The sequence below is a fragment of the Phascolarctos cinereus genome, unplaced genomic scaffold (assembly GCF_003287225.1).
Source record: "Phascolarctos cinereus isolate Bilbo 61053 unplaced genomic scaffold, phaCin_HiC Scaffold_7;HRSCAF=346, whole genome shotgun sequence".
Taxonomy (NCBI): domain Eukaryota; kingdom Metazoa; phylum Chordata; class Mammalia; order Diprotodontia; family Phascolarctidae; genus Phascolarctos; species Phascolarctos cinereus.
In genome coordinates this window covers 58,594,413-58,738,591 of record NW_027556180.1, presented here as the reverse complement: position 1 = coordinate 58,738,591, position 144,179 = coordinate 58,594,413, and the positions used below count along the sequence as shown (strand labels likewise).

The following is a 144,179-nucleotide window of genomic DNA, read 5'->3' as shown; positions in this document are numbered from 1 at the left end:
TTTTTTAAAAAAATTAATTTTAAGGCATATTTGGTGCTGTATGACTCGGGTATGAAAAATGCTATCTCCAGATCTGTTTTACTCCTTCAATTTTTTTCTATACTTTAAAAATAAGATGGTACATCCAGATGATGGTACTGTTAATAATCTCTGACAATGGAACATAGTAGATGTGAAAGAATGGAACAGATTAGACAAAAAAGAATCAGAAATAATTGAACATAATAACCTAGTGCTCAATAAGCTCCCAAACATAAATTACTTAGGAAAGAACTTCCTATTTGACAAGAATTTCTGAGAAAACTGAAAATAAGTCTCGCAGGAAATAGGTTTTGACAAACATTTTCCATCTTATACCTCAATAAACTCACAATGAATATGTTACCTGGGTATTAAAGATCATACTATTAAAAAGAAAGAAAACTAGAAGAACACAAGATCAGGTACCTTTCAAATCTCTGACTAGCAAGTGAATTCTTAATCCAGCAAAGGATAGAAGCAATTAGAAAAGATCAAATAGGTAATTTTGATTACATGAAATGGGAAGATTTTGCATGAACAATATTAATACAACTGAAATGAGAAGGGAAGTGGGATAACTGGGAAAAGCTTTACTAAGGGTCAGATATCCATATATAGATATAGATCTATATAGATATAGATATCTATATAGATATAGATATAGATATAGATATAGATATAGATATAGATATAGATATAGATATAGATATAGATATATAGATATAGATATAGATATAGATATAGATATAGATATAGATATAGATATAGATATAGATATAGATATAGATATAGATATAGATATAGATATAGATATAGATATAGATATAGATAGATATAGATATAGATATAGATATAGATATAGATATAGATATAGATATAGATATAGATATAGATATAGATATAGATATAGATATAGATATAGATATAGATATAGATATAGATATAGAGGCAGCTAACAGAAACATATATGACCACAAGTCATTCTCCTATAGATAAATGGTCTCAGGATAAGAACAGATCTCAGAGCAAGAATACAAGCTTTGAACAACCACATGGAACAAGCCTGCAGAATCTGCAGCCCGCCAAAGGATTCTGGGTGTCCCACACAGAGGATCTTCTACATTTTTCATAGGTCACCTGAAGTTCTTTGCACAGTCCTACTATAGAAGAATGCTCCATGTAACTAATAATAAGAGAAATGCAAATCAAAAACAGCTCTGACATCCTACCTCACCCCTAGGAATTTGACAAACATGAAAAAATATGGCAAGTCAAATTTGTAAGCATTGTGAAAAGACGGTCATACTACTACATTGTTGGTGGACCTGTGAATTTGCCTAACCATTATAGAAAGCAATTTGGAATTATGTGAAGAAAGGGGTTAAATGCTAATACCCTTTGGTCCATGAATAACACTTCTAGGCATATATCTTCAGGAGATGAATGTCAAAAAGAAGGTCCCCTCATACATCAAAATATTTATGGCAGCACTTTTCGTAGTAGCAAAGAACTGGGGGGTGCAGGTAGTTACCCCATTGATTGGGGAATAGCCAAACAAGTTGTGGCACATGAATGTAAGGGAATATTACTGTGCTATGTGAAACTATAAATGTGAACTTTCTTTTCTCGGTCCTCAATAGCTGTGGCTGAAAGACCCACAGAAGCACATACCAAGCCACATATGCATGGAAGTTACTTCCCAGGATGATGAATAAATGGACTGTGATAGCAGGGTCATTGATCTGGTGGAAGATTGTCACTACCAGGGCTTCGGGGCTTACCTGCCAGTTGCTGACATTTGGTTAGCAGTCAGTGTTGGTGGTGATAAGGAAGATGGGCTCCTTTTCCAGAGTGATTACTCTCCTCACAATGGCTAGGGGGTCTGGGTAGGAGACAGCAGATAAGTTAAATGACTGACTGAGCTAGAAATCTTGTGGGTGTATAACAGATAAATGGTATACACATGAGAAACAGCATTGTGTGGTGGAGAAACGGCTAGTCTTGAAGTCAGGAAAACTGAGTCCAAGTCATTCTCTCACACATCCTAGCTATGTGACTATAGGAGTCACTTACTTAATCCCTTAGTGTTTCTACAACTATACATTGAGAAATAGTTGTCCATCTAAATTGGTACAGGGAGTTTCACATTGGTAATCACATACACTAATGAAATTGTAGGTCTAGATAAATAGATATAATATATACATGTGTGTGTGTTTATGTGTTATATGTACCATATACTCCATGTACACTGTATACTATCACATATATGCTATACTATGCATACTATATATAGGATATACATGCTACATTATGAGAGAGAGACAGGGAGGGACAGAGAGAGAGAGATGGAGTGGAAGAAGGGAGGGAGGGAAGGAGAGAGAGGAAGAAGGAAAGCAAGAGGAAGAGAGAGAAGGTATGTGGATGTAAAGAAACACTGACATAGAGAGACCAAGAGTGAAAGAGAAAGAGGTAACTTACAACCTTATTAATAGCTGCCAGCACCCTTTTAAGCTTTCAGTTAATATATTTAATCAGGATAAGCATAAATAACCCCATCACCAAGATGGCTATCATTGTCAATACCAATTTCATTGAAATGAAAAATGGAAATAGACTAAGGCTTAGCATTCCTTCCTTCTCTTGCTAGAGAACAAATTGACACAACATATATGCTTAATGGAATCAGTACTTTTGATCTTGCCTTTTAATAGGAAAATTCTGGGCGCATAAGAAATCCCTCAAGCTAAGCATTGCCCTTTGAAGACAGAAGAAATATCGAGAGAAGTACATTTTATTAGGAAATGTCCTCACTTGCTCATGGGACTTGTGGATCTCCTCTTGTGTTAAGGTAGGAAGGGAGGATTGGTAGTAACAAGCACAATTCCGATTTGGTTACTGTTTTATCCTCATGCGGCAATGATGTAAGTTGTTTTTTTGAAATGTAACACAAGGATGGCCAATTTGAATAAAAAGATGGATAATTACAGAATGTGTCATTAGATAGACTAATATCTCTGAAAAGATATTTTAAGATGCCAAATGAATTAATAGAGTATACCACTATCTCAATACCTACCCTATTTTTTATTTTAATTTTTTATTCTGAATTTACCCTAAGAAGGTGAATGTCAAAAGGAAGGTACCACATATACCATAAGATTTATAGCAGAACTTTCTGTAGCAGTGGAGAACTGGAAACAATAGGAAAAAAAGAATATTTTTGTAGACACAGTAGAACAGAAAATAATATTATATTTGAAATATCAATCTTTTTGTACTATCTTATTTTAAGAATATAATGAATTCAACATGTTTCTTCCAAAGTTTTGCTGCTTGTCTGTGATTCCTTCTGAATTTCCTTCTGTTCTCTTCTGTGTATTTAAAAAAAAATGCTTCAGTGGTCCTCTTTTCTATCTTTTCTCCCTCAAGTAGCCCTCTCACTTGATGTTGTTAGCTACATCTGACTCTTTGCAACCCCATTTGGGGTTTTCTTGACAAGGATGCTAGAGTGGTTTGCCATTTTCTTATCACTAAATGTTCCCTCCCCAAAACTTTTTTTAAAAAGTTCTTTGAAATAAACACAGTCAAGCAAAATAAAACCACACATTTGCCATGTGAAAAAGATAATAATAATGTATGTAATTCCGCACCTTCAGTCCATATCCCTTGTTTCAGGGTGATGTTCAGGGTTCAATTAGCCTACTTAAAAAAAAAAAAACTCGACAATACAGTTTAGCTTAATTAAAGTTCCTAATGTGTTCAAGGCACTCTACTAGATAGTGGCAATGTAAAAACAAAGCTGAAATATTTCTTCACCTCAAGAAACTCACATTCTAGTAGGTAGATAAAACAGAAAAGTCAGAAGGGGTCAGCAAGGCAGAGTAGATAGGGAATTAGACTTAGATTCTGGTTCAAATCCAGCCCTTATCACTGGCTCTGTGTCCCTTACCAAGTCACTTAACTTCTCTCTGCTTCAATTTCCCCAATAGCAAAATGAGGAGGAATTAGGTTCAATGGCCTCTGTGCTCCTTTCCAGCTCTAAAATCTGTGATTCTAAGATTAGTATATTCAAAGAGACTTGGCTTCTCTGATCAAATCAATAATCCAAGACAGTTCCAAAGGACCCATGATGAAAAATGCTATCCATCACCACAGAGAAAATTGATCAACCCTGAATGGAGATTGAGGTATGTATTTTTTTACTTTATTTTTCTTGGTTGTGTGTGTATGTGTTTGTGTGTTTTCTTTTGCTACATAGCTTACATGGAAATGTATTTGCATGACTTCACATGTGTAACCAATATCATATTACTTGCCTTCTGTAGGGTGGGGAGGACAGGGAGGGAGAGAACGTAGAATTCAAAATTTTTTAAAAATGAATGTTAAATAAGTTTTTACACGTAATTGGGAAACAGTTAATGAAATAAATAAAGGTGTATTTTTAAAACAAGTAAATTCAAAGTAATTTCAAGAGAGAGAGAAGCCACAAACAACCACTGAAATCAGGAAAGACCTGCAATGGTACTGAGCTTTGAAAGAAGCTAGGTATTCTGGGAAGCAAAAGTGAGGAAGGAAAACATCGGAGACATCGGAGACACAGAAAAACCAAAGAGAACACAGCAAAGGCACAGAAATGCTGCCTCTAACTAACTGACTGATTTTTTTTTTAAGTGAACTACTTGTCACATACATCAAGACTGTGTTTTGGTTCTAGGTAACAAGCCTTTAGCTAGAAGCTTACTTTTTTATGTTTTCCTAACTTTTTTTTTCAAAACCAATTTAGAATAGAAGTTAATTTTTAAATTTTTATTTATTTTATTTTTTATTTATGGAATAAAACAAGCATTTTCATAACACAGCATAATAAAAAGTTGATTGCACATGAAACAACAAATTTTACTTTTTGAATTTTTGACTCGGTATGCTACAGAATGCATGAACAGCTTTTCTTTCTAACTTCATAGCTATAAACTGATTTCTGATTGACTTTGAGACTAAGGTAATCTCTTGAGAATGCAGCAAATATATGCTCACAAGAGGCTTAATTCTAACATTTTTTTCTGAGCTACCCTATCCCCGCCTCCTCGTACAGCCAATCCCATCCCCTAATGTAATCACATCTATCTATGGTCTCCGTCCATTTATGTCGAAATCAAGTGTCTACAAAGGTCAGCTTCTACACCAAGAGTGTAGTAAGTCAGATTTTGAGCTTTATTTTTAGTAAAAAAAAAAAAAGAACAAAAGAGGGGAAAGGAATCTCATTGTCTCTCTACAAAGCATTTGTTCTGAGGGTTTTCACCAGTGCTAATGATGACTTCAGAAGGAAATCACAAACATGGGTTATATCCAGTTTAGTACTTGGCCAGATCATGTCCAGAATCTGAAAGAACCTACAAAAATTGTAAGAGGAAAATGCTCCCATATTTTTAAGATAGTTTGCTAAGGCCCCCTCAGCATAATTTTAAAGGGATAAGAAGGAAGGGGGGGGCAGAGAAGAAAAAAGCATTTCACATGAATAAGAAACTAAGCAATGCTTATAGAACATAAACACTGACTCATCCAAGTCATATTACAAAATATAGGGGTTACATAACTTCCCTACCATTTGTTGATTTCTCAATAACTAATCAGAGAATATCCTTGACAACAACTTCTTGGAAGGATATGTAGTAAAAACCTCCATGTGGTCAACCAATCTCTAGGAAGAAGATGGCTCCCTCAGTCATATATTCTGTTTATCACCTCAGGCATCTTGTTCCTTGCCGTAACCCTTAACTAGCATAGCATTTGCTCCCCAAATTATAAACATCCTTGATTTGTGAACATTCTATACATGCTAACAGCTGGTTGCACATGTCAACACTCTTCTTATTCCTACCTTCCCAAGGTCATTAGTGCATAAGTACATACTTATTCCATCTAGCAACCTAACTGTCCCAGGAAACCCTCTGACTAACAGCCTCTTCCCCACCATGGCCTTTCTTTTCCCTCAGGATAATAATGGACATACCACGCTTCTGCCTTGTCTTTTATCTTTCATCATTGTCAGCCCTATTAATCTATCTCAGACATCTGCTCTTTCTTGCAAATAATAATAATATTTAGATAGCACTTACTATGTTTCAGGAACTGTACTAAGTACTTTACAATTATCTCATTTAATCCTCACAAAAACCACAGAAGGTAGGTGCCATTATCATCACCATTTCACAAATAAGAAAACTGAGGCAGAGGTTAAGTAACTTATCCAAAGTCACACAGCTAATAAGCATCTGAGGCTGGATTTGTACTCAGCTCTTCCTGACTCCAGGCCTTTTACTCCATCCACTACACTACCTAGCTGCCCATAACATATCCTTTTAACTTCTTCCTTTCTCTCATTCAATTCTTGCCCAGAGTATTAGGAAAATCTCCCTTTCTCTCTCTTCCTTTTCCTGCCTCCCTCACTTCCCCCCTCCCCAGCTTTGTTCAGTTTGGGCTATAAAACAAGTCTTAACAATACAAGTTATGGCAGTAGGATATTTATATTAATGAAAAAGAAAACCATAAAATTTGAAGCGAAGATAAGACATCATTAAATAGCCCAAGTGACAAACCTCTAAAGTCCTTTCAAATGCCCCAGTAGTTGTCTTTATAATGTCTTTACAAAAAAAATTTCCCTGGATTTCAAATTGGGCAGAACCTGAATGAGTCCCTGGTTCAACTCCCTCATTTTCCAAATAAGGAGCCCAATGCCCCAAAAGAATAGGTGATTTCCTCAAGGACACCCATGTACTAATAGAATAAGGCTTCAAACTCTGACTCTTTAGCCAATGTTCTTTCCACAACATGGCATTGCCTCTTTCCGGGCTCAGCCTCTTCTCATTCAGCCTACTTTCCTTAACTAATAAGACTCTAAATAAAGAATTCTTTCTTATTCATTCGACTTGTTTTTGTTTCTGGCTGTTGGCATCATTTTTGAGTTGTTTGCTTCTCAAATGACTGGCATTGTGTTATTTCTTAATACTTTTCATAGCCAGTGCACAATGCTTCAGTAACAAGATAGGTTCAATAAGGTTCATTGGCTCAGCTGGGAGCTTAATCACCATTTCTAACAGTTGCTGTGGGGAAGCAAGTTTCAAAAGATTTACAAATGAACTTTGTGAACACAGTTTGTAATCGGGGTACTGACTTTAGTCTAAGCATTTCATACTACCAACACTACCCCACACACACATACACACATACACACACATACACTTCTTCTTGGTCAGTCATTTTAATTGTGTCTGACTCTTCATGACCCCATCTTGGCAAAGATACTGGAGTGGTTTGTCATTTCCTTTTCTAGCTCATTTTGCAAATGAGGAAACTGAGGCACACAGGGTTAAATGACTTTCCCAGGGTCACACAGCTAGTAAGTGTCTAAGGCAGGATTTGAATTCAGGAAGATGAGTCTTCCTGACTCCAGGCCCAGCACTCTATCCACTGCACCACTTAGTTGCCACATATGCATACACACACTTGTCATATTACCCGAGTCCTTCTACCTTTTCTCATACCCCCACACCTCTAAGGATGGGACTTCTTAAATGCAGAATTGGACCTTCACTCTAGCACCAAATGAAAGAGTAGGCCCTCAACCTTCAGAAATTAAAGAGAGGGGGCAGCTAGGTGGCACAGTGGATAGAGTGCCAACTCTGGAGTCGAGAAAACCTGAGTTCAAATCTGGACTCAGACACTTACTAGCCATGTGACCCTGGGCAGGTGACCTGATTCCAACTGACGAAAGAAAGAAAGAAGAAAGAAAGAAAGAAAGAAAGAAAGAAAGAAAGAAAGAAAGAAAGAGAGAGAGAAAGAAAGAAAGAAAGAAAGAAAGAAAGAAATGAATGAGAGAAGGATAGTGGGAAACACTGAGAAACCAATTCCATGAAGTTAAGTTTTGTTAGTGATTAAATTGACACAATCTTTTCATGGGGAAACCAGGCTTCTTAATTCTCTTTCCTTTTGACTTCTTTTTGCTTTGTTGGACATCCTTTATCAGCATGGACACTCCTTTCATTTCCAAGTTTAGCTTTACAGTTTGGACAGGCAAGACAAGTGATAATGTCCTGGAGAATGGAAGTTCCTTGAGGGCAAAAAAGATTTCATTTTTGTCTCTGTAGTCCTAGCACTTATCACAGTGCCTTGTACACGGTATCTGCTGAGTTGAACTGAATTGAATTCCAAACATATGTTCTCATCATTTTCTGCTTCTCATCCATTAATTTCACAACACTAGATACTGAAGGAGCCTGCTTCCTCTCTTTCAACCTTCTGAAACATGGGGTTTCCTAACAGCTCACATTTCTATAAACCTTTAAGGTGTGCAGTCTTTTTCTCACAACTACTCTGTAAGGTAAGCAATGGACATATTTATTATCACAATTTTAAGAGATAAAGAAACTGATACCAGGGAGGGCAGTGAATTACTCACAGTCATGGAGCTTTGTTGTTGTTCGGTCAACTAGTCATGACTAACTCTTCAGTGACCTCATTTGGGGTTTTCTTGGCAGAGATACTGGAGCAGTTTATCATTTCCTTCTCCAGATAATTTTACAGATGAGGAAACTGAGGCAAACAGGGTTAAGTGACTTGCCCAGGATCACACACCTATTAAGTGTCTGAGGCCAGATTTGAACTCAGGTCCTCCTGACTCCAGGGCCCAGGGTCTAGGCAGTAGCAGAATCTGGATTCCAACATAGGTCTTCTGAATACAGCAACTACCCCCTCAGTGTTTCTTTGTGGTTAGATGTCCATTTTGGGAGGATGTCTTCTGTTTGGGTAACTTACTTGGGTTATCCTTTCATTGGAAGCCCCTGTTTGTTATAGAAGACCAGGGATTAAGAGGACTTTAGAGTTCTTCTAGTCCAATCCCCTTATTTTAAATTACAGGAAACTGAGGCCCAGAGAAAGAAAGTGGCTGACCCAGAGTAATAAAAGTAGCAAGCGTCAGTGCCAGGATTTGAAATCAAGTCTCCCAACTCCAGATCTTAAGCCTTTTGTGCCACCTCTGAGAGGGTCCACTGAAGTTTCCTCTCTAAAATCATTCTTTTGCCACTCAGCAAATATCTCACAAAAGGCGTCTTTCTCTATTTCTGAATTTGACATTTATGACTCAGAAATCTCTAATGTTACAGATCAGGTAATACAGTCAGAAAGTGCTTTTCTACAAAGAACAAGAAATGAAAGTATCAACCTTTGTTCTAGTTACTTTGGTGGTGGGTGAGTGGACAGGGCAAGGACCACTACTGGAATCCATGGGTTAGACACCGCAGATACAAGAACAAAAACAGAACTGGAGCTTGTGTTTTCCTGGAGAGTTGAAGGGGATATATGACATGCATACAGAAAAGGAAATGCAACGTACGTGCTAAAAAATACAAAGTAATTTCAAGAAGGGGAGAGACAGAGAGAAAGGGAGAGAGAAACAGAGAGAAAGAGAGACAGAGAAGAAGGAAAGAGCGAAACAGTGAGAGTAAGGGGGGAAGGAGAGAGAGAAGAAGAGGAGAGAAAGATGAGAGGAGAGAGAGATGAGAGAGAGAGAGAGAGAGAGAGAGAGAGAGAGAGAGAGAGAGAGAGAGAGAGAAATAGAGAGAGAGAAACTAATAACTGGAGGTAGGATGGGGGAAAGCCTCTGAGAGAAGATACCCTAAAGGAAGTTCTAGGGATTCTCAAGGGCAGAGGTGAGGAGAAAGAGCATTGCAGACAGGGGATACTCATGCAAAGGTGGGAGGTGGAAGGCCACCAGAGCCATCTTGGGCTGGTTTGACTGTCAGTGATCACAGGCTGTGGAGTAACAAGGATTTTAGGCACAAGCACAGCTAAGGCCATAATCCCTCTCTGGGCACAAGGTTTCCCTCTCTTACTGTCCATAATTTATGACACTTATAAAACTCTTGCTGACATTTTCAGGATCAAGAAAACAAGCCATAATGTCACTTTCTTTAAGATGCATTTGGCACAAGGAACAGCTGCTAAAGGAAAGTAGCCAAGATTTCAAACCGGAAGAGATCTTAGAGATCATTTAGTCCAATTCCTTCATTTTGCAAATGAGGCAGTTGAGGACTAGAGAGGCAAAGAGACTTTTCCAAGCTCACACAGCCAGCGAAATAGCAAAGCCAGGATTAGGCTGACCAAAAGAAAATAGTCTTGACTTTGGGTGTGCCGAGTTTTCTCACCAGTGGTCCCACTTGAAAGAGGTAAAGCATTCATATGCCCTCCCTCTACTTGGCCAACACCAGCTTGCGCTATAACACCTGCCATAACGATATGTGTGTTATTAAATGTGGGTTTAGCCTGAGTCTGCCATAGGCTTCTTAAATATGAAAACATTGTTGGGAACACCAGGCTTCCTTCTTAAAATCCCCTTCTATCCTTTGGGGAAACCACTGTTTATCTCTTCAAAGGACAAGGCTGTCTCACTGAAAGGCAGCCAAAATTGACAACCAGCCACCACTCTTTACTGGATCCACCCCCCCCAGCCTCATTATTCCCGTTCCCAGGCCAGACTAGAGTTTGGAAGTCTCTGAATGAATTCACAAGCATTCCAGTTTGTACTTTCACAGACTGCTTACAAGCCCAACTATCAAATTTCACAGCCCCGTGAAGAAGCTGGCAATGACTTCAAAGCCATTCTGAAGCATCTATTACTTTATTAAAGGAGGGCAATAATGAGCTACAAAGTGCCAGTTTGTTCGTGTTTTTCCCCTGTTCCTGTATGTCCTGGTAAATACCTCAGCCTTATTTTCCTTCCTTAAACACCAGCTTGCAGATTGCCTCTAAAATTATAGATCTGACAACATTTACAAATAAAAACTGAAGCCACAGTTAAGTGGCTTGCAAGGCTACAGGAGCCATAGAGGAGTAGAAAAGTCAGGCAGCAAAATCATTTGCTTCTTGTCAATTTGTCTCAGGTCACGTGCAAGCTATTCCACAACTCCCTTTCTTCTGTCCTCAGCATCTTTCTCGAAAGGACTCAGTAACTGCATCAGGCAATCAGCATCTTTTCCTAAACTCCTCCCTTGAGCTCGGCACTTTGCTGGCTTTGTAGAGACAAAGAAGTGTAAGACGAGCTCCTTTCCTGTCCCTAACTAAAATAAATCCTGTTTCTATAATGCTTGAAGGTTTTACAAAATGTTTTTGTTTTTGGTTTTTCACAAACAGCCCTGGGAGGTAGATAATGCCATTTTATCGATAAGGAAACTGAGTTCCAGGCACATTAAGAGACTTCCCAAGGATCACCAGCTACTATGTATCAGAACTCAAACTCGGATCTTCTGACTCTAAGACCAGTGAATATCATTTTAAAGACTATTTTATGCTTTTTAAAATATTATCCATTCCCAATGACCAACTCCCCATTCTACTGAATCCTCCCTGCTAACAAAGAAATGTGGTAAAGCAACACTAGCCAATATATTGTCTATGTCTAGCAACATATTCTTCATTCCACAACTACAGGTCACCTACCAAAAAGGGGGAAATATGTTTCATTGTCTGTCCTCTGAAGTCAGCTGGTCCTCAGATTTATCAAACTCCTGATGTTTTTCCATGTTGTTTTATTTGAGAGCTTTTTAGTCATTGCATAAATTATTCTTTGGGGTTTTCTTGCTTCCTTCTGTAATAGTTCATACAAATCTTCTCAAATTTCTCTAAATTCCCTTATTCATTGGTTGTTAGAATGTAATAATAGAACATCATATTTTTATATCACAATTCTTTTTACCATTCTAGATTTGGTGGACACTCTCCAGTTTTTCCAACCATAAGAAAAGCTATATAAATAGCTATATAGATAGATAAGAAGAGCTATATATAAATAAGTATATAGATACATAGATAAAACCTGCGTATACAGGTTATATATAACCCTTCATCCTATTTTTGACTCCTGGAATATATGCCCAGTAGTGGTATAGTTGGGTCAAGAAGTAGGTATACCTTAGTGACTTTTCTAGTATAGTTACAAATTATTTTCCAGAAATGTTAGACCAAGTCATAGCTCTACCAAAAGTCCATTAGCATCCTTCTACCCACCACCTTCCAACATTTACCTTTTCATATTTTTGTCATCTTTGTCAATATGTTGAACTTCAGATGAAACCTCAGCAGTGTTTTTATTCATTGTTTAACCAGTACACTTTCAACTATCCTACCTCTCAAGTAAAATTATTGTCTACTTGCTCTCTCATGGGCTCACCTTCTTCATGTGTAAAATGAGAAGTTTAGAATAGATAATCTCCAAAACCCCAATTCTAAAAGCCTATGGATATATTTGGGGGAAGCAAAACGATCTAAGATAGAGGTGTCAAACATGTGGGCCACAACATTCCAGGTTGCTGCCCAACTAAATTAAAATGTAATTGGAAAATATTTTAAATAAATAAAAATATAGTAAGACATAGATAATGTTCATATGTGGTTTTCTACGTTGATATGCAGCCCACAGGAATCCTTATGTATTGTTCAATGGTTCTTGTTTCTATTTGAATCTGACACCACTGATTTAAGACACATAACATGTGATAAAGGATAACAAAAAAAAAAAAAGACTAACTTGGTGAATAATACTGGGCAAATCATGGCCCCTCTCCAAGTTTTAGTTTCCTGTGTATGAAATGAATCTGTCAAACTTCCAAGGTTCATTTCATCTTGAACATATTTTGATTTGAGCAGAGTAGGGAATTTAGTTCTAAATTGTATAGTATCTGCTTTGATTGCTACAGGAGTTCAAGATGATAGTAGTTCCCAGGGTGCTCCCAATAGTACCAACCTAAAAATTGAACAGCCATCCCAGAAACATTACTTCGTATGCTTTTAAAGAGCTGAAACCTTCCTAAATGATCCCTCATACTTTTCAGAGCTAGAGAAAATCAGTCTTGGTTGATGCCCCCATTCCCCACTCCCTCTAACTCTAAACTAGTTATAGTAAGTCACCTACACCAAGATAATATTTACCTTTTAGAGCTCAAGAATCCCCTCCTTGGTGCTTCAAAAAAAAAAAGTTATCCACAATTATTTCATCCACTTCTTATCTCCTATGAGTCCCCACAAAGAGATCAACACCATGGATTCTAAACAACACGGTCTTTTTTTGCCTGCTGCCTTTCTCATTTGTATGGAGCATATCAACAGGGGACTGCCTCTGATGAGCTCAAAAAGTGATATGGTAGCCTTCTAGGAAAAATGAGACACAGTCATGGAAAGAGCCTAGGAATTAGAACAGGATTTATTGAGTTCCCTGTATTGAACAAATTCCAGAATCTATAAGCCGCATTTATATAGTAGCTTAAGCTTTGCCTGAGACAAATTGACATCTAAAGTTCAACATATTACATGTCCTTTGTAAAGGACACAACAACCCTGTGAGGTGGATAGAACAAAAATTGTTATCATTACCATCATCCCCATTTTATAGGTGAATCAAGTAAGGTCAAGATACCTGAATGAGTAATAAAAAAAAGCAATTGCATAAGATCAAAGACTTAGAGACAGAAGAGCCGTATCATAGCCATGGAGCCCAACCCTGACATTTTACAGAGGAGAAAACTCAAGCCCAGGTTAGTTAGGTGATTTTTCCAAAATCACAAAGGCCTCATCAGAGGAAGGTTCTTCAACAAGGTCACCTGATGCAAACCTGTGGCTCTTTCCACTACACCATAACTGGCAGGGAAGAGAAGGGTGAGGAAAGCGGTAGTAATGCAGGTGACAGTCCAACTTCAGGTGCAATTTACTAGAAAAGGGGGAATCAGGTTACCCCCCTCCCCATTCCCCCCACAAGCCTTACAGTATGGGGGGGGCGAGGATGACAAGGTATGAAGCAACAGAGTGCCCCAGCTTGTCAGCACCTGGGGCACAGGCCCAGCTGCCCTGCCCAAATTATAACTCTGTTGAGACCACACAAACAAAACTGATGTAATAATTAAATGAAGATTAGCAAACTGATTCTAAGACCATTCAGCTTATGAAAAGATTGAGAAGACTGAGTCACAGCTTATGGCCTTGCCTCTCTTCTGAACTACAGAGGATACTTCTCAGAATTCTGACTAACCTAATGCAACAAGATGAATTCCAATCAATGGAAACACCATCAGACAAAGATTTTCTTGACAAAGTGGAATTAGAATCCCACATCCCTAGCTTTGGTATTGACTCTAAAAATAAATGAAACTCATTCTTCAACCAATATAAAAGAATTTGAAAGAGGTGACATAATATAGTGGATAGAAAGTGGGCTTAGAGTCAGAAAAATCTGGGTTCCAGGTGAGTCCCTGGCACATATATGTAGGATGCTAGGCAAGCCACTTAATCTCCTAGTGTCCCAATAGACTCTCAAGGTATAAGTTACAGAGAAGGTGTTAATCTGCAGTAGTGTAGCAAGGCCCCCACCAGAAATTCCTTACATGGATGAAATCATTGGACAAGTTAGAAAAAAAAGGCGATTTTACTTAATCTCTCTCGCCTCAGTTTTCTCCTCTACAAAATGAGAGCATTGGACTACATGACTCCTAAAATTCCTTCCAATTCTAGATCTCCGATCCCATGAGCTTGTCCTTTTAAGCAGTAACCATATCCATTTGCCCCAACAAAGATGCCATTGCTCAAAACCTGTTTGGATCAGAACCTAGAGAATGAAATACACAATGACTATAATAATGTAAAAGAAAACAACATTAAAAGGCATTTGAAATCAGATCCAATGTCATGACCAATCCTGGGTCCAGAGGAAAGACAAAAAGGCACAGTTAGGTTCTAGGTAGGGAGGTGGGGACTGTGGATGCAGAATGTTTCAGGTGCTCCCAGGCGCCATCATTATAGCCATTGGTTTTATTCATTTGTTTTTGGCTCCACAAGGCAGGGAAGTAAGGAGTAGGATAGTGAAAGTGAGGTATATATACATTGGGAAGCATGGGGCAACAAAACAAGTGATAGCCAAAAAATGATTGGCACCAAAACATTTTTTTAGAACATAGAACACCCTTTTTAAAACTGTCTTCAGAACCAATTTTATAGACCATGAAATCAATTAAGTGGGAGACAGTGTGGTAGAGTAGAGAGAACGTGGTCTCTGGTACCAAAGGACCTAGGTTCAAATCCTATCTCTACTACTTTCAACATACATGATCTTCGACAAATCACTTTACCTCCACAGGCCTTGTGTCTTCTCTAAAGAAGGAAGTAGTTCAATTGGATAACTACTAAGGCCCTTTCGCATGTTAAAACTGTGATCCTAAGCCGACTCCGCTGTTTTTTTTTTTTTAATAACACTTTATCTGAAGTCCAAAATAACATGACCAGGCTCACTCATCTACCATCTTTATCATACTTGGTTCCAAAATCCTTTGGCCTGTTTCTAAAACGTCAGATCCAACCCAACAAGTGCTTTTTAAGTTCCTACTATGTGCAAGGCACGGAGTTAGATGCTAGGAATTAAAAGACAAAGTGAAAAATAGTTCTTAATCAAAGAGCTTGCCTTCTCCTGGATTTACTCTCAAAGAATGAAGTTTTGGAATCACTGAGGATGTTGGGGAAATGGGGGGGGAGAGGATGTACCTTTCTTGTAACTAAATTTGTAAGTTCTGATTTTTTTGGTCTAGACTTATAATTTCATCAGTGTAGAGAACTTTCAGTGAGGAAAAAATCAAGGGGCAGCTAGGTGACGTAGTGGATAGAGCACCAGCCCTGGATTCAGGAGGACCTGAGTTCAAATCTGGCCTCAGACACATATGCTTACTAGCTGTGTGACCCTAGGCAAGTCACTTAACCCCATTGCCTAGCAAAAAAAAAAAGAAAAAAGAAAAGAAAAAATCAACAACTAGAGGCCATGAGATGGGGCAGTGGTTAGTGGAGTCAGGAAGATTCTGAGTTTACATGCCACCCCATATAATTGTTCCTATTGGTGACAATCATTTAAATATTGGAAAGAGATCATGTCTTTTTCCTCCTTACCTCCAACTCTTCTCAAAACATTCCCAGTCCTCTCTCTTATTTTTATCCCCCTCATTATCCTGATTACCCTCCATGTGCTATGACCCATTTTATCGATGTTAATACTAAAATGCATCACCTTCATCCAAAGAGAGGATTTCATACTGATGCCATCTAATCAGGGCAGAGCATAGCAGAACTATCCCTGCCCATGTACTAGACCAAGGGTAAGGAATCTGCAGCCTTGAGGCCACATATGGCCCTCTAGGTCCTCAGGTGCGACCTTTTGACTGAGTCCAAGTTTTACAGAACAAATCCTTTTATTAAGGGGATTTTTTTTTCTGTGAAGTTTGGATTCAGTCAAAGGGCCACACTTGAGGACCTAGAGGGCCACATGTGTCCTCAAGGCCACAGGTTTCCTACCCCTGTTCTAGACCCTATCATTCTGTTAAAGCAACACAAAATCACATCAGAATTGGATTTTTTTAATATATTGCCTAAAGTCAAGACTTTCCCAAAGATATTATTCCTCTCCCCAAAGTCCTATTCCTCTTCACTACCCATTCTAGAGGCCCTTTAAAATCCAACTCAGTTCTACCCTCCAGGTTAATTTGGTTTTGCCTGGGGATTCTTTCAGTGTGGGAGAATAGGCAAAGTCCAGCCAACAGCTGTTTTCAATGGACATTTAGAAGTGAGACTGAAGTTAGCTGAAGAGGAAGGCTCACTGCTTAGAAGGGGACTGAGCAAGAGCTTGGTCAGGCAAGGCTGGAGGTGGGTAGCTCAATATGTGGAGATTTGAACCGCGGTGAGGTGATGGTTAGAAGCCAGGATGAAGCAAAGATGGAAAAGGAACAAGGACTCCTCCACAGAAGAGGCCAAACTGGTCAGGAAGGACCAGAGAAAGTCATAGGGCAGAACAGCTATCAAAGGCAAAAATGGGGCATGTAGATAGCATGCCAACATGGCCATGTAAGGATAAGAGAAACCAAGGTCGTGGTTAGTCAGGCCCTGGCGGCAGCCAAGATCCTTTCCAAAGGGTCCTTGTGCCAACAAGGACTAGCTGAATTTTAATGGAATGACTGAGAACCTCCCAAGGACCTCGGGTCTGGTACGGGAGGTGATCCATCCCCACTTCAAAAGATTCCCACCATGCCAGGTGAGATGGTATAGGAAGAGAAGCATTGTAGACTACTCTAACAGTCACTTCAACTTAGCATCGCAGAATTTGAACAGGAAGAGACCTTAGAGGTCATCCAGTCCTACTCCCTCCCATTTTGCAGATGAGGAAACTGAGGCCCAGAGAAATAAAGTGACAAGAGAGACATGTCTTGGCTTAATATAAAGGTGAAGATCTTAATAACTAAGGCTGTCAGGAAATAGAATAAGTTGCTTTGGTAAATAATGAGTTTCTTGTCATAGGAGATGTTCAAGTTCACATATAATCCCTTATAATAAATATTATGGAAGCAATTTATACTATATTCAGGGATTAACAAAATGACTTCTGTAACTACCCCCAATGACTACCTGAGGTCCCACGGAAAGTAGGGTCAGAATTGGAGTGTGAATTTCTATCTTCTGAATCTAGTGCTCATTCTACCATGTCAAACATCCTAGGAAGACTCTGAGTCTTGCTTAGGAGGTACAGATACATCCTAGGAATAGATGGGGCATTCTTAACTTGGGAACCGTAAACTTGTTTGTTTTTTAATATTTTGATAGCTATATATGAATATTTTTAATTTCCATGGTCATTCTTTATTTTATGCATTTAAATTTTATTTAATTAATTCAAAATTTAAATATATCTAAAACTTATTTAAAATGATATTCCAAGAAAAGCTCTATAGGCTTTATCATATTCCTAAAGGAATCCATGACCCAAAAAAGGTTAAGAACCCCTGGGGAAGAGAATGCACTCTGCTGGGGTCTAAATGGGTACCATGTTTTCCTGAATCCTTTGGATAACTGATATCCTGGAATCTGGAAAAAAAAAAAAAAGAAAGAAAAGTGGGGTCTGGAATACACAGTTTGCCCTAAACCCTGCTGTTACCTTCTCCATGAAGCTTTCCACTACAACTACCACTCCAGTGGTTCCCAATGACCTCCAGGATCTGACATAAAGTTTGTCTGTTTGGCATTTAAAAGTCTTTATAACCTGGACCTTTCTTCCCTTCCCAATCTTCTTGGGCTGGACTCTCCTCTAGTCATTGCTATTGCTCATACTAAACATTTACATAGTCTGTCTCCATGCTTGTTCACTGGCCGTGACTCATGCCTACAGTGCTCTCCCTCCTCACCTCCTCTTCTGAGTTTTGCTGACTTCCTTCAAGAGTCAGCTCAAATCTCACTCTTAAAAGAGGCCTTTCCTGGTCCCCTCAGCTCCTGATTCCTTCCCCTATGAGATTCCCTTCCATCCACTCTGCATATATGTTATACTTGCTTATATAAAGACTATAAGCTCTTTGAGGGCAGGTATTCCTTTATATTCCTTGTGCTTAACATGATGCTTACATTTTTTGTTGTTGTTAAGTCATTTCAGTAGTGTCCAACTCTTTATGAGCCCATTTGGTGTTTTCTTGGCAAGGAAACTGGAGTGCTTTGTCGTTTCCTTCTCCAACTCATTTTACAGATGAGGAACTTAGTGATTAAACTGAGTTTAAATGATTTACCCAGAGTCACACAGTTAGTAAGTATCTGAGGCCAGATTTGAACTCATGAGGTTGAGTCTTCCTGATTTCAAGCCCAGACTTACATAGTAAGTATTTAATGAATGCTTACTGACTGAATAACTTGAAGATAGTACCAACACTCAAAGACCTGTAATTGTTTTTGATATTACAGTTTCCAGAGTATGATTTCCCTCCATCTATGCATATAACAACCTGTCTATAACATAATTTTAGAGCTGCCTAAGAAAGTTTAAATTGCTTGTCTGCGGCAACACATCCAGAAAAGTGTCAGAGGCAGGATTCAAACCTAGTTCTTAATAATTTTACATCCTGACAACCACTATACCATGTTAGCCCTCTTAAATACAGTAGATATTCAAAAAATAGCCATGGGTTGACTAATTTAAAATGATCATCTTAGAGCCTAACTTCTACCTTGTAATTTCTCTTTGAAACCCTAATAGTTATATTAAGGAATAAAGCCAAATGTATTGGCCCCTAAGAAAATTCTTTCACTTTTCTGTTAATAATCAAATCTAATTTTATAACATTTTTAAAGAATATCTATTTTAGGGGGAAGCTAGGTGATGCAGTGGATAGAGCACCAGCCCTGGAGTCACGAGGACTTGAGCTCAAATCCAGCCTCAGACACATAACACTTATAAGCTGTGTGACCCTGCGTAAGTCACTTAACCCCATTGCCTAGCCAAAAAAAAAAAATAATAATATCTATTTCACTTGGGATGTCTGGAATAACTACAAGATCCTTTAGAGATCTTTGAGCTGATATGAGTTCTTGATCTCTACAATGGGTGATCATCTTAGCCAGCAGCTTCCTTTACTTACAATTTCCATTGAAGCTACTTACAAATCTTCTAACATAATGCCTGGCACACATTGGTTGGGGTCCAAAAGGTTTTTTCCTAGAGATTATTTTGCTTAAGCTCAGGACATAACAGATTCTTTTGAAATGTAGACCTGGTTGCCTTCTAAAAAGGAAAGAAGTCACTTTTTAGAAGTCACTTCCTCTTGATACGTTGGTCCACAAAGAACTTGTTGAACAAGAAATTTAAAACTCAGTGGTAAGCTTGCTACTGTTAGATAAAGGAGGAACAGATCATACACAGAAAGAAGGTAAAAGTTTCCATAGGGAGATTTTCAAAAAGCACAAATAGTATTAATTTGGCCCCAAAGGTATTAAGATAAGATAATCATAAAACATAAATAATTAGGACTCTTTAAGTCCTAATATTCAATTCAATATTAGTGACCCAAAAGAAATAATCAATATGAGAAATTCAGAGAAACAAGGAAAGACTTGTGTGAATTGATACATAGTAAAGAAAGTACAACTAGGAAGTATCTAAGACTATAAATTGTAGAGAAGGTCCTGATCTGCATTGATAAAGTTGTTCACTAGGAGCTCCCTTTGTTGATGAAATGACATCTTTTATAAGAATTTACATATATATACATGTATATGCACACATACATACATGTATGCACGTATACATGTATGCATACATACTAATTCCAGACCAATGGTGATGTACATGGTTGGGGTGAGCCAGGTATTCTTTCTCACAGCCTTGTTAGGAGGAAAATGATTTGATAAATTTGGTCACTAAATTATTTATCACCCTAAAGTGTTAATCAAATGAGGTAATATTTGTAAAGCATTTAGCACTTTACCTGGAATGTAGTAGGTGCTGTATAAATGCTTATTCCTTCACCCCCCCTTACTTTAACTCATTAAGAGTCATTTATTAAAATGTCCCTTAAGAAAGAACAATGATTAAAAGCTTGATCAATATGAAAGCTATTAAATCTTAGAGTTGTGGCAAAAGTATTTGATTTTAGCCAGAAAGACTTAGGTCTGAATTTTGTCTCTGATGCCTCTTAGCTGTGCACAATTTGAACCCAAACTATCTTGTCAGCCTCATTGTACTTTATCCCCTTTCCTGTACTTGAGAATGGTGCCAGAGTAGCCTTCCCTTTTGTCGCCACGTCTGACTCTCTGTCTCCCATCTCTCTGCCTTTGCACTCCCGTGCCCCGTGTTCTGCCTCATAGAATGCATTATTCCCTTCATTATGGAGCTCAAGCCCTACCTTCTATGTTGTCTTTCCAGATTCCCCCCCCAAATGCTGATGCTCTCCATCATACATTAGATTGTATTTCTTTTGTATTGATGGGGCATATACCTATTTTTACAGATAGGTTTTGCTTTTCCCCAATAGAGTGTAAGCTCCCTGAGAGCAAGAAGCATTTCATTTGGAGAGTTTAGCTAGCACAATATCTAACATATAGTAGATGTCTATTACCTACTTGTTGTTTGATTAATTGACCAGAGCATGTCACCTCACATTTCTGAGCCCCAGTTTTCCCATTTTAAAAAATTCAGATAAAATGTTGGTCGTGAAACTCTAATATGTTGACAAAATGCTTTGTGAATTTCCAAGTACTATATAAATGTCAGTTGTTATTTTCACTAAACCCAAAGGATGACTTTCTGATGATGTAATTTGAGGCACTGTGGCATGAGGGCAAAAGATATTTTGGGTCTGAGGTTCTTTCCACGGCCCCTCCAACTGACCCACAGAGAGAACTATCTACTCTATTTCTGTATATGTCAGATAAGAGTCATGACATCTAAGGCATCAAGAAAGACCCACCTCTGCCAGTAACTAGTCATGTGCCTTGAGGCAAGTCACTTAATCTCTTTTGACTTCCCTTTCCTTATTTACAACATGAAGGGGCTAAATTAGCTGGTATCAAAGGTTCCTTCCAGGTCCACAATACCCCCATGTGGAGAATATACTTTCTGTGCTGAATGAGAGAGAAATTCGGGGTCTTTTTTTCTTCTTTTTTTTTTCCCCATTAAAGCTCGATGCCTCCTCCTGTGTGTAGATAGTCCCTGGAGCCCTAGAGAACCAAGTGTTACATCCGTACCTCTCCCTAGATGCCATCCTCATTAGTTTCAGCACCTCTTACTTTCTAAAGATTCCCGCCGTCTTGGCTGGATCATCTTTATCTCACAACAATTTGGATTATTTCCCTGTAAGTGACTGCCATCTGCTTTTTCCCCCTTCATTGACTTCCTGCAATTAAACAACTAAAGCAGTTTTCTTCTCAATGTACAGACTTTCCCTTCCAGGACTTGTTTTTTAAAGCTGATTTTCTCACATTTTCCATCTTTTACATCTATTTTGTTTCAGGAGGATTATCCAAAAGGTGGGGGAAGAGGACAAACATTTATTAAGCACCTATTACATGCCAAATGCTGTGCTAAGTGCTATACAAATATTATTTCAATTTGATAGGGCAGGAGAGGTACATGGTAGATGTGAGCCATACACTGAAAATAACTGAGTACGATGAAGGAAAAAGCATAAAGGATTCAGGGAAGAAGCATATGAACACAAGAACCTGGGTTCGAATACTAGCTTTGCCAATTACTACCTATGTGACCTTGGGCAAATCACTTCACCTCTCTAGGTCTCAATTTCTTCATTTGTAAAACCAGGAGGTTGGATTAGAACAAGGTGTGGGGAACCTTTCATATTCTAAATCTATGATCTTTTAATATTTAAGTGCTTACTATGGCCTAGTCACTGCAAGAGGCACTGAAGATAAAAATCCAATGAATAAACCAATACCCGGTCATGAGGAGTTTACATTCTTATGAAGAAGACAACAAATACATATGTAAGCACATACAGAATCAATTTGAGGAGAATAAATACAAAGCAGTTGAATAAAATAGAATTTTAGAGGAAGGGTGGTAGTAGTTGGGGCAATGGGGAAAGTCTTGTAGAAGGTGGTACTTGAGTAGTAAGTATCTTGCCTGGAATGGACCTTCATCACCTCATGCTTGTGCTATTGCAACAAACTATGGGTGGGTCTGTCTTCATCAAGTCTTTCCCCATTGCAATCCATCCTCCATTCAGCCACCGAAGTGATTATCCTCATGTGCAGGTCTAATCACGTCACCTCCTTCCCCCAACTCAATAAACTCCAGTGGCTCCCTATCATCTTGAAGACCAAATACAAAATGATCTGTTTGACATTCAATGCCCTTCCTAACCTGATCTCCTTCTACCTGTGCAGGCTTCTTATACTGTACTATACTATGCTAAACTATACTTATACTATACTGTACTATACTATACTATACTTATACTATACTGTACTATACTATACTATACTTATACTATACTGTACTATACTATACTAAACTATACTTATACTATACTGTACTATACTATACTATACTATACTATACTATACTAATACTATACTATACTATACTGTGCTATGCTATGCTGTGCTATGCTATACATATACTATACTATACTCCCTACCATATACTCTTTCATGCAGCAACGCTGGCCTCCTTGCTTTTCCATGAACAATACACTCTATCTCTCCTCTCCAAGCATTTTCTTTGCTGTCCTTTATGCCTGAAGTGCTCTTCTTCCTCATCTCTTTCTGTTGGCTTCCTTTAAAAGTTCCAACTAAAAGCCCATCTTCTACGGGAAGCCGTTCTCAAACCATCTTAATTCTAGTGCCTTCTCTCCACTAACGATTTCCTATTTATCTTGTTCATAGCTTGTTTATCCATATTGGTTTGCTTTTTGTCACCCTGATTCAACTGTGAGCTCCATGAGGGCAGGGACTATCCTTTGCCTCTTTTTGTGTCTCCAGGGTATAGCACAGTGGGTGCTTAAAAATATTTATTGATTAGCTGAAGACAGAGAGGTATTCTCTGAGGAGGAATTGCAGAAAGTGAATTCTAGGCATGGGTGATGGCCAGTTTAGATACAGAGATGGGAAATGGAGCTTTGCATGTAGAAAATAATTCTATAGAAAAGGAGGCATACAAGTACAGAGCTTAACACAGTGTCTGGCACATAGTAGATACTTAATAAATGTTAGTTGACTAATTGGCTAACAGGTCACGTGGCAAGAGTGAGAGGTACCTGATGGATAGCCCATAGATTCCACTGGTAGGGTTTGTACTATGTCAAGAGAATGTGACCACGCATAATGACACAGACCTATAATCCCTCCTACTGGAAGAGGCTGAGGCCCTAAATCCAATTTGGTGTCCATACTAAATCCAACACTAAGATGATGAGTCCTCAGAAGCAGAGGATCACCAGGCTAGCCACAGAAGGGCAAACCAGCCTAGGCTAGAAAAACAAAGCACGTTAAAGATTCCACATGATCATACGGAATATGAATCATGTGGAATATGTCCCATGAGTAGGAACGGCTGCTGTACTTCTAGTCAGGGTGAGATTGAGGGATCAAAGGGGTGGGGGAGAAAAGGGGGGAGGAAGGGAAAAAGAGAGGGTATGAGAGAAAGGATGAGGGAAAGAGAGAGAGAGTGCATGAGGGATAGGGAGTAAGAGAGAGAGAAGTCAGAGAGAGATGGAGATAAAGGAAGAGAGGATAGGGCAGGAGGAGAGAGAGAGAGAAAGAGAGAGAGAGAGAGAGAGGGAGGAATGGAGAGGACTCAAGGAAAGATATCCCATAGTGAACTTATGCTAAGACATGAACCAAAGATACACAGAATAGCAGAGCAGGATAGCCTTTGATCTTTAGCCTTGGAGGGGATGCCCACATTGATTAGCAAGCTGCAACTTACCAATAAAGAAACTTTGGAGCACAGTCACAAAAAAATCACGTTATCAGAGAAATGTCTGATGAAAGAATATCAGTCAGTCACATAACCAGAGAAAGAAATAACCCATGGGCAGTCTCTCTGTTGCACCTGTATACACCCAATGTCAAGAAAAAGTGAAGCCAACCTCCAACATGTTGGGTGAACCCTTCCAGGGACAAACTTTTCGGAAGTTATAGAAGAGTCACACAAGATCAACAGGGGTGGGTGGGTTGCAGTTTATATCTTTGGAGGGAACTCCTGAATAATAGAGGAGGTCATAAATCCATTCTAGAATTTGCATATTTATTATCAGTGTGAAGACAGAAACTCTCCATACCAGGGGTGGGGAACCTGCACTTGAGGACCTAGAGGTTCCCTGCCCCAGTCCATACCATTGACACATTCAGAAAGCCCAGCGTTCATAGCCAGTGAGCAGATAATCTATGTTAGTTCTGATAAAGAACTCAATCTTCATTAGACTGATTAATTATCATATCAGTCAATTCTTGGTAGCTTAGGAGGGGGTGGTGCTCAAGTTTCATTCTGTAATAAGTTTACAGGAGAAACTTCCCAGTTTAAGTCAGCCAATCACATAACCAGTTTCTAAATCTTGAGGTTTGCTGCCTTCCATTTTACAAAATATTGGCCCCTCTAAAGGCAGCATTGCAAAATGGCTAGAGCGTTCTTAAAGGCATGATGACCTGGATTCCAGTCTCTACTGCAGCGCATACTGGCTCTGCATGACCCTGAGCAAGTCATAGGCACTTAGGTGGCATAGTGGTCCTGGAATCAGGAAGACCCCAGTTCAAGTCTACCAGAGACACTTTACTAGCTGTGTGACCCTGGGCAGGTCGCTTAACCTCAGCTAGCTTCCATTTCCTTAATTATAAAGTGATGATAATAATAGCTCCTCCCTAACACCAGGGATTGGTGAGAGGATAGAATGAGATATTTGTAAAGTACTTATTACAGTTCCTGGCATATAGTAAACTCTTAATAAATGCTTATTCCTCTCCCTCTCCCCTCCCCCTCCCAATAATCCCCAAGACTAAATTGTAGAGCAGTCACCATCTGCATTAGTAGAGGGAATTTCCTTGGGGTGGGGGTGGGGGAGTGTTCCTTATACTAGGAAAACCACAGGTCCAGACCAAAAAATAAAAAATGGTCCCTTCATACAACAATTCTGCAATTCTCTGATCTTATGGATAGATGTGTGTTTAAGAAACTAATTGATTTCTCAGAAATACTTCTTTTTCCCCAACAAGAGAGAAAAGGTTAAGTCTCTCATTATTGCTTCTATTCTTTTTATACTCCCTTAACATCCTTTTTGATGTTAAAAAGGCTAAGACACTTCCCTCCCCAGGCCTCAGTTTCCTCATCTGTAAAGATGAGGGAGAAGGGTAGAGCCTCTTATTTCTCCAGACCCTTTAATCAAAGAAATAACAGCCACTACCACTTCCCTCTTAATTTCCCTGGGAAGTAGATGGTACAAGTGCTGTTATCACCAGCTTAAAATTGATAAACTGAGGACACAGATATGTCCAGTGCTATCCCAGGCTCCCATTACTAGTAAGTAGTGAAGCTAAGGTTATTTGCTTTTGCACCAAGCTACCCCTGTATCCTCTTGGAAAGCTTCTAGTAAAATTACCTTCAACAGATGTCAGCCCTGCTCCCTTCCTTGTGGAATTGATGCCAAGGTCCCTGGTAATAATCTGGAGATTTTATTGCCTGCTAGTCTTCTCTGTGGTGTTTATGCACCACATGGTTGTTGGGACTGTTTGGACAAAACTAAGTGCATTTACGTTACTATAGATTGACAACAAAGGCAGGCTTGGGAGTAGCTCAAAATGCTCTCTCCCCAAGCCCTTTGATGATACCCAGAACTTTGGAACAGTAGATTGGACTGGCCAGTAGTAAAACTATAATTACAGCTTGTTATTTGCACTGCCAGGAAGAGTGGATGGCAAAGAAACCCTCTCCCCTCTGCACTCTGACCCAGCCCTTCACAAAGGACAGTGTGTCCTGGGAGACATCCAGTTTCAGATTGTGCTGCCAGGATCCCTTCCTCCTTCTCCACTCCTCCCCCGCTTATTAAGGAACAGCCTCGTGGAGCCAAAAAAGAAGGGCCATGTTTACTTTGCAGGTGCAGGAGACACACGTGCCTTCCAGTAGGCTTTTGCAAGCAGTTCTGTATGGTGCCTTCAATTTAACTTTCTTGATACATGTCAGCATAAAGCACTGATTTCGTAATCCGCTCCCAAGGATAAGAAGAAATCATTGGGAACATTCACAAGATGAAGTTAACTTTGACCCTGAAGACTGTTGCTTCTTGAAACGTCCCTCTCTTTGCCAGCTTCCTACCTGGTTGTCCTATAGCTTTAGGCTGCCACATCAGGCGATGGAAACATTTTTAACTGTCTCTTTCATTTGAGACTAGAAGATTGTCAGGGTTGGTCTGTTTGACCTTTGATCTAGATTCCTAAATTGACTTGTTTGGACCCTGTGTAGATTATGTTCCACGTCCTGGTTCCTGAACCATCTGAAGTCACCTCTTCCAGTTTGCAAAGGTTAGCTTCTGGGAGGCAGTAGGGTCTAGCAGATAAAAGTGTTGCATTTAAAGATAGGTTCTAAACCTGACTCTGGTATTGTTCAATGACCCTAGGCAACTTCATTATGCTCAAATTCCCCATTTATTAAATGAGGTTACTGATACTACCCACTTAACATAGTAGTTATAAGGATCAAATGTGGAAAATATGTATAAATGTGGACCTAGCCCCTGAGAACACAATTTAACTTGCTGGGTATTGGATAAAAGTGCTCTGTAAACCTTAGAGGCTCAAGTGAATAATAAAAAGCTCATATTTAACAGGCCAGTTATTGTTTTACACATTTTGATTGTTCATCCCCATAGTGCCTTGCTCATAGGATAGGGATTGGATTTATGATTTCATTGTAAAGAGAAATCCCAGATGAGGAAATTCTCTCTACCAATGGAAGTCATGACCTTCTCTGTAACCTATAATCTTCAAGACTATATTAGAGCAAAAAAGGAAGTGAAGTGAAAGCCAGGAGGTATGAGAAGAGGGGATTTGACCATAGGTCTTCCTGCCCCCAAGGGCAGCTCTTTCTTCAATATAGTACACATCCTTTACTTGATAAATGTTTGTTGAATTGAGTTTTATGATGAGGAAATGGGGGCTCAATTAAGTAACTGAGCCAAGGTCATATGGCTCCCGAAGTGGAACCAGAACCTATGTTTTTTAACTTGCAGTGCAGAATTCCTACCCCTACACCAGTATCATGCGCCATATTCCATGACCTTTCTGTAGGAAACAACTGTATCTTTCCTTAGTATTACATATTGTATAACACATAATGTGGGAGAAGAGCCAGTTGTCTGTTTTAATTGACCGATGGGATGCCAGGTAAGCATCTTTTCCCATGTGGATTCAAGATGATATCCTCTCTGTTCTCCTGCTCTCTGAGAAGAATGCCTTTGGCCTGGCACTCAACAGCAAGGGTCCTGGGGAAGCAGCCAACTGTAGAGTTAGTAAGTCCACAAGCATTTATTAAGCATTTACTTTGTGTCAGTGCTGGTACACGGGCTATACCAACCAGCCCCACTACAAACTAGGAAAGCACAGAAGAGTTGGCAAACTTGGGCTGCAAAACAAAATAATAATAACTCACATTTCTTTAGGACCTTAAAGTTATCAATGGCTTTTCTTACTTCAACCCTGTGAGATAGGTAAAACAAGTATCCCCATTTTACAGATGAGGAAATTGAGATACCCTGAGGTTGTATTTTTACACCGAGTTATACAGCCAGTACATGTTGGAGGTGAACTTTGCTCTTCTGATGCCAACGCCCTTTCCACTATACCATAGGGACTTTAATCAAGGCATGCTTTCTGTGGCACAGTGGGGAAAAAAGCACTGGATTTTGAGTTAGAGGACCAGAGTTCAAATCCTACCTCTGAATCATGCTAGCTTTGTGATTTCAGGGAATTAATCTCACCTTCCTGGTTCTCAGTTTCCTCATCTGAACAAAATGAGGTCAATGGACAAGATGGCCTCTGAGGCTCCTTCCAGTTCTAAATCTCTAATTCTATTCCAACCCAGTTTGGCAGCTCCCTTCAGGACCCCATTTTCATGAAGGAGAAGAAGCGAAAATATCTCTTCCTTTTATTTTGCCCTCTGCACAACTGCAGACAAGGACACTAAGAACCCTTACATGTGGGGTTGTTCACTTAGTATCATGCCTTCTTTTAAAAAACAAAACATAATAGACATTTCTCAATGTAACCCAGCCTCCATAGCACTATACTTTGAAACAAAGGAAAACAGTTAAGCAAAAGCCAACCCACACACTCACCTTATCTGACAATATCTACCAAGAGGAGGGAAGAGAATTTCATCACCTGCTCTTTGGCCCTGAAATTGGTTATTACAGTTTATCAGATTTTTGGCTACCTTTTAGCAACTAGGAAGCTAGGAAAGAGCAATGGACGTGACATTACGAAGGTGTTTCTTCAAATCCTGACTCAAACACTTACTTAGCTTTGTGACCATGGGAGAGTCGTTCTTTCAGCCTCAGTTTCCTTACCTGTAAAATATGAGATGATACTAGCACCTACCTTAGAGAGTTGTGAAGATGGACAGACGTGCTATACGTCAAGTATCTTGCAAACCTTTAAAGCATTATATATATGATATTATTATTATCATATCATCACCATCATCATCATCATCATCATCATCATTATTATTATTACTATTATTATTATTTCTGTCAGAAAATATCTGACAGAATTTGTCACTTGCCAGATATGCTGTAGGTGGAAATCTTTTTCAAGCATGGTTAGGGTTCCATAACCATTGAGGTATCTTCGAATTCTGAAATTTTATGAATCCAAGATTCTCGAATTCCTCAGATTCATTTTTCTTACAATAATATTTCATTATATTCACACAGTACACTTTTTTTAGCCATTCCCCATTTTATGGATACCAATTCTTTGCTGCAACAACAACAAAAATACTGCTATGAATATTTTGACATGTATTAGGCCCTTTTTTTCTCCTGTCTTTGACTTCCTTAAGGTAAATGTTTATTAGTAGGATTGCTGGGTCTAACATTTTCTAACATTTTTTCCAGATTGTTTTCCTGAGTGATTGGACCAATTTACTACTCCAGCAGTGCATAAGCATGCCTAGTTTCCCATAGCCCCTCCAACACGGACCATTTCTACCTTTTATTATTTTTGCCATTTTGTGGCATCTGAAGTAAAGCGCTATTTTTTTAAATTTATATTTCTCCTTATTAGTGATTGAGAACATTTTAATAGGGTTGTTGATAATTTGCAGTTCTTCCGAAAACTGTATTTTCATGTGGTTGTTGACCTACATGTGTTTATGCTGGCATTTCCAGAAAATGCATCCAGGGGAGCAGAGCTGAATGAATTTAGAGCAGTAACAGTAGTAGATATGGATAACATCTAACTAGGTTAACAACCCCATCCTTGGGTATAAATTAGGTATTTTGAAAAGTACATTAACTCCTTTGGGTACTAGGGTTCCACTTAGCAGCCTACATCAGTAATTTTCTAAATGGTACCCTCATGACCTAGACAGAATTAATGTGGATATAATTTACACATAAGTAGTAGTTTACCCACCTTGGGAGTATCTTAACTATTATTAATAAATAGCAATTGATGTATTCTGCACTCATCCAATCTTAAATACTCCCCCAACTTCCTTCTATTAAGACAGTATCAAGCCAAGCTGGCCAGAACATAAGAGTAAAGGATTTCAGGCTGGAAGAAACCACATGAAGTCCAATCTCTTCATTTATGGATGAGGCGATTAAGAGGGGAAGTAATTAAACCAGGATACAAAATCCAGGTCTCCTGCTTCATAGAGCTAGTAAGCATCAGAGCTGAGATTTGGTCAGTAAGGAAATCCATTGTTTTTAGACCAATGGCTGAAGCCAGAATAAGAAGATCTGGGTTCAAATGCAGATTTTGTTATTTTATGCCTATGTCACGTTGAACAAATCATTTTCCCTCTCTAGACCTCAGAGAGAGTAAAATGAGGGCACTGCATTAGATGAGCTCTAAGGTCCCTTCCAGCACTAAATTTATACCCCAAGCATGCCAAAATCATTGTTCTTCCATTACATAATACTTCAGAAATTTCTGTATGTATGATAACAGACAATGGCAAAATAAATAATTGCTGCTGCCATTTGAATATTTGATTCTTATGTCTCTTGACCCAGCCCCCAAAACGTGTCCTATTGTTCCTTGCTAGGACAGTTGGGTAGAAAGGAGGTAATCAGTTGCCAGCATTTAGAAGATGTGAGCCTTCGCCTCTGTTTTCTTCTCACCTCCCAAAGGTGGGTGTACTCATGTTGCAAGAGCATGGGCAGATGAGAGGATGGGAGGTCTACAGTGTTCTGCCCACTCTCCTTCAAAATAATGACAAGGCAGTCAAAGGGTATAATTGACTCTGCCACATTCAGCTGGTTCCTACTGTTTGGGTAAGTCAGGCTTTGAGAAAGAACCATGAGAAGTGTTGCAAGACTTGCTTAACAAACCCTATTTGGTAATATTGTGATAACGTCAGGGCCTTTGGGGCCAAAACTTGATGTGGTAGAAAGAGCACCAGAGTAGAAGTGAGGAGACCTGCTATTATGACCTTGAACAAATTACTTGCTGGATCTCATTCTAGGGAGAACTGGGTTCGAATTATGCCTTTGGAGTATACTAACTGTGTGACTATGGCAAAGTCAGTTGTCTCAGAGTGTAAAATTGTGCTAATGATACCCGGGGCCTCTCCTTATTAGGGATGCATAGGACTCAAGTGCGATAATAAGCATAAAGCATTTTGGGAATCTTAAAGGGCCACGTGTCAGCTATTATTATTTCTCATACACTTGAGCCTCAGTTTACTAATTTATTAAATTAGGGGCTTAGACTAAATAAATTTAGAGGTCCTTCCTAGTTTTAACATTCTATATTCCTCTCATGGATAGCTGAGAAAATGTAAAGGAAAATGAAACCACATCATACCTTTCATTTTACAAATGAGCTCTGAGTTCTTTTCTCTAGAGTAGAATATCTAAGTTTTATTAAAAAAAAAACTCTGAGGAAAATCGTGCGTGTTTTTCTCCATTAAATGAATGTTGAACAACATTCCCACTCTTTATTCTAAGGACAGACTGCTGTTTTTGAAGGGAATTTTTGGACAGTTCTGCCAAAAATAGCTTTAGCAGTTCCTATAAGCTCCATCTTTGTGACAGACAGTCATAATTTTGTTTTAACCAAGTGTCCAGTTGCACAGGGCACCAACAAATATCAGGGAGGGACAAACATATCTGTATTCTCTTCCTTTTTTTCCAAGCTTTAATGGGATGGAAAAACTTCACAAGGTACACACTCGGAATTCAGCAGAAATAACTGATTAAGAAGTTGGAAAGAAAGCAAATGGTGAAAGAAAGGTGCTGATCACTGCTTATAAGAGGAATTAATTTATGCAGCACCAGTTTTATCTGATAGCACATGTGAGAAAGCTCTTTTCAGTGAATATTTTCTAAAGTCATAGACCTGTTAAGAAAATGCATTTGCAATTCATCAGACTGTTAACTTTGTATTATTTACTTGGTTGGTACTTTTTTTTTCCTCTTAGACAATCTTTCACTTTTAGAAGGGAAGATTTTAATTGGGAGGAGATGGGGAGAAGGGTCTCAAAAGCCAAAACAGACCTTCAGTCAATGAATATATTCCAGAAAGCTTGGTAATTATAAAAATCTCAAGACCAGGTCAGTCCACAGATCAAGGCTTGCAAATTGCCTACAGAAGATCAGAACAGAACCCTAAGGTCGAGCAGCTCAACTAGAGGCACACTTCTTTCAGGAAGTCGTTATTGGGCCTGCTGACCCTGCACCTTATGGTCGTCTATCATTCCCACGCTAAAAGTTACCACAAGGCCCACTAAGGGATGAACTGTCCAGCTTTACTACATCCAACTAGGAAAGACTGTCCTCTGTGCTACCTTCTATTTTCCACCCCTTCCTAACTCCTACACAACCCTTTACTCAACTGAGTTGAATTTGCCCTAAGAACCAGAATTCCTGGTTATGTGATCATTGGGAAGTAACATTTCCTTAACATGAAATCTCACCTTCTGCTCTGCCAATTAACCATTATAAATTGGCTATTGCAATCAGAAGAATAAATGCTTGGTGATACTTGTGGCAGGAGATCTGGTTAGAGTCCTGATTCCACCACGTTTTAATGATACCTAAGATGGAGGAAAATACTAATTTCCTTTCCAAAGGGAAGGCTGCATAGGATGAGAAGTAGTTGTGTTGTAGTAGAGAAAAGAGTTGGAGTCAGGACTAGCTGAGTTGTGAAGAAGAAGAAGAAGAAGAAGAAGGAGAAGAAGAAGAAGAAGAAGAAGAAGAAGAAGAAGAAGAAGAAGAAGAAGAAGAAGAAGAAGAAGAAGAAGAAGGAGAAGAAGAAGAAGAAGAAGAAGAAGAAGAAGAAGAAGAAGAAGAAGAAGAAGAAGAAGAAGAAGGAGAAGAAGAAGAAGAAGGAGGAGGAGGAGGAGGAGGAGGAGGAGAAGCTAGTATTTATATAATATTTTAAGGTTTGCAAAAACTTTGCATGTATATATTTTTGGAGGCAATCGGGGTTAAGTGTCTTGCCCAGTGTCACACAGCTAGTAAGTGTCTGAGGCCAGAGTTAAACTCCTCCTGACTCTAATAGCTGCCCCACTTTGTATATTGCATAACATTCAACCTTGACAACAACCTTGGGAGGTAGGTGCCATTCTAATACTTATTTTATGAATGAGGGGAAACTGAGGCTGAAAGAGGTTAAGTGACTTGCCAGGGTCACAAAGTTATGAAACAGTTAAATCAGTTCTCCCTGACTTCGAGTCCAAAATTCCATCCACTATTCCACCTAGCAAGCCTCTCTAAATAACAACTCTGGCAATCAGAGCAAGCAGCATATTAAAAAAAAAAAAACAACCCACACGAACTGGGGCACAGGTGGCAAAAATCATACCCTCAAATCAACCCTGTAATTTAGAATGTGGAAATTCTACAAAAAGATGCATTCAGCTGAGTAAGAGTTAGTTACTAGAGTAGGGTGAGCAAGACTGAAGTCTGCAGAAGCATGAGGTCTGACCCAACAGCCAATGTGAAACAGGGCAAGGCAGGCCAGGCCAGAGGATTTGCAGACCTTGGATGGAGAGTCTGAGCCCAAATTTTGTCTTACTGACTCATCTTTCTTCCAGAGTCAGCCTGACAAGGTCTATGCTAGTTTCAAGTTATTTCAATATGATCTATTTTAAAGGACCTCCAGGAGTATTTATCTAGGATAGAATCTAGTCTAGGCAACTCCCTCCATGGAGAGCTACATCAGCAAAATAAAGATCTAGTCTACTTAAAATAACTCCAAGGAATGGAATTATGAATGCTTTGCTGGTTACTTATTCACATTTCTAACAAACATACTCTAAGGTAATTTTTCCTTATACCTTAATATTTGACCCCCTACAAAATTCTCTTTCTCATTTTGTCTTTGGGGTGTATAAGTTCCCCTGGGTTCTCAAGGGCTATACCAATAGAATACCAGCTTTGGCAGATGCTACCAAGACAGAAATGCTTTGAGCACAATATGCCCGCTATTCAGAATGCTTTGAGCACAATATGCCCGCTATTCAGGTAGCTACCTAGAGGAGTGCTCACTAGAAGTCCCTCATAGTGTAATAAAAGCCAGTTTCTTATTATTTTAACTTCATTAGAAGTTGAGAACTAGGAATATAGTAATACACACGTGCTGGCAGCTAGGTAGCTCCATGAATAGAGGCCTGACTTGGATTCAGGAAGACATAAGTTCAAATCCTACTACACACTTTTTAGCTGTGTGAATTAAGATACATATAGGTGGTATGGGAGCTAGTGCACTGGAATCAGGAAGACCTGAGTTCAAATCTAGCCTCAGCTACTTCCTTGCTGTGAGATCCTGGGCACATTTAATCTCTGTTTGCCTCAGTTTTGTCAACTGTAAAATGGGGATAAAAACAGCACTTACCACATGGGGTGTTTCAAGCATCAAATGAGAAACTATTTCTAAAGCACTTAGCACAATATAGTAAGCATTTAATAAATGCTTATTTCCTCCCTTCCTTCCTGTATGACCCTAGGCAAGCCATTTAACATCTCTCAGCCTCAGTTTCCTTCCCTGTGAAGTGGGAATAATAACCATAATACCACCCATCTAATACAGTAGTTCTTAGGATCCGACAAGATAACATGGAAAATGCTTTGCAAACATTGAAGCGCTATGTAAATGTGGCCATTTTATACCAAAAGACTAAAATGAAGTTATTTCTTCCTTTGTTAGGTCGATTGTTTTTTGCTCTGCTCCTACATTTGGAATCATTTCTGGAACTAGTCAACTTTTTATGACTTCATTCAAAAGTCTATTAAGGGTTTCAGAGAGAGGATACTTCCTATTATCCTGAGGGGGGTCTCTTTTGGGGGGTTTTTTTGTTGTTGTTTTTTTTTTTTGCAAATGGCTGCCAAACCATAGCATAAAAGTACAATTCCCAAATTGGTCAATAGTGTACTCTATCTTAGGATTCTGCTTATGAACATTGTCATCATCTCATCCTCCTCATGGGATAATAGATCTAGGGCTGGAAGGGACCTTAGGAGTCATGTAAGCCAACCCTCTCATTTTAGACAAAGAAGCTAAAACCCAGACACTGACTTAACCAATATCATACAGGCAGCAAGCGTCAAAAGTGGGATTTGAACACAGGTCCTCTCACTCCAGAATTAGTGTTCTTCTCACTAGATAGAGCTGCCTCCCAGATGGAGGTCAGAAGGAAGTGGTCCTAGTATAAGTTACAAACCTACTGTAGGGACCAGGTCTGGACCCACGATTCCATAGATATAAAGAACTCCCTCTATCAATGCTAATAAGTGCCTTCTGAAACTTGGAGTCTTAGAGAAGACTGGTTTAGTGCCCAGAGCACTAAAAGGGTCACACAGCCAGTATATATCCCAGGCAAGACAAACCCCAGTCTTCCAGGCTCTGAGGTGAGTTCTGTATTCATTACCACAGCTGCTATTATTCTCTCATATTCTATGGGTTACAGATAGATGAAATAATTTCTTTTTGTTATTGAATAAAAGTAGTGGGAGATAAAGTTATGGAAGCTAGCTGAAATCATCTTTAATTAACATGTAGAATGACAAGATTGATATGTACCATCATCATGTTCCCACATGGTTCTGAATTTTTTTCTGCTTGATTATTATTATTATTATTATTATTATTATTAGCAATAATAATAATAACTGATACAGGTCTTCAAAGTTTGTAAATTGTTTTGCACACACAGATATGTGCATGTGTGCGTATACACACACATACACATTGGCTGGTTGCTGTTCTTTGTTCTCAAAGAGGACCAAAGTGACATCACTACGTTAGAGTCAAGCTGCAATGTGTCTGACTGTGGCTGATCAGACCAATACTAGCTCAGAAGGCTCTACCTCAGGTCAGGCACAAACAGTCCACATGAACTTGTGGGGTGGATTCTCTATTTTTGTACTTTCCACATTTCTTTTGAGCTACTTCAATTCTGCTTTGCTTATAGAGCATGGCCTCTTCTTTGATGTGGATATGCCATGTTGGACTATCCTTTGCCAGCATCTTCCGTGTCAGGCAATCAATTCCAAAGTTCTTCACAGAGACCTTGAGAATGTCCTTGTATCACTTCTTCTGACCTCTGTGTGAGTACTTGCCTTGTGTGAGTTCTTCATAAAATAGTCTTTAAGGCAAGCATATGTTTAGCATTTGAACAATGTGGCCAGCCCACCACTGTATGTCTTTATATATATTTATATGTGTGTGCGTGTGTATATATATATATATAGTACATATGTGTATATGAATACATGTAGACATATCTGTAGATAAATTGATATAGATCTGTATTTATCTATCAGTACCTGTATCACTTGAGTCTTATGAGAACTCTATACCATAGGTATCATGATCCCCATTTTAAAACTGAGGAAACTGAAGACCAAAGAATTTAAGTGAATTGCTCAGGGTGATACACCTCGTATGCTCAATATTCCGTCCTTTCCTTAAGTAATGAGTACTTATTTCCAGACTGCCTGTATGTCATTAATTTCCCAATGGCAAGAACTATCTCTGTACAATTCTCATTTAATTTTTGGTGAACATCTGTTTTCCCAAAGGTATTGCAACTCCTACTACTTGTGGCTCGCTGCCCTCATCCAATATGTCCATACATGCTGAAATGTTGCAAAACTGAGCAGCATTTCAATGGTATGATTAACCAACATTTTTTTGCACAGGCTTTTATGGCTCCCGGACACAGGGACCACTGGTGGCACACAGCAAAAAAAAGCACTGGTCTTAAAGTCTAGAGATCTTGGTTCCAATTTCAGCTGGGCCACTAACCACCCATGTGACTGTGGCCATGTTACTTTACCTCTCTGAACCTCTGAACCTTATTTGTAAAGTGAAATCATCTAGTCTGACCTGCTTATTTTACAGATGAGGCAACTGAGGATTGTATTTTAATTTTTTGTTTTTATAATAACTCAAATAGAAACAAAACACAAAAATATCATTATTGGATAATAATAATGAGCACTTTAGCCCTTTCCTTACAAATAAAGATAAAAATAGATAGCAAAAGATAAATACTGCAAGTGGCTTCCCTAGTTTCCTTCAAGTTCCAGCTAAAATTATACCTTCTACAAAAAGCATTTCGCAATCTTTCTTAATTCTAGTGTCTTCCCTCTGTTGATTGCTTCCTGTTTATTCTGTAAATAGCTGGTGTGTATGTAACTGTTTTAATGCTGTCTCTCCCATTAGACTGTGAGCTCCCTGAGGGCACGAGCTATCTTTTGCCTTTCTTTGTATTCCCAGAGCTTGGCATAGTGTCTGGAATTTAGTAAGTATTTGATAAATATTTATTGACTGACTTCTGTACTTAACCCACCACCACCCAAAAGTCCTAACTGAAAGCTACCTAACCCTTCCACTGTGTCCTCTGGAATGCCTGCTCCATAGGCAACGAACTTGCTTTCATCTGAAATATTTTCCTTTTCTACTCCTTTCATCTTCTGGCTCTCACTAAGACCTGACTCCCTGCTAATGACACAGCCTCTCTCGGTCACCCTTCCCAAAACTGGCTGTACTTTCCCTCAGTCCCCAAGGCTCACTAGTTGAGGTGGGAGACATGGAATATTTTCTGCTTCCTATCGCCACCTTCAAGCTCTGCTTCTGCCATTATCATGCAGTAGTAACCTCTCTTTCTCTGAGGTTCACACAAGCCGTATCTACCACCCAATCAAAGTCCTGGTAGCTGTTGTCTGCAGAGATCCAGGAAATTTCCCTTCTTTCCTCAATGAATGGCTTGTAGTCTTTGTCCCCTCATCATCATACCGGGGGAATTCAAAATACTTATTTTTAATTCCTTGAAGACCATAACTTATCTCAACTTACTCATTTTCCATAACCTACTCCTCCACCCCATCTCACCCACACACAAAGATGGCCACGCTCTTGATCTTTCCATGTCCCATAAATGTACCAATTCCATGTTCATAAACTCTGAAATTCACTTCTCCTCCTACCTACATGACTGCTCCTTCTCAGTCTCCTTCGTTGGCTCTTCCCCCGTGTTGTGCCCAGTAACTCTGGGGGTTCTGGAGAGTTCTGTGCTAGGTCCTCTTCTTCCTCTATACTATTTCACGTGGTGATCTCATCAGCTCCCAGGAATCAAATTATCATCTCTGGGCTGATAATTCTCAAACGTCCTCATCCTACCCTAACCTCTCCACTGACCTCTTGTCTCACATCTCCAATTGTTTATTAGACATCTTAAATTGAATATCCTGTAGATATTTTAAACTCAACATGTCCAAAACTGAATTCCTTCTCCTTCCCCATAAACTCTTCCTCATCCCAAATTTCTCTAATACTATCAAGAGTACCACTGTCCTCTTAGTCCATAGGTGTCATCTTTGACCGTTCACTGTCTCTCATCCCCCCTCCCATATCCAATCTGTTGCCAACACCTGTAGATTTCACCTTAACATTTCTCAAATCTGCCCCATTTTCTCCTCTGACATTGCCACCACACTGATACATGCCTTCATTACATCATGCCTGGGTTATTGGAATAGCCTGTTGGATGGTCTCCCTGCCAAAAATCTCTCCCTACTCCAGTGCATGCTCCATTAAGCGACCAGCTTGATTTTTCTGAAACGTGAGTCTGACCATACTCAAAAATCTCCAGTGGTTCCCTATCACCTTCAGGATCAAATATGAAATCCTCTGTTTGATGTTCAAATCCCAACTATCCAACCTTCTTATACTTTACACCCATTCTTTGATCTAGTGACCTCTGTGTTGCTCCTCAAACAAAATACTCCACTTCCCAACTCTGGACATTTTCACTGGCTGTCCCCCATGCCTGGAATGCTTTCCCTTGTCATTTCCACCTCCTAGCTTCCCTGGTTACCTTCAAGTACCAGCCAAAATCCTACCTTCTATAGGAAGCCTTTCCTAATTCATTTTAATTCTAGTACCATCTCTCTGTTGATAATTTAATATTTTTCTTATACGTAGCTTGTTTGCATATAGCTATTTGAATGTTTTCTCCCTCATTAGATTGTAAACTCCTTGAGGACAAACATTGGCTTTTGCCTTTTTTTGCATCTCCAGCAGTTAGCACAATGCCTGACACTGAGTAGATGTTTAATACAAGCTCGTTGCCTGAGTAGTGATTTTGTGAGTGTGAGCTCTGGCTAACAACGTAGCCCTTTGATGCCTTATTCAGTAGACATTCTTTGTGAGTTGCAGCCGCTCAGACCTTCATCACTCTCATTCTGGTGAAGGGCACCTTTCTGTCGTAGCTAGGCTGGTCATTTGGATGACAGCCTGTCACCAAGTACATTCTTGAAACATTGCCAGCTTGGTAGGACCTTCCTTTGCTAGTGTAGCCTTTCAAAATCTGGGGTCACCTCCACACCATCATGAGGCATCAGATTAGTTTTTTTAGTGAAGGGTTATTTCAACACCTAAAAATAGATCATTGGCTATGGACCTAGTTTTCTCTATTAGCATTTTCTTTATAGCAAGCATTAAAATTTTACCTCAATCAACAGTCTGTGGATTTCTTTTATTACAATGTTTCTATGATAACCAAAACTAAGAAAACCTCCATAATGTCCAAGGCTTTCATTTCACAGTGGACAATACCATAGAGAAAGTTTTAACTACAATAAATCACTGGTGAAATAAGTACTAAATTGTGCAGGACAGTGAGAGAATAATCAGAAATACGATCATAGATTTAGAGCCGGAAAGGACCTCAGCGGTCATTTTAAAGGTGTCAACCTGCAAGGCCTGCAAGTAGCTGGAACCAGAATAAAACGTAATTAGGAAATGTTTAATGAAATTAATAAAAATGCAATGCAACACAAATAATGCTAATTTTTGGTTTTCTAAGTCAATATGCAACCCACAGATATCTATTTCTGTTTGAGTTTGACATCACTGACTAGTCTAACCCCACATTTCATAAATGAGGAAACCAAGGCCAAGACTGGTCCAGGATCACAAAACTAGTAAAAATCTGAGGCAGAATCTGAACCTAGGTATTCCTGACTCCAAGTCCAGGGTTCTGTTCATTATACCACCCTACTACTCTGGGAGAGGCTTCTCAAAAACCTTAGAATTCTAATCCAATACCTTCCTTTTATGTATGGAGAAACTGAGACTTAGAGTCTTGTGTAATATCCCACAGATAAAAGTAGAAACATAAAGATCTCTGACTGCTCTTTCCACTGTTATCACATTTAATATATAAATGTTATACAAGTTCAGGAGGGAAAGAGAGTCCATTCAGATCTGGAGCAGTCAGGAAGATTTCACTGGAGGAGGTGAGACTTGAGTCCATCATTGAGGGATAGATAAGATCTGGATAGGTTAAGGTGTAAGGTTAGGATTTAACTCATGTAGACTGAAATTGACCATAATTCATAAATTAAATCCTTCAACTCATTCAAACTTCATTTTTATACTTTGCCAACTCCAAAAGATGTCCATCACCTATTGAGGGCACCATCTAATTATGAATAGAATTTGATATGGAAAACCTGCTGTCAGTTATTTAAAACCCCGGCAGGATAAGATTTTTCTGGTAGAAACTTAAAACCCATGTTACAAAGGAAATCACATGGATGCCCATGAATTATGTTCACAGGAAATCTCACCAAAGGGATAATCACCATCCAAGAGACATGGTTAATGATTAGAATCTATAATGGAGAGATAAATTATTGACCTAGAGAAACTAGGTTAGCATCGATTCAAAGAAATTCAACAAACATTTATTAAGGGTCAACTATATACAAAGCAGCGTGCTAGGTGCTGGCATACAAAGACAAGAATGACAAAATGCAAAGGAGTTTGCATTCTACATTCTACCTGAAAGAGGGTCGGGAAGGGGGTGGTCTGGCCAGTACATAGTGAAGTAAAATATAAGATAAGGACTGCAACCTTAAAAGGGCTGAAGAAAATCAAGGAATCATTGAAGTTAAGGACAGAAAAAAAAAATTGAGAGCCTAGAATCATAGATTTGCAGCTAGAAAAGACCTTAAAGTTCATGGATTTTACATCTGGAAGGGACTTTTGAAACCATTAAGTTTGATCTCTCTGCTTTACAGATGAAGAAACTTAGTAGATTAATGGTCTTGCCCTAGGTCACACAGTTTAGTTAGTGACAGAGCCAAGTCTCTGTCTCTATATCCAGTTATACACCTAGCCCAGCCTACCTCATTTTACAGAGGAAAAGACCAAAGGGCTGGATAAAGCTGTTTATGTTATAGCCCCACAAATTGATGTATCTATATGATTTTATCCATTTCTGTGGGGAGATAGATGTATGGTCAAATGTATCTGTTTCTTTGTGTGCATGCAAGCACCTATTCTAGAATGTGATCTGGGGAAAAGCTTGTTCTGAAGCATATATGTATCTGTGAGGGACTGTGTAGAAAGTTGTGGAGGCCTGGCATATGACCTAATATGTATGTATTTTTAAAAAACCATCTTTATTACAATTTTATCATGCATTTTAATAGCCAAATTTTATTTTATAGACCCTAGCCAGAGGGCCTACTGTCCCACTGGACAGTATGACCTGGAAGCTCAGAGAAACCCAGGAGACTTGTCCAGGGTCTCACAGCCAGTTATTCAATTATATTTCCTTCAATACACATTTATTAAGTGTTTACCATGTGTAAATCACTCTGACAGAATATAATGAAAGGAGAAAAAAAAACCACCTCTAACCTCAAGAATCTTATGTTCTACTGAAGAGTCAGAATTCAAACTCAGGTTTCCACAGTCTAGTGTTACTTCTATTATTCCTCAGTGTGTCTGTGATTCAACGGATTCTTCTATACAGAACATTCACCAGCTATGTTACTCATGAACCATCCAGTTGATCGTGGATATAAATTCCTGCTGCTATTCAGGAGGTGAGACAGATCGCACAAGCCTTATGAAAATTTCTCTAATGTAGGGAATAAGAAGATGTGGTTGGTTTCAGAAGTTTTAGATGAAAATTTAGGCTCATGTCTGTTATGGAACATGAATAAAAATATAGGTGCCATGTACCACTAATGACTCGATGGCTCTCTATATATACATATACATACATATGTATACACACACACACACACACACACATACACATATACTTTGGTCAGGTTGAAGCTGGATAAAAAGAACAATGAGGAAAAATCTCCTTTCTTTTCTTTCTTCTCATATGAATTATAAATCCCTATTCTCTTGTTGTCCTTTGCCAGTCTACTTTCTACGTTCTACTTTGCCAGTCCTCTACAACTTTCTACACAGTACCTCACAGATACATATATGCTTCAGAACAAGTTTTTCCCCAGATCAACTATTCATCTTTGTGTTTCTCTTTTCTAGCCCTAGGTTAGGTGTTACTACTGAGAGTCAGGGCAGACCAAGACACATTTGCAGGGATGAGAAGACTCCTCTATCCTCCCCTCAAAAATTCTATCAAGCTGGTCTGTCTATCTTGGCTACAGTTACTCCTCTGGTCCCAGGAGGAGGAATTAGGGAAAAGGGTCCCAGGTGCTGTTGAGAGTGAGTTCCATGAGAAACTTGGGGAGCTGAAGGCTTTGTTTCTCAGGTCTTATATAACAATTTTTGAATGGTCTTTCCTTAGAAGCAATAAGCTCAGAGTACACCAGAATTCTCAAGCTGAAAAAGAGTCAGCCATTTTCAATAAAAGGAAGAACAAATAATATTTAAAAAAAAAGAATTCTGGGTACATAAAGATAATTTCTTGAGGGTGTTCACTTCCTCCACCAATGGAGATTACAATTGCTTCACACATCAGATGATTTCATGAGTTGTGTTCAAAACATTCATCACGTGGTACCAAACTTTTGATGGTGAGCTTCCGGGAAAATAGCCAGGCTGGACCTCAGACAGTCCATCCCTCAAATCTGTTCCAGTTTGGTAGGATCTACCAGAAATGGCAAAGCTTTTGAGAACCCATGACCACATCCTCACCACAGTGAGGTAAATGCTGCTATGATGTTTCAGTTCCATCCAAAGATGAAGAGTTGAGAAAAAAATTAATACCCAAAAGAAGGCAAGGAAATGAAATTGTTAAGGGAAGACAGATGACAGGATGGAAGGCATCTTTCAAGCTCCATCTAGGAGAGGGCATCTCATGCTCCATTAATCTTCCTGTGAAATATATTTTCAGATCCTGCCATAGGTTACTTCAGTGGAGTAAGAGGTAGAAAAGAGAGTGTCTTTGGGAAATGCTTTCTTAAGCCTTCCCCTATCTCTGTGTTCTGTGATGGCAAAGGTCCCAGAAGACCCAGAATAAAACAGCATGGACTTTACTTGAAGGTCATAGAATGTGAAAACTAAATAGAATTGTAGAGATAATCTAGTCCAGCATTTCTGTTTTATAGAGGAGGAAGCTGAGGGTCAGAGAGATAAAGGTTATTCAGTCATGCAGCTGACAGAGTCAACACTAAAATCTGGGATTTCTGACTCCTGGCTTATACTCTTTCAACTATGACTGAACCTCAAAGTTAAAGTTCTTGGTATTTTTATCATTATTATTCTTATGATTATTACTAATCTTGGAATTAAATATAAAAAGAAAGAGCAAGGACTGACCTTTGTCTCTTTTTGTATCCCCAGCACTTCACATAGTGCTTAGCACATAGTAGGAGCTTAATAAATACTTATTGATTTATTGATTTAACAAACATACAAAGATAAATAGTGTGGTATTTTTCTATGGGAATATGCTAAAAGGAAAAGTCTTTCTAATAGAATAAAGTATTGGAAAAATATTCAGATGAATAAGAAGCTTAGGGTATAGTGAATAAAACCATTCTTGGAGTTGGGAAGACTTGTAAGACCTGAGTTCTAACATGCTGTTTGTGTGACCTAGGGCAAGCCATTTAGCTTCTCAAGGTCCCAGGTAATTTTCTGAGATTATAAATTGTTCAGCTACAGCACTGATAGAGGAAAGCCCTTACCTGGAGTCCCTCACAAGAGACCTAAATTACCTTTAAAAATTATGGTCAGAGAGCAAACTTTAATATTTATAATACCTGCCACTGGGGAGTAGGGCAGGGAGGAGGAAGCAGAGGAGGGGAAGGGAACAAGCCTGGAGTTTACATTTGTGATTTCATCAGTCTTTGGAATGTTCAATAAAGAACGCCAACTGATCACGTCAGTATACACTTAGATGGAGTTGTCTATGGTTTGCCCATGGCCACATACCACACTAGCCTGTCAGAGGAAGAACCTGAACCCAGGTCTTCTGGATTCTGAAGCCAGCCCTCCATGCACTATGCCACATTGCCTCTGACTGAAACATAGCACTTAATGAATTCTTTAATTGAATTGTATTGCTTCAGGAGGTCCGTTCACAGAAGTAGCTAGTAAACCTAACTGCTTCTCTACTGGATAAGATATTGAGCCAGACAGCTAGTAGGTACGGCAGCTAGAGGGCTGGAATCTGGAGTCAGGAAAATCCTCGTTCGAATCCTGCCTCATTCAAACACTTAGATGTTTCACCCTAAGCACGTTATTTAATCTCTATGCCTCCACTTCCTAATCTAGAAAATGAAAGAGTTGGTCTCCATGGCCTTGAAGATCCTTCTCAGCTCTTACCTGATATTCCTATGAACTCTTTTTAGAAAATCATAGCTTCATGATACATCCCCAGCTGTCAAATGTTTCAGAAGAGGCTACCCAATCTATTCAGGAAGGGAAAAGTTCCTTTTAAAAATGTGAATAAGTAAAGCACATTCCTATTTTCACATATGAGGGATGTGATCTCGTTAAAATGTAGGAGGAGGAGGTGATGGAGATGTAAAATGGGATAAAGTCTTTACAGTTAATAAAGAGATGAGCATTCTGTCCATGGGAAAAGTCTGGCATTTCAAACTGAAAAGATCTGCCTTGGATTTTTTGTTTGGTTTTGTTTCATTTTTGTTAACTCTTTTCCATAAGGAAATAATGAGAAGTTGCATTTATCCAAGTGTCAGGCCACAGTTTAACAGCCAAACATCACAATTAAAACATATTTTTTTAAATTACAATAAAACATTTCTTCAAATACGACCCCAAAAGATTACTCAAGTTTTAAATACATCACCAATTACAGATGACAATTAGCCCAAACTACTGAAGGGCAATTTTCGAGGAGGGAATTGTGAAATGCTTTGGACAGGGAGGAGTGAGGCTTGGGAAGGCATTGATCAACTTTCAAAACAGCCAAGTCAGCCTAGAAGGGACAGTCTCTAAGGTCCTTTCTGTGTTTAAACCCTACAGTCCCTGTGATCCTTATAAAGCTAGCAATAAAGAGCACAGACTTTGGAGGCAGAGTTCAAAACCCACTAGCTTCCATAAACCTCAGTTTCTCCATCTTAGGGCTTTGTCAGAGGGGGAAAAAAATCATAGTATCCTATATTGGGGGGAATAAATCCTAGAGATATCCTGAATTGGGAAATACTGATTCTTTTACTACTCCTGTGGTAGGTAAAGAATCATTCGATAAATGAAAAGGCATTTATTAAACATCTACTATGTGCCAAGCATGGGGGCTACAAATATAAAAATGAAATAATCATGAGATCATGGCTCTAGAGTTGGAAGGGGCCTCAGAAGCTATCTCATCCAACTTCCTCATTCAGTAGATGTAGAAATTGAGGTCCCCTAGCTGTGTGACCCTAGCAAGTCACTTAACCCCAACTGCCTTGCCAAAAAAAAAAAAAAAGAAAGAAAGAAATTGAGGTGAAGTCATTTGCATATAATTGGGAAGCATCAAAGGTAGGATTTGAACCTAATTCCACTAATTCCAGAAATCATGCCCTTTTTCCACTATGCAATCCTGACCTATAGGAGATTATATTCTTCTGGGAAGGAACAATAGGGCTAAATAGTCATATGCTCTGTGCAGTATCAATACATAATAGTTGAGAGGTGGCACTAGCAACTGGGGCTATCCAGAAAGTACTCGTGAAGGACATTCACTGCCCAGGAGCTGAGTCTTGAGAAGGCAGCACTAGCACTTTAATGCCATCACAACTCAAAGGAGTTTGGAGACAAGTGTAGAACCCAGTCTCCAGGTTTTTTTGGTTCTGAATTGATGAGGCACACCTAGAATATTCAAAACTAAGGGTCAATTCAAAACTGTAAGGATCCATTTCTGTTTCTCTGTTAGAGGTACATAACTGAACTCTCATGAACTGATATCTTGCTGTAATACTGTCTTTTGAGTCCTATTCTATGGCCCCATCATCCAGGTGACACCACTGTATAATGAGACCTTTCTTCCATGTCCATTTCAGACTAAACTGTGAGGGTTTGAGACACCTATATTTTACTAGATTCTGGTTGAAAGCAAAAAAGCTGTTATGGTGTGGGTCCAGTGTATGTGAATCCTGTTGAACTCCATTCATTTGGGTATCTAGAACCCCTGAACAAAGGACCTTCCTCTCTGTACTCACTGCCATCTTTAATAAAGTGAGATGACATATGGTCCCAATACAGTTTGAAATGTTCACCCAAACCTCTCATTAGACATATTTTTGACACATTAACACTTCCTATAATGCCTCAATAATTCTATGATCTTGTCAATAGGGATATTCCCTCCCTACAGAACCAGCTCTCTATAATCTCTATTGATACCTTCTCATCTTGTCCTTGCCCTCTCATAAATGTTCCAGAAGACCAATTGAACATGCAGGAAGTCTTCCCGTAGGCTTCTGAATATGTTGTGAGTACCAGTGTAGCATTTGGCATTTCTGTCATTTACTCTTGCTCTTGAGGGAAGGAGTCCACCTTCTTTCCTAGTCAGATATATCGTTGTCATCTTTTACCTGGCTTCTTGCATGCCAGTCTCCATTGGGCATCAAGTAATATGTTGCAGCCTTCTTAGACCCACTGTTTCTCCACAGCCATTTGTTTCAATCAATGCAGCACAAACACATGCACTGAATCAAACCTATTTTGGACCTTTTTCTAATTTACTTTTAACTGCTTGGCATTTTATTTATTTATTTAATTAAATTGTGCAGTGGTCTCTCTAATTTACTTTTAATTACTTGGCCTTTCATTTGTTATTTATCCAGTTTTTACAGTGGTCTTGGGCCAAAAACATTAAAGAATAAAAACTTTTTATTCTGAGCCTTTTTTCCATTCTCCTTCTCTTTGACCTTTGTGCAGGACTGGACACTTTTGATTAACCCTTTTGTTGAAGTTGCCTCTCCTTTGCGTTCTCTGCTACTACAATCTCTTGAGCCTTCTCCTAACTCTATGATCACTCCTCCATTTCCTTTTCCACCCTTCACCGTGAAGAACTAATTTAAAGACCATGAAGCCTCCTCTGATGAGCCCCCAGTCAGAAGGGAACTCTCCTTACTGTGAACACTCATTGCAACATTTGGACCCTCTTTACAATCCACACTTCCTATTTTGTATTATAATCTATAAGCTCTCTGAACTGAGTCTTCCTTTATCTTTATATCTCAGTCCACTACATGTGGCAGGCCCTTGATACTTATTAAGTATTGATACTGAATGTCTGTTCAATATTTTCTTATTGAAAATATTCTTATTTTCTTACTGTTTCACAAGAAGTTAAGCCTTCAGACATTTGGGGGTAAAAGGGGTGAACCAGTCACCCAGCCCCACAACCTCACATTGACCCTGATAGCTGTCTTTCACTAACTGAACATATCCAGTCTGTTCCCAATTCTTGTTGTCTACCTTCACACCAACTCTCCTTCAAGTGCCCTTCTCTCTGCTCACACAGCCCTAACTCAGGTGCAGGCTTTCATCACTTTACACCTTTGGCAATGGCTCACTGGTTGGTCCCTCTCAAGTCTTTCCCCATGCCAATGAATCCTCCATTCTACTGCTAAAGTGATCTTCCAATGTGACCATGTCATTAATCAATGATCTCCAAGGGTTGCCCATTATCACTAGGATTAATTGTAAAATGTTGTTGGGTGTTTAAAGTCTTGCACAAGCTGGCCCTTTTTTTGCCTTTCCAGTCTTTACTCCACTCCCCATACTCTCAGAGGGATCTTACTGTTCCTTATATAGGATGTCCATTTCTTGACTGTGCCTTTCCACAAGCTGTGCCCCCCTCATACCTGGGTGACAAACTCTCTCCTCACCTGTGCTTCCTTGGTAAATCCTACCTTCTGCAGCCCCTCCCCTTCCCTTTTACCTACTCTCCATTAATACTTTGGATGCATAGTTGTTTCCATTTTGTCCCCATTAGAATGTAAGCTCCTTGAGGGCAAGGACTGTGTTTTGCCTTTCTTTGTAACCCCAACGTAGTGCCTGGCACTTAGAAACTGCTTAATAAATGCTTGTTGGCTGACCTGAATGGATCTAATTACACTTATCAGTCCCAAGTACTCTTTTCACCACCCACTACACCGATGAGTTCTCATGCTTCATTTCCTGAGAAGGGGCGGCAGCTGTTGAGGGGAGGGGAGGAAAGGGATAAGGAGCAAGATTCTGTAGCTCATAGGTGACCTCATTAAAAGATGAAAAATGGAATGTTGAGGTTCTAGGAGTCAAAATGATGAAAACAGACTATGCCTTGACGAGGGCTGGTGTAAAAAAAGTGTGTGGGGGGAGATGGGTGGAAAAGAGGACTAACTGCAGCCTTCAAATTTACCTCTGCTCACCTTGGGCTGGATTCTAAAAAGTAGAATGCTCTAAAGTAGAGCAGAGCATTTCAATCCCAATGCTGCAAGGAAATTTACTTATTCGAAAAACCTTAGGGAACTAGAAAACTGGTTTTAGCATAGCTGAACTAAGACCAAAAACAAAAGTGAAGAATGAAAATAAACAGGAAAATCTCATTAGTTCGGGTTCTGTAATTTTATATTTATGGGCTGGGCTCAAGGTTATTCTTTTAGTAGGAAAAAAGGTCTAAAAATTAAACTTATGAAGAAGATTTCTAGAGGAGGGTGGAGCACAATATTTTTTCAGAGGACAAACTGGATTCTGGGAATCAGTGTGATGGCATGAAAGGTGTCTTCCCTTTGGACTCAGAAGGCCTTAATTTAAATACTGGCTTTGTCTCTGTTTCACACCTGTGTGACCTGGGCAAGTTACTTAACCATTTTGAGCTTCATCTGCCTTAGCTAGAAAATGAAGGCGATAACTCCGAAAGTCCCTTCCAGCTCTAAATTGACCATCCTATGAACTCCTTGATACCAATGAACGCTTTTTAAAACATATCCTGATTTAAAAAATAGTCCTATTCATCCAAAATGTTGGCAACATTTTATTAGCTCTAGTTTGAGTTTATTATATGGACTTGGAATGAATAAAAACAATTTTTAAAAAGTATTCTATAAATCAGACCTTGAATTCATGCCAAATACTGAGCAAAGATATTGCAAAGAAGGAAAGAAAAATCTCCTTAACAATTAAGGGCAACAAATGATTTAAGCACTCATAGAGTCACTTTGAATGGTACAGCTAAATAATGAGTATGTTAATTATAATTGATTCTTATTTAAAGCCCTTAAAAGATTCTCTGAGACTCAGAACTCAGCTTCCTGGTCCCCTGATAGCATCATACTCAAAAGAAATAGCGCAATTTCTTTCAAAATATTTGGAAACAGGCTTTTCACTGACAAATTAACAAACTTTTACTCAACAACAACAAAGATGGGACATACATTTAGGCTGTTTCTGTGCCATCTTGGAATCCCCTGTGTCTAAACGTAGTTGCTTACAACTAGCATAAAAGCTTATTGGATTAAATTGGATTGTTTGCTGGGAACAGACAGTTTATATTCAAAACCTCTCTCATACTCCCTTGCTTACTTCCTAAGTCCTTTCTAGGAGTCCAGGTGACTAGCTAAAGAGGATGTCCTTTCCACCTAGAACAATGCTCAGAGGTTTTAAAGGTAATAAAGTCTTGGGGGCGGGGTAGGAACAGGGCAAGGTGAACCTAATTATGCTAGTGGCTTCAAACCTACTCAAATCTCTTCACAGATGTTTGGCTAGAGCACCTGAGAAGCCAAATGCTCAGGTGAGTCTTAAAGCGAGCTTGACTACTTGTTTTTGTTCAATATGCTTTTTACGAAAGACACTGAGGATTACTAACATTAATTAACATCAGTGAATTCATTTCCACAGTTTTCTTTAATCAGGGATGAAGACACTACAGCTCTAAGTACCAGACAGAATCTTTGAGACTAAATCAAGGGGGGAAAAAATTAAAATCAGAACACTACCAAAACCTTGAAAAAATGAAACACTTCTAAATGGAAATATACAACTGGCCTGGTACCCATGACATATATAGATATATATGTATATATATATATATATATATATATATATATATACATACACACACACACACACACACAAAATACATTTTTCAATACACATCTATACAAGAGAACGTTTTGGTAGCAATACAGACCATGCCTTGGTCTCCTTTTGAACACAAGTGAAGTAGCACCATGGGCAGCACCTTCATAAGCTAATGAATTGAATTGTACGAACATTTTCAGTGAAAACATGTATGTCTTTTATTCTTCCCATCCTAAAGGCAGTCCCTGAGGCGTGAAGAGTTGTGCCTTCAAGTAGCATTGTACCAAGGAAACAGGGCCTGCACCTACCATAAATGACTAAGAATGCTACGCTAAGAGTTGTTTGTGTATACAAGTGAAGACAGACCTGCCTAAAGTTATCTACAAGTGTAGACTGATTTTTCTGGGTTTTTTTTCTACTTATGCTTTCACTGGGAGGATGCTTAACCCTTGGAAAATGGCTAAAACAACATCTGGATTTATTGATAATTCCACATCATAGATGACAGGTCAGCAACTGGACAAGACAATGCTTGTACCATCCAGAATCAAGCACACACACACACACACACACACACACACACAAAACGCATACATGCACGTACACACACACATACACACATGCATGCACATGAATACACATTCCCCCTGGGGTGTGGAATCTTAATTTAAAAAAAAAATTAGACTGCAAGTTCCTTAGCAGTAGAAACTTCTTAAATGACAGGGACTCAAGCATATTTATTTTGCATCTCCTACAGCACTTTGGATGTTGCAGATGACATTTTTCATCCATGTGTCAAAAAGTGATTTCATTGGTATAGGATCTCCTGATGTGAGAACTCCCTTTCACTAATGCAGATCACAACCTCAGACTATAACTTAAAAGTCTGAGAGATGCCCGAGATTGAGAGAAGTTAAGTGAATGCCATGTGGTCACGTAGCCAGTATCAGAGGTTGCATTTAAAGCCAGGTCTTTCTTCATGAATCTAAATCCAACTGTCTATCCATTATATGCTACCACTTTATCCATAAGTTAGGAAAATTCCATTGGCTCTGTGAACAAAGCCAATGTGTTCCTGCATGGTATGGCTGGGGAAGTAGCAGAAGCAGCTGACATAGGTCACTCCCCCTCTAATTCCCTGACTACATTCATCTCTGGTTGGTACTTTCTAATTCGCAGACTGAGAAGGTAGAGCTATCACACCCCTAAAAATGGCAGCCACTCTCCTCTTGGGTTTGATAGCAATCTACAAGACAGCAATGCTGTCTTCGCCTGATTTTTATTGTATTCTTAAAGCATCCCCTCCTTCAACTTGCTGGGAGGTCACATTTGGCCATAGTCCATTTTTTTTTTACAGGCCATCCCAAAAAATTTGCCTATCCAAGATCATGGTCATAATTCCCATGCAGTCTTGGGCTCCAGGATCTTATTATTTGATAGCTAACATTTACATAATGCTTTATGGTTTGAAAAGTGCTTTACATTTATCATTCCATTTGATCCTCGCAAATTGCAAAATGAGTCTGCTTTGACTGTATACAGTCGTGAGGACCATGAACAGCCACTCTCTAGATCTTATTTTCTCATCTTTCACTGAGACTGTAGAAGGTGAACATTTTTCACCTGTGTAAATGTTTTCTCTCTTATTAAATAAGGTACATCATAGTTAAGACACAATGACAAAAGGATAGAGTTTTAGTAAAAACACTGAAGAGGCTCCTTAGTATTTCGCAAAAGATGTTACAGAGGTTTAAACATTTGGGGGAAAAAAAGGTTTTGTGTATTTGCTGTCAGGAAAATTTTAAATCAATGCATAATGAAATCAACCTAGATCTATTAAGATAAAATTTATTGGGGATAAATGTAAAGTCCTATGCTAGGGTTCAAAAAATCAACTTCATAAAAGAACAACTCAAATAATAAAGGTTGTTGTAGAAAACAAAGCAAACAAAAAGCTACAAACCAGGCCAGTGAAAAAGTCCTTAACCTTTAGGCAGGTATCCAGAATCAGCCAGATAGATAAAATTACTTCTGATTTATCCTTATTGTCACGAGGCTCCTCAGTAAAGGAATTACTTCATTTTATCTGGCTCTAGAACCCATTTTTTAAACCAATGAGGGTATTATCTTAAGTAGGAAACATACTTGATATTTCCAATACTTTTAATAAGTCTGTGGTTGAGCCTACAGGGATGAATGCTACGAGAGGCTGTAGGTGGTATTAAAGATGAACTATTTTGCTAACCAAAGAACATTAAAATCCTTACTTTTAGTTTCTTGTTTAATTCATGTCTCTGACTTTGCTTTAACTGACTTTAAAACACTGACCTGGGCTTTAGTTTTACCTGATCAAGACTCAAGTAGGTAATAGTCCTCAAGATGGCACCTAGATGAAATTGGGGTAAGATCTTTTCCTTGAACACCCACCCCCCCACATCAGTTTTTACATGAGTCAAGTGACACAAGCCACTCCTTTGCCTTCACCAAACTCAGGTCCAGAAACCTGGGGAAAAAAATATTATCTCTTATCTATTTAACCCATTAACAAACCAAAGGCATAAAAAACCAGGGGAGGGAGATCTCTTTTTCAATATGTAATGTTCTATTGGGTGCTTGGCCAAAAAAAATGCATCAATTCCACAAAGAGAGGTGCCTAAGGTAATATATCCATGAAAAGGTTAGGTTTCTTGAGCTGAAGGAAAAATAACTGACTTTATAGGAAAACAGTCGCCAATGACTTGGTATGTTGATTTCTCTGGAACTACCTGAGTTCTTAATGGAATAGAACAGGAAAGTTTGCTTTTGCTCTTTGTACTATTAAAAAGATGAGTCAAAACAGGTGAATAATGAAAGTCTACTTTTTATAAAAAAAAAAAAGTAAGAAGCCTTTCATAAGCAGGTTTTTCAAAATTAATAGAGAGAATTTTTACAAAGAGTAATCATATTCAGTAAGGCCTTTAAAAATATTTAAATTGTTGTTTATAACTACAGGCCTATTCATTTCAGCCACTGTTGAACATGCAAACTATTGGGATCTGCAATGATGAATCAGAATACAACAGCTGATTTAACATTATTCACAGAGACTTTAGCAGCATGATGGGATAGTCACTTATCTCTTTCTTCCATCATCATCCCTCTTCAAAAGAATAGTGCATTAGTTCCCAACTAAGTCAGTGGCTGGGCAGTGGCCTCTATCAAGCTTCTCTCTCTAGTGATTTCAAGTTTTAAGGAGATAAAAAATAGCTCATCCCCACAAAAAAGTTGGGGCTCCCTGATACAGAACTGTTACTGACTTCAGAGGGAGCCTGGTATCTAAGTTAAGTCACTAAAGTATTAGAAAGTTCACCAGTGAAAATATAAAAATCTGTAATCAGGCCTCTTATTTTAAAGGTAGATTCACTGCCATTTCTTTCATCACACACAAAAAACTATTCCCAGGATATTTGTATCTGTCAAACAAGAAAAGGACGAACTGTTTTGGGACTGCTTTGATGCTCCATTGGCATATTAGGATTCCTTTAAGTATTCCTGGTTTACTCATATTTTATTAAATAATCACTAACAGGTCAGTTAGTGCCCTTTAAGTAAAATAGTCTAATTACATTCTTTTAAAAGCTTTACACTGAAAGGTCTCAGGAAACATGAGATAAAGGTCTTTAGTCGAGTAAGATGTTGTCCTAGCTATCTTAATACACCTTCTGGAATTTTAATTTCGTTTAGCAAGCACTCACTTGTCCTGCCACCATTCTCAAGACAACATAGGAAATGAAATATCTGCATGTGTGCACAGAGAAAAAAAATCTGTGAGAATGGAGATAGCTTATAGAAGGGGGAAAGGAAAAAAAAAAGACAAACAGCATCTAGTTTATTACTCATAGAAAGAGATTGCCAGAATTTACAAACACCCACATTGTTCATTCCAAGGAGAGATTTCGATTTGAAGGGATCACCCATGTTTCTTTTTTCTTCTTCCTTTTTTTGTTTTTTTACAATATATACATGGAAGACTTTGATCTCTTTTCATCATGTTTTTGTTTCTATGCACTTGCCGAGTTCAAGCTGACAAATACCAGGTATAGAAAATTTGTCTTCAGTTTAGTTAACATGGCCTACTATTGTCTTATAAGAGAAGTATAAAATTATGATTTCATTGTAAGGAACTCAGATCAACATCAGGTTTATGTTACAAGAGATATTATCAGTAAATATAGCTGTACAATCGAGGGTCATCTGAGGACCTAGGAATAATATTATATTATTTTCTGAATTACAATCTTCAAACAAGAATAGTACCCTACTCTATTCTCATTAGCCTTGTTTTTAAGCAGTTTCCCAACTCTGTTTACAACAGAACATAGTGTACCTCATTTTCACATCCAAAAAAAAGATGTGCTGTAGGAAAAAAAAAGTTACATTTTAATTAAAAAAATTACATATAGAAATCAAAACCTATGTTAAATATTTAATACTCTCCAACCAACATCAACAGTTTGGTATGTAATAATTTACAATGATGCTCTGTCATACAGGGTTTTTCAGCAGCAAATGAAATTTAGCATACTGTGTAAATGTGCTAATAGTACCCAGTCTCCTATGATATAGTGGTGGGCATATCAGTTCATTGTGGCCAGCTAAGTCCTTGCGGTTTGCCGATGAAGTTACGGAGACTCCTTGTTCTGATGTCACAGTGCTTTTTTGCTTGGCACAACAGAGAATGTGCAGTTCAGTCAACAGACTCCTGAGGTTTGTGTTAAGTAAACAAACTGAATGGGGTGTATGGTACCATCTACCGAGGAGGAGGATGTGAGGTCCTAGTTGTGAGACATGAAACACTTGGCATCTGAATACCCATGAGTTAAGAAGGATTTGCTGAGGTTGTATAGGTCATCATTCTGCAAATAAAAAAAAGAAAGAAAGAAAGAAAGTTATGATCATGGGTGTTTTTTTTTGCTACAAATAATGATTATTTTAAAATGTGAAGGACAGCCATGTAACAAACAACCAAAGGTGCCAGACTCAATGAACACCGTGCTACACACCTGAAGAAGGCCTGCGGATATGTTTAATATGGCATAATCTATATCAGATTGTATTCCATCTTGTGGAGGGGGTAGGGGAAAAATTTTAAACTCAAAATCTTATAAAAGGGAATGCTGAAAACTGAAATAAATATTTTTAAAGGAAAAAAAGTCTATGGATATTGACTTCACTAAAATGTAAGATTCTAAAGTGATCATACCCTAAAGCCAGTAAACATTCAACAGGCAAACAAATCAGTATGGTTTTTCAACAGACCCAACTAATGAGAAGCCTGACTACTTACTGAGGTGGTGATGTGGGCAATTACTGGGATATCTGAGGAGGGTGGGGGAAGGATGAAAAGGGTCCTATCCTAGAGGCACACATTGTAGTGTTGTGGACATACAAGTCTTTGTTAAAAACCAAGTGAGAAACACAAAAATGTAACACTGCTTAATAGAAGAATTTGGGGGTGGTGGGAGAATCAAGGAAGATGCTTCATTTAACAACAAATAGCCAATAAGGAAGCTCATTCAAGTTTACATTTAAGGGTATGGTTCAAAGAAGTATCAAAGAATTTATTTCATTTGGTTTTCTTTTCAATGTTTTATTTTCAGTTTCAAATTTTCTCCCTCTCTGCACTCCCTTGCCCATCATTAAGAAGGCAAGAAATACAATATTGGAGGGGGCAGTGGGATGGGCAGCTAGGTGGCACAGTAGATAGAGAGCCTGGGCATGGAGTCAGGAAGACCTGAGTTCAAAGTCAGCCTCAGATACTAGCAAGGCCCTTAACCCTGTTTACTTCAGACTCCTCATTTGTAAAATTTGCTGGAGAAAGAAACAGCAAACCTTTCCAGTACCTTGCCAAGAAAACCCCAAATGGGTTACAAAGAGTCAGACACCACTGAAAAACGACTGAACAACAATAAATCATGGAATTTATTTCTTTTTAGTTTTATTTTCAGTTCCAAACTCTTCCCCTCCTTCTACTCCCTCTCCTGTCCAATGAGTAGACATGAAATAAGATGACATAATAGGATTTGGAGGTGGAAGGGGACCCTAGAGATAATTTATTTTACAGATAAGTAAACTGAGGCTCACAGAGGATGTGGTACATTCAAGATCACACAAATGGTAAGCATTTAAAGCTAGTCCCTCTGACTCCACAGCCTGTGATCTTTTCACTGTACTACAGAAACTCCAATTCAAGAAGGCAATACTTACAGAAAAGAAGTGTTATTCATTCCCCTTTATACAGAATAGTGCTGAGACAGATGCCTTTTATAACCTGAGTTTCTCTTTTTAAAAAAAATGCTCTTAACAAATTCTCATCAACCACCTTAAGTCTGCAGCTAAGTCTATAAGAAGGAGACGCTAGATCCCTAAGTTAGGAAAAGAAGGCAATGAAGAAGTTAACAATACTGCCCCAGCTTTCCCCATCCCTGCCTTCTGTCCCATCTCCTTTCTAAAGGGGGGTTTTACTAATATTTACACTCTGGCTTTCAGGTAAGTCCAAACTCATGAAACTAGGATTATAGGCTTATATATAAGAGTAGTTCTGTATATTTTAAAATATGAACTCTGCTACTAAAAGATAGGCAAACAGTCTATTTTCCCCCACTTGCAAATAAAGACTTGCCATAGAGACACCAAGGTAAAAAACTTGAAAAAGGCCTCCCTGTCCTGGGCCCATTAATTGCCAAGGAACAGAATTTACTTTGTGTGGTCCTCAAGTGAAAGAGAAGCCTATCTTTGCAAATGATGTGTGGTATGCTGGGAAACTCCCCGGAGAATTATCTCACAGATCTCTTATTTACTCTCAACTTTCTCCTGAAGCCCTCTAGCAGCAACTGGAATGTTCCTCCCAGAATATCTCCATCCAGCTTACTTAACAGAGCTTCGAAACGAGGGGCCTAAAATTAGACAGTAATGCCATACTTTATTACGGGACTGGTGACAAACAAAGAAATTGCTTAATTTAAACAGGGGAAGAGGGAAGGGTGCATGGTTTGCTTTGCATTCCATACCTGGCTCTCTTCCAAAAGAGCTGAATGAATAGCTCAGTACAGGAACAACCCGTACCCGGTGAGCTGCGTGAGCACATGCTCCAACCTGCCCTGGCTGTACAAGAGATGAGGCTGGGGGGCCATCGGGAAGGGGAGGTGATGCAGAGCTTCACTGCACATGCTGAAATCTATTGCTCTGAGTTGCTTTAAATACACTCGAGTCATTTTTGGCACGTAAGCTGAAGTCACGGGAGATAAGAGGCAACCTGCTGGCTGTTATGGACCTACCTACACCTGAAAAACAGCAAGCACATCACTTCTCAAATTGTTCCAAGACAAAGCCTGTCCTAAGGCTCACTGGAAGCTACTGAATGTCCATTGCTAACCAATAGCTGGAGTTCTCCCAGGATTCCCTAATACAGGCCAAAAGCAAGAAGGAAACCAGGGTCTGCTGAAATCCTACCACTTTAAAAGGCACTCACTATCTGCATATATGCAATAAAATTGTTCACTATATGGTTAGGGGGTATATGTATGTATACACACATGTATGTATGCATATATGCACGCATGCATGTGTGCACACACGCACACACACGTATATGTGTATATACACACACACACACATATACATATCTAGCCAGTCAATAAGCATTAATTAAGTGCCTACTATGTGTCAAGCACTGTGCTACAGTCTTTAACCTCATTTTTTGCCAAAACCTTGATCACTCACCTTTTTCTTTTTTTTCACATTATACTTTTTTTTTTTTTGGCTAGGCAACGGGGTTAAGTGACTTGCCCAGGGTCACATAGCTACTAAGTGTTATGTGTCTGAGGCCGTATTTGAACTCAGGTCCTTCTGAATTGAGGGCTGGTGCTCAATCCACTCTACCACCTAGCTGCCCCCTGATCACTCACCTTTTTCAACAGATCTGGCTCCTGATGGGCTATTTCTAAAATTTAAATCTTAATTTGATTTAAATTCTTGGGCTACTTCTAGACATGAAACCCACTCTCCCAGTGTAAGTATATACTACCAACTTGGGATATTTGGAAGGATACACAAGATAATACAATCCCCAATATTTTGACCTTTGCCATCATGATTGGAATAAATCTTTGGTCCTCCAGGTGACTCCTTCATTGGGATAATACATGTTTGGTATTAGGTTTCCAGGATGTTTATTAATTTACTTTTCTTTGTGGGATAACATCTTATACATGTGGGTGTCTATACATCCACATCTATAAATATACCTATTTATTTACACACACAAGCAAAACCAGGTTAGAAAGCAAGTCATCAAGTGCTGCATCGACACGCCTTCATAAATTTCTGATTCAGAAATACTACCTAAAAATACAGAGAACAATAATTGCAGTATGCTCACATGATGGGCCCAGATCTTTGGGCACAGTAAAATGTGAAAGGTTTCCTTAGCAAAAAAGACTATGAAAATTTCCTTTCTACCATCTGCCATTCCTGGGATCAGCTCTTAGGAATTACATCATCCTGTGTTAACTTGTAAGCAAAGTGACATGACACCTCCAACAGTCACAGGTTTTGTGGTGGGAAACTATTCTGTGATACTGCCTTGTCCCAACAACAATATCCCATAGGTACTTCTATTGCATCTTCTAGTACTACAATACCAACTTATTAATACCATTAACAGTAATGAAAACAAAACGCTTTGAGAGTTCACGAATGCATCAACACTCAAGAAAGGGTCAGTCCCTTTGAAATGGGTCATTGAAACTTACGGATTATTACATGACCACATATGGTAGAAATTCACATTTTACTAGACCATAGTTACTGAAGCCATTTTTCCAGTGATGAGGGGCAAGGCAGAGGAGATGGAGAGAGGACTTACAAGGCTTAGAGAGAAGAGATCAAAACAAACAACTTTGATCATGTAAATTGTACAAGCTTTTGCAGGAACAAAATCAATTAACTAGAATAAAATAAAGCTGTTAGTTGTAGGGGGAAAATATTTCCAGAAAATGTCTAATAAAGATCTACTATCTAAGACATATAGTAAACTGATACAAATAGAGTCATTCCCCAACAGTTAAAGGTGAAAGAATGTTTATAGGAAATTTTGAAAAAAAATGCAAACTATTTACAATTATATAAAAATGTTCCACATCATTAAAAGTAATAGAAATGGAAATTAAAACAATTGAGGTTTCACTTCACACTAATCATACTGGAAGAGATGAAAAATTAGGAAAATGATACATGTTGGAGGGACTGTAGGAAACCAGTCACATTAACGTATGGCTGGTGGAGCTGACTCAGTCTCAACTTTCTGGAAAATAAAACCATCCTAGGAAAGTTACAAGAAAGAAGACTTATATGAACTGTTGCAGAGTCCAAAGCATAAGGGAGAGAACGATGACCACAATAAAAACCACTGAAATTAGAACCACCATTAGAGCTCTGATCAATGCAGGGTCCATTGAGAGAAAATTCAGAAAGATGGTGAATTACAGGTGTGGATGGAGGCTTTGGAGCTTTAGACATGGTCAATGTTTGGGTTTGTTTTGAATAACTACTTGTCTACTACATGGGGGAGATTTCATTGTTGGCAGGGGGCAGGGTGAAGTGTCACTGAGAAATAACGCAGATGTAAAAAAAAATCAATAAAAAAAGAGTATTAGATTTTGGCTACTTTTCAAGTAGCTTCATTGTATTGGATTGTTTTTATCATGAAAGCAGCTAATGTGTGATTACCAAACTGGTCCAGGGAGCACCATCAATGCAATCCAGATTGGGTTTAAAATCCTTTCTTTAAGGGTGTGTTTACAACCCCCTGAAATCTACCAAGAGTTTGTTTAGCAAGGTGAGACACAGCGGAAGCACATATCTGGTAACAGCATTATCAGTAATTCCTATTTTACTGAGGATAGAGGTAAAGAGTAGTAAAGCTGCTCGGCATATACTGTAACACCGCCAGAAATACCACATTTCCTGTTCTAACCACACTTAAAAATTATTGTACTAATTAGCTTTCTTCAATGGAGCTCACTGTCTGAAGACTTACATACAGTTCAACTAGATAAATAATTCTAGGAATTAAATTCAACTATTTAGAGTAAAACAATGACTTAATCCAAAGAAAAGAGTATGCCATTGGATATGGCAAATATAAGCCAAGCAGAATCTAAGCACAAGAAAGTTATAAGACTCCCAAGTAACAATATTATTTGTACCCTTTCACGTATGCTAAAGGAGCAGCTAGGTGGTGCAGTGGATAGAGCGCTGGGCCTGGGGTCAGGAAGACTCATCTTCCTGAGTTCAAATCTGGCCTCAGACACTTAGTAGCTGTGCATCCCTGAGCAAGTCACTTCATCTTGTTTGTCTCAGTCTCCTCATCTGTACAAGAAGCTGGAGAGGAAATGGCAAACCACTCCAGTATCTTTGCCAAAAAAAAAACCAAACAAACCCAAATGGGGTCACTAAGAGTCAAACATGACTGAAAATAACTGAACAACAAAACTTAGTAAAAACATAGTTGGTTTTTTTTTTAGTTTAGTGTAGTTTAGATAAAATTAAAATTCTTAAATGTGGTTTATTGGTTCATTTATGGCTGGACAGATGCAAATCATGGAAGAACACATTCTCCAAAGAATTAAATTTTAGGGCTGCCCAAAAGACAATGGAGAGGTCCATGGTGGGGACGTGTAGTGAGCTGTTTGTAGCAAGAGAAAGGGCCAAGCAATGGACAGCCCTGTCATTCCATTGGTATCCCTAGCACATTGGGTGGACTCCGCTTTGAGGAACTTAAACAGCTGTCTATGGGAATAAGTACCGCAGGATATATCCACATCAATGAGATCACAGATATGCTGTATTGAAGTAATTAACTCATTTGATGACTGAGTTCAAGATAATGGGTCCTTTCCCCATGCAGCCCAGTTAGCTATGCTCTTGTTACGAGACCACAGATCACATCTAAATCCCTCTAGTCATCTTACGAATGCATATCACACATGAAGACTGGTGGAGGAATGAGGATGACCAAAAAAAAAAAAAAGGGCACATCCTGCTGACAGTGGGTCTGTGGGGTCATTTCCACATACAGACAATAATACCTTTTTATTCACTCACAGTTCAATACTTTGAATGATCATTTCTTTCAGAATTTAAACAGCTTCGACATTCTACATCTGACCATCTGTCCTTAAGCATTTTTTAATGATTCAATACCTTCAAAGTACAATCCTGGGTTCCTATTCATAGACACAATTTTTTTTTAAATGGGTAGTCCACAGCTGCTGCTTCTATTTCCATGCCAATTCCATTCCTGGACCTCCACAATCTGGTTTCCATTTTCATCAGTCCACTGAAACTTTCTCAAGGGTCATCGCTGACCTCCTCTTAGATAAATCTAATAGCCTCCTCTTCATTCTTATCCTTTAAGATCTCCCCACTGCCCTAAGCACTTAATTCCTTGGTACTCAAATCATAATTCTTCCCACTACACACTCTGAGTTTATTTATTTATTGGGGGAAAGGGAGAGAGGCAACTGAGGTTAAGTGACTTGCCCAGGGTCACACAGCTAGTAAGTGTGAGGCCACATTTAAATGCAGGTCCTCCTGATTTCAGGGCCAGTGCTCTATCTGCTGCACCACCTAGCTGGCCCCTTTATTTTCTTCCCCACCTAGCTTGAAGTTTGACTTTATCGTCTCCAAACTGTAGAACCTAAAAGCTAGAAGAAACCATTTAGTACAAGACATACCTAATCAAGTCCTGTAACAGCATTTTCAACAAGTGCGCATCTAGCCTCTGCTAAGGAAATCCACTTTCTCCCAAGGGAACCTTTTCCATTTTCCAACCTGGAAACAGGATCTGAAAGGATTGGAGTAGATGACCTCAACAGCCCCTTACTCATTCTAATTTCGGATCGCCCTTACATCATTGGCAGGCAAGCTCCATGAGAGTAGGAATTCTTTCATTCTTTCCATTTCCAGCACCCACAATAGTGCCTGGCACATCGTAAATGCTTAAGACATGCTTACTGATTGGCCTGGATCCTTCCATCTTTTACTCATGGAATGTAGTTATGCCCTTGGAAGCAAACAAGACTAAGCCTTCTCCAACAAGGGTGCTCTTCACATTGCTGAAGGAAGCAATCATCCCCCTCCCCCGCCTCCCCAAGTCTTCTTTTCTTCTAGTTAAACATCCCAAGGTCCTTCCACCAATCCATGGTTGGGTGGCAGGTTTCTCTAGTCCTCTCAGCCAGTCTAGTTCCCTACATCTAAATATTTGAACTTGTCTACTCTCCATCTTTGCTAAAATGTGGCACCCACGACTGAACTCATCATCCATTCTCAACTGCCCCACTAGTGCCAAAAGAACCATTCTCCTTGAAGCATTTATCTTGTTCTCAGTCCTGGAGCCATGTCACCTTGTTAGGCATTTATTAACATCTAATTTTGCCCAACATTGCTTTAAGCGCTATACAGATTTGAAACTGTTCCCACCAAAGAGACTTAAACCAATAGAGAAAAAAAAACACTAATAATAGTTGACATTTATGTAATGTTCATAATATATATGACATCAAATATGAAAAACTGAGCTAAAAGACTAAAAAATCTAAATCAATCCATAGATGAAAAAGAGCAACTTACATTATACACGTTAACAGGAATAAGGGTAGTATGCCCACTTTCTCCAGTCTTTCAGATCCAACCAATTTTCCCAATACTGCTTGGTTCTACCACCTTCCCATCCACATATACCTACCTCTAGGGCCTACACACACACACACACACACACACACACACACACACACACAAGTCTAGAAACACTATGGCAGTGCTGTCTAGTTCTTCCAGGTATGATAAAGAATCATAACAATGACCTGGCAAAGTTCATCTAAAGTTATACTTCATAATGACAAAATAAATCTTTCAAAAAGATCAAACCTTTTGTGGTATATGCACACATTTTCAAGCACAGCAAAAATGCTGATTTCTAAATATGCTTTAATCTGACAAATCTGGCATCAAATAATGAGCAAGAGTTAAATGTTTTATATATATACACAAACATATATGTATATGTACAAACACATATGAAGAGCAAAAGAGAATGTATATAGATATCTTTTGTTTTAAACAAGTTTATTGGTGGTATTAAAAAAAAAAGATTCAAGTCTAAGAAGTGCAGTACTGTAGTCTAATTTTTCTAGCAATTATAAAGAACCATAACAAGAAAAGGAAAATTAATTTTGGAAGTTGTGACTATGAGATTTGGGGTTCCTCATGCAAGGAAGGAATCCTTGGCTCTTAGAAGGAGCCAAACTGGGAGGTGGGAGATGTGGAGGGGCGGTGTGGATGGTGGGACACAAGTCTAGAAGGTTCAAACAGGTATTAAAGGTATTCCCAGTACACAAGTAGCTATTACAGCAAATGCTATACTAACTTCCATACTAACCCCTTCTTCCAACAAAAGTTTTCACTTGATTCTACTGGGGGCTCCAGAAATTCCATTTAAAAACCATTTATTATTAAGTACCTATTTTGCCATGGTGGATATATAAAGGCAAAAATAAAAGTCTTCTCTGAAGGAGCTTACATTCCACAGAGGGGATACAATATCTACATAAATATAAAAAAAAAAATAAAAAGCATACAAAGTCATTTCAAATGAGAAAGAGTCCTAATAACTAATGGAAATCAGAAAAAGCTTCATGTATGAAGTGGTACCTCAGCAATGCTTTGGCAGAAACTAGAGGTTCTTAAGGTGGGGTTTGTGGGGGAGGGAGAACCTGCTCAAAAGCATGGGGGGGAGAGGTGGAATTTTGTATTTTATGATAGAGGCAATAGGGAGTCATTGAAAATTTTTGAGTGGGATGGAAGATGGTAACAGATCTATGTTTCAGGAATACCAATTTGATAACTATGTGGAGGACAGACTGGAGCAGAGTGAAGAATGCTGCAATAAAACCTAGGCAATAAAAATCCAATTTTATAACTAAAGTCACTAGGGAAAACAGGATTCACCTTAGAATCCACTTAGCTAGAACATACCTAATAAAATGGAGAAAACTTTAGATGTTTTCCAGACACAGACAAGTCCAATGAAAAGAAAGGATGTACAAGATTCCCCTTTTATATGAGCTGAGAGCATGCTTCTTAGATCTTTTTCCTAACATCCACTGAAAATAAATAGAATATGAAATTCGGACTATGACTAATTTAAGCCCTAAGAACAGTATATGATTTGACATGCTTGTTCTTCCTTTTCTACAACCACCCTTAAAACATGCCTATTAAAAACAGAAACAACAGAGTAAGCAGCATTATGAAAAATGATGCTGGAGTTAAGCTAGCTAGAGGTAGCTAATGATATCTGCTACTTGAAGCTGAAAGGGGGGAAAAAAGTCATTTCAGCAAATGAAAAGAAACTTGAATAGGCTAAAGTCAGGCTGTTACTTGGAGACTTGGTCTCTTTGATGGCAAAGGGTAACCTCCCAGCAGAGCCAAAAGCTTTAATGGGGCTGCTTAACTAGCACTTTTGCCTGGTCCAAGTCACATGGGTGGGGGCTGAAACACGGCAAGGAGGCTAGCCAACATTTCAGTGCATTGCATTGCCAAGGAAGAAGATGCAGGGAAAGCCGCCAATGTGCGGAAGGCCCTCTCTCCCCTGTCCTTTTGTCCCAAGGAAAGAGCTTCTGGCAGGACTGGTGCCTTCCTGAGACCACCAAAGAAGAAAGGTGAATGTAAATGTCATAGGCAGGAGCCAATGAGTACAGACAGCACCAAGCCATCTGTCAGTTCCCTGGAAAGTCCGTAGGGGAGGAAGGATGTTTGTATCGTTGACTTGCTCTTCTCCAGTGAAGTTTTTTGTTCATTTAAAAAAAAAAAAGGTTCAGAGAATTTATTTTCAAAAGGTTAGATGTTCTGTAAAGAGATGTAAGGGGGGGGGAAAGTACCTATTTCAGTAGTAATTAATGGTATTTGGATTAAGTAGATACTAGCATCTAATGGTCATTCAGTCTGACTGGTGCTCAGTCTATCTACTGACACAGGGTCACTGTTAACCAAAAAGATACGCCAACTGGGTAGCAACTACAGCAATAAGTATCTGCCTTGATGGAGGTGGCAAATACAAGGAAGGCAAGAATGAAAAACCAATCAATTAAGGGCTACTTATTAAGTACCTGCTATGTGCTAGGCATTGTGTTGGATTCTGGAAATACAAGGACAATGAATGAAACAATCCTCACTTGCACAAAGCTGCGTTCTAAGGGGAAGGGACAAGTATACACACACACACACACACACACACACACACACACACACACACAAATAAATACATATACCATAGCTGAGGAGGAGGGCATTAGCTATTAGGGAGGTCAGTAAAGGCTTCATGTACAAGACTGGGAGGGGAGGTGCTGAGGGTGTCTCTGGTAGAGGGTGTTTTGAGTAATTTAAAATAATGTTTACATGTGCATACATTCTGTATGTTATGTGTATCAATACACATGTATCCTTTGCCTTCATTTAGGCTACATTTAAGGAAGATAGTGTACGTTGCAGAATTGGAAGAAAGTTATTTTATATGTATGTGTGTGTGCGCATATACACACATATATATGCATGCTGTATGTGTTTTTATTATTTATATATTATATATACACACATATACACATTTTATTGTTGCACAGCTTCATGTCCAACTCTTCGTGACCCCAAGGACCATAGCACATCAGGCCCATCTGTCCTCCACTATCTCCCAAAGTCTGTCCAAGCTCACATTCATTGCTTCTAAGACACTATCTGTCCTTACACACACACACACACACACACACACACACACACACACACACACACGTCATATATGTGAAACATTCACTATCGCTTTCATATGGAATTGCACATACGGATGAATATTATGATTTCATTTTAATAGGATGATCCAACTTGATTGTGAGTTAAGAGACCACCCTCCTGACGTCCCTGGTCCTCTTCAAGAATGAAGGATGAACAATCCGTGAATAGCAGTAGCTAAATGATAGAATGTTAACTGAAAGGAATCTTAAAGAACATCCGGTCCACCCTTTCATTTTCACTCAGACTAAGTGACATCACCACGGTAATAATAACAATAACAACAAAAGTAATAAAAAACAATGATGACGACAACATCAATAGTGTGCTTCAAGGTTCACAAAGCATTTTATACATATCATCTCATATGCTCTCCAGAGCCAACAGTGGAATTCTGATTTCCTGACTCCTTGATCCAGTTTGGGGTGCACAGAATGCCACATGGGTAGGCAACAGCCTCCTTACCTGAGTTAACATTACAAAACCACAAAAACAAATGGTTCTTGGGTGTCTACCAGGATATTTCTACTACTCCTCTTACATCCCAAGTCCTGAGCTTTCTGTTGCATGTTTCACACTGCTTTCTTTCTTAACCTTCTGAAACGTACACCATCCAACACATGGGTCCTCTGCCACACTTACATTCAAAAGACAACCTCACGTTGAAGGTGTAGAGCATGGACAGCAAGGTTCTCTGTGCATATGCCCCTTTTATGATTTGGATCACTGAAGTTTGTTCTGTCCCGTTTACTTTATCAGACAGCGAATGGAGGTCTCTGTTGCTTGACCTCTCCCTGGAACCCTCTCAAGAATGGCTTTTTAAAAAAAGTGCTTTCTTCTACATCTAAGACATCATCTGGATACCCCATTGTTTCTTAATCAACAATCCTCAGTGTTTCCTTAACAACATATAAGAACAGTTCATAAGACAAGTGTTTTAATGGGGGGTGCTAGGACAGCAGTGCAGCGAGCTGAGGTAAGGATCATTAACATCACTGACATCATTGTTGGCAGCTGCAGAAAAGGGGAAACCTGTGTTTAATCTATTTCCTACTCACCACAAGCTTTAGCTGGAGTCCCCTAGAATATGGTTTGTGGTTGACTTTATGGAAGAATTGGGTAATGCAAGAAAAATGTACTGAGACCAATAAGCATCTTTAAAAGTTACTACAAGGTACCTCTGACAAGTGGTCTCTGCTTGACATCTGTTCCCGGATCCATGTAGATAAGACTCATGTTGGGTTCAGCTGGCAGAGCTTTCCTTTTCACAGGGCTCTGGTTATTAGAAAAGCCCAAATACACAATAGCTAGACTGCAGATCCTAGTGTTTTTGAGGCTTACTACTAGACTTTCCCCATTGCATACACCTAATTTACATCTCCTGGAAAACATAACTTTAAAACCACAAGCTAAAGGTTTCAGCCTTCATCTCCACTCCAGCCTTCAGGGGGGGTACCAAGGGAGAAATGTCAGGGGGGGCAGGGGAAGGATATATGAGCTAGAGTTCTTTGATGTTAAATAAATTATCCTAAAGATCAGGGTCGTCTAGACAATGAAAGAACACTATCTCAGGCCAAATGAAATTTGTTTTAAAATACATATGGGGAATATATTTTAAAATGTATGCATCCTAAAAATCCTCATTTTTCTTTCTCAAAGTGTTCTAGATAAAGAACAAATGAGATTTATTAGCTGGGGAAAACACAACTGGTCTGCCTTAAAAAGGAGTTTGGAAAAACAATTTCCACTTTACCAATCCTTCTGTATCACTAAGGACCAAGGGTGGGTAGGGCTTGTCTAATTGGGTCAAGTTAATGATAAGCTATAATTTGGGGTACAGTGAAGTAGTTACTATAAACTTGTCCTGCCTTTGTATTATCACTGCCACAATTTTTTAAAGTTGCGCTTGAAAAAAATTATAAAAAGTAATTGAGGAAGTTCAGTAAAACCAAAATTAAAAAAAAAAAACAAACAAAGCCACAATGAAAATGGAAACAGAATGATCTAATGGGACACCAAACAGCTAAATCATGTTCCATTCAAACCTTTGGAAAAACTAAAATTTTCAAACCACGACAACACAGCTTGTACCAACTCTTCCCCAGTCCCTCTGTCTTCAGGGGAATCACAGTATTAAACTGTTCTAATACCTTGCCTTCTTATGGTACTTAAAAATGGTTAAAAAAAAAAAAAGGAAAAAAAAGACATCATAACAATTGAGAGAGAATCCATTAGCAGGAAGTAATTCAATTGTAGGGGCAAAAGCCGAAGTCTGGGGGGCACCTGGAAGAAAGAAAGAGGAAATTCTTTTCAAAAGACATGCAGAAGAAGAATATTACAGACCCCAAAGAAAAGGCAATGGAAGTATGAGATCCAAGGAAACTGTACCATGGGACAGTTTCCTACTAAGAGTTGTCTCCCCACAAAGGGAATACCATGAGGTGATATGTTAAATATTACGACAGATAGCATTAGCCTGGCTTTAAGGGACTCTTAAAACTAATGCTTTCCACCAAAATCCTTTGAAAGGCCACTTCCATCATTTTCAAAGAAGAAATTAAAAAAAAAAGAGAGAGGCCCTGCTCTTTGCAGTCTTTCACTGACGTCACAACTCGGCAAAGAATGAATGTTACATGAAAGAATTCCCAAAGATTTCTTATGAATAGGCATAAATGGATGTTCAGTGAGTTACTCACACACTATTTCCAGGTTCCCAAGCACAGCTAATAATATTTTGGGAGAAACTGGGTGTTTTGGGTGGGCTTTTTTCAAAACTCTCATACGAAGTAACTGTACCAGAGGGTAACATAGCCAGTGCTGTATGACTAACTCTGTGAAAGGAAGAAATTGCTGCCAGATGCAGGCCTAATTGTTCTCAGCTGGGGGAGTTCGAATCAAATCTGAAAGATGGACTGAAATCATTGATAATATACTTATTGTTTACAGCTCCAAGTTCTTTTGAGCAAAAAGTGCTAGAAATTTCAAGGTCCTTGCAAACTCTTTTTTTAAACTCTAGTTAGGAGGGAAGGGTCTTCCAATTTATACAGACCTTGACCTGTGATTTTGCCCATACATCTTCTCTAAAGATTTATTTCCATTAGATTCCTGGAGATCCTTTCCCTCTATTAGCTGATATCTAGGCTTTTCTTCTTTTATCTGAGAAACAACATTCACTCAAAGGTCCCCTAATATCATTCTGAATTAAGCACTATCCTGCTTTTCTGGTGCTAAGTAGGTTGCCTAGCAGGGCTCAAGGTACTCTAAGGACATCATCCTGGCTGCTGGTGCCAAATCAGGGCAGTTGCTTTGCTAGAATTTTCTCTTAAAGGAATATTTAGAAATGACTCTGAGGCAGTCCCAACCTGATTAGGATCACCTAAGGCATTTCTAGACCTCTTGGAGTGTCACCCAGGAGTGTCCTGCCATCCATCAACCAGTATTGGCTGAGCTGAATTTATTGTTTCTATTAGGAGATCTTTTATTTGCCAGACCTCCTTAACAATGGTCTCTGATAGGGGTGGAAACACAACTTACTGACAATAGTAATGTCACTGAACTGGATAGATAATGGTAATAATAATGACAATGATGCTAACTGCCATTTTTATAGCACTTTCAGATTTATAAGGTGCCTTAAATACGTTATCTTATTTGGACTTCACCTCATAGAGTAGGTGGGCAGTACAGGTATAAACTTATTTCACAGATGAGAAAACTGAAGTTCAGAAAGACTTTAAGTAACTTGTAGCACTTCCCTTTGGACACACAACAGGTAAGTGTTGGGGGGGTGGGGGGGGAATCAGAGCACCAAAGGTCAAAGAGGCTGATGAGCAGATTGCTCCCAGAGTGATCAGGCACAGAAACTCGAATTCTAAAGCATAGAGAGGCTGAACCTGATTTGCAGGTAGTGGGAACTGAAAAGATGTTTTCTGAATTAAATAAAGAAATCTTACCTTTTCAGAGAACAGAAAATGTCTGAACACATAAAAGCTAGAAGAGGGAACACTCACTTCAATGTAAGAGATCTTAGGGATTATATTTATACGTGTGTGTGTGTGTGTGTGTGTGTGTGTGTGTGTGTGTGTGTGTGTGTAGAGAGAGAATGCCATAGATACACATACACAAGAGAAAGAGAGAGGATGGGAAGAAGAGAGAAGGAGTGAAAGGGAGGAAGAAAGAGACAGAAAAAGAGAAAGAGGGGGAGGGTGGAGAGACAGAAAGAAAGCCATAGTTAGAGGAGTTAAAACTGGGGGAAGCTGAAGCCTCATGGCAGGCTATGATGGGAGAAAGAAGGGTGAGCTAGCTGGGCATTATATTATTACCCTACTTAATACAATGATGACAATTAATTTGATTATTTTGCATGTGTTACAAAATTTTTCCTTTTTTTGGTTGTTTTTTTTGCCTAGTAAGCACAGGGAAGTATGAAAAAGGGGACTAGCAACAGGTTGCCAAAAAAAAGAAAAAAAAAAGAGGGTCATCAAAACATTTTTAATGCACCAAAGACAACAGAAAGAAAGCAAGAAGGAAACACAAGCAAGCAGGACAACTGTGCAAGTTATATGTTGACATTATTATATACTTAAAAAGCCAGCCAGTTGTAAGAAAGACTCAAGTTTTCACATACAATTCTTTTTCTTTTCTATTTTATACTTCAAAATATTGATTTGACTGGGTGTTAAGCTCAAAGTAGAAAATACATATTTTAAAAGCAAGTAAAAAATGAAAAAAAAAAGAAAGGACTGGACTAAGCAGCTTCTAGTGTGCCTCCCAACTAGGGCACCATGAATACCCATGCCTAGTTACCCCACAGTAAACAGAGTCAAAGATTAGATTCTAAGTGTTCTCCTTCCCATTAAGTAAGTGGTCAGGGGAGAAAGTAATACTTTCCTTTTCTAGTGATCCTGACTAAATCAAAGCAGCAGCTCGAAGGATCACAGCATTTGAGTCTGAAGAAACCTCATATGCCATTGAGTCGAACTCATACCTGAAAAGGCATCCGAGTCACAACAAGTCCCACAAGGGGATATCCAGACTCCGCCAGGAGATTTCTAATAAGGTGAAACATTCTGTGCTGGGATGGTGGCTCTTCAGAAAGTGCTGTCTTTCCTTATAGAGACTTGTTCGTCATTTCTCAACTTCCATCTATGGTCCCGAGTGCTAAGCAAACTGAGCATCTACACGACAACCTATCGGACACTTGAAGCCAGCTGTCATGTGAATCAATCAATAAGCATTTAATTAGGGCCTGCTAATATGCCAGGCACTGGGGATATGAAGCCAAAAAAACCCAGTCCTAGACCTCAGGAAACTCACATTCTACAAGGGGAACAATATGCCCAGACAGAAGTAAATCCAACGTGTATACAAAGTCAATTCGGGTGCAGAAATAAATGGAGAAATCAGGAAAGGCCCCATGTAGAAATTTATCACTTAAGTTAGCATTAAAGGGAGCTAGGGAGTCTAAGAGGCAGTGATGCATGAGAATGCGTTCCAGGCATGAGGCACAGCCTTTGCTGGAGACAGAATATTATATATAAGGAATCAGCAAATAGTCCAGTCTCACTAATGCACAATAAAATTGAAAAGGGAAGCTGCAATTAGGTTGTTGTGGGTTTATATGACAAATGAAGGAGTTTATATTTGATACTAGAAGCAACAAGGAGCTGCTAGAGTTTTCTTGGGGTATCTAGGTGACGAAGTGAATAGAGCGCTGGACCTGGAGACAGGAAGACTCATCTTTCTGAGTTCAAATCTGGCCTTACACGCTTAGTAGCTGTGTGAGCCTGGGCAAGTCACTTAACCCCATTTGATTCAGTTTCCTCATCTGTAAAATGAGTTGGAGAAGGCAAATCACTCCAGCATCTCTGCCAAGAAAACCCCAAAAGGGGTCACGAAGAGTCAGACATGACTGAACAACAAGAGGGTTTTCTTGAGCAGGAAAGTGATATGAGGAGGTTAGACCTAGGGTTTTTTTGTTTGTTTATTTGTTTTTTGGAAAATTTCTTTGACAGCTATGGAGAGGGGAGAGACTGAGGCAAGGAGGCTAATTAGGAGGCTTTTTCAACAGACCCAGTGATGAGGCCTGAACTAGGCTGGTGTCCAAGGAAAGGATCCAAGGAGATGTCATGGAGGCTGAAATGATAAGGCTTGGGAAGTGCCTGGATATGGGGCATGAGCAAGAAAGGAGGGCTGAGAAGGACTCAGGTTGTGAGTCTGGATGCTTGGAAGAACGGTGGCACCCCTCTCAAAAATAAGGAGGTTGCGAAGAGAGGCAACTTTGGGGATGAGCTATTTATTTGTGTTTTCAATAGGCTGGGCTTGAAACAAGACATCCAATGGAAAAATGTCCAGTAGGTGGGTGATGATGGAGGCCTGCAGCTTCAAAAGAAACTAAAGCTGGATACAGTAAGCTGGGAGTCATCTGATAAAAGATAACTGAACCTATGGTGGCTGATGAGACCACCTAGCAAGAGGGTACAGAGAAAGAAGGTAAGAGAGTCCAGGACAGAGCCTTAGGGTAGACTCCCAGTTAAAGGATGGGATGGAAGTGATCATTTAAAGGAGACTGAAAAGAACCATATGTCCCTGATGTTTTCCAGGATAAATGTCCCTTATTCCATTCAACTGATCTTCATATAGCAAGAATTTCAGGTGCTTCATTGTTCTGGGTCAGTCACTCTCCTCTGCACTCTCTTCAGCTCAACCATTCTTCCTTCCTATAATATAGCACCCCAAACCTTATATAACACTCTAGGCACAGTTTTACTGGGGCCAAGTACAGAAGGACTCTCACCTACCTCATCTGAGACACTAGGCCTCTCTTACCTGCAGCTCAAGATCTCATTAGCGTTTTCGATACTAAGCTTGCAGTCCACTAAAACCCCCAGACAGCTTTCACACAAGCTTCTGTCCAATCATCCTTCCCTCCATGATGTTCTTATGAAGTTGATTTTTTGAACTCAAGTATAAGATTTTACCAGATCCCTGGTAGATGTTTTACTTTATGAAGCAAAAGGACCCTATAGGGAGGATGATGACATAAACAATGTCAAGGTTCATTACATAAATACAGAGGAAAACCTAAGAGGACAAATTCCTTGTCTATAAGAAATGCTAACATGGAGAAGTAGAAATCTAAGTGAGGCACCATCGGCTGCTACTGACACCACACTTTGTGACACGCATCCCTCTACCACCTCTAATAAACACATTTTCTGCTAATAAAGAGTGTCACAGGACTTAAAATACTGAAATACTGACCACAGAAAGAACATATTCATTTCCAAATGGCTAACTCAAAGGTATTCCAGAATAATTACCAATGGAAGGACCAGCAAGAAAAGATAAACTCTAAACTCAACCATGGGAACAGGAGGAACTATGTCATACAAAGAAAACAATAGCTGCTATTCTCTTCAGACTATAGCCCCAGACACCGACAAAATGAATTCAAAATACTACTTAACCACATAATTACACCATTACTATCAAACAGTGACAGGCTACAATTAGCACTTAATTAACAACCCTAAGATGAGCTTCCCTTAAACCAGGTTCAAAAATGCCTCAAGTTTGTTTTTTTTTCAAAATAATCAGGTCACAAATGGGTGCTCTATTTGGTATGGCCTGATTCTGCCTTCTTCTACCAGGAAAACAAAGTTGTGTTCCATGTAAATTCCCATTTTAAAGACAAGCTAGGGTTTCAGACCAGGCTCTAGTGCCCATGAAGATGCCATGAATTGTTTTCAGTTTATCTCCTCCTCCACAGACTTCCATTTGATAGTCTTGCCACATGTCACCTATGTCGGTCTAGGACATAGTATCTGACCTTCTCCAGGTAAGGGACTTATTAACTAAACACAAATAATGGAAATACAGTGAATACACAGGTGCAGAATATTTTATACTAATATGCTCCTAACTCTCACTGCAATAAGCTAATCTCTTGGCTCCTCTTCTCAAGTCTTCCCTCCGAAGAAACTGATATAGAGAAAAATCTAGACATTCTCCAAGACACCAGGGCCCAGTCATGTTGGGCATCTTGCCATATGCTCTGCCACTTGGCTTGTAGATTTCCTCATCAAGAATGAAATTCTTCTAAATTCAACCCACCAGAAGTCACTCTCCTCTTCTCCCCTTCCACTCTGTGAATATATTTAACTTTGAGACTCATCCTGGGGCTAGATTAGAGGGTGAGTCAACCCTCAGCTCAGCCCTATATATCCAGCTGGCCCAACCATACTTCATTCCAACTACCATGCAGCAGGGCACTAAAGCCAAAACAACACAGACATCCCACCATCTACCCTGGTACTACGTCCATGCCTCTCTCCCAAATCCTCTCCAGACTTCACCCCCTTTCACCTCTTGCTTGGAAAACAATAATTAAATCAGTAGTACTACTGCTATTCCAAAAGGTCACGAAAAGCTATTGCTCTATGGCTCCATTCACAATTGCTGGGACTTCCTAAAACAAAGCTCTTTTTCCCAGCTACTGACCTGCCTCCTCTTCCCAATATCTGAAAACCTGAATAGCTTTCTAGGTTCCCCAGAAATCCATCAAAAGGCTAAACCACCTTCAATCGTCCCTATTCTTACTTCCTTTTGGTGAAAACAAGAGTAAAGAGGTTGAGTGGAATGGAGAAAAAGGAAATGGAAATGGTGAGTATCATTCACATTAGTCCTGAAAATTAAAAATCCAATAAGGTCTTAAAAGATTAAATGTCTAACTTTTGGTATTCTCAGTCTAGAGGAAGCTATTGGTTCAAGCTCTGGAGGTAACAGTGAAATGCGTAAATCTAGTAACCCAACATTTTCAATCAATCAGCACCACGGAGAGCAAATGGAGACGAGTGAGTTTTTCAATTTGACATTTCCACTCTTTCAAACAAGAACCAATGACCAAGTGAACTCTGCTGCAAAAATAAGGATAAGGTGATCAAATGAAAGCAAAAAGCTAGAGAACTAAAACAATGCGTTTTCTTTTAATTGGAAATTAATTTTCATTAATCGGAAATGAATTGGGGAAAAAACCCTTCTATGTTAAGTTATCAAAAACATGAAGATAGGGAAATGTCCTTTTCTCCATTTGTTTCTATAGTCGGTAATCAGTCTTGGGCATAAGAATGCTTCTTTCATCACTCTCTTTTCTACATGGTCCTAGGTGCCCGATAAGAAAGAGGGAACTCAGAAATCATCTAGCTTAGCCCAAGAATCCCATCTATGGTACCCAACAGGTGGCCATTCAGCCTGTGATTACAAACCTCCAGGGAGATGGAGGAAAGCCATTACCATTTGGGATACCCAGTTTCTTCCACTTCTGGAGAGCTCTAATTGTGAAGCTATTTTTCTTTTTTAATTACAGTGATTCAACATGCTTTTTGCAACTTTTACCTTTTGTTCCTAATTTCCTGGTTGTCTCTTCTAGGGTCAAGCCCACTAACCCTAGTCCTTTTTATTCCACATGGTAGCTAGCCCTTCAAATACTTTGAAGACAGAATCTCTTCCTCCAAGCTAAATATTCCCAGTTCTTTCGAATGATCTTCACATGAGAACAATTCCCTTCACCACCTTGCTTGCCCTTGTCTGGGATACTCTTCCAACTTATCAATGACCTTACTAAAATGTAATGCTTAAAACTGAACATGATACTCTAGATGTGGTCCTACCACGGCAGAGTTAAAAACTGAAGCAAGAAAATGAATCCAGATGGCGTCATTTCTGTATAGCACAAGTAAGAATCTAGATTTGGAATTAAATGAGCTGAGTGCAAAGCCCAGGACTGACAATTATTACCGGTGTGATCTAGGGTGACTCCCATCACTTCTCTGTACCTGTTTCCTCACTGGCCAAATGAGCTCAGACCAGATGGCTGATCCCTTTCAGTTGTAAGTCTATGGCTCTGCATCTATCTGCTGTGTTGCTTTTTAAGTGTACAAAATCTTGGCATCCAATGCACTGATAAAATGAAGCATGACAATCTGGAATTTGGCCCTTTTCATCCAATGCTGAGTGGACAGAGGTAGGGGAAGATAGGAAAGAGACAGAAACAAAGGCAGAGAGAGGGACAGATACCAGAGGAGAGAGAGGGAGAGGAACAGGGAGAGGAAGGGGGAGGGAGAGAGAGAGGGAGAGAGAGAGAGAGGAGAGAGAGAGAGAGAGAGAGAGAGAGAGAGAGCAAGAGAGCAACAGAAAGTCCAAATAGTTTCTAGAATGAAGAAATAATATCTTTGAGGGAGGAAGCTAACAATTATAGATTTCTGCCCAACAGACATTAGGAGAAAAAAATATGGGAAGGAAGAAATGTTTAAGAAGGCTGGAAAGATAGGTTGTGAATTACTTTAAATGCCAAATAGAGGAGTTTCTGTTTGATGCTAGGATTAATAGAGAACCATTAAAGTTAATTGATTAGGGAAGTGATGTCAGACCTGGTGCTTTGGGAAAATCACTTTGGTAGCTGTCAGAGCTAACCCTAACCGTAACTGCACACTTTGCAAAGTGCTTCATGGGAAGAGTAAGATGGCTGTCTTGAACCTGTCTTGGAAGCACTTCATTCAACACTTTCTTCAGCACTGAAGTAAAAATCTAGCCAAGGAGATCTTCTCCAATTTACTTTGGTCTTGTGAACTTGAACACAATGGATTCAGGAATAGAGTAACTGAGGGCTAGCAGTGTTTTTGTTTTTGTTTTTCATTTTCCTACAGGCCATTTTGAAAGTGTCAATTCTCTGCTCTGTGACCAAAATATATGCTATGAACATACCCAAGACGATGACTCACTCGAAGAATAAAAATTGGAGGGATGTGCACAAAGACTTTAAAAAACACTGGACTGGATTTCTAAAGACAAACGTGTCTACGGTGACAAGAACCAGGTATTTGAAATCGAGCATTGGTTTTTAAGTTCCTGAGCTAGAGTAATCATCAAAACCTGGTTTGATATTTATTTTTCTCAGAAGATAGAAAGTTTAAAAAATGTATCCTGGTAGAATCACGGGTATAATTCTTGCTGACTGTGTACTCCTGGTACAACAAGAACAAACTGATATTGTTTTAGATCTTGGCTACCCTGTAATCGGCTTTTATCACGAGCACCCTGATGTTCCTTCAACAGCTACTAAAGTGATTTTTCCCAAAGCAAGTTCCGACCATGTTAATCCTCTAATCAATGAACTCTAATGGTTCTCTATTATAAACTCCAGAATCAAATGAAAACTCTTCTTTTTGGCATTTGAAGTATATCTTCCCAGCTTTATCATACATTCCTTCCTTTCATGGTCTTTCTTACTGTTCCTCAAGCACTGACTTCTCCTATCTCTTTTGATCTTAATACTGGCTGTCCCTGATGCCTATAACACACTCACCCTCCTCACCTCTACTTTTTGGAATAACTAGTTTCTTTCAAAGCTGAGATTCCAGTGTTGCTTTCTACATGAAATCTTTCCTCATTTCCACACCCCACAGCATCCCATCCCCAGCTATTAATGTTTCCAGTGGCCAGCATAGTCCCTGGATCATAGTAGGTTCTTAATACTTGCTTTTTGAATTGAATGGAAGAAGCCCAAGAAAGGTGAGCCGGAAAGAAGAAAATAAAGGACCAAATGGAACGGGAAGATAAGAACCATGAGGGTGCAGTGTCTCAGAAGCCAAGTAAGGAAAGGGTATTCAGAAGAATGGAGGGTTCCCTGCCAAACCCTGAAGAATGATCAAGGAGAATGAATGAGGTCAGAATGGAACAGTCAAATCACAAATGACCTTGGACAAAGATCATCCTTCCATATCCACTTCTCAACACACAGAATCGGATTCCTTTAGCATTCTCTGGGTAAAACGCATCTTATTTAAAATCCCATCCCCTGAACTACTCCATACATGCTGCCCTTAAGGAATTAGAAGCGTAATGGATTATTCTTTGTCAATCAAATGAGATAATATTTGCAAAGCCCTCAGCACAGTGCCTGGCACATAATAAGTGTTATATAAATACTTATTCCCACCCTCCTTCCCCCAATCAGTGGGCATTAGTATCAGCTTATCTAAAATAACACAAGACCATAAAATATTCATCCAGGATAAATTCCATTATAAAAAAAAAACTCACAAGAAATCTGACGCATTTCACTGTAATGGAACTCTATTAAATTGAAGGAGTAGCTGGAAGTTGGGATTGCATCCCACGGTGGACCTTGTCATAGACAGAGATGATACATACATACCAACCCTTTATTCCTCTCTACTCTGGTGGATCTTTTCTGTGCCCTAGCTAAATCTAGTGAGTGCCTTGGAAATCTGGGAGGGGGTTGGAATATTTGAGGTGGTGAAGGGAATGGGTCCTTTTGTGGTAAGGATTCTTACCTCTGTATAACTAAACGAACTACGGTTCTCCTTTCCCTGTCTACACTGCAAACAATATACAACCCAGTTTTTTATTATAAAGTGATGATTAAATAGACCTGATGAAGCATTTCTGGTTCTGAGTAAACTCTTTGTAACCAGCTCAACAATATACGCTAGGCCATCTGCCGGGCTCCAGAAATAGCTTTATTTTACAGATCTACAGTATCTTACACACAGTAGGTGATTAATAAATGTTTGTTGAATTGAAATGAATAAAATACTTTTCTTGAAGTAGAATTTCACTTGAATGGGTCTCGTGACATTCAACCAAAGCTGCCATTTAGACGCCTGCATGGAATATTACAATTGACTATGAGAAGCCCTTTCAACTACTGCATTATGCAAATTCCCAGCAACCTCTGCAGCCTTTCTTGCTAATGAATATTGATATACATGCAGTATTTTAGCTGTTTCCCAAGAAACCCCTCCAAGAGACAAAATTAGGAAGGAATTGCTAGAATCAAGCCCCACTGCTTTTATTAATTCAATAATGGATAACCGAGGAAAGTCAGCAGAACCAGAGGGACTGTGGCCAGGTCTGCTTTTTTGGAGAGCTTTCTAGAGTGGCAAGTCTCCAGGTCTTCTACCTGCTGGGGAGCAGAAGCCCCAGCATTCCCTCAGCTCTGGCCTCCAGACTGGGACAAGCCATCTGGTATCTCGGTGTCTTAACAGGTCCCCAAATCACTCTGCATCCAATGCTGTTGCTCCAGCAATGGATACACCCTCAGGCATCCACAGACCTATTCAGGGTTTCCTTTTTTTCCTTAGAATTATGGAATTCTAGATTTGGAAAAAAAAAACTGAGAGCCCTTCTAGTCTAACCCTCTTCATTGTACAGATGAAGAAACTGAGGCCTAGAGATGAAAAATGGTTTGCTAAAGGTCATTCATTCCATACGTCAAAAGAGCTGGGATTTCACTGATGGCAACCAACAGAGAGACCACATACCCCCTTGGTAAAGGGGTTCTTAACCTCTTAAACCATGGAGCTCCTTTGGCGATCTAGTGAACCCTATGGCCTCCTTCTCAGAATAATGCTTTTTGTTTTTGGTGAGGCAATTGGGATTAAGTGACTTGCCCAGGTTCACACAGCCAGTGAGTGTTATATGTCTGAGGCCAGATTTGAACTCAGGACCTCCTGACTCCAGGGCCGGTGCTCTATCCACTGCACCATCCAGCCCCCTGAATGATGCTTTTAAATCACTGAAGGAAAGGTAAACTTTCAATTAGAGATGAGTGAAAATAAAGAGGCAAATTTTTTTTTTCCATGTAAGCTCAAAAATCTAAAATCTATCTATAGACCCCAGGGTAAGAATCCTTGGCTTAGAAGGGATCCTTAGAATGGCTTCATTAATTACAGAATGAAAAAATAAATTTTAAAAAATTACATAACGAGACATACATTTTCAGACCCAGCCAAAGTGGGAATCTATTTTTCTTGACAATGCATACTTGCTAAAAGATTTTGTTTTTCTTTTTTCTCAACTGAGGAGGGGGTGAGGGAGTAATAAAGGAGAATGGAATTAGACATAAAATGGAGGGGGAAAGAGGGTCATTAAACATGTTTCTGAAATGCAAAGAACACAAGAGAGGGAAGGCCAAGAAGGAATCCTGGATAAGCTGGTTAATTTTGAAAGTAACATGTTGAACTTATTATATACTTGAAAATATACATGACAGATCTGTAGTTTCATGTACAATCCTAGCTTTTCTACTTTGTAGAAGGAAGGGCCCATTTGAGTTGATGCTCAGAATTAAAAAAAAAAGGTGGTAGGTGTTGAAATCTAGTGGCCAATGAGGCTTTTCAGAACTTACCTTGATATCCTCAGAGAGTTTGCCACTTGGGCCTGTACCTGAAGCCTCTCCAACATGGTAGGACCTGCCAGGAAATATGTCCCTATGGGGACAGCCTTTGAGAACCTCATGTCAAGTTGGGGCTATGATGACACCTCAAAGGAGGTTTTTCATGAAAGCCCAAGGTCACATCACAAAAGAATGGCAGAATCCTGGCCCCCTGCCCCCGCCATGTTCTTTCCCCTACAAAATGCTGCCTTCCAATATGTATAATAAGGCCAAATTTTATCCTGAGATCCTATATTAAAAGCCAGGCCTTTTTCAGCTCTGAACCTTGTGATGCTTCCATATCATGACAGTTATAAAAGTCTGCATAGCAGAGGATGCAAGAGTGTGTCAAATCAAATGATGGTTTTTGTCTATCGCCCATGAGCTAAAGACCAAGAATAAAAAAGGAAGCACTTAACAGGTTTCTTCAGTCTGGAATTCTATTCTAGAAATTTCTTATAAAACAGAGGTGTTCTTCTTACTTTAAAATTCCTAATTGGCAAACATTGTCATCGGTTTTTCACCTGGTGAAAAATGAACCCAATTAATTTTCCCTCCAGTAAAACATAAACTTCTTGAGGGCTGAGACAAAAGGCAGGGATCTTTAGTTGTTGACTTTGCCAAGGAAAACTAAAAAGGGAAGTATTTTCAATAAAAGTTTGATTGGTCAATGAATGAATAAATTACTGATAATAAATGAATGAATGACTGATAAAATAGGAGACCTGTATTTCTAATGACACTGACAGTAAGCATATGACCTTAGTTTTAGCATTCCACCCCTACTGGCCTCAGTTTCCTCACCTGTAAAATGTTCTAAATGTAGATGTTCTAAAATCTCTGGTTCCCAGGATTCTCTATGCTTTGATGGTTCAAAATAAGCAGTCCTTGGGACACATACTGCTAAAAAAGAGATTCAGACTTGTAAAATTTTAAAAAAAAATCTTTCAAAACACTGATAATAAACCAAGTAAACAAAATATCACAGTTAAGGCAAAAATTCACAGGGCCAGAGATATGGAGGTGAAAGTCATCTAACCCAAAACCCTTATTTTATTAATAACAGCTAGCATTTATAGGGTGATTTGCAAAGCACTTACACATATTTTGTCTTCACAACAATCCTGGGAAGTAGTTACTATTATTATCCCCATTTTATAGATGAGGAAATTGAGGTAGACAAGTTAAATGACTCACTGAAGGTCACACCGCTAGGTAAATTTCTGAAACTAGATTTTAACTCAGATCTCCCTGATTTCAGGTCTCATGTTCTACTCACTCTGCCACCCAGGTGCCTCATTTTACAGATGAGGAAACTGAGGTCCAAAAAAATTAATTAACTAACTCCAAGTCCTCCAAATCCTAACTCCAATTCCATCACTTTTTAAATGCAGAAGGATGTCCCCTCATTATGGGGGGAATATCTTTATAGAGCACCTGGTAATGTATTTTGAAATTTGGTAGGATTAAGCTCAGGCAAAATAGAAGCACTAAAGGGTTTACCCAAACTGACCTTCTCTTGCCTTCATGGGTCAGTGAAGTAATACTCACCAGGACTCTATGATACGATTTCAAAATACCATTGGCCTGTGCCATAAATTTCTCTAATGGGAAAAGATGAGTTCTAAGCGATGAGAAATATAAGACTCCCTTGTGACCAGGAGGGCGGTCCTGGAAATCTTAACTGTGGTTGGTAGACCAAACGCTCTATTATTTGTGATATTGTAGGAAAGAGAAAAACATAAATTTACCTTGATGTTTAGCTATTGTGATATGCACACTAACAATATGTATATCTTGGCTAAAAGACTATTAGTAATGAGAGAACCGTCATTGGCAAGTTTATTGTTGAGGTTCTGTTTAGTCATGTGTTTCCAAGGCTAGCTGCCATTATTATAACCCACCATAAATAAAACTGTTCATACTTGAAAATTCTTGAATTTTACACAAGGAAGACAGGCATAGCTAAGAGCATTAGTTTTATGGGATGACACCCTTAATTAAGAGAGAAACTCTTAAACAGTTAGCCTTGGGATTATAAGACCAAAGAGAAGCACCCTAATTTGCTCAAAGTTCTTTGCTCACTGTGGAGATTTAGGGAAATTTAATTTTGAGCCATTATTTGTTGCACCTAGTAAGATAAAGTTAAAACCTTTTCTCTCATTTTAACATTAAATTAAAACTATCAGACCCCTGCAGGAAGGAGGCAGGATTTTTAAACAAAAGGTTCTCATTATTACGACAAGCATAAATCCTAGAAATAACAACTCTCTGAAGTGGCAAATGACTGCGTTCACCTGCCTCTGAACTACCCTTTAAAATTCTGCTTGTTAATACGCAACATTCAAGCAGTACAGTGGGCTTCTGGGAGAAATGAACTCTGGAGGTCTCTGGCTAAAATTATGTACACATAATAATAAAACTAGGCACATAAAGACATAAACATTTACATAAGGGTAGCTAGATGGCACAGTGGACAGAGTGCCAGGAAGATTCCTCTTTGTGAGTTCAAGTCTGGCCTTAGATACTTCCTAGCTGTGTGACCCTGGCCAAGTTTGCCTCAGTTTCCCCATCTGTAAAATGAGCTGGAGAAGGAAATGGCAAACCACTACAGTATCTTTGCCAAGAAAACCCCAAATGGGGTCACAAAGACTTGGATATGACTGAAAAATGACTAAACAGCAAGGAGGGAAGGGGTGAAAGAGAAAGAGAATAAGGGAAGAGGAAAAAGAGATGATGAACAGATATAGACAGGTAAGATAGATGATGGATAGATTAGATGAGACTGATAGATGATAGATAGATAGATAGACAGATAGATAAAACAGATGACAGATGGAGAGAGGCAGCTGGATAGACATATAGATATAATTGAAAGAAAGAAAAGGAAGGCAAGAAGGACAGATATAGACTTATCAACAGATAAATACCTATGCCCTTTTCAATTCTCTTTTATGTGTTGTATTCCTCCATTGGAATGTAAGCTCCCTGAGGTCAGAGACTGTCCTTTTGCTTTTATTTGTATTCCCCACCCTTAGCACAATGCCCCCCCTCCCACAGTAAGCTTGTTGTCTTGTTGAAATTGGAGTGGAATTATAAGATCAAAAAGGACCTTAAAGGGCTATCTTATCTAATTCCTCTTATTATTTCAGATCAGAAAACTAAGGGCTAGAAATGTGAAGCAACTCACCCCGGGTTACTTAGGTAGGAAGTAGCAGTGGCAGAGACAGAGGCAGAATTTGAACCCAAGTCCTCTAATTTCAAATCCAGTCTCCTTTCCATTACACTACCCTGATATGAGTGAGGAATTACACAGGGGTCAACACAGGCAGCAGCAGATTGATCACAGTTTCCAAAGTCAGGAGTATACCAATAAGTATGACCCTTCAAACCTCTTTACTAAGAAGCCAGTTACCAGGTCAAGACTCAGCTTGAAAGTCAATGAAGTTTTCCAACCAGGAATAGACGCTACTTATTTGATGACCGCCCCTTTCCCTGAGTTTCTACTCTGAACTTACTACCCCACAGGAGCCATTTTACTGTCCTAGAAAAGTCACAAAAGGTAGGAAAAGCAGACGCTGATCATGGCTTTGGGAAATGATAGTTAATGAGGAGATGGCCAGCGTCACTGCCCAAAAGCCTGAATCCCAAAGCACCCCTGGACAATGTACCATACAAGGTGGACGTAAGGCTCCAACAACTTTCTTAGTATTTCAAGATGCCTTCACCTATAATCACTCAGTCAATAATGCTGAGGGCCTACTGTGTGCTGGGTAATCTCTTTAAGGGGAATACCAAAGAAACAACCTACCACCTACCCAGAAGAGACATTAGAAACTATCAGAGGAGGGGTGACAAATGACAAAAAGCAATCCATTTATTGACCCAACATCATTAAGCTGTAAAAGATCACAGCAAATAGGAAAGGAGCCACAGTTTAGGGCAAATGGTAATCCAGTTTTTTTGAGTCTATAAAACTATAGGATAACAAGTGTAACTAATTCCTGAAAAATTTTAGAACATATCATTAAAGGGAGAAGGAAGCAGTACTCACAAAGAACCGGCACAGCTTCATCAAGAATAGATCATGTCAGACTAACTTTACTCCCATTTTTGACAAAGTGTCTAGGCTGGTAGATTTGGGGAATTTAGATTTTAGCAAAACATTTAATAAGGTATCTCATGCTTTTTTGTAGACAAGATGAAGAGATTTAGGTTAGACACTAGTATTAGGTGGGTGGATTCAGAAAGTGTTGAATAGTTGGAATAGTCGTTAATGGTTTGATGTCAAGTTGAAAGGTTTCTAGTGGAATGTACCAGATGTCTATGCTTGGTCTATACTATTTAATGTTTGTTTGTGGTTTTTTCCCATTAGGGAATTAGAAGAAGGGACAAATAAAGAGGAAATGTGGAGCAATGGAAAATATACAGAATTCAGATTCAGATGACCTGAATTCAAGTCTCAGTTCTACTAACTATATGGTCTTGGGCATGTCTCTTGCCTCCTCTGTATAATAAGGACATCAGCTCTCCAACGTTCCTTTTATCTCTTGAGCCTATCTATGAACTCTTCTAAGTGCTTGTCAGATCTGCAGATGACTCAAAACTGGGGGGAGAGCTAGTATACTGAATGACATTCAAGATCCCAAAATACATCAGCACACTAGAACACTGTGCCAAAACTGAATTAAATGGGGATGGATGCAAATCTTACATTTGAGTTCAGAAAATCAACTTCACACCTACAAGACGGGAAAGATGTGGCTAGAGAACATTTTGTCTGGAAAAAAATAGAGATTTTAGTTCACTGAAAGCTCAATGTGTAGGCCAGTGGTGTGACAGGGAGCCAATAAAAAACTATTGCCATTTTAGGTTGAAATTAGAGAGAATGGCATCCATGACTAGAGAGGAAGGTAAGAGGTCCACTCTACTCTGTCCTGATCGCACCAAGTTTGGAGTATAATGTTTGGTTCTAGATTCTACATTTTAAGTAGGACATGGATGGGACATTCTGAAGAGCATCCAGAGGAGGAAAAACAAAATAGGGAAGGGGCCAGAAGTCACACTATAGGAAAGTCAGCTAAAGAAACTGGGGAATAGCCTGTTAGGGAGCTATGGGAACTGCCTGTAAGTATCTGCTATCCTGTCATCCCTGATCTCAAAGGGAAGAACTAATAACAATAGGTAGGAACCACTTTTAAAAATTGGATTTAGGTTTGATGTAAAAATCCCCAACTTTCAAATAATTAAGGCTCTCCCAAAATACAATTAGTGTTGAGAGGTAGGGTTTCCCCTCTCCCATCTCCCCCACCACTAGTGATCCTGAGAGTGAAGGCTGGATAACCATCAATGAGTACACCTCTGCTAGCCATTCCAAAGCTGAAGTTCTTCATGTACATGTATGAAACAAATGAAGAATATGCCTTTAGAGACTAGGCTAGCACGACTTGAAAGCACAATTGGTGATTGCCTACACAACGGAAACTGGCAGTGCCGGAAAAAAAAAAAACCTGCCCCCAAAATACTTCCTAGACTGGAATGCCAAGTTAGTCACTTCTTTGAGCTGAGGCGCTTGTCCAAAGTAGAAATTTGCTATCTGGAAGCCAAGCACCATGTATCGTACTCAACAAATGTTTCTTCATAATTAAGTCAGTATCAGCTATTAATATCTTAACCACAAATTAATTGATCAGATTAAATAATAAAGAAGCTAGTGATCTGCCATTCCCCTGCTGGAAGAGGAAGAAGGCCAGTTTTGATGGAAGAGAGTGATGAGTGGGGTCTGAAATATAGGATGCTACCCAGGGAGGGCAGATCTACATGGATGCCACAAGACTCACCTTTAGCAATCATCAGGATACAGGAATAAAGTGGTTGCTATAGTGGAAATGAGGAGCAAAACAATGAAGGTGGTGGAGAAGTCATTGAAAGGAAAATGGAGGAGCTCGTTAAGCAAACTGCTCCCTTCCCAATTTCGTCCAAGGCCAGACAGGATATAGAGACAAACATCTCAAAGAGGTAAAAGCAATAGAAAATCTAACACTTAAAATCAGTTGATAACTCTGCATGACCTAACTTGGAAATACTGCATGTTATCACCATTTTATTATTCAGTAAGTGTCTTGCCATTAAAAAGGCTTTTTTTCCATTTTTCTTTGAATTAAAATTTAATATCTATTTAATTGGAATGAGTTATCCTTAACTAAAAAGATATTTTTAAAGCACCCTAACCATGAATGAGCTTTTAAATATTCTGCTTTTATACACAAATAACAAGTTATTGCAGCACTTAATAATATGATGGACAAGTTCAAGATAAGGCTTTAAAAAAATAAGTGAGGGCTCAAAATAACTTGTACAGAACAGACAAAGCGCTCCTCGATTCAGTTCTGTAACTCAACAAAATGAATCTGTCCACCTTAGGCCTTCTTAGTTGATTCATAAAGAAGGCACATAAATACAAAAATTAACTACCCTTGGATTTTTAGATTTAGCCATTTGATTTCCTAACCTAAGCACTCAAATTAAGAAACGCAGAGACAAAAATTTAAATTCTCAAATCATGGTAAGATGAATACTACAACCCTAAAAAAGGGAGACCCCACATTCCTGATGTACTTAATTTCTTGTCATTCATATTTACAATACTTCAATATTATCTGTCATCTTTTCAATGTAAATACCGAGGCAATCAGGGTTAAATGATTTGCCCAGGGTCACACAGCTAGTAAGTGTCTGAGGCTGGATTTGAGCCCAGGTCTTCCTGACACCAAGCCTGGCGCCCTATTCACTGTGCGACCTCGCTACCTATAAGAGTGAATTGTACCTCACTTTTTAGGACTGCCTCATCTTCCAGTCATACATCTCCCCGACATGTCTTATGCCACTTCATCTGAACAATTCACTATTCTTAATTTGTGACAACCAATTAACTCATCATTTATCTTTTCATTGTCCTTTTAACGATCAGAAATGTTGATTCCTCAGAGATAATGATATTCTAAGAATGCTTTTGTTTTGACCAGCCCTGTGATTTTATTAGTTATTAGGAACTCTCAGATGAGGAAACTCCCTCTACCCATGCAGACTGGTCACTATTTAGCGACTTAGTCTGAAAATTACCTGGGGCCTTAAGCTCCAGATTCATATCTCCAACTTCCATCAGGAAATCTTTACCTAAAGGACACCTGAACCCTAAAGGTCTAAAACCAATCTTAGAAGCTTTTTCTAAATCTATTTTTCCCTTTGACTTTACTATTTCTGCTGTGCCATTATCACTTTTCGAATACTTATCCTAAATCTGAAATCTTGGAATTCTCATAGTCTCTTCTTTGACCTTCACCTCACATTTTTAATCATTTACCAAATTCTATTCATTCCACTTTCACAAGATGACTCACATTTCACCCCTGCTCTCTATTCCTACAATGGCCATATTAAGGTCAGCCCAATCATCCAGAGAATTGCAAAAGCACCCTCACCTCTGCCTCACAAAATCCCCAAGTTTCCTCCAATGCCAACTCCTATAGTAGTCGGCTCCCCACCTCCTCCCCTGGTTAGCACTCTTGTGAAATTACTTTGCATGTATTTTGCATTTATTTCCTTTGGAATAGTTCTCTCCTCCTCCATAAAATGAAAACTCTTTGAGGCTAAGAACTGTTTATTTTTTTAAAGAATGCCCAATGCATACTAAAATAAATTAAAATGGGTACACAATTTAGATATAAAGGCTGATACTATAAGCTAACTGAGAGAGCAAGGAATAGTTGGCCTGTCAGATTTATGGAGACAGGAAGAATTTATGATTAAACAAGAGATAGAGAACATTATGAAATGCAAAAGGGGTAATTTTTGATTACATTAAATTGAACAGTTTTTGCACAAACAAAGCCAATGCAATCAAGACTAGGAGGGAAGCAGAAAACTGGGAAAGAATTTTTACAATCAGTGTCTCTGATAAAGGCTTCATTTCTAAAATATATAAAGCACTGAGTCAAATTTGTAAGCATACAAGTCATTTTCCAATTGATAAATGATCAAGGGATATGATAGGCAGTTTTCAGATAAAATTAAAGCTATCTATAGTAATATGAAAAAATGCTTTAAATCACTATTGATTAGAGAAATGCAAATCAAAACAACTCTGAGGTTCCACATCACACCTATCAGATTGGCTAACATGACAAAACAGGAAAATGATAAATGCTGGAGAAGATGTGGGAAAACTGGAACACTAATACATTGTTGGCGGAGTTGTAAACTGATCCAACCATTCCTGGGAGCAATTTGGAACTATGCCCACAGGGCTATAAACTGTGCATACCCTTTGACCCAGCAATAGCACTTCTAGGGCTGTAACCCGAAAAGATCATACAAATGGGGAAAAGGACCCATATGTACAAAAATATTTATAGTAGCATTTTTTGTGGTAGCAAAGAATTGGAAACTAAGGGGATGTCCATCAGGTGGGGAATAGATCAACAAGTTGTGGTATATGAATATAAAGGAATACTATTGTGCTATAAGAAAAGATGAGCAGGCGGACTTCAGAAAAACCTGGAAAAACTTACATCAACTGATGCTGACTGAAGTGAGCAGAACCAGGAGAACATTGTATACAGCAACAGCCACGTTATGCGATGACTAACTTTGATAGATTTCTCTCTTCTTAGCAATGCAAGAATTTAAGACAACTCCAAAAGATTCATGATGGAAAACACTGTCCACATTCAGAGAAAGAACTCTGGAGTCTGAATGCAGATTGAAGCATATTATTTGCTCTCTCTCTCTCTTTGTTTCTTCTTTCTCATGGTTTCTCCCATTGGTTCTAATGAACATGACTAATGCAAAAATAGGTTTAATATGAATGTATATGTTGAGCCTATATCAATTTACACGCCATCCTGGGGTGGGGGGAGGGGAGAGATGGGGAGAAAATTTGGAACTCAAAATCTTATAGCAGTGAATGGTGAGGAAGATAAATAAATAAATGTATTAAAAATTTTTTAAAAAGGATGCCCAGTGCATAGCATGGAGCCTTACATCTAACAATTGAACTTGACCTTCACCACTAATAACATTTATAGGACAGATTGCCATCAAAAACATAAAGACAATGTAGTTAAGAGATTAAACTATCTTCCTGTATAATAACTAAATATAAAGGCTCTAATCTAAAGAGTATTACCAGCAGAGGACAAAAGCAACTGACTGTGATGAATAGATCCTGACATAAAAACACAAATACGGCCTAAAAGTATGAAGGCTGCCATTTATTGACCTTAGAAAATACAAAACCTTTTCCACTCTAGATGACAGCTTCTACTGGCTTGTTGCTTCCAATCCAAGGTCTGGTAAATGTGGGGATATTTATAACATGTGACTTTCCCTTAGGCCTCCCTTCCCTTTACATAGAAAGCCAAAACAAAACCATAAGAAGTATACTTATAAAATCATAAGCCATACACTATAATAGGTAAACAAAAGCCCTTTAACATCAGAGGCCACAAAAGAACATAAGATTAAAAAGCAAATCACAAACAGCTGCATTTCCCCTACCAGTTGTTTACATTTCTTAGGCATCCACTCTTAAAAAATATTCCCTACGTAGATCAAAACATTCTGTACTTTGAGAAGGGTAAAACAATGACGTGAGCTATAAAATATTATACAGTTTACATAAACAGAGTTCATCTTATGCATATTACCCCAGTTGGTAGTAACTAATCTGAAAGGGCTCAAAAGGATGGCTCATTATATAATTAAGAATGTTAATTATCAACTACAGAAATATCTAACGACTCTAACCTTATAGAAAAAAAAAGGTGTCTATCTTGAAAAATATGTGCTTTCCTATATACTTGAGATGGTATATAATATGGGCAAAATTAGCTTAGCCAAAACACAAACAAAATGCAAGTCACATTTCTTTTTCCAAGTCAGTCTAGAATAGAGTGGATTCTAAGTCAAATGGTGACAATACTGTTTCTCTTCTCTGTACGTCTCTCTTCTTCTTTTTTTCTTAACTGACACTTTTCACTGGGATTACCTGGCCCCACTAACTTTGATCCTGAAGAGGTTGCTATTCCCTGCTCCCCAACTGAAGATACTTTTATCGAGAGCTATCTTTGGTTCTTGTTGTGATGTATCAGAACACCAAACCCTAGTATAACAGGGCCCTAAACCCGAACATAATAAATACAAATGTATTTATATTAGACATGGATTTGTGCAACCAGTGTAGGGTCTAAAAAAAATTAAATATCCTAGAGTAAAGGAAAACTACAGTTTCATGTGATCCTCTGTCTTTTAATCTTGCTGGAATGCTTGTTTTATATTTAAAAAACCAAAAGCCTATCTAATATGAAAAGTTATGTTATTTAAAAAGGAAGGCAGGCATCTTTCCATTTGTTTTTTGCCAATCCAATCTTTCAAAACTGACCTCCCTCTGGAAAATGTCTATGATAAATGACATCCCACTACAATTATTCTTTTATTTTCAATCTCCAGCTTCTGTATTTTGGGTATCTTACTTTGTATTTCTTGCTATATTGATACGTAATTCTCTTTGAGCCTAATTATTCAGTTTCTGATTTAGGATGTAAACTCTAGACAGGCTGAGGTTTCTTTACCCAATTATCATTTTCTAGGATACTGTTTGGCTCACAATCAATCTCCAATAAGCTGGTCATCAACTTCTTTTCCACCAAGCCTAACAGATGCAACACCTCACTTTTCTGGGAATCACTTCATATTAATTAAACACCAGAAGTAAGCAAAAATAGCATCCAGGCAGCCAGGACAAATGCCGTAACACTCATGCACTTTACTGATGGGAAAATCCTTCGGATTCTTATTCAAAGTTTATCCTTACTGTCTACACAATTCTAATAAGCTTGGTGATCTGATTTCCTAACCCACAAAAGATAAAAAAAATCAGCAAAATAGAAGTCAATCAATTAGTCAACAAGCACTATTAAGCACCTAACATGTGCCAAGGAGAAGGGAGCTACTACAAAAGAAATCACAGAACTCGAAAAGAATTTAGTGTTAGATAACCACCCATATATACTTAAATGTATCCAAGGCCAATACTGAATTATATTAATAATGATGACCTAGACTCAAAAAGAAATTAAATTATGTTCTGTAGATGCTATTTAAGAACATAAGGAACTGAGTTATTAGCCAACTAGCTGAACAGTCTAGAGAAAGCGTGTCAAAGATGGGGGAAGGTGATTTTCTAACCAAGTAGCCTACTCTTAACTGCAACATACAACATACTTTTATCACCACAAAAACCATTCAATGAGTTTTGTATTGCAAGGCACATGTTCTATTGAAATTCTTCTAAATTTAACTGCCCTTACACACTATTCTGAAAACTTTGTTCCCATGAATGATTCATTACTCCATTCCTTTCTGATCAGCATGACATTCGTTCCTTAGATTATTTCCAGCGAAGATGCTGGTGATTCCACTGTCTATTTTATCTTGTATTCCAATTTAATTCAGTACAAGGTTGGGGCCCAGAACAACTCCCGCTTCTGACCAACTGAAGTTGGCATCAGTATCTGAAATAGAACAGAGTTTTTCCAATCCATGGTAGCAAACCGTGCACGTATCATCAGTATGATAAGTCAGCAAAAAAGCTAATGCCATCATAGGCTTCATTAAGAGAGGCAAAGAGTCCAGGACTAAGGGAAGTGATAGGTTCACTATACTCCGCCTTGATCAGACAACATTTGTCTGTACAGGCACATTTAAGGAAGGGTAGTGATTGGATGTAGGCTGTTCAGAGGCAGGCAACCAGACGTACCAGAACTTGCCAACAAGACTTTGAAATTGATGAGTTAAAATTTTCTATATCAGAATACTTCCAAGTCAATATCGTGGGGTTGCTCATTTGGCATGATTCCATGAAAGGGATTCCTGGATCCTCTACAATTAGAATTAAATGCAAGTAACCTTAAAGCTGCAAAGGCACCTCTAAATTTAAGCACTCTTACATATCTGGTGGTGAGAAAATATTAAGTCAATCATCTTCCAAAAAAAAGGAAAAGTGTTTTCTGCAGCTCCAATTTTATCTTCTGGGTCCACGTAGGGCTGATAAGAATGCATCACAATGCTAAACCTAAAGTTATTCTTTAAATGGACTAAAATATTAAAATCTTTGTATAGCTTTCTTGTTATCCTATCATGAAAGCCACACAGAACAATCTATCAGTTCAGTATCAGGCAACCTAAAGAACTATTTTAGAAAACACAAAATTATGCAAATCAATTATGAGGCCATTAACATGCAGCCAATCTCAGAGAGCGGTGTGCTTGACTTCAATATTTCAGAATTCAAGTTAACATAAATCACATATCTTGGGTGAGTAAAATCATATAAAATGTCTTGGGAGGGCATTCAACACAGATATTCCTCTTTCAATGGGATTTTCACTAGAATTAAATCTGTTGAAGCTTTACCAATAAACTAGCTTCTTCTACTTGGTCTTCTATTAACATTAATATGATAACAAACACACATTGGAATGGAAAAGCTAATGAAATTGTCTAGACACTAACTACATTTTTCTTAAAAGCCATATTTGTTGGTGAGAGGGGAGGAGGAAAGAGGCAGAATGTAAGCTCCATGAGGGTATGGACTTTGTTTTCATCTTTGCATTCCTAATACCCATCACAATGCATGGCACATAGTAGACACTTAACGAATGCTAGCTCGGGGATTCTTAACCTGGAGTTCAAGAACTTTTTAAAAAATATTTTGAAACCTGTTTTGCAATATAATTGGTTTCCCTTTGTAATCTCATGTATTTTATTTTATGTATTTAAAAGCATTATTCTGAGGAGTCCATAGTATTCACCTGACTGCCAAACGGGTCCATGATGCACACAAAAAAAGTCTAGAAGCCCTGGTCTAGATGAATATATATTTTACTTTATCTGGAGCATTTACTTACGGGATTAAACTTGGATCTGGCAACTGGGAAAGCCAAAAACATGTACACTGAAATATAATATTGTGCTGCCTTCTTCTCTTACTTCCAAAGGGCTATAGTGACTGATAATGTCCCTTTAAAATACCTTCATGTGCAAGACATTGTCTAACTCCACACATTAAGAAAAAGACTACAAAGAGATATATTTTCTTTTAAAGAATAGAATTGGGGTGGGAAGAGAAAACGTTTCTAAATTAAGATATAAACAGAAATTCATTCTCATAATTAGCTGGGTAGAATAGAAAACGCAGTCTAAAACTGATACTTTTAAGTGGGCACCATTTTGAGGTTATATTCAAGTCATGGAACTTGAACGCATTTCTAGAGACAACATTCGTATTCCATGTAACTTCAGCGAGTGATTACGGAATAAGAGAGAGTGTTGAAATTATCAATTCCCCTTCTGTTTGGACCCAGAGGATGACCCAGAGAGGCCCTCCAAAGGGCAAGGAAAAAAAATATGCTTCCAGTATCTAAAATTGCATAGTACAAGGAAAAAACCATCACACATGACTCAAAGCAGAACCAAGAATCAGCACTACCAACAAACGGTTCATATTGAACATCCATGTGGTTTTTGAAACATATTCCAAAAAAATAAGACTCCATAAGCCTGAAAAAAACCAACAACTGGATTTTGGTAAATGCAGTTTTCTTTGACGCAAACAATGCCCAAAATTTTGTGGGGTCCAAAGCTAGTGTGCTTTGAAAGCACATTCTTTTTTTTTTTCATTTGTTAAATGTATCAGCTTGAAGTTCTTCAGCCTAGAGCTACAACAAGACTTTAAACATACATACTATTAACCATGGCAGCTGGTAAGCCTCCTGAAACAATAACCGCTGAACAGCAGCTGTAGCAAATCAAATTCGGAAACCATGTAGCACCTCCTACATTTTGGTATGCACTGACATTTATTTCTGCACTGAAGTTGAATGGAGAGCACATGAGTGGAGAAGAATGGTCATGGCCAAGACAAATACATCTTTCCAAAGCCATTAAAGACTACAGGAAAAAAAATCCCCAAAAATCATACATGGAAGAAGGATCAAGTGACAGTGTTTTTCTCAGGATTGGAGAACAATAAAGGATTTCAGAAGTGATTATAAAATGTCAGTACTTAAGGAGTGCCATGTGTCATCAAACCAAGAAAATATGTCGAAATTCTTTGGCTAATACAAATCTATTGGAACATCAGCACAGACTTGGATTGGATTTAATGGTCACGCAAGAAGAAGCAAAATGATCCATGCTACATACAATTAACACTGCTCAGGCTTAATGAAAACTTGATATTTTTTTAAACTTAAGTAAATTTGAAAGTCGAATTAAAACGCTCAAAAACCATAAGCACGGTTTCCCTAAATGAGAACATTTAAAAATAAATGAAAACTTTCATTTTTCTTTTATAACATTTTACTTTCGGAAGCTTCTTCCTATTCCTTATGAAGGTGAAAACATGTTTAAATAAATTATTTGCAAAATGACAACTTAAAAGGTATCCTACGATTGACAAGTAGGATATTTTATATCATTTGTTATATTTTATTATTTATTTTCTTATATTATTGTATATCATATTTTATTTATATTATATATCTGATTTATATTTGATTACAAATACACATTATCATACTTCAAAAAAAATTCCCTTGCTTCCTAAATATGTAACCTGTCATTTATACACTTGCCCATCCGGAATGTCTTTATGTCAGAAGCAAGCCTTCAACACACTTCTAGAGAAGTATGAGCACAGCTGGGATAGATTTTGGCATATATATGGGAAGCATACATGCAGATATATGTACTCTGATGCCCTACAAGATATATGTACTCTGAAGCCCCTCCAGGCCCAGTCATTATAAGCATCAGCAGATTCATAAAAACCTTTCTTTCTACTACAAAAGACAGTTAAGGATAAAATGATATTAATAATAACTAGAATTTATATAGCACTTTAATGTTTGCAAAGCATTTCCCAAATATTATTTCATTTAATCTTCACAACAACCCTGGGAGGTAGTTGCTGTTGTTATCCCAGTTTTAACAAGTGAGGAAACAGAGGTAGAGAGAGGTTAAAGGCCAGGAAGTATCTGAGGTCATATTTGAACTAGGGTTTTCCTGACTCCTATGCCACCTATATGTTACACAACACTTTCTCAAAAGGCAAGTCAACAAGCAATTAATAAGTATTTATTATGTGCCAGGCACGTGCTACAAGCTGGAAGGTAACCTGCCATCAGAAATGCCTTCCAAAATCCAAGGTGTGGCCATTTACAAGAATTTCGTAAGATGTACATACTGAGGGTGGAAATCTCTGCAAACTGCTCCTGTGCAATCTGATGCTGAAACCTAATATACAGCAACAGCCGAGGCATACCTGCGCATCTCCAACAAGACCCAGCAATTACTAGAGTTTTCCACACTGCTTCAATGAAAACTGATACTTCTAAGTTTCGACCACTGGTTGTTGGAGTGCAATTAAACTAAGATGCCAAATTAGGTACAATCAAGAAAAATCCCCTAATTGCATGTAGATAACAAAGCTTCAAACTCCCTGCATCATGGGGTTGTCATGTGGGTAAAATGGGGCAATGTGACATATACATGGGAGCTATTATTTATGTCCACAGGAATAGGAATATACTGTCAACCCTTGCTTAAGCTAATGGATAGGGACAGGTGTGGATAATTTAAAGTACTAGCTAACAAAAAATCATTTACATTTGGTTAAATAATGTAGCAAATGTGTTTGGAAGACTTCAGTTTTAGTAGGAATATACTGGTGATTCATTTCAAACTAGAACCATTATCAGACAAATTTGGCAAATGGTCCACTTTGGTCTTCCCCTTACACCTATCCTTAAACACTTTCCGAATTCAATTTCTCCCAGCAGTTTATTCAATATTGGGCCCAGACTACAGCCACATTCTCAAGCTTCAACTGAGCAAGGGCCTCTCTGCATACAAAACACAAAGTCAACAAGCCAATGAATCAATGAGCATTTATTAAGCACTAATTGTGTTGTGTGCCACAGCCCCACCCCCCACCCCTCAAAAAAAAAAAAAACCAGCCCTTGCCCTAAAGGAATTTCTGTTTTACAGGGGGAGAGAAGATGTCTCAAACTTCCAAGACTCAGTGTTTATACTCTACTAATCAAGAGTGGCCTACATCTAAGATTAGCCAGAATTAAATGACTACCTTATTTAGGAACCACGAAAAAACTACAGAGTTTTTTATTATGAGTTAACACTGGCTACCAGTAGTATTATTTTCTATTCTCAGTTTTATGAAACTTCATATTTCCAATTCTTTTCAACCAAAATCACACCTTACTGGATTACATGGGCAGCATGTACCTAATCAAAAGCAAATAAATAAGGACTACATCAATACAGTAGGAAGTTGGTGATAAGATCATCGTGCCTTTATACCTAGAGGGGACCTCAGAGGTCACTCAGTCCAACTCTCTCATTCTACAGACAAGGAAATCTAAGGCCCAAGTAACACCAAAGACAAAGCCTGAACTCAAACCCTGGTGCTCTGTCTCCAAATCATTCAATCAACTAACAAACATTTATTAAGCACCTACTGTGTGCCGGGTATGCTTTCACTTTACCACTACGGGTGGGAGCTGTAACAAAGCAAATTGAGGCTTGACAGGTGGAAAAACTCTTGAAACTATCGAGGATTTTTGCAAAGACTGACTGACCACTTGATGGGAATCCTTCTTTAGGCATGGGTTGGACTAGTTAGATGGTCTCTGAGATCACTTCTGACTGATTTTCTGAATTTCATTCTGCCTACGGGATTCATTCCTTCTCTAAGACCCACTGCTACTCAGAGAAGGGGGTAGCCCAGAGCCAAGTAATGAGCCAGGGGTGACACTATCAAGCAGTTCATGTTTATTGAGAAATATTATTTTAAATATAAATTACAGTCTTCAAAAGTTTCCATTTAGTTGCAACAGCTGTCATTGCATTCTTTTCCCTAGGAAAAAAAAAAGGCTAGATTCTTATCTGATTTTTGTGAATTCAATTCAGTGATTTTAATCCTCTCTTCTATGAATACTGATTTGCCCCACCCTTGTTAGAATACAGCATTCTGAAGTGATATCATCATCAAGCAAAGCTGAAATTATCAAAGATGAAATGATACTGTCAACAAAATACAAGCACCAACCCTCCAGAAGCTTCTACTCTGAAATAAAGTAAGAGCAACTCAAGACAAAAGGTCAAAAGTGCAATCCCCAAATCACACCAATTTATTGATTTAAGGCACAGGTGACATATTTTTATTATCAATAGAAACAACAATAACAATAATGGTGCAAAAATCTTAAAGTAAATGAAAAGCACCTTAGGGTTTTCAAAAACTTTGACACACTTTACAGGAAAAGTGATGAAACATTTGGACTACTTTAGAAAGTGAATTCTAGGCATAAACCCTAAAAATGCAAAGAAAGCACACTTCTCCACCCAACATGCACTATTAGCAGATGGTTTGCTTGCCAAAAGAACCACGAAATGTTAATTTTACAAAATAGTGTTTCCCAAGAATGAACTTCCCACGGAAAGAATAAAATCAGAGAGCAATTGTATTGTTATCATTATCTTCTTTCAAATCCTTTTAGAACAAAGCAAGTAATTTTCTGAATGAAAAGATAAAAAGAGGAGAGAGTTTCAAAAGGGCAAAATTCACTACACATTATCAAGAAAAGCAGAATGGGGGGAAATGTATTACTGAGTTCCTAGTTAGTTTCCACTTACCATTTTCTAAACATTTCCCATACTGGTCTATTTTTAGCTTCTTTTTATTCAAATTACTACATTTTTGGGGTTTTCTTTTTATACCATCTTGTGGCTTCTGCAGTCCTAAAATTATGCAAAACTCTGAAAGTACTGTATTAAGTCTCTCTGAGAAGGCTACTGCCCAAATTTGTGCCAAAAATATAACAAACAAAACCCACAAAAAATGCCATGGATGCCACATCTCAGATTTTGGCGGTCACCCCTTAGAAAGCCACTAGAAAGAAGAATGAACTTACCAACACACAAATCTTAAATTTGAATGGATTTTTTTTTCCAAAGCAGGACATATTTCTTCCAAATAGCACAATGAAAGCTTTACCAGCCATACATCCTTCATCAGAATTGCTCAATCCAACAACAAAATAATTGTATCAATGTCTTTGCGGTCTCTCACTCTTGGCTTTTATGATATCAGCCAACCCTTTTGAGACTATTTTTCTCATCCACGTAACAGTTCCCATTCTCTTGTTTTTTTAAAAACCAAATGAAAAAAATTTTAAAGTCTTTTAAGTCACACACAGAGTTTAAAATTTTTTTCATTTAGTTTTTACACACAACACACACACACACACACACACACACACACACACACATCTGTCTCCCATAATCACTTCAAGCTTTGAAACCAAGTCTCTCTGAAACAATACAAAAAGCCCTTAACTAATGTGAGGAATACCTACCATGAATTCCATCTCCTAAGATTATTCTTGGAATCACTGTGCTTTTTCATATAGTATTTTTTTCCTGTCAAAAAAATCAATAATTAAACTTTAAGCATGTTGCTTGTATCAGGAGATGAGAGCTAAATAGTATTAAAATTAGAATCACCATTCCAACTCTCCTCCATAGTAAAAAAGGAAGCAGTGTCATGGGTAGTCCTAAAGATCTGTTAAGCCAATGACCATGTCTGTTTGGTTTACAGTAGATTTACAGGAGGATTTTAAGCTAACATTAAAATTGGCTTGCATGCCCTTAACACACATACAGCAGCTGATGAGAAAAAGAGTGGCCATATACCATGCTTAAAAATTAAGAGTGAAACTTCATCATGAAGAATACCCCAAAGAGAGGGTTCCCGTAACAGCATTCAAAAAGTATTTTAGAACCATCACAACTTAGAGTTGGAAGAGACCTCAAAATGATTTCCAAATTCCAATCTAATAAGCCTACTTATGTTGAAAAACATTCAATACAATAAACTGTCAGTACACAAAAATTATATGGGCAGGAGTTGACTTGTACTGAATTCTGGAATATGTATGTCAAAATGAAGACTGAAGAAAGATGCACAATATACAAAAAAGGACAATCAAAAAATCACATATTTGGAATATGGTCAGAAAAGTGAAAATCACTTTAAGAATGTGGTCAGAGACAAAATTTAGTGCAAAAACCATGTGAATCTATTCCCCTTCCCCTACTCTCATCCTCCCTTCCCACCCACAGTCTAAGACCTTTCTGCTTGGCTCAATCACTGACATCCAACTGGACAATTAAGGGGGCAGTTGGAAGGTGAGAACCCCAGTTTCCATAGACAATCCACCCAGCAGATAAGGTATTTGCAATTGACTCTAACAACAGCTGACTCTATGGAACTCTGGTGAATATCCTATATGGGAAAATTGGGAATTATATTTGAGGTGGTATTTAGTTGAAAATGATCAATTTAAAACAGAAACTTGGTGGTCTGTAGAATGAAGTAATGAAGCAAGGGTCACACATTTAATCGCCTATCAGTCAATTTCCAGAGGAAAAATAATTTACCAAGGCTATGAATTATGTCTTTCATTCCAGCCAATCTAATGAGGGATAGTGGAGAAATAATGTGATACATAACTCAAAGTTACTCTGACATCACCACTGGAAAACCAGCTTCAAGTACAGGCATATACTTTGTTGATTTGTACTATTCTCATTTATGTGCAAAGTATTTCAAGGAGTATAGGGGAAAAGAATAAGCATTTATATAGTACCTACTGTGTTCCAAGCACTGTGATAAGTATTTTACAAATATTATTATATATATCACAAATATTTACAAATATTATCTTAGAAGCACAGCTCCTTGAAGGCAGACGTGTTTGGTTACCTTTACATCCCTAGTACCTGGTCCAGAGCCTGAAACATAAAAGGTACTCAGTAAATGGTGAACCGTGAATTGATGGAGGTCAGTGGCATTATTTTCATAAGTGGATCCCAAAGCAACTGACAGCAATTTATTCTGAAATCAAAATCAGATAGTGACACACATATCGGCGTGCAGAGTAGGAAACTAGCAGCTGTCTAACTGATTTTTCTACAAAATTAGGTGCAACAAGAGACACAAATTAACTCTTCCCTAAGGATACAAAGCAGTACATGTTTTATCATCAGCTTTAAAGCACTGAGTATGGGATGCTGTCATAACGAAACCATTATCTACCAACCTCATTTCTCGTTATTTGGTATGCCAAGGTCATGGTATGTCAGATTTCACTGGCACAAGGAACTTCTTCCACCAATGAAGACTGCAATCCTTCTATAACTTATAGACTTTAAGAGTTATCAGAAGGCTGAGAGAGACTTGCCCCTGGTCACACAGTGTCAAAGGCAGAATCTGAGCTCAGGTCCAGCATGGAATCCATACCACTATATTGTCTCTCTCACAGAATCATAGTGGTGGGAAATGTTAAGATGGAATTTTGATGTTATATGCTTCAAATACATTTACCTTTAAATACAACACTAAACAAGTTGGCATGTATGAAGGCAGCAACCCTTGGTAGAAATTCATGCCTTATTTCCATTGCATAAAAAGGTGAGCCACCCGGCACGCTATCATTTAACAGGAATGCTGGCGGACAATCTCACTTGTCCCTCCAGAACTGGTAAGGATGATACTGTAAACATTCAGATGCCCATAGAGAGCACTGACCCAATGGCTGCTGGATGACACAAGTGGTTGGTATTCTAAAACATCTCCCATGGTGGCTGCCTAGAAACAACTCCTAATACTTTCTATACTTTCACATGTGAGAAGACAAGAGCAGTAACTGGGAATTTGCTCTAGGGTCCAGGGGTGGGGAACTCGTGGTCTCGAGGCAACATGTGGTCTTCTAGGTCCTTGGGTGCAGCCTTTTGATGGAGTAGAAGTTTTACAGAACAAATTCTTTTATTAATGGGATTTGTTCTGTGAAGTTTGGATTCAGTCAAAGGGCCACACTTAAGGACCTAAAGGGCCACATGTGGCCTTGAGGCCGCAGATTCCCCACCCCTGGACTTTCGTCACTCACGGTGATATCTACTGAGGCTTGGTCCATATTGAGAGATCCAGGGAATGAAAAAGGCAGGGGAAAGCTGGATTTATCCAGGGATTCCCTTGAGGTCTCTGCAGACCATCTATGGGACCTCCCCTGAAGCCTGCCCAAATCAATCTGCTTCCCAGTGAGCTCTCCCAACTCTTAGCTCTGTAAGCCTTTATGGCAGCAGCTTAGACCAGAGGAGACAACTTAAAAGAGAAGCATCATATGCTACGGGCCTTTCTGAGGCAGGTTTAGTGATCTAAATGAGACCTCTCCAAATGCTTCAAAGTTGTAGGGAATTCCAGGTCTCACTTTCTGCAGCACTGTAAGAAACTCTATCTTTAAAAGGAAAGGGAAGACCCTTCTCTCCTTTTTTTTTTTGAAGATAACATCACAGAATTATGAGATCTCCAACAAAAGCAAATTCCCTCAGCCCACTCACATGACTGGAGAAGATGCTACAGCAGACTATGAATTGGAACTAATACATGCCATCACTGCCACCACCTCCCATAAAAGCAAACAACATATACGGGATACTATTAAAAGCTAATTCACTTATCACCATTTCCTGGTGAAGTGGGGAGAAATAAACTTTTTTTTTTAAAGAAAGCATTCTAGCTGCTTTTATATACCTTATCTCTGGCATATAATTTCCTACACTTTTAAAAATGATGGCTAACCAGTGCTCTGAAATGTGGTTATGTAATCAAACTAATGATACCTGATATAATATGTGGGAGATGAGAAAAATAAAGTAAAATGAAACTTTGATTCCTAAAACATACAAGCTTCCACAAGGTGCCGTCCCCTAGCATCCAAGTGTTATCAGCAAGCATAAATTTAGATTTCATACCCTAAAAACCACTCAATATAAGAGTTCAAAAATAAATGCTAATCTAAAAATAAGGGCCAGGAGAGTAATAAGTTATTTCAGGTGACATGGAGAAGGGAGGGGGGAAAACTAAACAAAATCTTCCTGGTAAAGCCTAATTTTAATTCAATAGCTAGAAGACTACTTGTATTGAGAATCTCAGGAAGAAGGATCTAATTCATTCATTACAGAAAAATAGAGATCCAGGTTTCAAGTGAATCAGAGTAGAAGAGTCAGTTATAGGGGCAGCTAGGTGGCACAGTCTATAGAGATCCAGCCTTGGAGTCAGGAGGACCTGAGTTCAAATGTGACCTCAGACACTTGACACTTACTAGCTGTATGACCCTAGGCCACTTAACCCTATTGCCTAGCCAAAAAAAAAAAAAAGAGTTAGTTATGTTGACTAAGGTACAGACCAGGGTAGCCTAGGGTTTGGGCTATTAGCTCATTGAATGCCAGACATGACTGGGATGAGGCTCTACAAACTGAGTCCCAAGAAGTCCACACCCAGTATCTAGATGGACTGGTTTCTCAGGCATGTATCTCAGGGGCTAGGATGACATAATGGGGCATGGCTAGAGATGAGGCCATCTTGCAGTAACCCTCTTACCAACCCATGTAGGGCTCTAATTAAAGGATATAAGGAACTCTAACTATGAAGATTCAGCCCAGATGTGGTTGGTTGGTTTTTATCCAAGTATGTGGCTTTGTGGCTGAGTTTATTAATGCATCACCAAAAAAGGTATGGCTCAAAATTCTGTCATAGGAAGGCTTTCCTTCCCTACCTTCCACACGTACAAAATAGCTTTCTTGTATGAATGAATGACATAGAACTTCAGAGCTGGAAAAGATGTTAGGCCTTCATCTGTCCTGAGGTAGGCATTTGGGACATCCTGGCACACATGGTAGTCTTTTCCACAAGTATATTATTTAGTCACACATTTCCAATCAATTTTATTATTCCTTATGAACCTAAAAAGTAATAAACACAAAATCATTTATGAAGCCCATAGGGAAAAAGGCAGTCAATGAATGGACTCAGTTATTTAGGTCTTTCTACACCATGATGAGCTAAGAATTGTTTAGGAGCACTCCTCTGACCTCTAAACCATTTAGTGACCTTAAAAAATATTGAAATCATTAATACATGTCTCTCTGGCAATTACTAAAGAAGTCTGGGTACCCTGGGAAGTTTACTAAGATCCTGAGACCACTTCAAGTTAGCAGAGCTGATGGCATCACCAGAACTAAGCATGCCTAGCCTGACCCATTCCCCCATTACTGCCATAATACCAAGTTACAACATCAGGGTCATTCTTAATCAATCTCTTTTATGCAACTATGCTTGAAGACACAGCAAGCACCTGGAAAGCAGGCTAAGAATAAGAATACTCTTATCTCAATATTATCATGAACCATCAAGATCCTCATTCAGGAATTGCTATATTTTGATCATGACGCTCTTATAATAGTCCTACATAATGGTATGCTACTTGACAGTGTCAGCACTGAATTTCAAACTAGCAAAAAATCTCTAGCTGCCACTTATCAGTCAATACCCTGAGAAAGCTGACCGCTGGGAATGCAGAATTGAACACTGCCACGAAAAACATCCCGTCTGGGAAGCTCACAATCTACCAGAGCTGGGGAGCTGACGAATCAGTGGAAATGAAACCAAGGTAACCCAGAATGCTCTTTAAGAGACAAGAATCCTACCCAATGTACAGAACTTACTGATCTGTGGTAATGCCTCATCAGAAACGACATACAATTGAGGAACCCAGACATACCTGTGACAGACATGTCATCCTGGGCTTCCAAAGAATTTCATGAACACTGACTCACATATGGCAGTGTTAACAACACTAGAGACATACTTGAAAATCTACAACCCATCAACCTATCATTATGAAACCCAGGTACTTTAACAAGGCTAGCATTTAAAGGGTAACACCATAGTTAATGGGAAAAGATTCACCCTAGTCATTATCTCTAGGTTACTTCAAATCTAAGATTCCAAGAAACCAGATAATTATGTAATAACAAATGCCAAGCCAATCAAAAGAGAGGGGTCTGACATCTCTTCTGATGGGTGAGTAAATCTGGATAATTAACAAATAGCATATGTTCCTATTAGGTGAAAAAAAAATACAATCTAACATAGCTCTACTTCCTATGAAAGCATAGAGTGAAAATCATATGAAATTTAAGTATCAATGTTTGCTATTCTGGCTGAAACCATTACTGCTATGTATTTATAACAAAATATTCATGTGAGCAGGCTAAGCATGGAAGTCATTGTACATAACTAAATACAGTCTGAAATATAGAAATCTGTAACTAGGGCAGGGTGACTAGAGCTGTGCCTTGGGGTACTGAAATTTAGGAGGCACTTTCACTATTTCAGCAGGAAGAAACAACTGAGCTTAATATCCAGTTAGCAAGAATAATTTTTTTCAGCAAGAATAATTAATGAAAATAGCTTCACACACACACAACAGCTGTCCCCCCTCCCCCAACAAAGCCTCCTGGTGTCCCAAGGTCTTTCACCTCATGGGGTCTTGTATCTCTAAATCCAAGAGCTCTCTCTCTCTGAGGTCCTCCCTCTTTCTCCCAGCTATACTTTTGGGTGCTTTTTGATAGCAGACTTGCTCATGATACACCTAGCTGTTTGACATGCTGTGGTATATCAATCACAGAAAGAGCACAGGAAACCCAGTTCCCCTTCTGCTACCAATTCAATAGAACCCTGAACATGTCATTAAATCTCTTTGGGCATCACTTTCCTCATTTGTAAAATGAAGGAAATGCAAAAGTCACCTAATGTCTTCCCCAGTTCTAAAATTGTATACATCTGTGAGAAATGTTGTTGATATGATATGCACCCATGCACACAAGCAAGAGAACTTTTCTATAGCTTCTATTATTGAACAAAATCTAATTTTTTAAAAAAAATCTGGTTAGTCTTGGACCCTACAATCATCCTATACCCAACAGGCTGCTTTAATCCCCGAAGAATCCCACCAGCTCACGTCCATTTATGTACGTGTGCTGTATTATTCTGGTGAGATACAGTTATAATGCACCCTCACCAATGGAAGAACCCGACAAAGTGACTACTCCGCCATCAGTCCAATAGGCCTATCCTATATCAGGCAAAAATAACTATAACTAACTGCTCTTGGACACTAGATCAATGATCTTGAACAGATGCCCACCTAGAAATGGACCTCTCCCCCCTCCCTTGTTACTTCTTATTCTTCTACCCAACTCCCTTTAGCCTTTTCTTTCTGTTTCTGTAGCCAGGTATTCTGAGTAAAATTTGACATAAAGGTGAGCTGACTAAATCATAATTTGGTCCTGGATAGCTAACTGAATGAGGTCTAGACCCAGAAGAAAAGAATCAGCTACAAATTTTTGGGGCAGCCACGTTGTACCATGCCCTGAATGGTGGCCTCTCTGTTTTGACACTGACAAATTTAAATCAGGAACAACCAACAGCAGCCCATATTTAAGGATTTTTTTTTTCCTTCCTCAGGGTAAAAACATAGAACAAACACGAAAACACAAACAGCCGCCAACACTATCAAAGTTACTCTAATTACAGTGAACATGCAAGAAGAAACAATATCTGGCCAACTTTCCCCCTCTCCCTGTTTCCTTCTCACACCCTTCCTCTCTCTTTGGGACTGGTCAGCTGTGCATTTCAGATTTCTATGACCAAATTCGAACAGCTGACACAGCTAGCCAAAGGAAATCAGCATTGCTCTGGAATGTGATCTGCTTTTCACCTATTTCCTGTAGTGGCACAGGTCCACATCAGGCCTCTCTCTTCCATCCTGGCACTGGCTAGCACCAAGGACCACCCGGCCACCCTAATGCCTGGGCCTAAAGCTTAGAAGGGCTTAAGCAGCAAGGATTGTGGCAGCAGGAAATATCCCAGCAAAAGCTGACTGGCAATTGAGTGATACTTTTATTTTCCATATTTAAAAGGTAATTAAATGCAGAGAAACTACTTACATACTCCATCAAAATATAACATAAGAAAAACATAACAAAACATAAATATGTTTTAAACTGTGTGTCTAATTTGTGCTTTCTGCTTAAAAATCACTCTATCCAAGTGAAATGTTTTGGCAGAAGTGGGGGGGGGGCAGGGGAGGGGTTCCTTGCCAAGCCTATAAATGCAACCCAGATCTCCAGGATTTGATAGTGAAATCTATTCATTCTTCATGACAAGAATGTCTCCCTCCAACATTGAACTTCACACATCTTTTCACATTAGAGCCACACAAATTAGACATTTAAGGAGAATTATCTGAAAAAATATTTTTCAATCAGATGCAAAAAAAAAAAAATCAAATCAAATGTACTTTTACATCCTAGTGGGTGTGGGAGAAGGAGATGAAGAATTCAAACAACTCTGAACCTCCAAATTCTTAAATTTCCTTAGGTTTCTGCTGCATTACATAGAGATTAAACTATGCTTATGGGAGGTGGGGGAATTGGGAGTAGGAATGTATCAGCTGCAGACAAACACTTTTGCTCTAAGTCTAAGCAAACTGAGAGCAGTGGGAGGGAGGAGATGTTGGTAGGAGAAGGAAAAAGGTGGCACCAAGGTGCCAATGAAAATATTTTGCAGACTCAAGGATTTTTTGGAAACAGTAAGGCTGATTCTAAATAAGAAAGGGGTGTGTGTGTGTGTGTGTGTGTGTGTGTGTGTGTGTGTGTGTGTGTGGCGTATAAGCTCATAGGAAGATCAGGCTACTTAAAATATAATCTATCACTTACTATCCTGAGGAGGAATATTAACCCTCGACTTCCTACAAATGGGGCCTTCTCTGAAAGGCTAAAAGCCAGAATTGTCCACAGAAACTGACATGTAAGGGGCCCTTCCCAAAAGAGAAGCTTTCGGGTCTTTAGTTTGCAGACAAGGCTATTTCATAAATAGCCAAATATATGTACTCCAGGGGGCTGCTGATACTCTCAATGCAAATAGAGTCCAGTGGTGTCAATTCCCCTAGGATGTCAGTGACTGGAGAACAGATAGTACCTAATTAAAACATCACACAACGTCTATAGAGGATACCACCTACTTCTGCACTGAATGAATCCCATAATGACATGTGGTTTGCAAATGAGCATGAGACACGAAGTATTACAAGCTATTTGATGTTTTGGAAGTTCCTGAGGACAACAGGAGAGATGCCCTAATGGAGTGGCAGGAGGAAAGGAAGTCCAGCTACACCATTGACTAGCTATGACATTCACCTCCTTTTTTAGCTTTGTTTTGTATACTCTTTCATCATTGGATTGTAAACTGTTTGAGGGCAGGGACTGTCTGTCTTTCTCATCCTTCCTTCCTTCCTTCCTTCCTTCCTTTCTTCCTTCCTTCCTTCCTTCCTTCCTTCCTTCCTTCCTTCCTTCCTTCCTTCCTTCCTTCCTTCCTTCCTTCTTTCCTTCCTTCCTTCCTTTCTTCCTTCTTTCTTTCTTGTATGTGTATCCCCCAGAGCTTGGTACAATGTGTGACATATACTCAGTGCTTAATAAATACTTCCTGCCTAAGGACTGCCCCTGACCAAGTCACAACTCCTTAGCATTAAGAACTGAAGTTGGAGAGAAGGTGCCAACCTGCATAGGCAGAAGGAATTTTCATCACCAGAGAGCTCCCTAAACTCATGCAAACACAGGTCCAATTCTCATCCCCATCCTACTCCAAAAGGCTGTTATGAAGAAATACTCTGAAAGCTATGTTTCTGGGGCTATCAACTGCGACCCATGAATAATAATAATAACATTTTTGCCTAGAGACTCTTTTGGTGAAAATAAGGCACAAGAACCAGCCGTGGGTTTTCTATTCTGAATTTAATTCCCAGTAGCCTTCTCAATCGACAAGTACAGACAAGAAAGATTATAAGGGAATGTGCTTGAAAAATTACCGATGTACTCCAAAGTTAAATATATAGAGAAAGCACACAGAGGTAAAACCCATCCCTGGTTGTAATCTTTTATGATGTAGGCTATAAAGAATCTTACTTCCAGATCTACAGGACAAGCTGAGACAGTTCTCAGAGAGACAAAAAAAAATGTATTTTTTTTTTAAATGAGAGTCTGGCTCTTCTGAAGGGAAGGGAAATGACATAAGATGTATATGGTTCTTGAAAGCTTGGGATGCTATATAGCTTTGTCTTCTACCCAGACACTTTCAGGATCTAGGATGAATCCCCTTCTCTCTATCCCCATCACCACCACCCCAAAACCAGCCTCATTATTATAAGTCAGGGAAAAGGCAACAGAGACAGCTGGTGTAATGGAAGAGCCCTGAGGGCCCCAGGCCTCAAGAGACAGGGCTTCTAGCACAAGGTTCTGGCTCTCATTAAGTAGCTATGTGACCTGAAACAAGTTATTTAACCTCCACGGACTCAGTGTTCTCATCTGTAAAACAAAGGAGAGAGGCCTTCCAGTTCTAACATTCAAACGTTCCATATGATTAATGAGAATTGGTACATGCAAGCCACAGAGGTGAGCAAGGGCTGTCCCGGAAGGAAAGGGGGGGAAAGAATCATACCGGGCCCCAGCTTAATCTTCACGCAGACAAAATATGATTAAATATGAATGCATAGCCTTGAAGGAGAATATGAGTGATAAAAGAGCAATACATGGCCCTGAGAGGCCTTTGGTAGATAGAAGGTGGCTGCCATCTATGCACATGGGTGCCCTCAAATGCTGGGTAAATGAATGCTGAATATTTTCTTTTCCTTTTTTTTTTCTTTTTCCTCCCCAGTGGATCAGCTACCTTTCCACAGTGCAGACCAGTATCCATGCCAGTGAAGGCAAGGGCTTATTCACCATGCCCTAAGGATGGAAATTCCCCCCAAGACACATTTTCCAAACTGAAATCTGTTCAGGGCATGAAGACATGGACCAGGTCAGTCTCCGGGGAATTCAAACACAATCTAGGTCCAGGTCAGGAAACCCAAGGAAGCGTTAATGTCCTGGAAAGAGCATTCAAGAGACCGTGGTTCCAGTCCTGGCTTTGCCATATGACCTTTGGTAAAGTCCACATCTCACTCAGCCTCAGTTTCCTTACCTATATAAGGGTTTTGGACTAAATGATCTATGGAGGAGTTCTTAATCTAGAGTCCATGAAACTGGGTTTTCTAATCTCTCGATCACAATATTTCAATATGAATGATTTCTTGCGTTATCCTACGTATTTTACTTTGTGTATTTAAAAACATTATTCTGATAGTGGCCCCATAGGCTGCCAAAAGGACCCAATACTTGTGCGCACACATGTGTGAACACTGACAGACACACACACACACACACACACAGAGTTAAAAAACACTCCTGATCTATAATAACAATAATAATTGTTATAAATAACAATTGTTTCCTCCTGAAACAGGAAAAACTAACAATGGCAATGAAATACATCAAATGTGTCCTAGTTTCTATGGTTTTTAATAAATGTTCTGATTGTTAAAGGAATTTACAAATTGAAAAATGCAAGTAAACATGGATGTGTTTCCAACAATGTTATTTTGTTTGACTTGAGACTTAAATAATACCCACAACTCTAAAGAAGGGCATAAGTTTCCATATATCAAGCAAACACCCTTGATAAATTGGAGAAACAGAAAATTAAAAGAAATGCACCTAATACAAACAAAACCACACCTGAAAGGAGGGGAGAACTATATTACATAATCAGAAGCTAGGAAATATCTAGTCATTTAGATCAGACTGTGAACTCCTTGAGAGTAAAGCCTGTCTTTTGCCTTTACAATGCTGTACATAGTAGGTGCTTAACAAGCGTGTACTGACTGAATAACTGACTGACCACAACTTAGAATGATATTGGGGTCCCAGTGGACCCCAAGTTGAACACAACTGAGTAATATAGTGTTATCATTGGAAGAATAAGCAGAGACATGGGTAAAATCAAAGGGTTATCATGTATAGAGACCAGGAGGCCAATTTTCTAATATATACTCAGAACTTGTTAGACACCTTTCTATTAGAGTCATGTCCAATTATGAGCTCCACAGCTAGAAGAAGATGTGGAAAACTTTATGATGGCTCTGGAAAAAGCCACAAAATTGACTGAAGGGTAGGGAAATAAAGCCTATAAGTAGAAGCCACAGAACTTATTATTATTAAGACAAAGTTAAGGGATTATCTTCAAATGTTGAGGGGGCCAGTGGGTTATTTTCTGATGACTCGGGTTTCTCACTATAAACTAAGTTATTGTACTGGGACATGACTAGAGCTACAACGGTAGCCTTACCTGTCAAGAGATCACACAAAACAAGGGCTTGAATGGGTACTGACCCTAAAGGTGGCTCTATTCCCTGTTTTCTTGAGAAAGTCACCAATGTCAATAGAGGCACATTCACACTACCATAAGTGTTTTGTAAATATTTTGCCTTTAATCAATCAATTGATTGGCCACTAAGTCCCTACTAGGCTGCTGCTCTTAGGAGTGCCTAAAGTGTAGATGCTGAAATGTAGCTTCTTTTGACACATTTAAGAAATAGCTTAAACAATTATTCGACCTTTAGTGTCAATAAGAGCCACATGTGATTCTGTAAAATATTCCTCTGAAACCGTTAATCATGGTACAATTATCTCAACTCTTTCAGGGACTATACTAGAAAGAAGATGGGCCCTGTGAATGAGGAATGAAGATTGCCATAAGCTTTTAGTTTTGTAAAACCATAGAGCCAGACCGTTAGCCCAATCTTTATTAAAAAAAAAAGCGAAGGGTATTCCAATAGATTTTGACTATTTGCTGAATTAGCAGTCACAATAAAATTTCAGAGAACCTTCCTTATTTTTACAAAGTTTTGATTTCCTTTCTTAATTAGGGAAAAGAAGTCCTAGTTTTAAGTTTCATTAACCTATTTTCCTAAAACAGTTGCATAAAAAATGTTATTTGAACATTTAAAAAGATATCTGGTCATAGACTCCAAAGGTTGTTGCAGATATAGAGATAGATATAAATAGATATAAATAGATACACACACACATATGTTGACCTCCCTCCCTCCCTCCCTACCTACCTGTATTGTTGAATCATTTCAGTCATGTCCAACTCTTTTTTACCTCAGAGATACTGGAGTTGTTTGCTATCTCCTCCAGCTCATTTTATAGATGAGGAAACTGAGGCAAACAGGGTGAGGTGACTTGCCCAAGGTCCCACAGTTAGTAGGTGTCTCAGGATGGATTTGAATTCTGGAAGATGTTTTCCTGATTCCAACCTCAATGCTCTATCCATTATGCCACATATCTGATATATGTGTGTATGTATACACACACACACACACACACACACACACACACACACAACACACACACATATATACACATATGTATATATATGTGTGTATGTGTATATACACATATACATACACCTGCATATATAGTTATATCAACCTATATACATATGCATACACATATATACACATATACTATATAATGAAATATATTATATTTAATATATTACTTTAATACCTTCTATATATTATATATTTGAATATATTTATATTTATAGTTAAATATATATGTGGTATATGTACATTATGTTATACATATTATAATACATATAATTATAACATATATAAATAAATCTATAGTCGATTAACAATTTAATTTAATTTTAAAATGTCAATAATTACATACCATGTGCCAGGCACTGAGGAAACAAATACAATGAAGTTATAAAGAATAAATTACGGGGGAGGGAGCTAAGATGACAGAGTGAAAGCAGTGACTTGCTTGAGCTCTCCCCCAAACCCCTCCAAATACTCATAAAAAATGGCTCTAAACAAATTCTGAAGCAGCAGAACCCACAAAAAGGCAGAGTGAAACAAATTTCCAGCCCAAGACAACCTGGATGATTGATCAGAAAGGTATATCGCATGGGGCAGCACAGCACGGCATGAGCACGCAGGCCACAGCGAACCTGGAGCAGGTCTCAGAGGACTGAATCTTGGGCAGCTGTGGAGGTTTCTAGACTCCTCAATCCACCAATGCCAAAGACAACTTAGAAGGTCAGTGGGAAAAGTCTGTTTCTGTCGTTGCTGAGACAGGAAGGTGGGGTTTCTGCTCCATTCCCCAATGGGGGAGGAGGCAGCTGCTTCCTAAGCTTCCCACCCATAGGCTGAGGGGGAATCCAGTGCCTGATCAGAGAAGGATTTCAGGGATCTCTTTGCCAGTGCTGAGGCAAGAATCTCTTGCTTTGCCCATGTGTGGATCTGGGTCACAGTTCTGGGCGGTGGTGCTCGTGTGAGGAGGAACACTGGAATGGTGGAACTTGTAGTGGCTGTGGAGAGGAACCCCTCCTCACAGTTACTGGACAGAAAGGAATACTTGTGGTCACAGGCCACGAAAGGAGTAAACACCTCGCCCCTTATCATACCACCTTGGAAGAACTGAAAATTTACAGGTCTCTACAAGTATCTCTGAAAGCAGCTGTACAAACCCCTTGAAGCTTGGGACAGTACATTCTCCACATTGGAAGCAGATTCTTACCTTAACAAAGAGTTTAAAACTCAAGTAATTGGCGGGATCATGAGCAAGCAGCAAAAAGAGTCAGACTATATTATCTTACTTTGGTGAAAAAGAAGATCAAAATATACAACCAGAAGAAGACAACAAAGTCAAAGCTCCTACATCCAAAGCCTCCAAGAAAAATATGAATCAGTCTCAGGCCTTGGAAGAGCTCCAAAAGGGATTTTGAGAAGCAAGTAAGGAAGTAGAGGAAAAACTGGGAAGAGAAATGAGAGTGATGCAAGAAAATCATGAAAAACAAGTCAACAGCTTGCTAAAGGAGACCCAAAAAAATACTGAAGAAAATAACACCTTAAAAAATAGCCTAACCCAAATGGCAAAAGAGGTCCAAAAAGCCAATGAGGAGAAAATGCCCTAAAAAGAAAAATTGGCCAAATGGAAAAGGAAGTCCAAAAGATTACTGAAGAAAATACTTCCTTAAAAATTAGAATAGAGCAATTGGAAGATAGTGACTTTATGAGAAATCAAGACACAGTAAACAAATCCAAAAGAATGAAAAATTAGAAAACAATGTGAAATATCTCATTGGAAAAACAACTGAGATCCAGGAGAGAGAATTTAAAAATTATTGGACTATCTGAAAGCCATGATCAAAAAAAAGAGCCTAGACATCATCTTTCAAGAAATTATCAAGGAAAACTGCCCTGATATTTTAGAACCAGAGGGCAAAATAGAAATTGAAAGAATCCACAGATCTCCTCCTGAAAGAGATCCCCAAAGGAAAACTCCTAGGAATATTGTAGCCAAATTCCAGAGTTCCCAGGTCAAGGAGAAAATATTACAAGCTGCCAGAAGGAAACAATTCAAGTACTGTGGAAAACAATCAGGATAACACAAGATTTAGCAGCTTCTACATTAAAGGACCGCAGGGCATGGAATATAATATTCTGGAGGGCAAAGGAGATAGGATTACAACCAAGAATCACCTACCCAGCAAAACTGAGTATAATCCTTCAGGGGAAAAAATGGTCATTCAGTGAAATAGAGGACTTTCAAGCATTCCTGATGAAAAGACCAGAGCTGAATAGAAAATTTGACTTTCAAATACAGGACTCCAGTGGAACATGAAGAGGTAAACAGGAAAGAGAAATCATAAGAGACTTATTAAGATTGAACTGTTTACATTCCTGCATGGAAAGATGATATTTGTAACTCATGAGACCTTTGTCAGTATTAGGGTAGTTGAAAGAAAAAAATTATATGTATGTATATATAGATAGATAGATAGAAGGCACAGGGTGAGTTGAAGATTAAGGGGTCATATCTGGAGAATAAAATTAAGGGATGAGAGAGGATGATACTCAGAGAAGAAAGGGAGAGGTAGAATGGGGTAAATTATCTCACAAAAAAAAACAGAAAAGAAAAGTCTCTCACAGTGGAGGGGAAACAGGGGAAGGTGAGAAGGAATGAGGGAATCTTATTCTCATATTATCTGGCTTAAGAAGAGAATAACATACACATTTAATTGGGTATGGAAATCTGTCTTACCCTACAGGAAAATAGGGGAAGAAGGGGACAAGAGAGCAGGGGGATGATAGAGAGGAGGGCAGATTGGGAAAGAGGGTAATCAGAAGCAAATACTTCTGAGGAGGCACAGGGTCAAAAGAAAGAATAGAATAATGGGAGGGCAGGATAGGATTAAGGGAAATAGAGTTAGTTTTTCATAACATGTCTACTATGGAAGTGTTTTGCATAACTGCACATGTACAACCTATATTGAGTTGCTTGCCTTTTCAATGAGGGTGGGTGGGGAGGGAGGAAGGGAGAAAATTTGGAACTCAAAGTTTTAAAAACACATGTTTAAAAAAAATGTTTTCACATGCAACTGGGAAATAAGAGATACAGGAAATGGGGTACAGAAATCTATCCTGCTCTACAGGAAAATAGAAGGGGAAGGGGATAAGAGAAGGGAGTGGGGAGAGATAGAAGAGAAGGCAGACTAGGGGAAGGGGTATTCAGAATGCATGCCATCTTGGGGTGGGGGAGGGGTGAGAAATTTGGAACTCAAAAACTTGTGGAAGTGAATGTTGAAAACTAAAAATAAATAAATTTATATTTAAAAAAAAAAGAATTGGCCTCAAAGTCCACCAAGTGCTTCCTCTTATGTATAATGGCTGTGTGACCCTGAGAAAATCATTTAACTTCTCTTAGACTAAATTACAGAGTTGATGTCAGTTTGCATTTGTCCATGGAATTTCTTTATCAGAATTCTGTAGGCCAACTGTGTTGTAGGTCTGACATCTCTTTCCCCCCCCCCAATCGGTATTCACCATGTCTAACATGTATCACCTCTCATCTACAAAGAAACTGTTCATGGAAAACACCTCCCCTCATCCCTTTGTAGAAGTGTTTCAGATTTTTTTCTATGTATTGATCAATTTTGTGGATTTTTATTCTCTTCCCTCTGACTTTTTTTTTAAAAATTAGATGGAATTCTGAGATGAAGTAAGGAGAGAGATACAGCAATGTAAAAACAAAAATTTATCAATAAAAATTTGCTTCAAAATAGAAAATATTTATGCTCTTTAAGTGCAGACCTCTGTGTAGTATAAACATTTAGCTTTCTCCATTGTTTGATCTTCAGCCTCTTTGCCCACTTTGTATTAAAGTCACTGAATATAAAAAAAAAAAGAATAAATTGCCCCTTAACTCATCCTCAGTGTCTGACACACAGGAGGCAATTACTAAATTTTTAAAAATAAATTGTTAATTGATTAACTTCTTTAAAAGCCAGAGTTGATTCTAACTATTAGCTCATATTCATACAGTCTTTTCCATCTCTAAGTTGCCTGCCATACATTATCTCACTCTTCACAATAATCCTATGAGGGTGATATTGTTATTATCCCCAATTTATAGATGGGGGCAATGAGACTGAGAAAGATCGCCAAGTCACACAGTTTGTATATGAGGCAATATTTGAAAACAGGTCTTCCTCATTACAAGTCCAGGGCTCTATCATCTGATGCTACTACTGCTGACCAAATTGTGGACATTTTAAAGTTTTGAGGAACAGAATAAAGTCCAATAAGCGCCTCAGTAAAGTGCTGAAATCCTGAATTAAAATACAGTGGTCTTAGGGGACATGTGCTAAAGGTTAATGATATTTGACTGAATGTAGTTATGTTTCCCAGAATACAACCAAGACCCAGGGTATAGCCTAATCCTTCTCATAACAAGCCATGTTCAAACGGATTTTGACCACAGCTGGTGTAGCTAATTCTAACAATAGGAATTCCATGACTTTTGCCTTAAGACTAAAGTCCACTTTCTCAATTATCTGTGGAAATAAGGGTCTCGGTAACAGCCTAAATGTATTCCGTAATCCCCAAATTTCAATTTAACAATCGCTTTTAACTTTTCTTGCTCAGTTCACTTTTTAGCAGAGCTGTTAACAAAATTGACTGATTTGAATTTCACTTACTCTCCCCAGCCCTACCCATGCTGGTGGCAGAGGTGCTAATGAGCAGTGAAATGCCCAAGAGGAAGATGAGAACCAGAGGAAGAAAATGGGGACCCAAGGGGCCCACACTATCCAGGAGTTTAATAACTAGCTTCTGAGTAACTGAGATCGCTAGAGTAAAACAATTATTTTTAGTAATTTTCTTACTGCTTTCGATTTCCAATTTCCTTAAACCTAAATGCAAATGCTAAACTGTGACCTGAATCTGTAAAATGCAATTAACATCATAAGAATTATGCTAGCAGAATAAAAGCTGATGAGGTGCTATTTCAAGCAGAGAAATAAGCAAACCCCATCAAAACAAAGCAAAAGATGTGTCCATCTCCAAGAAACAGACCGTATCTTTGTGGAAAATAAAAAGGAGAAAAGACTTTGAGATAAATCAGACACAGAATCATTGATCATTTATTCAGGTCCAAAAATAATTAAGTTCTAATTAATTTTAACCACAAATTCACATTCAGTTGAAGAATATCATAAGGATTCAACAGGTACCTCCCTGTCACTCCCAAAATCGTTCATTCTGAATGAGTAAAATAAAAGTATTGCAGAGGGAAAAGAGATCTGCTTAAGGTACTCAAAAATGACAAGGACAAATAACCTTTTTCTAAGTTGTGATTATTTTTATAGCCATGAGATTTTTTTTTCCCCTACACACTTCCTGATTTAAAAAAAAAAAGACTTTTTTTAAGTTTTGAAAATCATAGGGAAAAAGTTATAATGCCTCTAATGTAGGGATGAACTCAACAAGACAAAAAGAAAAACAAAAGTGAATAAGGGGTAGGAGAGGAAGGGAGAAAGCATCAAGTTATCCGGATACCCAGTCCACTGCCATTTTATTTGGCCAGTTCAATAATCATATTGATTTTCACAGAATCAAAATTCATTAATGGGACAAAGATCTCTGAGACCCCCTAGTCTAAATGCAAACCTGAACACTCCATGACATTGACAATGAGTGATTATCCAACTTTCCTGAAAACCTCACGTGATGGAGCACTTACTCTATTTCCTCTTAGATAATCAATTACGTTTATGGATGAGAGTAAATATCCATAAATGCTAGTAGGTCTTCCTTGTAACATGCCCAAGGCTGCCTCTCTGTTATTCCACCGGTCCTATTGTAAGGCTATGGAGAATCAATGAAGTCCTTGGTTCCATGAAGCAACTCTCCACCTAAAGATACTTGACACATTTCCTCCTTTTCTCCAGACCAAAATCTTTCATACTCTCAACTAATCCTCCTGCGGCATGTTCTCTAATCTTTCTGCCATTCCAGCTTCCTTCCTCTGGCCATGATCTTGAAACTTGCCTTTTTTTTGTCATTGTTGAGTCATTTCAGTTGTGTCCAACTCTTTGTAACCCCATTTAGGGGTTTTCTTCGCAAAGATAACTGGAGTGGTCTGCCATTTTCTTCTCCAGTTAATTTTACAAATGGGGAAACTGAAGCAAACAGGGTTAAGTGACTTGCCCAGGGTCACACAACTAGTAAGTATATGAGGCCAGATTTGAACTCATAAAAAGGAGGCCCAGCACTCTATCCCCTGCACCACCTTGCCGCCCAAACACGCCCATATGTTTCCTCAAACAGGGTACCCTGCCCGTCAGTAAACACAGCATCCCAGCAAAGAAACCAGAGTCATTATGAAGACATGTATGACCAGAAAAAGAAATGGGCCAGGCACCAAGTGAAAGATCCCAGGTGGAACAGAACATCAGAACCTCAAAAGAGTGAAAGCTGGGAGAAAGGTTTCCCAGCTTGAGTCTGAATCCCCACTGCAGACATTTAATGGCTGCTTGATCCTGGACCAGCCACTTAATGTCTCAGAGATTCAGTTTCTTCATCTGTAGAGATAATCACACTTGGACTCCTTACCTCATAGGAAAGAGCTTTACGGACCTTGTAGTATTATAAAACACAAGTTGTTATTGTAAAGCAGAGTCTCCCTGGAGGATTTATGAGAAAATATAAACAAAGATCAGCACAAGGAGGCACGGAAGGATGATGATCTTGCATGGGAAAAGGAATACTCACAGTGATGAAATCATGGGTCCATCAAAGGGCCAGAATTAAGAAATACTTTAATACTAGCAACTTATCAGCTAGGCAGTATAATGGAAAAAGCACCAGGCCAGGAGCCAGAAGACCTGAATTCAAATTTGGCCTAAGACACTTACTAGCTATGTGACCTTGGGCAAGTCACTGAAACCTCTGCCTCATCTGTAAAATGGGGGTAATGATAGCACCAACCTCCCAGGGTTGTTGTGAAGATCAAAAGAGATAATTGTAAAGCACTTAGCACACTGCCTGGTTGGGAGATAAATAGACAGAGGGACGCACAGCAGCACTATATGAATGTTAATTATTAACTTCATCATCCCCTTACTCCCACTGCACCCCTCCCCCCCATAAAAAGTGGCTACAAACTGTCGATACTCTGGACCTATCACAAAATAGTAAATGAGAGAAATATGGCTTTAGGTAGTTGATCTATTAAAAGCCACTAATCCACAAACATGCTACTTTGCAGGCTCAAGGATATCTAAGCTGCCCCATTCAATTAGATCAGACTGAGTGGCTCAGTGTTTTTGTTGTATATTTGATGATGCAAAGACACTACCAGAGATCTTGTCTAACAAAGCCTTGTGTGAGACAGACTTTGAAGACACAATAACATTCCTCCAGTGAGTCTGGAGCCCAGAGGCTAAAAGCCCCATACAACCATTCATTCTTCCATCTTGAGACACATTCTTAACCCAGTTCAAAGAATTAGCTACAAGCCCACACACCTTCTGAAGGTCTTCCCTTGTAGTAACTTGTGAGGGACAAAGGTTTATTATTGCAAAAAAAAAAATGTAAAGGCAAGGCTAAATTCCAATAAGGAGGGTGTTTCTCACATTTCTGAGTATAATTCTTTCATGTATGTCTGTTTAAAATGGAAGTTCATCAATGAATGAGCAATTTTTAAATCCAATTCCAACAACTTCTAGGTTGTTCTAAAAATGGGAATACAATATTGTCAAAAATCAATGGTTGTTATTCTATTTTAAAAAGCACAATATTTATGCAGCAAAAATTTAGCTACAGAGAATCGACTGATTGCAAAAGAAGGATGCTCCAGATAAAGTAACGGTGGGAACTCTTCATATGTGTTGGGGGAAAGGGGAGAAGAGTTCAAGTAGGAGCCCTCCCAATGCTCCACAGAATCCCAGAAATTCAGCCTCTCCTTTAGCCAGAAAGTGGCTCCCTTGAAATTAGATGACAGACATATGTAAGGCATTTGACCATGATAAGACAAAAATGTGAAAGTTGACTAGATCAGAGATTTAAAAGTAATACATCACACATACACACATACATATACACAAGTCTATTTGTTTTTCATAATAAGTAAATCTGTCTTATTAAAATCTGGACTTGCATTCAAAAGAGAAAATACAGACCTCAAACCTTAGGAAGGTCCCTAACTCAAATGACCTTACTACTTGGACTTCCCATCACTGTACTTAGAATTTCCCATCTCAGAACTGGGAGGGATGTTAAGAGATCACAGGATCACTCATTAACTTAAAGCTGAAAGGAACTGGACGTCTAGTTCAGATCTTCTAAGGTTCATTCATTGCTTCCGGCTTCCAAACCTAAGATGCTATGATCTAGTTCAATGCCCTTCATTTTACAGATGAAGAAACTGAGGCCCAGAGAAGGTTCAGTGATTTACCCAAAGTCAAGCCGATATTAAGTGACAGACTGACTCCAAATTCAATGCTCTTTCTACTGCATCAGGGTCTGAACTTCTCCTTTCAAGCAGTTAGGGTAGTAACTAAGACCCATGATAATTAAATTACATTAGTCATGGATATAGGAGTGAGTGGGGGAAATGGTGAGGAAAAAAAAGATGGCAGAACAAAAACCTAGTCTCCTCTTAGTGCCCCACTCTTTCCTTCCACTACAGCCATTTGGGAAGACTGTGTGATGCTGTAGAAAAACACTGCCCTTTTAGTCAAAGGTTCTGAATCTGAATTCTAGAGCTGTTACTTCTTACTTAAGGTAACTTAACCCCTCTGGCAGTTTATCTGTTATATGAGGAGTATGGATCAGATAATCTCTAAGGTCCCTTCTAGCCATAATAAACAAAAAAAAAGATTTTGAAGCCCCAAGAGCCTTTCTACAATTCATCAAAAAACATTAACGGGTGATTTTCCAAGGTAAGAAACCCCTACCATCAACAGCCATGTGAAAAAGTGCTCCAAATCACTAATACAGAAATGAAAATTAAATCACTTCAAACCCATCAGAATGGCAAAAATTACCAAAAAAAAAAAAAAGGAAAATGACAAATGCTGGAGGGGCTGCAGGAAAACAGGCAGATTAATACACCGTTGGCAGGGCTATGATTTGGTACTGCTATTCTGAACAATTTGGAACTATGCCCCCAAAGTTACTAAACAGTGAATGCCCTTTGACCTGGGGAGGCCACTATAAGGTCTATACACAAAGAGATCAGTGAAGGAGGAAAGGGACCCGCATACACAAAAAGATTTATAGCAGCTCTTTTTGTGCTGGAAAAGAACTGGGAACTACAAGGATGTCCTCAATTGGGGAATTGCTGAACAAATTAAGGTACGTAAATTTAATGGAATAGTATTGTGTCATAAGAAATGATGAAAGAGATAGTTTCATGGAAACCTGTGAAGACTTTTTATGAACTGATGCAAAGTGAAGGGAACAGAAGCACTGAAACAATTTTATTTTATAACATCATAAAAAGAAGAATTTTTAATGATTTAAGAGCTCTGATCAATGCAAGGACCAGCCATAATTCCAAAGAACTTGCCTGGACCACCTGAGGCCTCCATCCTGAGCGTTCTCAATAGTCGGGTAGGACATAAAGGGCAGGGCAGCAATAGTGGGCAAGGTCAAGGCTCTCTCACTGGGGCCTATCTGGGGGAAGCCAGACTCAGAATCAATCCATTCTGTCACCGCCAGGCCCCTCAGGGGGAGATTGGAGATGCCAAGAGGTATCATGAAACTCCAATACAAGAAGGATCACCCTTTCTAGTGCTGGAAAAAAGAAGGGGAGAAGATCTGGAACAAGTATCCTGACAAAGACCCTGTGATTGTGGAGAAGGTACCTAACACCAGAGTCCCTGACCTGGACAGAGGGGAGTACCTGGTGCCCTCTGGCCTTACAGGTAGTTACTTCTTAATTCGGAGGTGGAGCCACCATCCTCAACAACACTATCCCTCCTACTAGTGCTACCATGGGCCAACTTTAGGAGGACAGCCATGAGGGAGACCATTGTCTCTATATGGCCTACAGGCATGAGAGCCTCTGCAGGAAGAAGGCATTACAGCACAGAGCTGCTGGATTGATTGGGGAAGTTTCTGATGTATATGATTTGGAAATGGGGAGGGCACCCATCTTTCCTGCCCTCTTCCCACCCTTCAAATTAGGCTTTGTTGTGCTGGATGGAAGTGTCAAGAGTTTGAGAGGTTGTTTTCAGACGGTCTCTGTCCGGGAAGGGATTCCCAGTTTTGTTACCCGGGGGGAGAGGGGCTGAAATACAATTAGATATATTGGTAGGAGGGGTGCGGGTGAGAAAAGCAGAAGAAAATGCTCTTTGATTACCCCAGTATTTCAGCAAATTTGTTTTTTATCATCCCTCCTTGGCAACACCTCTTCCATAGGCTTACTGTGGGCTGTATCTTCCGCCAATATCCGTAGATATCATTCTCAGAAAGAAAATGGCCCTAGAACTATAATCACTATTGCCTGCCTTGTTGGGCTTCTGTCTCTAGACTTCACAGAAAGACATGGGATGTGGAGGATAAGGGGAGAGTACTGGTTCCTTTATGTCTTTTATGTAGGTGTTGCACCAGGAGCGTGCATCTCTATCTCACTTGACATGCCCTTCTTGTACTTCTAAATTGAGGGCCAGGCCTGGGGCCAAAGAGGAAACTTGTCAGGCATCAGGACCCTAAAATATAACTCCACCTTTCTATACCTTCCTGCCTAACTTCCACTCTCTCTCATAAAATGTCTCAGGGATGGTGAAATTACCTATAGAATGTGGCTCGGAATTTTGTGGGCTTTGAAAGGGAGGGTAGGTAGGATATATCACTAAACTGAATTTATGGAGAATCTTTGTCCCAGTCCCTTTCTCTCTCTCTCTCTCTCTGTGTACCTTTCAAAACAGAGCAAAAAGACCTATCTGCCCTAGACTTAAGTAACCTTCAAACATTCCAACTATAGATGGGAACCTTCCCTATCATTCCTAAACTCTACCATTTTGGGTACAGGAGGAAAAGATTGGAGGGGTGAGCTCCCTCTTAACATTCTTGCTTCCATGCACAATAAACGGCTGATAAATTCAACTCCCTTGTTCTGTATTCATTCAGCAAAGATGCTGGTTAGAAAGTTCTGGGTCCTGATTTATTCTGTTAGTTTTGATCACTGTTTTCCCTTTGGGGGAAGGTTCAGGGAGGAGGAAGGGGAAAAGGTGTTGAGCTCAGCCATTTATCTCTGCTTTGCAGGAAAACTGGTCCCCTGTGATGGGGAGATACCTCTCTGTCAGTTGTTGTACTAGCTGCAGGTTCCTTTGTAAATCAAGTTCTCACTACCATGGCAAGGAAAGAAAATAATTGCACATTTTAAGATAAAAAAAAAAATGAAATAAAATGAAAGCACAGACATTATCAAGAAAGTGTGCTGTTAGCTGCAGTCCTCAGTATGGAGAAGGGTGGGAAAATTGAGATAAGGTGAATCTCCATGAGTTCTTTCAGAAGAATTATTGAACAGTTGAATGTTTAACTAAAGCTGCTGTATTTGTTTAACTAAGTTTCAAATACTAGTAAGGCATAGTAAGGTAATAATTTAGTAGTAGTAAATACTAGCAAATAGTAAAGTAATAATTTAGAAGGACAAGAAGGGAATGACAAGTGGGACAGAGATGCAAGTTCCTGGCACAACACCTACATAAAAGACATAGAAGGACCAATACTCTCCCCTTATTCTCCACACTCCATGTCTTTCTGTGAAGGCTAGAGACAGAAGCTCAGTGAGGCGGGCAATAGCGGTTATAATTCTAGGGCCATTTTCATCCTGAGAATCATACCTAGGGATACTGGGGGAAGATAAAGTCCACAATAGGCCTATGGAAGAGATGATGCCAAGGAGGGATAATAAAAAGAAGTTTGGTCAAATAGTAAGAGAAATAACAGTAAGACATAAAACTTATTGAAGGCAAGAAAGACTCTTATTTACATCTCTGTGAAAGGCTGCTAGCAACTTCTGGAGAAGGTATGCTCCCTTTTTTGTTGTTATTCAAAATGCAAGGCCTCCTCCATACTGTCAAACCGTTGAGAGTGAAAGAGAGAGAGAGAGAGAGAGAGAGAGAGAGAGAGAGAGAGAGAGAGAGAGAGAGAGGAAGGAAGAAAGAAAAAGAGAGAAACAGAAAGAGAGAGGAAGGAGAGAAAGAAATGCAAGGAGAAAGAGAGAGACAGAGAGAAAGAGAAAGGAAGGAAGAGAAACAGAGAGAAACAGAAAGAGAAAGGAAGGAGAGAGAGAAATGCAAGGAGAAAGAGAGACATGGAGAGACAGAGACAGAGAGAAAGAGAGACAGAGAGAGAAAGGAAGGAAGAAAAAGAGAAAGGACAAGAGAAAGGAAGGAAGGAAGAGAAACAGAAACAGAGAGGAAGGAGAGAAAGAAATGCAAGGAGAAAGAGAGAGACAGAGAGAAAGAGAAAGGAAGGAAGAGAAACAGAGAGAAACAGAAAGAGAAAGGAAGGAGAGAGAGAAATGCAAGGAGAAAGAGAGACATGGAGAGACAGAGACAGAGAGAAAGAGAGACAGAGAGAGAAAGGAAGGAAGAAAAAGAGAAAGGACAAGAGAAAGGAAGGAAGGAAGAGAAACAGAAACAGAGAGGAAGGAGAGAAAGAAATGCAAGGAGAAAGAGAGAGAGAGAGGAAAGGAAGAGACAGAGAGAAAGAGAAAGGAAGGAAGAGAAACAGACAGAAACAGAGAAAGGAAGGAGAAAGAGAGAAATGCAAGAAGAAAGCGAGAGAGACAGAGACAGAGAGACAGAGAAAAAGAGAGAGACAGAGAGAGAGAGAGAGAGAGAGAGAGAGAGAGAGAGAGAGAGAGAGGGAGAGAGAGAGGCCACCTAAGACAGTAAAGAGAAAACCTCAGATGTAGCTGGATGCTAGGACAAGTCAGGTAGCTAGCTCGCTATCTCTGTGTAGGGCTGTATGGATGTATGTATTTGATGTTCCCAACAAACCCCTGAGGTAAGCTCTATTATTATCCTCATTTCACAGAGAAAAGGTAAGTGATTTGCGCAGGGGCACAAAGCTATTAAGTATATGAAGCAGGATTCAAACTCAGATCTTTCTTCCTGATTCCAATTCAGATACTTTATCCACTCTGCCACCTAGGTGCCCACAAGGTATGTTTGGGAGGTGGGGTGGGTAGGCCCTGGCAGCTGAAAGGGAGGCCCAGATGCCGCTAAATGGTGGCTTTATTTGAAAATCTTTCCCTTTTTATACCTCAATGGGAAGAATCTGAAGACCTAAGCTAAGATACCACCACCACCCCACATTAACTCTGTCACTTGCAGGAGGGCACAATCTCCCTGGGCGTCTTTTCTTCATTTGTAAAATAAAAGAGCAGGACTCCATCAGAGGCAGCAAACACAGCTACCTGACTTGCCAGTGAGGCGAGAATCCAATTAAAACATAACTGGGAAACGTTTAATGTAACAATTAAAAATACAATACAACATAGATAATGTTAATATGTGGTTTTCTAAGTCAATATGCGACTGTATTCTATTTGAGTTGGAGCTTTAAGGTCCCTTCTAGTTCTGAATCTATGACCCTTTAACGAGAGTCTAAGGTTTTACACTACCCGAAAGCCAAAAGTCCAAATTCTGGTGCACTGCAGAAAATGCCAGCTATAAGAGATGTGTTTAAAAATGTATAATTGAAAACAATGAGAAGCAATGACGAAAAGCAAGCCCCTCTTTGATCACTCTAACCCGACAACACAACTAGCAGCTACTTAGCATTAAGTGATGCTTCAACTGTGTGACCCAGATGTGTCAAAGAAGATCAGAGGATGCCCATCCACTGCCTTTGAGTTAACAAAACAAAACAAATGGAGAGTTGATGAAAGACTCTTTTACTCACTACAGCTTATGACCTTTTAGGTTCACTTCCCATGCTAACAATAAACAGATCTTAACAATTTATTATTTACTAAGGCATCTCAGCATATACTAATACATTAATGAAACAGTTTGGTGCAATACAATAAGACACTGAAGACAGGACATTAAAAAGAAGAGATTCACCCTCTGATTTATGATAGTCTAAGATGCATCCACGGATACAGGGTCAGGTTTTTGGTATTGCAAATATCACCTTAAATTATAAACAGAAAATGAGATTTAAAACCCATACATCAAGTAGCCTTTTACAGGTCCATCTAATTTAACTATTTCAGATTATGTGATTTTTAAATGACTGAATTAATAACAAGCATATAATATATTTATCTAACCAAAAAATACAGATTTTAAGAGATAGCTCATGGTACAGACCGTGTCAAAACTAGCTCTTTCTGAGGAATTCAAATTACCTTAGGCATGTTATACAAAAAGTCTTCCTATCTTTGTGTACTAAGTTGAGGACAAATGCCATCATCTCTATGTGAATGATCAATCAAAAAATATTTATTCATTGATTACAGTTTGCCAGGCACTATGCTTGTCACTGGATGTAGGAAGACATAAATGAAAGAGTAGCTGCCCTCAAGTGGTTTCTGTTCTATATGAAAAAGGAAAAGCAAAGAAGTGACAACTATACTTAGCCTACTTTTCTTTGACCTACAAAGATAGTTCTGTATCATTTTCCCAAACTATTATTTCATTTATTTAAGGATCTTCTGCTGTAGTAAGTATATTCATCAATACAGACTGACAACTCACCTATAAACTACAGTCTTGCCTCTAGGACTGAGAAGTTAAGTGTCTTGGCATGGCCACATTGCTATTATGTATCCCAGGATTTGAAGGATTTGAACCTGGATCTTTGGGACTATATAACCAACTCATGCTGCCTTATTAGGAGAGATTTTAATAATAATAAAATTGTTGTTGCTGTTGTTCAGTCACATCTGAATCTTTGTGACCCCATTTGGGGTTTTCTTGGCAAAGATACTGGAGTGGTTTGCCATTCCCTTCTCCAGTTATTTGACAGATGAGGAAACTGACACAAAGAAAGTCAGATGACTTGCCCAGGGTCATATAGCTAGTAAGTGTCTAGGCTGAATTTGAATAGGTCTTCCTGACTCCAGACCTGGTGCTTTATCCACTGCCCAATATTAAAACAGAATTCAACAAAAATAAATCAAAGTGCTTTCTCCTTCATAATTTATCTGAATACAAAATGAAAAAAATAAAGTTACGAGGACCATTTCTTAAAATTGGGCATGTCTATGAATCAAAAGATACTGAAACTTTAGTTTATATAACTAGAAGAAGGATACTTATTATTTTAAAAACAAAGTATCTTTATCAAAAAAGAATTTATAATACCCTTATTTCTTCACAGGACCATTTATAAAAATCGCTGACCTCTAGCAGCTTATTACAAGAGAATGCCTCTTTTGAATGCAATTACCAAAATCCTTATAAAGTAGAGAAATAAGCCAGTATTTCAACCAATATTTCACTTCCCAAAGGGCAAACAGAGAGAGCAAGAGACAGTGACACTTTTTCAGATTGTTAAGAGTGCCATTATACTAAATTACCATTAAAGCTGAAAAGGTAACATTTATATATTATAGAGCTAAGAAATTTATCTGATTACTAGCACGGTTAGAGAAGGATTGGAAAAGGCTAAATCAATGAAGCAATGAATGAAAAAAGTCAATGGACTATTCTAATGATTTATGAAATCTGCCAAGGTAGTAAGTACAGAAAGCTTAAGAGTTTCAGAATACAACAAAAACTCAATCCTCAGGAGAAAAATGGAAACACCATACATAATCCAATGTAAACTTCTCGGAAAACCTAAAGAAGAAAATTGGAGACCAAACCAATTTAATCATCACAAGAAATATTTAAATCTTTTACATATGCCTAAAAAGGAAAAACCAAACCATAGGATTTCATGACGGAGGCAGGGACTGGACTCGTGATTTAATTGATATAGGGAACTTCTAAACTAGGAAAATCACTCTACTAATACAGGCTATCATCTTTTCTGCAACTTACAAGAACTTGCCCATATAGACTTATGAACTATTTGTAGCTGACCTGTGATAGAGCCTTCCAAGCTCGAATTGGTCTGATCAGCCACAGTCAGACACACTGTACTTTGACCCTAACATAGTGAGGTCATTTGAGTCCTCTTCAATCATGAAGGACAACAATCCAAGGTCACATAGCAAGCATGTGTCAAATGTGGGAGCTCAGTTGTTCTAGGCTCTAAGGCTGCCTATCAATTCACCAAATCATTTAGGTATAAAAATACAAAGGCACAGCAAAGGCATCTAGGTAAGTGTGCTAGATAGAGCAACAGGAATACCTGAGTTCAAATTCAGCCTCCAAACCCTTACTAGCTATGTGACCTCAGCCAAGTCACTTAACTCTGTTTGCCTCAGTTTCCTTATCTGTCAAATGAACTAGAGAAGGAAATAGCAAACACTGGTATCTTTGCAGAAAACCCCAAATGAGGCCCGGAGAGCTGGACACAACTGAACAACATCAATGCAAAAGCATTTTCCACCTTTTATGTGAGCTTTTCAGATACTTCCTTCTTGCCTGAATGTCTAGCCAAAGTCTGTGGACACTAAGATGGTGCAAGAATAAACTAAACAAGGATTACTCGTGCTAGAGTATATTCATGGCTGCACAAGATGGTTGAAACCTGGCACGTTCTATGTGGTAGCATCCAAGACACCATCGACAGCCCCATGACCAGAATTCTTCTCAGGTGGACAGAACAGAAGGATCCCATTCAGTCTGGAGAGTTCTTAGGCAGGCCAGTCCAGTCATCAGGGTCAGTGAAGGTCAGACCAATCCTCAAGTTTACCTGGTAGAATCTGGATAATTTTTTTCCAAACATGAAAGGTACCTAAGTATTCCCTAGCCTATCCTCAAGCTGAGGATCTTCCTTCGGCATCTATATCTGGGCAATTAAATACCCTAAACTTGCTATACTAAGGGCTTTCTGATGCCCACTATGACAACCCAATCCATGAACACATAATACCTTTTATATATAAATACATCTTTAAATCTGAGCCAGTAAAGGAATACCAGTAGTTGCCTCCTAAGAGCAGGGGTCTTATTTTAGGACTTGCCTAAGAGGATTGATCTACAAAGAGAAAAACAGTCTGGGTAATTCCAAGTCCCGGCTTTTAAAGTCAATACCATGGACAGCATTTATTTATTCTTTGGACAATAACAGGGGCAAGAGTTCCAAACTATTCATCCAAAAGTAGAATGTAACATTAAAGGAAAAAAATGGTTTTGGGGAGGAGGTGGGTGAGAGGTTAAAGAGCTATCATTTTATGGATTTTATTTTTAAGCCTTAAGAATTAGTCCAGACAGGGTTCCAGTGGTAGTTTGCAGAGTGATTTGAACTCTGTTGTTAAAGTTATTTTGAAGTCAAAGAATGTCACATTCTGCTTGGAAGTTGCTTTAGGACAAAGCTTTTTTATTTTTTTACATAGCAAGCCAAATCATACACTGTTCCCTTGTGATGTTTCAATCAGCACCTAAGAAAAAGCACTGCCTTCAGGACATATGATTCAGTGCAAGAAGAGAATTTTGGGCTGAGCTGGCTGAAGGCAGCAAGAGAACAAAAGCTATACAAGTCAGCCCAAAGGAAAGGTGTTTCTTCCCATCATCCGCCTCTTTTCATCCTTCCTTTTTTTTTAAGACAGGAGGAAATCAGAACAGAACAGAAATGAACATATATGAAGATGGCAAATCTAATTTCACATACATAATTTATATACATATGTAATTTGTGTCTAAATTTCACATTATATATGTAATTGAGGTGGATATACAACAAAATGTAACCAACTTTCAAAACTGGATTCTCTTGTCTTATATTATTCACTTCAAAGTATGCTAGATTGATTTAAATTTTATAATGACTACTAAATACTAAAGCTTTATTTCCTACTTCCATCAGTACCTAAGCACATTTAAGTGCCGGTATCCATTACTTCTGAAGTTCCCTGAATTCATACAGTTTACTGCTTAGGATTTTTTTTTTAACTTCTAGAATCAGATGCTGGCTTTCTAAAGGGTGAGTCATTACAGGAGAATGCCACAAAAGGCCCAAATTACTGTATCTGCATTTCTCTTATTGTAGTCCCTCCTTTTCATTAGTAAGATTTAAACCCAAGATTCCCTTGGAAACTGCCAGCCCAGCCCAGCCCTGGATGTAACTTCCCCAGAACCTGGAGTTGGGAGACCACCAGGCCAGGGAAAAGGAGGAAGTCCTCACCCAGAGTAAAAGATGAGACTGGTAACAAAACAGCTCAGGCACTGCTCATTATCATTATCAACAGAGACAACAAGCATCATTTAGTAAGTGCCTACTAGACAAGAGAAGCATTTGTTAAGCACCTACTATGTGCTGGGAACTGTGCTGGGTGCTGAAGATATAAAAAGGGGGGGGCGGGAAGAATCATTTGGGGGTTTTCTTTATTTAAAACAAGAAGGCCCATTTCTAGCCTACCATCAGGCTGGTCTGATCTATTTTCCTTCCCGAGTTCACAACTTGGTGTAGATGCAAAAATAAGACAGGGCTTGTAAAACTCGGTGGGGGAGGGGGGGAAGGGGGCAGCTCAATATTTAGATCAGCACGCAAGCTGCATGCTGGCTGGCATCGCTTGGCCGGCCGCCGAGGCCACTGGGGGGCCCCTCTGGGGAAGGAGCCTGGGCTGGCCAAAGCTGGAGGAAAAGGCAGCCGCAGAACCCCAGCTGCAGCCCCGCCTCCGCTCCCGCGACCCCCTCCCTACCCCAAGCCACCACCGCCAGTCCTTCCTTGCCTGGCCCTTGCCAGCCTTCACAGCCTGTGCCAGACGCCAGGGCCACTGCGCCCGCCCCAGCCACAGCGTGCTCTGCTGCCACCCCCGGAGGCGTCCCCGTCTCCCCGCCCCTCCAACCTGGCCCCCCGGGGTCCTCCCTGCCATACCTACTACCTCCCGAGAGGCGGCCAGGTGCCCGGCAGAAAAGCCAAGCTAGGCAGCAAGGCAGGCAACGTGAACTAAAGAAAACGGGGGGGAGACGCTAAGGGTGCCCCTGGGGACAGGGGTTAACATGAAAGCCGGGGACCGAGAGAAAGGGAGAAGAGCAAGAAGTTAGGGTGTGGGGGGGAAGGGGGAAGATCACCCAGGAGAAGCCGTGGAGATACAGAATAGCACCTTAAACCACAAAGGAATAAAAGGTAGCGCCCTAAGCCAAAACAAAGGACAAAAAGGAAAAAGGGAGAGGACAAACAAGAATCCACGTGGCTTTCCCCGCAAATGGAGGTAGAGGGTGGGATAGGGTCGGGGGTTGGGGGACGGAGAGCCCCACTATGGTCTGGCCACTCTTTCCAAAGTAAAAAAGGCTCAGAGTCAAAGCCGGCCGGCTAGCCATAGGCAACTGAAAGCAAGGGCTACCGGAATCCCCAGGTCTACCCCTAAAACAGAGATTTCCCGGTTCCCCAGATTTTGTTTTCCTCCACTCCAATCCACGCCCATTCATCTTTCCCCGCCTAGCTGAGCTCCCAGCTCCTCCTCCTGCAGGCTTCAGAAGGTGATCAGCTCGGACAAACAACCGCCTGGGAAGTCTGGAGAGGGTGGGGGGTGGGGGTGGGGGTCAACATTAAACAAAGGCAGGAGACAAGAGCATAAGCCACACATGCTTCCCTTCCCCCTTTCCTAAACTAGAAGTGCTCCTTCTTTTTCTAATCTCTAGTTCTCCCCGATCTGTCCTAAACATTTGTCTTATTCTAACTTGTATTAATCTGAGTGGTCTCTAGCTCTCTACTAGGTTGACTGTAAGCTCTCCTAGGGCAGGGAATGTTGTTTTTCATTTTTTGTTTTCGCACTCCCTAGGCCTAGTGAGTTGCGACTACTTAATCTTATTTGCTAAACTGAATCGAAGAAATGGGGAGTCTGGGAAGGGGAAATTTAGCATGGAAGAAAAGACAAGGAAACCAGAGATAAGGGGAGAGGGAGGGAAGGAAAGGGGTTTGGGGGTAAGTGGTGGCAAGAAGGGAAAGAGAAGATGAGGAATGCAAAAGGTGCAGAATGAAAAAGAAAATAAAACAGAAGGAAACAGTTAACTAGCACCTTAGGCCTCTCACAGTTCCATATTCCCCTTTATCTTACCTAAAGATCGAAGCCCCACCTGAGTGAAGAGAAAACAAATGGCCAGGAAGTTACAAAGGATTTTTCACAAATGCAAAACTTACTTAGCTTTATGAGCTGCAGTCTGGCCCCTGACTGATATGATTCATGTTTGTATCATGATAAGCAAAATATATCTTAACTGAACAACTGAAAGCAGGCCTAAAGCAGGCATTACTGAAGGAAATGTGCCCCAATTTTGTTTTGATAGCCCAGTATTCACACCAGCCCTTACACTGCCCAATCCCCATATTCCCATCTCACTAATAAATACTGAGGAATTATACACACACACACACACACACACATGCACACACACACACACCTTATTCTGTGATTATTAGGATTTGATTTTCCCAAAGTATTATTTTTCCTGAAAAGACATGAATGCCAATTTTAACAAGAATATCTCCTCTAAAGGAAGGGTCACAATAGAAATTAACAGACTCGCCTTGAACTGGAAGATTAAGGCAAAGAAGCAATATTTTATGAATGAATATACTTATGGTAATCCTTTCCACCTGAGGTGAACCCATTTCTCCTTGGGAAAAATATTACTAAAGATCTACTTTCTTGCTCACTTTGGCTCAATTATAGAGCAGCTAGGAATAAATATGATGAAACAACATTTTTTTTTACTTCTGTCTACTCTACCAGTGATTCATACTCCAAGGAATCTAATTTCAAAGAAACAAGACAGTTCTTCATTGATAAATTTAATTCCAAATATTTACACCCAACACATCATAGCCCATCTGGGTCAAGCAAACACACTAAAGATAAACAAGTAAGCATCATTCTGCTGACGCATCCTAGAATATAAACTTGATTTGATGTCATTGCCCTTCTGTCAATATATTTTTATACACCTAAGACAAAACAATGATTGATATGGGTCAAACATCTAAAGCTACTGGAATCAAGGAAATTGTCCCTATAGAAATTAAGTGACTTGACTGAAAGGTCAGTACAAAAATCAATATTTTATGAATGAATACATACACTTAAGAAAGCAAACACTTTAAAAAAAACCTCATCTTTGAAACAGGATAAGAATCACAAGATAACTAGTTCACTAGAATAAATTGTTTCCAAATGGTGAAAACTTCTTAGTAGCCAACTCATCACATTATGGGCAAAAGTATTCCACAGCTCAACCTATGGCTATGACCACCAGCCAGGCAACAAGCTCCATGTAAGGGAAAAGGGTAGGCAACAGCAACTATGTTCATCCTTAACACAACCTTAGCCAAAACATTTACTGTTGAAATATCTATTCTCAAGCTTACAGATCAACAGCCACTATACAGAAGATGGCATATAGTTTATTCATGCTCTAGGTTAAAAAAATTTTTTTTTAATTCCCCATGTTTCCTGCCTTACTTCTCCTTCCTTTCAAACACCACAAACAGAAATAGCTTAAGTAATTTTAAATAAACCGGACAGTAACCCCCAACAGATATTTCGGTGTCAGCACAGACATTTCCAAAAGCAGACTACTGTAATACAGACACACTGTAATGAACCTCCATAACTCTTCACTAATAATGGGTCCCAGTTGCATGCAGAGGATTACTGCATATCCTGTCTGAAAAACAGTCATGCCTAAGAGATGATGTGTCTACGTGTGAATAATATTGTCGGAATATTGATTCAGGAACAAAGAGAGATCTTATTTCTTTACCCATTATTTCTTCATTCTTAATATTTTTTTAAAGCTAGATTAGGATTCAGTGACGAAATCTTTTAAGGGCATTTTGAATATGGCTTCCCATTTCTATTTATGATGCCTTAGCTTTCTGAAATAACAGACCCCAAGTCCCCAAGTGGACAAGGCAACCTTCAGCTTAAGTTAAACCAGTCTCAGACGGAGTGTTAGCCACTTCTTTCAAACTCAAATAAATATTATTTTGTAGCAAGATTTCCACCCTCCTTCCTCTTCCCACCCCAACCCTGCGGGCCAATCTGTTGATTTTTTGTTTTGTTTTGTTTTTGTTCTTAAATACTGTTGCAATTACTAAAAAGAATAGACTAGGCTTCTTTCTCTCACACAAGCCTTAGAAATGGTACATGTAAATATCCATGTGTATATACATATTCACACATATGCTATATATTTGCACATGGAGATATCTATAGACCTAGAAACCTGTTATGTGTCACAGTGGCTAGTAATACTTATATGTCCCTTACCCAATCTCCTGACAAAACAATGACAGTGGTTTTTCCCCAGTGCAGTTTTGGACTCTCCTAGGGGCCAAGCTTTGTGGTATGTGTGTAGGGTGTGTGTGTGTGTGTGTGTGTGTGTGTGTGTGTGTGTGTGTGTGTGTGTGTGTGTGTGTGTGTGTCCCCATGTGTCCCTCTGATCCCTGGGCAGGCCCCACAAGGTGGAGGAGGGAAGAAGGAAGACAGGGAGGGAGGCAGCAATAGGGGACAAGTTTCTGCAGCCCACCTTTCTCACTGGGAAACTCACCTGCTGTGATTTTTCAGGAGGAGCTATGGAAGGTCCTCGGGCTGCTTCTGAAAGTTAATGCTAGCATAGGCGCTTAGATCCTCACTGGAGCAGCCGTTCCCACTGGCCGCACCATTGCCACACGGCTGATGAGAAGGTTGCAGCAGTGGGGGACACTCCTGGGGCCGGTGATTAAAATCCTTGACCAAATCCAGGTCGATATAGTTGAGTCCATTCTCTAAACCTGCTGCACCCCCACTCGTTTGGGATGGCTCCTTCCTGCTGGGGGGGGCCCCCAGATCCCCAGGCTTTAGCCAGACATTTTCAAAGGAGGCAGAACTGTGGCGTTTAACATCTTCACTGCTGGCACTGGCCCCAGAGCCACCTGCGCCACCGGCCCCAAAGGGCACTGCAACATTACTGCCCCGGGCAGCACTAGGAGTAGAGGAAAAGGTCTCTGAGCTGTGACGCCTCCGGCACCCTTGGGGGTCAGCCCGGATCACTTTGGCACTCTGGTTGCGGCTGGGACTGAGGTTCACGCGGGTAAAGGCGCTAATCCCTCCAGGTCCCTTTGGACCTCCTAACAGGGATGGGCGGCTAGCCAGCTCTGCCTGTCCTTGATGCTGGGGGAGAGAGGGGGAGGTGGTTGTAAAAGAGGGGGAAGGGGCAGTAGCTGCAGCGGCTGGGACGCTGGACTCTTCTGAAGCCCTGCTTGTTTGCATAACCACATAGCTGAGGGAGGCATCTGCACAGCCTGGACAGGGCCCACCCACCTGCATGGTCACGTAATCCTGGCTGTTTGGCACCACTCGGCTGGGCCTACACACACCACCCACCCCGGTGGGCAGGGGGCATGCTCTTCCAGCCTTCGCCACAAAACTTTCTTGACAGGCAGGCCTCCGGGGAGGTCTCAAGTCCATGTTCATATATTCCTCAGAGCCAGTCTCATCTTCTCTGGGGGCTGGCTGTCGCTGGGATGGGCACCTCACTGTGGGAGAGCAGAGAGGGATGGCTGAGCCATGGGAGTAGCCTGGCTGGTCTCCCACAAACTCAATGTTCACGTACTCTCCTGGGCTCTTGGGTTCTGGAGGAAGAAGAGGCTGCTGTGGCTGCTCCCGGGCTCTAGGTAAGGTGCTGGCCTTGGGGCCATCCAGAGACAGCCTCGTGGGCCGAGTTAGGCGGCTCCTGGTCTGTGCAACCATATCCATTTTCCGGGCCAGGTGCTGCTGCAGAGGCTGATGGTGGTGATGGCCATGTGCCCCTTCCTGTGCACCTCCACCTCCTCCCAGGCTGTCACTGCTAGCAGAAGAAGAGGAGTCCTCTGCAGCTGTGGCATAGAGCAGGCGGCCTGAGCTGACTGAGAGGCGCAGGTGATGATGCCGGACACCATCTTCAGGTTCCCCTCTACGCTGCTGCTGCTGCTGCTGCTGCTGCTGAAGCTGCTGCTGCTGAAGCTGCTGCTGCTGCTGCTGCTGTTGCTGAGTGTGTTTGAAGGATCTTGGCAAAGAGTAGTAGGAGTAGATGGCCTTGTTTTGTGGGTCATCTGGGCCATAGTAGCAGTCAGAGGGGCTGCTGGTAGCAGAGTCCCCAGCTGGGGACATGTTGATGTAATCACTGCTGCAAGGTAGTTTCACGTCACTGCTCTCCGAAGACAGCTTTGGGTGAACGTGGTGAGGGTGATGGTGGCCACCAACCCCATTTGTCCATAACTTGCCATAGTTGTTCCCAGAAGCAGCGACGTTGCTGCTGCCAGATCCACCTGCGCTGTCAGGGGAACAGCTACCACTGGGAGACATCATCATGTAGCCATTGGGGTCTACCCTCTGGGAATGGCGGCGGCTGGGGTTGATGATCTGCTGTGGGGCAGACACGCTCTTGGGGCTCATAGGCATGTAATCTCCACCACTCTTTCGGCCACTGGGTACCGGGGCTACTCCAGGAGACATAGGCATGTAGCCATCATCTGTGTGTAGCACTGGCGTGTCCCCCCGGTGATGGTGGCCACCTCGCTCCTCTAATGGATGAATGTCCAGACATTCCTCGGGATACGAATGGGTGGGTACAAAGGCTGAGTGTCGGTACGCTTGCACTCGGCTCCCACTGCCAGCTGCTGAGCAGGGTGGGTAGGAAGGCATCATCTCTGTGTACTCCTCAATGGATGCTACAGAGGACTGCGAAGGTGTCTTCTGGTGGGAAATGGTAGGAGAAGTCCCTGCTGAGTGAGTTCTCTTGCGGAAACTCTTCTCTAGTTCTGCAGCAGTGGCTGCCTCATCTCCAACTGTAGCAGGACTTGGGCCAGCTCCCGGGGTGTACCGGTGCCCATTGCCACTTCTGGATAGGTTATAGTGGCCATTGGGGGCTGTCAAGTTAGGCGTGGTCTTGCCTCCCATGCAGATATAATTGCTCAGCTCTTCTTCACCCCTAGCTGGTGGGGTATGACCCAGGGAATCTGGGGTGACACTTCGGAAGGAACTTCGGAAGTCACAAGGGCTAGAGCCGTATTCATCAGAAGAGATGAAGCCCCCATCACTGGGTGAGCCAGATACTGAAGCACTAGACCTCCTAGGGAAGAGGCAGTCTGAAGTTGACCCATGACCACTGGTGCTGCTGGAAGATAAGCTGACAGGACTCGTGGCTGAAGGGGAACACCGGGAGGAGGGCATTGGGATGGAACGGCTGTGGTTGAGGGGTGGGTGCAACCGGGAGCTGCCCCGATGCCGGTGAGAATGGGTCCGATTGGTACTGGGACTCACAGGACTCCCATCCACTGAAGCCGGTCGGGACATGGTGCCTTCTCCGTCACTGGAGGCCCGGACACGGAAAGAACAGGGCTTCCCACCCACCACGCTGGCCGGGGAAGTGGCTGTGACGCTCTCAGTCCGGGATCTCCGGGTGAGCCCCACTTGGCTTGGTGGCGGGTTATTGAGGTGATGCCTGCGCAGAGGCACACTGATGGGGTTGGAGCAGTTCGAGGAGGACTGGCTCTTGCTGCGGGGCCGGAACTCCTCACTCATGGCCCGCATGGCTTCCAGGATGGTCTCATGCATATTCTGTGCAACCACGGAGTCATCCACTTGCATCCAGAACTCCCCAGGCCCAGTCACTGCAGAGCGCCCCACCTCAATAAAAAAGAAGTTTTCTGAGTGACCACACCTGCGAATGTTCATCAACTGGAGGACCACTGCGGCCGCCTCGGAGTTCAGCTTCACAAAGCTGATTGTCTTACTGGTCAGACAGAGCCGGTAGATGCCAATCAGGTTCTTTGTCTGCCCCAAGCCCTTAGGCTTCAGGATCACTTGCCAAACTTCCTTGAATGCTGGTCCTGGGGCCATTTCACCATAGCTACTGTCCTCACCGCCTTCTCCCAGGCCGGAGCTGCCGCTGCAGCTTCCCCCTCCTCCTCCTCCCACTCCAAAAGCTGCAGCCTCGTGGTGGGAATGGTGCAAGTGATGCCCCTTGGCCCGGTTGTGGAGCTGCAGGAGCGCCTGGTACCAGCTCTCCTGCTCTGACTCGCTGTCCGCGGCAATGGCAAAATGTTCATCCCGGGTGTAGAGGGCTACCAGGTGTTTGTTTTTGGAGTCAGCCCGCTTGTTGATGTTGAAACAGCTCTCCAGCGGGATAGAGCGCTTGGGGGCACCAGATTTGTGTCTCCACTTCTTTTCGTTCTCATAGTACTCCAGGCGGGCTGGACCCCCGGCCTCACTGGCCGCCCGCAGGACGAAGAAGCGTTTGTGCATGCTCTTGGGTTTGCGGAGGTAGCCCACCTTCCTCACGTCGGAGAAGCAGCCGTCCCCCTCCGGTGGGCTCGCCATGCTGCCGCTGCGGCTGCTGCTGGTGCCCCAGCCACCGAGCAAGGAACTAGGGGTGGGCAGAAATACAAGCGGGTGGGTGGGAGAGTGGGCACCTCCCCCAAACACAGCACATGCAAACAAGTCAGCCAGAGGAGAGGGGGGAAAACGGTTTAAAAAAAAAATACAACCTCCCCCTTGTCCTTGATCCAAATCTCTTTTGATTCTTCTCCCCCGCCGGAGCTCAGAAGAAAAGCAGCTGCTCGAGAAGTCAGAATCCCCAGCGAGAGAGTTTATGGGTGTTTCATGCCCTTGGGGGGTGAAAATCAGTCCTGGACGAGGCCAGTCCCAATCCATAGAGAGCAAAGTCTCCTCTCAGCCTCCGCTGGGAAGAAGCAAAGATGCATCTTTCATTGCATGGGCTGGATTCCTGCACAGGGAGGAGGAGCTGGGGGGCTGGAAAGGGAGGGGAGGGTCCCTGCTTTTCCCCTTTCTCTCTGTCTCTCCCTCTCCTGCACACACTCCTCGGGTTTCTGAGTCCTCCACTGGAAGCCGCGATTCCCGAGGCAAATTAAATATCCTTGGGCCGGGGGAGGCGTGTTGCCAAGTCCCAACGTTGCACTGGGCTCTCCCTCCTCCTACTCCCTTTCCCCCTCCTCTTCCTTCTTCTCCTCCCTCTCCTCCCACCCTCACCCTCCCACCGCCGCCACCAGCAGCCTGAGCCTTACCACCAGCGGCCCCACCCCCCACTCCTCCTCCTCTCCCCAGAAATACCGGGATCGGATCTCAGAGCCGGCCGCGGGGCTGCCCCCGCCGCCGCTCGTGCTGCCGCTGCCGCCGCCTGCTAGGGATCCCGGGGCCAGCCCCATCCGATCGAGGAGAAAGGGCCATTTGCACGCCAAACGCAGCCGGGCCGGGCAGGAGGTTGGGGCTCCCGCGGCGCCCTCGTTCCAATCGGCCGCCGGGGCGGCCCCCGAGGGCTTGCGAGGAGCTGGGGGGAGATTGGGGAGAGGAGTCCTAGGCAGAGTCGCCTTCTCCCTGCGAGGGAGGAGCCGGAGCAGTCCCTCCTCCCTCCTCCTTCCTTCCTCCTCCTCCTCCTCGGAGAGTTGCAGAACCCAAACAAGCGTCGGGGCCCGCCTGCGCGGGGGCCCCCCTGCCTCTGCCGCCGCGTCTCCCTCCCAGGACCGCGACACGTGACGGAGGGAGCTGCCACCGCCGCCGCCGCCGCCGAGAGGCTCCAGCCTAGGTTGCTACATTCCGATCCGACCCGCGCCCGCCCTCCTCCTCCTCCTCCTCCCCCTCCCCGCGCTGCGCTCAGGCAGCGCCCCGGAGCGGCGGCTCTGCCCGGGAGTGCACACTCAGACATACACAAACACACACACACACACACACACACACACACAGACGCACACAAAATAACGCGGCTGACTCCCCAGACCCAAACCTGGCCTGGCCCAACTGAGCATGCCCGGCTCCAGCCTGCCTTGTTTGTTTATTTCAGCTTTGACCTAGAAGGAGGCAGAGAGGAGGGGAGTGGTCCTGACGTGGGGCGTAGGTGCACTAACAGGCACCTCCCGCCCCCAGCTGCCCAGGAAACCAGTGATGAAAAACTGGGGGGACAGGAAGGAGGGGGGGAACGAGGGCAAGACCCCCACCAAGAACTAGGGAGCTGGAGACAGTTATTAGCCTGTTTCTCCTCGTGTCTAGCACCTAATAGGTGCTTCATAAATGTTTATTAAGTGACTGACAGTTCAGTCTCTTATCTCAAATGAGACAACTGTAAAGCACTTAACACCACGTCTGGCTCACAGTAAGGGCTTTATTAACGTTTATTGAGTGACTGACAGTTCAGTCTCATCTCAAATGAGATACCTGTAAAAGCACTAAGCACAGTGCCTGGCACATAGTAGGGGCTTCATTAATGTTTATTGAGTGACTGACAGATTGGTCTCTTACCTACATCTTTTCTCTCGAATGAGATAATAATTGTAAAGCACTTAGCACAGTGACTGGCACATAGTAAGCTCTCTATATATGTGAGCTGTTATTATGTATGCAGATCTTTACACTGTTGGTATATTTAAAAGAGGCTTTGTTTTTCAGGGAGATTGACACAGATTGGTCAAAGGAAGAGGTTGTTTGTTTTCAGGAGGGGGGGTTCTTAATTTTTTTTTTAAATGGCAAGGTTTTTAGGAGACATATTGCAGTCTATTCTGTATGCAGGTCCTAGGCGGATGCTAAAGGGTATGTATGGTGCAGTACCAAAGAGGGGGGACTCAGACGCCGACTCTTTAAAAAGAAGCAGTCTCACTCGGGATGGAGAAAAGAGAGGGAGGAAAGGGATAACAAAGATGAATAACAGTGGTGCAGTAAGATCAGCCATTTCACGGTGGGTTTGTAGGTGTGGGAAGGGCACTGGATGTGAATTCAGAGAAAACGGACCCTTTTTGGCACTCTGGTGAAATCTCAGAACAATGTTTTTAAATGGAAAAAATAAAATACACGAGGTTAAAAAAGAAACCGATTATATCAAAATACAGATATATAAAAAAAAATTTAAACCAAGTTCACAGACCCCAGGTTAGGAACCCTTGGAATAAATGATCTCTAAAGTCCCTTCCAGCTTAATCTGTGATCCTGTGATCTGAGTATGGGGAACAGGTGAGGATAACAATTACTTGCTCTCTTCCCCCGGGCCTTATACAATTTCTCCCTCTACCCGCCTCCTAGTCAAAATGATAGGCAGACACAGATGGTGAGGGTCTCCAAAGAAAGTTTGAGGTACCATTCATTGGTAATACTAACAGTGACAGGGTCTTTTTTTTAAGTCAAGTAAAGGGACTGCCAGTTAGCTGCAGCATAGACTTAATTAGACCAACATGAAAGGTTCAATCCTAGTATGTAGTCCAGTTAATGAATAGCCAAAAGGAAGAATTCAGCCCTGCAGCCGCTGATGCTGCGCAACCATAACACCAGGAAGCCATGTAATAAACGTGTGCCCTTAATCACAGGGGAAATGGGAAGAAAGATTATGGATGATTACAAACTCATTACTACTACTGTCTGTCATAAGCCGAGATCAGGAGCTCTGCTTGTCCAGACAGCCCTGTTGTAGCTGTTTACCTTCTCCGAGGTGTTTACCTTCTCCCTTATCACAAGTAAATGTGCCCCAGAATTTTTTTTTCCTTAAACTGACCTACCAACAAAATGTAGCCCCTGCCCACCCACGTCACCTGAAGGAGCAGATAAAATGATGTCCATCAATAAAGGGCAAAGTGGAAAGCAAAGCCTGACTAATGCTTCGTCTCCGTCCTCCTCCCCGCCACCCCCTCCCCATCACTGCGCTCTCCTGCAGTACTTTTTTAGGTTCCAGCCCTAGTATTGATCTGCACTGCTCCTTCCTCTCACTCAAGCTTTCCTGAAATGTGGGATGCTCCACACTGCAACTCTACTATGACTCCAACCGAAGGGCTGAGCATGCTCAATAGCTAAAGGCAGGGAACGGGGGGGGGGTAGATTTAAAAAAAAAAAAACATCCAAAAACCCGTCTGAAAGTAGGAAGCCTTCCCTGAACACATGGACTTCTGCTTTGGGAAGCCTGCTGATTGGTGGGGTTGCTTGTCCTTCAACACACCGCAAAGTGGGGAGGTGGGGAGAAGGGATGAGGGTTCCAAGGTAGGTTGCAATGCATAGTAAAAAAAAAAAAAGAGGTAGACGCCATTCAGTGGTGTGTTATTTATAAACTGGGGGGCTGTGAATCTCTGCAGTGTGGCAGCTCAAATCTGGTGACTCGTATTCTCTCCCTTCCTCTTCCTTCCCCTTCCCTCCCCTCCCAGCCCTCTCTCTTATCTAAACTCTATTAATCTGCAGCATGCAACACACACACACACACACACACACACACACACACACACACACACACACACACCACCGCCACAGCTTGGTAACACTGGCACACGTGCCCACATCATCAAGACTAAATAAGAGATGTTTGTTAAAAGATGAAACACAGAGAGAGAGAGAGAGAGAGAGAGAGAGAGAGAGAGAGAGAGAGAGAGAGAGAGAGAGAGAGAGAGAGAGAGAGACCAGCAGTAACAGTTACTCAGTTCAATGGATTCGCAGAGCTGCTGGACTGGGGAATTGGGGAGGGAAGGCTATTGGGAGGAATTCTTCATCTAAGCAAGTCAAGTTGCAGAAAATGCCTGTTGGACCCGCTAATGATAACAAAAGGGATATTTTTAGTAGTATGATAATGTAGTCCAGGTAAAACCGAAGGGGGAGGGAAGCAGCACTAATTTTAGGTCTGGTTCGAATGTCCATAGTACCAGTCATTCAAATCTGATTTTTGTGTATTTTTTAAAAGTGAGATAACACTCCTGTAATGAAAATAAGGTCATAGTGATGCAGCATCCCCTTTCCTCTAAAAGAGGAAATGGAGGGCTTGATTTAATCTGTAAATATTCCGAGTTTGCAATCATGTGAAGTTGATCCAAAACAAGGTATGGTAGAAAGATGAATGGCTCTGGAGTAAGAGGACCCAGGTTCAAATCGTGCCTCTGAAGCGTTCTACGTCTGTGACTGAGTAAATTACTTAATCTCTTTGAACCCTAATGTTCCGATCGGTAAAATGAGATGGCTGCCTTTTAAGGTCCTTTCTCGTTCTAGGTCTCTAATCTAGTCCCTATAACCTACTCGTATTTTTTATAAGCTATGATCTGAATAAAGCCAGTCTTCCTTATAAATGTAACTACAGTGGCTAACAAATATTTTGCCGGTCCTTAAAACCATTAAAAATAATAATAATAAAAACCAAGTCGCTCTGCCAGATCCTATTCTGCACAAAAAACATGCTAGCAGATATGTTTCATAATGAATTATTGGTTGATCATTGATTATTTAAGCTACTAAACAAGAAACCTTTTCTTTCACATTTGAACATTTCATATAGGAGTGCTAATCTTAGAAGTAATTGAGATTTTAGCATTTAGTTTCCCCACCATTAAAAAAAATCAACTAAGTTCAACACAAATATCTAAGTTCAATATTTCTTACATTTTCTATTAGGTAGATATATAGATAATCAGATAGAAGAGAAGGGTGAGGGAGAAAGGGAGAGGGAGAGAGAAATTCTGGAAATACAAATCTACATTTACTGTGTATTGTACAGATCTGGAAATAAAATGCTTTTGTAGAATTTTATTACAGTGTTGTCAAGCAATTAAATACATTTTCCCCAGCCATTATATTCCGAATTAAATCTGTAGCTTACAAAAGTAAAATGTATACACAGGACAAGTGACCAGCCAATTACAAAAACATGAATTGCTCAATGCTGCCATCTATGGGAAATTAGATATAACATGATATTCTATTCAATAACTGGTAAATCATTTAATCCTGTCATTTTAAAGCTGAAGGCCAATCCAACCTTTAAAAAACCCATAGGTGAAGCAAATCATCATTAAGTCTTTCTTGCTGCTGGGTCCTTCTCTATATTGTATTCCAGTTCTTGCAACCAGTTACTTTTCCTCAAATATTAGGAACAAGCTGCCATTTTCTGTCTCCATCCTAATATCTAGGTCCATGTCTTATTCCTTTATGTCCAAATCCTTGCCTTTGGCACTGTAACCCATTCCTTAGTTCCTCTGGCGCTAAAGCACTCCCTTGTCTTTGCCAGTTCTATTAGAGACTATACCCCTGCCCCAAGCCGCAGCTTCTGTCACTGTTCCTCAGAAGTCTCTGGAGAACCTTCCAAGACCTTACTAATTGCCTGCCACCAGACTGCATTGGTCAGCAAATGGATGGAATGAATGAACGAATGAAGCATTTGTTAAATTCTTAATCTGTGCAAAGCTTTGTGCTTTGAGATCTTTAAAATCTGCTGCAGTGTTGGACCCGGGCATCTTGTGATGTCTACTCACTGTTGAGATCCTTTCAGATTACTCGTCCAACTTCTGCCCTTGCACTTTGGGTATCCCAGCTGACCCATACCATCACCCAAGCCACAGGCCTGACTATGTGGAGACTAGAGTCATGAAGGATAGAGCAGTCCTAGACT

At 39.9% G+C, this 144,179-nt stretch overlaps 1 protein-coding gene and 1 pseudogene across 1 annotated transcript; one reads left to right on the top strand and one right to left on the bottom strand.

The window, feature by feature from the left end:
- Positions 1-50,129: 50,129 nt before the first annotated feature.
- IRS1 (insulin receptor substrate 1) lies at positions 50,130-138,763 on the bottom strand. Its single transcript, XM_020975485.2, has 2 exons — positions 134,355-138,763; positions 50,130-55,220 (listed from the first exon to the last, which is right to left on the bottom strand). The coding sequence occupies exon 1, from the start codon at positions 138,476-138,478 to the stop codon at positions 134,378-134,380; it is 4,101 nt and encodes a 1,366-aa protein (XP_020831144.1). The 5' UTR covers positions 138,479-138,763; the 3' UTR covers positions 50,130-55,220; positions 134,355-134,377.
- Positions 121,484-122,021, top strand: LOC110200244 (gamma-aminobutyric acid receptor-associated protein-like 1 pseudogene; annotated as a pseudogene).
- Positions 138,764-144,179: the final 5,416 nt, after the last annotated feature.

Excerpts from the sequence above, each read along its gene's own strand:
- IRS1 (XM_020975485.2), bottom strand. The coding sequence starts at position 138,478 with ATGGATTGGGACTGGCCTCGTCCAGGACTGATTTTCACCCCCCAAGGG.